This window comes from Capra hircus, chromosome 19 (assembly GCF_001704415.2).
Source record: "Capra hircus breed San Clemente chromosome 19, ASM170441v1, whole genome shotgun sequence".
NCBI classification, from domain to species: Eukaryota; Metazoa; Chordata; class Mammalia; order Artiodactyla; family Bovidae; genus Capra; species Capra hircus.
Window position 1 is genome coordinate 27,261,723 of NC_030826.1, and position 127,850 is coordinate 27,389,572.

General features: G+C 50.0%; 9 protein-coding genes and 1 long non-coding RNA gene across 21 annotated transcripts; 5 read left to right on the plus strand and 5 right to left on the minus strand.

Moving 5' to 3' along the window:
- KDM6B (lysine demethylase 6B) lies at positions 2,498-18,785 on the plus strand. The gene is given in 25 exon segments (XM_018064596.1): positions 2,498-2,885; positions 3,922-4,038; positions 8,893-9,016; positions 9,254-9,396; positions 9,489-9,630; positions 9,857-9,955; positions 10,048-10,267; positions 10,376-10,468; positions 10,553-10,714; positions 10,797-11,000; positions 11,088-11,423; positions 11,505-12,647; positions 12,650-13,719; positions 13,838-13,964; positions 14,093-14,198; positions 15,038-15,243; positions 15,368-15,432; positions 15,524-15,595; positions 15,692-15,840; positions 15,967-16,081; positions 16,187-16,374; positions 16,514-16,655; positions 16,924-17,050; positions 17,137-17,307; positions 17,422-18,785. Coding segments are annotated over 21 exon segments (4,956 nt in total). The 5' UTR covers positions 2,498-2,885; positions 3,922-4,038; positions 8,893-9,016; positions 9,254-9,396; positions 9,489-9,493; the 3' UTR covers positions 17,446-18,785.
- On the plus strand, positions 19,034-20,048 carry TMEM88 (transmembrane protein 88). Its single transcript, XM_013972202.2, has 2 exons — positions 19,034-19,283; positions 19,395-20,048. The coding sequence occupies exons 1-2, from the start codon at positions 19,074-19,076 to the stop codon at positions 19,662-19,664; spliced, it is 480 nt and encodes a 159-aa protein (XP_013827656.1). The 5' UTR covers positions 19,034-19,073; the 3' UTR covers positions 19,665-20,048.
- Positions 20,650-22,191, minus strand: NAA38 (N(alpha)-acetyltransferase 38, NatC auxiliary subunit). 2 transcript variants are annotated; one of them, XM_005693534.2, is made up of 3 exons: positions 21,375-22,191; positions 21,004-21,190; positions 20,650-20,813 (listed from the first exon to the last, which is right to left on the minus strand). In XM_005693534.2, exons 1-3 carry the CDS (start codon positions 21,453-21,455, stop codon positions 20,701-20,703), a joined length of 381 nt encoding a protein of 126 aa, XP_005693591.1. In that variant the 5' UTR covers positions 21,456-22,191; the 3' UTR covers positions 20,650-20,700. The 2 variants fall into 2 exon arrangements, with proteins under 2 accessions (XP_005693591.1, XP_005693590.1); XM_005693533.3 differs by having other exon boundaries at positions 21,004-22,191.
- LOC102170907 (cytochrome b5 domain-containing protein 1) lies at positions 22,033-26,113 on the plus strand. 2 transcript variants are annotated; one of them, XM_005693535.3, is made up of 4 exons: positions 22,033-22,251; positions 22,342-22,418; positions 22,537-22,755; positions 23,300-26,113. In XM_005693535.3, exons 1-4 carry the CDS (start codon positions 22,092-22,094, stop codon positions 23,528-23,530), a joined length of 687 nt encoding a protein of 228 aa, XP_005693592.2. In that variant the 5' UTR covers positions 22,033-22,091; the 3' UTR covers positions 23,531-26,113. The 2 variants fall into 2 exon arrangements, with proteins under 2 accessions (XP_005693592.2, XP_013827657.2); XM_013972203.2 differs by having other exon boundaries at positions 22,063-22,418.
- On the minus strand, positions 36,645-44,349 carry LOC108638268. Its single transcript, XR_001919698.1, has 4 exons — positions 44,237-44,349; positions 42,350-42,447; positions 37,741-37,844; positions 36,645-36,991 (listed from the first exon to the last, which is right to left on the minus strand). It is a non-coding gene; the product is annotated as an uncharacterized LOC108638268 (long non-coding RNA).
- Positions 43,861-69,007, plus strand: CHD3 (chromodomain helicase DNA binding protein 3). 9 transcript variants are annotated; one of them, XM_018064597.1, is made up of 40 exons: positions 43,861-44,156; positions 48,743-48,855; positions 49,343-49,513; positions 49,771-49,895; positions 51,261-51,544; positions 51,776-51,906; positions 52,064-52,214; positions 52,382-52,575; positions 52,894-53,127; positions 53,324-53,527; positions 54,061-54,272; positions 54,992-55,123; positions 55,489-55,588; positions 55,980-56,171; positions 56,326-56,526; positions 56,896-57,033; positions 57,292-57,413; positions 57,571-57,744; positions 57,878-58,019; positions 58,249-58,380; positions 58,989-59,106; positions 59,619-59,743; positions 59,924-60,155; positions 60,443-60,609; positions 61,081-61,258; positions 61,699-61,764; positions 62,217-62,302; positions 62,431-62,564; positions 63,119-63,263; positions 63,394-63,556; positions 63,671-63,792; positions 63,891-64,026; positions 64,139-64,240; positions 64,416-64,547; positions 64,756-64,864; positions 65,059-65,191; positions 65,452-65,693; positions 66,748-66,911; positions 67,130-67,256; positions 67,740-69,007. In XM_018064597.1, the coding sequence occupies exons 1-40, from the start codon at positions 43,886-43,888 to the stop codon at positions 67,978-67,980; spliced, it is 6,345 nt and encodes a 2,114-aa protein (XP_017920086.1). In that variant the 5' UTR covers positions 43,861-43,885; the 3' UTR covers positions 67,981-69,007. The 9 variants fall into 9 exon arrangements, with proteins under 9 accessions (XP_017920086.1, XP_017920091.1, XP_017920087.1 ...); XM_018064602.1 differs by having other exon boundaries at positions 65,452-65,647; XM_018064598.1 differs by having other exon boundaries at positions 64,419-64,547.
- Positions 69,732-72,110, minus strand: LOC108638214. The gene is made up of 3 exons (XM_018064000.1): positions 71,969-72,110; positions 71,120-71,598; positions 69,732-71,021 (listed from the first exon to the last, which is right to left on the minus strand). Exons 1-3 carry the CDS (start codon positions 72,108-72,110, stop codon positions 70,983-70,985), a joined length of 660 nt encoding a protein of 219 aa, XP_017919489.1. The 3' UTR covers positions 69,732-70,982.
- KCNAB3 (potassium voltage-gated channel subfamily A regulatory beta subunit 3) lies at positions 76,668-83,591 on the minus strand. Its single transcript, XM_005693536.3, has 14 exons — positions 82,881-83,591; positions 81,517-81,560; positions 81,378-81,415; positions 81,052-81,131; positions 79,853-79,897; positions 79,715-79,759; positions 79,463-79,506; positions 79,184-79,270; positions 78,832-78,917; positions 78,567-78,687; positions 78,388-78,482; positions 78,190-78,310; positions 77,931-78,019; positions 76,668-77,678 (listed from the first exon to the last, which is right to left on the minus strand). The coding sequence occupies exons 1-14, from the start codon at positions 83,120-83,122 to the stop codon at positions 77,601-77,603; spliced, it is 1,215 nt and encodes a 404-aa protein (XP_005693593.2). The 5' UTR covers positions 83,123-83,591; the 3' UTR covers positions 76,668-77,600.
- On the minus strand, positions 84,352-85,947 carry TRAPPC1 (trafficking protein particle complex 1). Its single transcript, XM_005693537.2, has 5 exons — positions 85,890-85,947; positions 85,681-85,779; positions 85,459-85,529; positions 85,009-85,147; positions 84,352-84,756 (listed from the first exon to the last, which is right to left on the minus strand). Exons 2-5 carry the CDS (start codon positions 85,777-85,779, stop codon positions 84,628-84,630), a joined length of 438 nt encoding a protein of 145 aa, XP_005693594.1. The 5' UTR covers positions 85,890-85,947; the 3' UTR covers positions 84,352-84,627.
- CNTROB (centrobin, centriole duplication and spindle assembly protein) lies at positions 86,129-101,173 on the plus strand. 2 transcript variants are annotated; one of them, XM_005693538.3, is made up of 19 exons: positions 86,129-87,287; positions 88,063-88,147; positions 88,401-88,482; positions 88,960-89,116; positions 90,006-90,122; positions 90,340-90,456; positions 90,769-90,867; positions 92,054-92,290; positions 92,584-92,730; positions 95,397-95,530; positions 96,104-96,229; positions 96,414-96,576; positions 97,621-97,882; positions 98,751-98,905; positions 99,168-99,231; positions 99,409-99,579; positions 99,717-99,852; positions 100,318-100,393; positions 100,625-101,173. In XM_005693538.3, the coding sequence occupies exons 1-19, from the start codon at positions 87,015-87,017 to the stop codon at positions 100,748-100,750; spliced, it is 2,727 nt and encodes a 908-aa protein (XP_005693595.1). In that variant the 5' UTR covers positions 86,129-87,014; the 3' UTR covers positions 100,751-101,173. The 2 variants fall into 2 exon arrangements, with proteins under 2 accessions (XP_005693595.1, XP_005693596.1); XM_005693539.3 differs by having other exon boundaries at positions 100,321-100,393; positions 100,625-101,172.

The following is a 127,850-nucleotide window of genomic DNA, read 5'->3' on the forward strand; positions in this document are numbered from 1 at the left end:
CCCCTGGAAAGAGCCTCCCAGCAGTCTTTTTACTTTCCCACCTGCTGCATTGCCAAGAGGCTCATGGCCCCCACCCCCATATTGAGTTGAAGTGGGAGTGGTTGCCAGCCCCCTGGCTGTGTGGTATACATCTGGACGCCAGCTCAGCCCTGACCTTAATCAGTGGCACCCCACCCCCACCAGTGAGGAAAGGGGTCAAGAAAATATATGAGACTGAAAAGTCAGGGTCTTTATTCTGTGTAAGTGTGTGGATCTCTCTCTTGAAGGAAGGGGACTCAGTTGATAGCTACGGTGGCCCTTCTCTATTGAGTTAAGTCCTGGGGTTGCTAATGGTATTGGAAAAAATTGGTTTCTCTTTTCCTGTACCTTTAGGGCTTGGATTGTCAGATCAGACCTGGATTCCATTCTCAGCTCTGCCACTTAGTGGCTACAGGAATTTGGAAAGGTCACAACCTCTCTGAGCCTCCTGTTCTTAGTCTGGAAAATTTAAATATCAATACTTATCTTGTAGGTAGTTTATGCAAAGCACCTAGCACAGTGCCTGGCACAGAATGAATACTGAATGCTTGTCATGAAATGCTTATTATTTTTAAATGCTGTTAGTTATTATTTTTATTATTCTGGTTGTTAGGCCTGCTTCAAACTGGCCAAGACCTTAGGAGTAGGTCAGGGAGGAGTGGAGAGTGTGTGCCAGTGTCGTCGGTGGGGGGAAGGGGGCTGGTGATTTGCTTCCCCTGCATTGTGCATTTTATTTGATGAGGGCTTTCCTCAGATTTGTATTGCTTTCTTTGGGATTATTTTTTTCCCTCTTTTTGGAGAAGAAACAGCTAAGACTATTCCTCTGGCTGTGAAAATAAAATAATTGTATTGTGGTTCTTGATTTTTGAGCAAGACCCCAGTCCCCTCCCATGTTCTCTGGAGCCTTTCAATTTTGCCAAGGGACTCTACAGTTTCCTTTGCGGGGACAGGGCTGGCTGAGGGGTGTGTAAAAGGTTCGGGTGGGTGGGCAGAGAGACTAGTGCAGGGGGGTGGGGGGGGCGAGTAGTTAAAGGAAGAGACCGGAAGGGAGGAGGAGGGAGCCTGCTGGTGGGGAGGGAGGGAGGGGAGGAGGAGGTGGAGGAGGAGGAGGAGGAGGAGGAGGAGGAGGGAGGGGGTTGGGGAGAGCCTGCTACAGTTCTTTGTTTGACTCCGGGACTCAGGGACGGGGAGGAGGAGGGAGGGAGGCCGAGGCTGCAAGCGCCGGGGCAGGCCCAGGAGGCAGAGGAGGGACCGTCTCCCCCGCCCCCCCAGCCCCCACTCCCCCCCTGCTGCTCCCCCCCTCCCTACCCGGACTCCGGGGGCACCGCCGGGGGACAGACACCCAGCAGGTAACCCCGGCCTGGCTCGCCCTCTCCTCTCGGGTTTTCCTCCACACCCTCCCTGTGACCCCTTTCCCCGGTTCCGTCTCCCCGTTTCCCCTGGCTTGCCTCTTTCCCCGTGGCCCTCGGTGTTCCATCTCCCCACTTGGGGTAGTCGCCCGCTGGCCGCGCCGCTGTCTCGTGCAGCCTGACTCCCTTCCCCTCGACCAACAGCTTGTGCACCCCAGGTCTGCCCGCGGCACCTTTCGGGGCTCTGTCTGGCCGCTTCTCCAGGCTTTGCTTTCCTTCCGACCTATCTATTCCCTGGGGCTCTGAGGCAGGAGGGAGTCCCTGTCCTTTTTTCGCTCTCCCAGTTCCCCGCCCCCCAACTCTGGCCCCCTTTCTCCTTCTAGCAGTCTCTAGGGGGTGGGGAGAGAACCGGAATTTGGGGGGCCCTCTGGAGGGGCAAGGGGCTGTATGTCTGCGGGCGAAAGGGGCTGTGAGTGTGTTGGGGTGGGGGCGGGGGCGGTTAGAGACCCGGCTGCCTGTCTGTTGTCCCTTTAAATGGCCCTCACATTTCTGGGGACTTGTAGGGGGGAGGTGGCCAGCCGCCTGCCTGGGGGGCAGGGCCCTCTGTTCATCCACACAATCAGGGGTGGTAATGATTTAAAGGGACAGCTTTGGTGTGGCCGATGCCACCCTTGGCCAGCTGGAGGGGGAGCCGGCAGGCCTCGTCTGGGGAGGCTTGGCTGGCGAGCAGGGCATTTGAGGCTGAATCCGTCTCAGGGCCTGCCAGGTCTGGGACAGTGCTTCAGCTGGGACCTGCATGGAGGGTGACAGCTTGCCTGGGGGCCACTTAACCTGGGCCTTCTCCAGGGCCCCACCTTTGGGTTCAGGGACTCCTTGGCCAAGAATCCTTGAGTCTAAACTACCGAGCCTGTCAGCCACCAGGTGGGGGCCACTGGCAGGTCTGCAGGTGAGCGGCCGGCCAGGCACACTGGAGCTGGCCCTTCAGCTCCCCCTTTTGTTGTTTGGCTCTGTGCACAAGAAAGCTCTAGCCCCTCCCCCAGCTCCCCCTTCCCGTCCACATGCCCCCACCGCCCCCCCCACCACACACACACACCCACCCCAGCTGTTGGACAGATGAATTACAGCCTCCGGCTTGGGGCCAGGACTGGTGAGGGATTAAAGCTCTGGGGCTGGCCCTTTAAATGGCTGTTGGCCCCTCCCCCACTCTAGTGTCCAGACACCCTATACACACCCTTGCTGACCCCCTTGGACGCCCCTCACTTCTCCTCTTGCTCTGTCCTAAGGCCTGCTGCTCCCCATTTTATAGGCTGGACTCTCCCTAGTATTCCCTTCTCCCCCAACATAACCCTATATACAAATGCTACAGACTGCACACACATGAACACACACACTTACTCTCTGGTCTCACATTCTGAGAGTCCCTGTCCTGGAGGGTTCCAGCCTCAAGCTTCCTTCCCCAGCAGAAGGACCTTGCCTGCCTGGCCTCCCTAGCCTGCAGCTGACCACTACCCTGGCCAGGTGAGGGGCCTTGCATGGGTCAGAAATAGCACCTCCCTGGGGGCAGTGTCATCAGCAGCTGAAGCAGCTTGCAGCACATTGCATCATGGAGGCTGGGGGCTGGGGGCTGGGTGCTGGTGGCCTGAGTCTCTGGGGCAGGGGGAAGGATAGGGGCTGGAAGGCCTGAGAGTGGAGAGGCTAAATGCTGAGCCCAAGTGTCTGGGTCCTTAAGGGCAAAGAACTGTGGCTAAGAGGGCAGAAAACAGGTCCCTGAGGAGTGAGTTTGAGGTGAGGGCAGACAGGTGTGACCCCTGGATGGATACCTGATTCTTGGCCCTGGTCCTAGACACCTACCTTCTTGTCTCTGAGAGTCAGGAGGGGAGGGAGTGGGCCCCTATCGCCTTCTTGGGCCACAGAGAGGAAGGAGGTGATGGGGAAACAGGATATGGCCTTGATGGGTGGATGGAAGGGAGGCTTGCAGCAGAGGCCACTTCCAGACTCAGGCCTAGAGTCACAGTCCTTGATGAGGAGGAAGGCTTCCTCCCTGCTTGGCCCGTTCATCTAGTCTGGCCACCTGTACTGCTCACTGTGACCTGCCTGCACCTGCCTGGGGGAAGGCAAGGGGGCAGAGTACAGAGGGTGGGGTTGACTGGTGTCTTGATAAGGTTAGGGAGGAGGCAGCGCTGAAGGAAGAGTTTCTGCAAGCCTAAGGTCAGGACTGAAGCTGACTTGGGTGAGATGTCAGAGGTGGTTGGGACTTCTTTGGGACCAGGGACTCTCAGCAGGAAGGTCCAGTCAGAAGAGGCATCATGGGCTGGGTGTCCACTGTGGACCTAACACCAGTGCTGTGGCATGTGCCCTCACTCCCTGGTCCAGACTGCTTCCTAAAGGGGAAGGCTCTTGGATTGGCTTTTTCTGGTTGCTATGGAAACAGATTCGATTCTCCTATCCCATCTGACCACCAGAACCAGGTTTCTCCTCAGTAAGGGGATAGAAGGGGCACAGGAAAATTATCCAGCCTGGGAGGACCCACCTCTAACTGGCTTTTCTCTTTTAGGTTCCCCCAGGCACCATGCCAGCCCCGTAGTACCACCCACCTCACCCACTGCGGTCTGCTGCACCCTACTGCTGGGACACTGGTTCCAATGAGACAGGGCACACCAAACTCCACCTGGTAAGTCCTGCCCTGAGCAATGCAGTACCTCCCCCCAGCAGTCCCAACTCTGCATCCCATGCAAGAAAGATTGGTATGATCTAGATCATGCCCACTCCTCAGAATGGTCCAGTCCAACGCTGAGCATCCCCCCACCATGTGGTGATTGAGTGGTTCAGTCTTCCTCATTTATGGTGCTCCCCTCTGTTGCATATGAATGGTTCATCCCTGTACTTCACCAGCCTCTTAACTACCACCAAAAAATCTACCCCCCTCCCCAAGTGCCTCAGCTCAGTTACTTAGTGAATTAACCTGGGGTTTGCCGGCCAGAAGATAAAGATAGCTGGAGGGATTTTTTTTTTTTTTTCTTCTCTTTTTGGAATGAGGAGGGCTTTGCCTTGTAAGAGTTGTTAAACAGCTTCGCTTATGAAGGGTGATTGGAAACTGAATTAGAGACATACTGGAGGCCACTGTCACGAAAACCTGCCTCTTCTGCTTCCTTGTCTCCTCCTGCCAGTTCTCTGCCTAAGGCCCTGCTCCATCCTCTCCCCCATTCTACAGAAGAAATTATACCTAAGCTAGAGACCTGAATTCTCTTAAGTGCGTGTTGTTCATCTCCACTACTCAGTAATGGTATTTTGAGTGGAACTTAGAGAGTTTTCTTCTATGTATCTATCTCATTATTTGGCAAGATGGTTGGCACATTGGGGTGCCTCAGCAGAATTGCATTGAATGTGTTAACTGAGTGAGCTTCATGGCCAAGAAACTGACCGCTTCTGAGAAATGCTGCACAGCTTCCTACCTACATCTTCTCTAGAGGACATGAGACATTTGGGATGGTAACATGGGGGAAAGCTGAGGAACAGACTGACCCCGGAAACGTCCTGTGAGGATAAAACCAACAGGGATGGTACAGAGGCATTATAGAAGAGTGGTAAGAAGGCGGCTCTGGAAAGAAGCCTAGCTCTTACTCAAGGGCTTGACCAAGTTATATAACCTTGCTGAGCCTGTTTCCTCATCTGTAAAATGGGGCAGTACGACGTCAAGTTCTAGAGAGGAGTTTTTGAAAATGTCTATAAAGTGCTTAACACTGTACCTGGTATGTAGTAAGTATTCACTAAATGCTAGCAATTAACCATCACACTGGGAGCCACAGGGAGCTGTGAGGATAAGCAAGGTTGTTGAAGAATAGGACATAAATGAAGGCAGTGCCTGCGTCTTCAGTCATGTCTGACTCTTTGCAACCCCAGGGGCTGTAGCCTATGGAGTGGGTTGCCATTGCCTCCTCCAAGGGATCTTCCCCACCCAGGGATCGAACCCACATCTCCTGCACTGGCGGGCAGATTCTTTACCATTGAGCCACCTGAGATGCTCCACAAATGAAGGCAGGCAAACCTCTAAATACTTGACTCAAACAGAAGGCTCACTGATCCAGCAGGATGCGGGGGATCAGGATGCGGGGGAGTGGGGCGAGGAGTTAGCAGGGTCAGCCTGCTCCGGTGTCTCCCTGACTCTGTTCAGGAACATGAAGGCAAACACAGAAGGGCATGTGCAGAGAGACACACGTGATCACGCAAGTGATGCAGAGGCAGTCCCAGACAAAAGACCGAGACAGGAGCCAGGCAGACACACAGACCGTGTAGACAGGCGTAATGACAGGAACGCGTCAGACAAGGCACTGAAGGAGACAAGATGAGCAGATACGCAGGTGCGCACGGAGACAGACACCGGGACCCACACACTGCCGACCTTGTCAGACAGACTGGTGAACACAGCGGTCCAGTCAGAGGCAGACACAAGGCTCGCAGTGACACACAGCGGGCCGGGGCCGGCACTGTCACTTCTCGGTGAGGGGCGGGGAGGGGCCGGCAGCGGGGGAAGGCTGGGGAAGGGAATCCCGAACGGGCTGCCTGCCCGGGGTGGCTGAGTCACAGCGGAGCCCCAGCCGGCGGCCCTCCCCTCGCCTCCCCCTCCCTCAGGTAAGAAGCGAGCTGTAACCCCTCGCTGCCACCAGGCAGAACGGGGCTTGACAGCGAGCGGGACGTGGCAGGGTTCCCGGGCCGGCTCCACCTCCGCGCGTGCCGCGTGCCTGCTGACTGCCTGCTCGGTAATACCGTATCTGCTGGGTCTTGTCTTTGGCCGGCACGTGAATCTGCGTGCTCGTGTCTGGCCCCTCATCCCGCACGGTAGGAGCGGTGTGCGGCTCCTCCGGCCTCGCGCCCAGAGAGAGTTAAGTGGGTGTGATTGATAGAGTGGGTCTCTCTCGGGGCTCTAGGGGGAGGGGGGCCGGTTAAAGTCCTCGAGTCCAGAGCCCGGATGGAGGGGGCGGAGCTGGGCTTAGCCGGGAGTGCCCGGATGGAGAGGGCGTGGCTTCGGCTGGAGAAGAATTAACCCTTTCGGAGCGGCTGACTCCCAGGACTTTGGGTCCGACGGTAGAGGCTGGAATGCCTGTCCAGAAGTGTACTGTCCTCCCAGCCTGGCTTTGGCTGCGTGCGTCTGCCTCTCATCTGTGTTTGAAGAGCCTGTGGGTGTCTTTGCCTGCCGGTGATTGTCCCCTCCCCTGGGTTAGTACGGACACCGGGAGTCGGGGCGGGCTATTCCTGACCCAAAGCGAGAGTGGAGGTGAGAGTGGACCGCGCGCGGGCCGGCTGCCGGCCGCTGGGGAACAGGTGTGAGCGCGGCGTCGGGGCTGCCCAGCGCGGGGAGGGGCCGTCGTGGGGAAGACGAGAGGGGAAATTCCGCGGGACCGGTGGGGAGCGGTGTGTGGGCTGAGTTGTGTCTGCCTCTGACTGTGTGTGTGTCTGTGTGTGTTCAGGGAGGCGGGGGCTGAGTCAGTGGGAATAAGGGGAAGGTTTTCTGGGTGACTCACGCTCCCCCACACCAAGCCTGAATCACACCGCGAGGGAGGGCTTTGTACAGGAGGCGGATGGGAAGTCAGGCGCCTGGGTCCCGGGTGGGGACAAGGACCCGAGGTGGTCGACGAGAGTGAGTGTGTTTAGTGTACAGGAAGTTTTTGTTCTCTGGAGAGAGGGCTGCTGTATTCTGAGTACCGGCGTAGGGGTTTGTGGACAGAGGTGGAAAGGAGCTGGAGGACGGGACTGGCTGTTTTAGGGAAAGCTGAGTCAGTTCCCCGTGGGAAAGGGGAAGTGGTAGAGGGGAAGTGTCATCATCGCAGAAGGGGAAGTTGCATTTCCTGGTAACTGGCAGCGCCCCTCGGTACCACTTCCCAGTCGAGGGTCTGTTCCTCAGATGTCCGGACCCTCGGTTCCCCGTTTTCCCTTGTCTGGTCCATGAATCCCACGACTTAGGTCAGGGCAACTGGCCAGGGCTATGCTAGACCGCAGTTAAGCTCAGGGCTTGGTAACTGACAGACTGTTTGGTGAGGAGATAGTTCTGACTGAAACTCCGCGTGAATCGCGGGAAGGGTCCGCAGAGCCCCAGCGCCTACCAGGGCTCGCCGGGGACCTGTGGGGTCCAAGCGCTTGCGTGCAAACAGATGACCTTGCCCTGAGGAGGGTGGACTGTTTTCACCAGAAACCTGCCTGCCCTTGTGGGTTGGGTGGAAATTTCCCCACAGGGCAGACTTCTCTCGGCGAAGGCGAACTTTCCAGCCGCCCCCAGCCCCTTGTCGCGCGTTCTCCCCCGGCTTCCTGCCCGGCGCTAGCTCCAGCTGGAGCGCTGGCCCCGCCCCCGCCGCTTTGTACTCTACACTCGCCTCTCGCAGCTCTTTGTACTCTAGACTCTCAATGGACCGATCCTGGAGCGGAGCCGGCTTCCTACCTGCCGGGACGCCGGGTAGGCGAGGAGGCGGCGAAGGGACCGTGATCCTGGGCTCGGAGAAGCGAGAAGGAAGAACTGGGGCTAAAGGGAAAGTGCCCAGGAATGGGAGCGCTGCTCCCTTCGTGGGTCTAGCCAGCACCGACGGAAAAGGGTTGGGGGGCGGGGTGAAAGAGGAAGTGAAACGGGTTCTGGGTTCTTTAAGGGAGTGGGCGGTGAGAGTGGGACAAGGGTGATGTCACCGCCTGGCGGGCCCCGCCTTCCTCCCTCCCGAAGGACCCCCCCCCCCACTCTTACACACGCCGCTTCCGCTGCGCAAGTAGCCACGTCACGGGCAACCCCCGAAATCCCCCCTCCCTTGGGGGGCGGGGGCCACGTGGGCCGTGGGGAACCGCGTGGCCCTGGCGGGTAAGGGCATAGAGGATACGGGAGCCACGCGAGAGGGGCCACTCGGGACCGCAGTGCGCGACTTCTCAGAAGTTGGGGGATTAGAGGGGGGTTTTGGTTTTGGGGGTCGGTTGGTATTGAAGACCTACAGAGCCAGGGGAAGTGGAGCTGGAGGAACTGGGTATGAAGCTGGGGACTGACCATGTTTTGGGATGGGGGTCAGGGGTGGGGGGTGGAGCGCTCAGATCGCGGCGCGGGCGGGTTTGTGTGCCATAGAAGTTGCCCTGAGTGGCCAGCCCTAAGCAGTTCCTAGAGGGTGGGGAGGTCAGAGGCTGGGCGAGATGAAGTGAGGAGGGGTAGCGACGGCTATGTCAGCATTGTGCATCCGTGTGCCAACCTTTCGTCTTAGGCGGCGGGACAGGGGCGGTTTCGGGCGGTCTAGCGCGGACCACTGGCGGCTCTGTGGGCGCGTGGGACTTGCGGGTAGCTCCATGCTCCAGGCTGGCCCGAGTGTGCGACCCGCCGCCTTCACCCGTATGGGTCGCAGGCTCCGCTTGCTTTGCCCGATCGAGTGTCAGCTTGGAGATGGAGACCCTAGGTGGGAGCCACGGGGTCACGTCGGGGTCATCCCGGGCAGAGCCCGTCTGACCGGCTCCGCCGCCCCTCCTCCCCCGGCAGCGGCCGGGCTAACCTTGCTCCTATTGGTCCCAGCCAGGCTGTTACTGAGGCGGAGACACGGGTGATGATTGGCTTTCTGGGGAGAGAGGAAATCCTGTGATTGGTCAGGTCTCCGGAGCTCGCCGACGCCGGGAGAGGACGCTCCCACGGAGGCCGGGTAAGCGGCCGCCGCGCTGCAGCTCGGCCCCCCGGGCTCCCGCCTGGAAATCTGGCAGCGCAGCCACCTCTTCACCCCGGCTTGCCCTCCCGCGTGCTCCACTCTTCTGGGCTTGCGAGGGTTCCTTAGGCCAGGTGGACCGCTCCTCGGGGATAGTCATCTCTGCGCAGATCAGAGACCTGTAGGGGACTGTGTGCTGGCCAGCTCACATCACTCCTTTTCCACTCCTCTCCGTAGAATTGGCTGTGAAAGGCCCTGGGCGACTCTCTGGGAGCAGTGGGCACTCCTGTCAGAGCGGCTGGAGAGGGACCATCGCCCCAGGGAGCTGGGGCAGGGGGCCGTGCCCGATCTCCAGGGCTCCTGGGGCCACTGCTGACCTGGTAAGGGAAGACTGGGCCCGGGTCGGCTGTGTGTACCCTGACAGCTCAGTCTTTGTCCCCCGTAGGATCATCATCTCTCCTCTTTGATTTAGGCTGGATGCATCGGGCAGTGGACCCTCCAGGGGCCCGCGCTGCACGGGAAGCCTTTGCCCTTGGGGGCTTGAGCTGTGCTGGGGCCTGGAGCTCCTGCCCGCCCCATCCCCCTCCTCGGAGCGCATGGCTGCCTGGAGGCAGGTGAGAACTTGTTCAGTCTCTGCCTCCAGGCACTCTTTTTCCCATACTCTGCTCCTCAGCCTGGTCATCCACCTGGTGCCATCCCTCTCTTCTGCTGTCCGTCTGGTGGGCCTCAGTGTAGCCCTCAGCTGCTTTCTCTGTTTTCCTCACAGATTTCCTCTTCCTTAGTTAGAGAGACAGGGCTGTTCCACCTTGCTGTAGATTAACAGAGTCCTTCTCTCTCCAGGTGCTCTGCCAGCCTCGGGCAGCCCCCACTCTCTGCTCCCCTACCCCCTTCACACGGCAGTAGCTCTGGGCACCCCAACAAACCGTATTATTCTCCAGGGTGAGTGAGGATTGAAAGGTGCTGGGGATGGGAAGTAACGCTGGGTCTTGTTCCTTAAGCCTTACCACCTCCGCTCCCTTTCTGCTCTGTAGGACACCCACCCCAAGACCCCTCCATGGGAAGCTGGAGTCCCTGCATGGCTGTGTGCAGGCATTGCTCCGGGAGCCAGCCCAGCCAGGGTTGTGGGAGCAGCTTGGGCAGCTGTACGAGTCAGAGCATGACAGTGAGGAGGCTATTCGCTGCTACCACAGCGCCCTTCGATACGGAGGAAGCTTGGCTGAGCTGGGCCCCCGGGTCGGCCGACTCCAGCAGGTGGGATGAGGCAGGACACAGGGACCTGGGGTTGTGAGTTCCGACTCAGTGTTCTCATCTTCCATCTGCTTCTGCCCTGTCCTCTGCACTGTCCCCCCACCTTCTCAGGCCCAGCTCTGGAACTTTCACGCTGGGTCCTGCCAGCACCGACCCAAGGTCCTGCCCCCATTGGAGCAAGTGTGGAACTTGCTGCACCTTGAGGTGAGGCTGGGGCTGGGTGGGCTAGGGCCGGGGGCCTGGCCAGGTCTGCACCTGTGTCATTCTCTCTTTCCTTTCTGTCCTTAGCACAAACGGAACTACGGGGCCAAGCGGGGGGGTCCCCCAGTGAAACGAGCCGCTGAACCCCCAGTGGTGCAGCCTGTGCCTCCCGCAGCACTCTCAGGCCCCTCAGGGGAGGAGGGGCTCAGCCCTGGCGGCAAGCGCAGGAGAGGCTGCAGCTCTGAGCAGGTATGGTGGCACCTGGGTGGTCAGCAGTGAGCAGGCAGAGCTGGGGTGAGGAGTGGGACTCTCACACTCTCTTTTCTTCCAGACGGGCCTTCCCCCAGGGCTGCCACTGCCTCCACCACCATTGCCACCACCTCCACCACCACCCCCACCACCACCCCCTCCCCCACCTCTGCCTGGCCTAGCCACCAGCCCTCCATTTCAGCTGACCAAGCCAGGGCTGTGGAGTACCCTTCATGGAGATGCCTGGGGCCCCGAGCGCAAGGGTTTAGCACCCCCAGAGCGCCAGGTGAGCTCCCCTCTGTGGCCGCTTGCCTCTCAGCTCGGTCCCTGTGTCCTCCATTTCTCACGCTGTATCCTCATTTCTCACTGACAGGAGCAGCGGCACTCACTGCCTCACCCATATCCATACCCGGCTCCAGCTTACCCTGCTCACCCCCCTGGCCACCGGCTGGTCCCGGCTGCTCCCCCAGGCCCAGGCCCCCGCCCCCCAGGAGCAGAGAGCCATGGCTGCCCGCCTGCCACCCGTCCCCCCGGAAGTGACCTTAGAGAGAGCAGAGTTCAGAGGTCGCGGATGGACTCCAGCGTTTCACCAGCAGCAACCACCGCCTGCGTGCCTTACGCCCCTTCCCGGCCCCCCGGCCTCCCTAGCACCACCAGCAGCAGCAGCAGCAACACTGGTCCCCGTGGCGTGGAGCCGAGCCCAGGCATTGTGAGTGACAGCCGCAGGTGGCGGGGGGCGGAGTGTTGTGCCTGGAGCAGCCCTCTGACCACGGCCCTGCTCCTCTTGCAGCCCGGCGCTGACCATTACCAAACGCCTGCGCTGGAGGTCTCCTCTCACCAAGGCCGCCTGGGGCCCTCGGCACACAGTAGTCGGAAACCCTTCCTGGCGGCTCCCGCTGCCACTCCTCACCTGTCCCTGCCACCCGGCCCCGCCTCACCTCCTCCACCCTCTTGTCCCCGCCTCTTACGCCCCCAACCCCCACCTGCCTGGCTGAAGGGCCCAGCCTGCCGGGCAGCTCGTGAAGATGGAGAGATCTTAGAGGAGCTCTTCTTCGGGGCTGAGGGACGCCCCCGTCCTCCCCCTCCCCCACTTCCCCACCGCGAGGGCTTCTTGGGGCCTCAGGCCCCCCGCTTTTCTGTGGGCACTCAGGATTCGCACACCCCTCCCACTCCCCCAACCACCAGCAGCAGCAGCAGCAACAATGGCAGCCACAGCAGCAGCCCTACTGGGCCTGTGTCCTTCCCCCCACCTCCTTATCTGGCCAGAAGTATGGACCCCCTTCCCCGGCCCCCCACCCCGACACTGAGCCCCCAGGACCCACCCCTTGCACCCCTGACTCTTGCCCTGCCTTCAGCCCCTCCCTCCTCTTGCCACCAAAATACCTCAGGAAGCTTCAGGCGCCCGGAGAGCCCTCGGCCCAGGGTCTCCTTCCCAAAGACCCCCGAGGTGGGGCCGGGGCCATCCCCAGGCCCCCTGAATAAAACCCCCCAGTCTGTGCCGCCCAGGGTGGGGGAGCTGCCTGCCCGAGGCCCTCGACTTTTTGATTTCCCTCCTACCCCTCTGGAGGACCAGTTTGAGGAGCCAGCTGAATTCAAGATTCTACCTGATGGGCTGGCTAATATCATGAAGATGCTGGATGAATCCATTCGCAAGGAGGAGGAACAGCAACAACAGGAGGCAGGCGCGGTCCCCGTCCCCCCGCCTCCTCTGAAGGAGCCCTTTGCGTCTCTGCAGCCTCCGTTCCCCACTGACACAGCCCCAGCCACCACTGCTGCCGCCGCCGCCACCGCCGCCGCCACCACCACCACCACCACCACCACCACCACCACCACCACCACGGCCACCCAGGAAGAGGAGAAGAAGCCACCAGCCCTGCCGCCGCCACCGCCTCTAGCCAAGTTCCCCCCCCCACCCCAGCCACAGCAGCCGCCACCCCCGCTCCCCCACCAGCCAGCCCGGCCAGCCTGCTCAAGTCCTTGGCCTCCGTGCTGGAGGGACAAAAGTACTGTTACCGAGGGACTGGAGCCGCTGTTCCCACCCGGCCTGGGTCCTTGCCCGCCAGTCAGTATTCCCCTGGTCCCTCATCAGGTGCTACCGCCCCGCCACCCACCTCAGCGGCCCTGAGCGCCCAGGGCTCCCCGCAGCCCTCTGCTTCCTCGTCATCTCAGTTCTCTACCTCAGGCGGGCCCTGGGCCCGGGAGCGCAGGGCCAACGAAGAGCCAGCCCCAGGCCCCATGGCCCCCGCCCCGCCGCCCCCACCCCTGCCTCTGCCCCCTGCTCGCTCTGAGTCTGAGGTGCTAGAAGAGATCAGTCGGGCTTGTGAGACCCTTGTGGAGCGGGTAGGCCGGAGCGCCACAGACCCGGCAGACCTAGTGGACACAGCAGATGCAGCGGATAGTGGAGTTGAGCGATTGCTGCCTCCAGCTCCGGCCAAGGAGGAGAGCGTTGGGATGGCAGCTGCGGCAGGACCGGGGAGCAGCAAGCGGCGGCAGAAGGAGCACCAGAAAGAGCACCGGCGCCACAGGCGGGCCTGCAAGGACAGTGTGGGGCGGCGGCCCCGTGAGGGCAGGGCCAAGACCAAGGCCAAGGCCCCCAAAGAAAAGAGCCGCAGGGTGCTGGGGAACCTGGACCTGCAGAGCGAGGAGATCCAGGGTCGTGAGAAAGCCCGGCCGGATCTTGGTGGGGCCTCCAAGGCCAAGCCACCCACAGCTCCAGGCCCTCCACCGGCTCCTGCCCCCTCTGCCCAGCCCACACCGCCGGCAGCCCCTGCCCCTGGGAAGAAGGCTCGAGAGGAAGCTCCAGGGCCACCAGGGGTCAGCCGGGCTGACATGCTGAAGCTGCGCTCGCTCAGCGAAGGGCCCCCCAAGGAGCTGAAGATCCGGCTCATCAAGGTAGAGAGCGGTGACAAGGAGACCTTCATCGCCTCTGAGGTGGAAGAGCGGAGGCTGCGGATGGCGGACCTCACCATAAGCCACTGCGCCGCTGACGTTGTGCGTGCCAGCAAGTGAGTTGGGGGCTGTCACCTGGGAGGCTGTTGGCCTGGCCTGGCCTGGCCCAGCAGGAGGGCCCCTTACCCAGCCTACTGATATTTCTGTTTTAATCATTTCACTGTCTTTCCACAGGAACGCCAAGGTGAAAGGGAAGTTTCGTGAGTCCTACCTATCCCCTGCCCAGTCTGTGAAACCGAAGATCAACACTGAGGAAAAGCTGCCACGGGAAAAACTCAACCCACCCACACCTAGCATCTATGTATGTGTGCCTTGTATGCTTAGAACCGCCCCCGCCTGTGGATTTTAGGACAGGGTTGGGGCTGTTGGGGTGCCCTGAGCCTAGGACGGGGCTCTGACCCCAGCCCTGTCTCCTTGGCTGTCCCTCAGCTGGAAAGCAAACGGGATGCCTTCTCGCCGGTGTTGTTACAGTTCTGTACAGACCCTCGAAATCCCATCACCGTGATCCGGGGCCTGGCAGGCTCCCTGCGGCTCAGTGAGTGTGTGGGCAGAAAGGTGTGGGGCGGGCTGCAAGGATTTGGGACTTTGGGGACCTCGGGGACCTCTGAGAGTCCCTCCTCTGGAAGACTGGACCACGGCTATAGTGAGCTTTCCTTAGTCACGTGTAAGCCGTATTGGACGAGTGCTCTAAGCGGGGAGTTAGCTGACCTCAGGCTTCCCTTCCATCTGTTGGAACCCAGCAGTAGGCAGGTGGAAAGGGGATGTATCTCAGGATCTCGTTAAGAGTCGTTTCTGGTTTTCTTGGTGATGAACGATGTGAAGAATACAGGTGGTGCAAAACCTGAGAAGCCTCATGGTTTAGGGCTTTCTTTTTCAGCTTTTTATTGTGAACAATTTCAAACAGATAACAAACGCAAAGGGAAACCATATAGAATTATAAAATCAGTTTTGTTTCTTCTGTACTTGTAGCTTTCTGTTACCCACATATCCTCCCCTTCCTTCACTTTTACTTGAAGCGCATTCTAGGCTTTCACTTGACAGAAACCTTTCATTGGATCCTGTGATAATGTAAAGAAACTCTTTAACATTGAGCATATAGTGCGTCAAGTGTTCTGCATGTGCGGCCTCATGTATACATGAGGACTCTGGGGGAGGGGCTGGGACTTGAGCAGCAGGGGGAGAAAGGGGGTTGGCTCTGATCCAGGTAAAGGCCAGGTCAGGGAGGGCCTCCCAGCTTCATGAGGGGCTGGGGTTTTCACCTGTGCTTGCTGGGTCGAGCTCTGGGAAGCCTGTGTCCACCCCGTCAGAGGTGTGAGGAGCAAGGAGGGACAGGGTGAGTTGGGGCCTCACTCCTTGCTTGGCCCTCCCTTGCAGACTTGGGCCTCTTCTCCACCAAGACTCTGGTGGAGGCAAGCGGGGAGCACACAGTGGAGGTGCGCACCCAGGTGCAGCAGCCCTCGGATGAGAACTGGGATCTGACGGGCACACGGCAGATCTGGCCCTGCGAGAGCTCCCGTTCCCACACCACCATCGCCAAGTACGCGCAGTACCAGGCCTCATCCTTCCAGGAATCTCTGCAGGTGAGAGCTGCCCATGCAGGCAGAGGCAGGGGGTGTGGGAGCAGGGGACTTGGAGCCCTGGTTGTGGTGGGCAGACCTCAGGAAGGTGGCTGACCCAGGCCTGCCTACCCCTGTGGCCGAGCAGGAGGAGAAGGAGAGTGAGGACGAGGAGTCAGAGGAGCCGGACAGCACCACAGGAACCCCTCCTAGGTAGGACGCTTTGGCCCTGCCGTTCATGACTCCTTCCCTTCCCCTCACTTCCCCTCACTTCCCCACCAACCTCTGCGCTTCACTCCTGCAGCAGTGCACCAGACCCGAAGAACCATCACATCATCAAGTTTGGCACCAACATCGACCTGTCCGATGCTAAGCGGTCAGTGGGGCTGAGGCCAGGGAGCTGGGGCGGGAATGCCAACGGGTTGGCAAAGTCCGGGTAGTCGCTCACCTGGCTGCCTCCTCGCCCCTGCAGGTGGAAGCCCCAGCTGCAGGAGCTGCTGAAGCTGCCCGCCTTCATGCGGGTCACCTCCACGGGGAATATGCTGAGCCACGTGGGCCACACCATCCTGGGCATGAACACGGTGCAGCTGTACATGAAGGTGCCTGGCAGCCGAACGCCAGGTGCGCTCCTAGCAGTGCTGCCGCTGGCGCTCCTCTGTCAACCAATGAGCGCCCAAGGGCGGGCTCGTCGCGCAGCGCAGGCTCGGGGCTCCCACTGACCGTGCAGTTCTCTGTCTCCCCCTGCAGGCCATCAAGAGAACAACAACTTCTGCTCGGTCAACATCAACATTGGCCCAGGAGACTGCGAGTGGTTCGCGGTGCACGAGCACTACTGGGAGACCATCAGCGCCTTCTGCGATCGGTGCGCGCCGCCTTCGGCCCTTCTCCCCTCTCCCCAACTAGATAAGCCCCCACGTCCCGTCCTTGGATCCCCAGATTTCCATCTGACCCTGTGGTTCTCCTCCAGGCACGGCGTGGACTACCTGACGGGTTCCTGGTGGCCAATCCTGGATGACCTCTATGCTTCCAACATCCCTGTGTACCGCTTCGTGCAGCGCCCCGGAGACCTGGTGTGGATTAACGCGGGCACCGTGCACTGGGTGCAGGCCACCGGCTGGTGCAACAACATCGCCTGGAACGTGGGGCCCCTCACCGGTGAGAGAGTGGGCCAGGGTGAGCCACTCAGCGGTGGGGGCTGGGTCCCTGGGGAGTGAGCCCTGTAGAGGGGTGGGCTTGGAGGGTGCCAGGGCTGCGGCCCAAGTGGTCACCTGTCGTGATACTCTCTGGCCTGCAGCCTATCAGTACCAGCTGGCCCTGGAACGATATGAGTGGAATGAGGTGAAGAATGTCAAATCCATTGTGCCCATGATTCACGTGTCCTGGAACGTGGCTCGCACGGTCAAAATCAGCGACCCGGACTTGTTCAAGATGATCAAGTAAGGGAGGGCCTTGTTTGGGAGGGAGCCCATCCCCATCCGACCTGGCCCGCAGAACAATTCCTGGTTCCACCCCCCTTCCTCCAGCCACCTCTCCGCTGGGTCAGTCCTGCGGGGCTGCTGTGCTGGGTCGGCTGACAAGGCCCCTGCCCCAGAAGCTTTGTTCTCTCGCAGTCTGAGTACGTGAACTTTCTCTTGAGACAGGGATGTGTCGGGCGGTGACCGGGGAGGCCCGGCCCGCCCTACCATCCCCTCGCCCCGCCCGCAGGTTCTGCCTCCTGCAGTCCATGAAGCACTGCCAGGTGCAGCGGGAGAGCCTGGTGCGGGCCGGGAAGAAAATTGCCTACCAGGGCCGGGTCAAGGATGAGCCCGCCTACTACTGCAACGAGTGCGACGTGAGTGCCCCCGTCCCCGCTTCCCTGAGGGCCAGCGCTGTCCTCGGGCCTGCATCCCTGTGACCGCCGCCCCCTCCCCGCCGCAGGTGGAGGTGTTCAACATCCTGTTCGTGACGAGCGAGAACGGCAGCCGCAACACGTACCTGGTGCACTGCGAGGCGTGCGCGCGGCGCCGCAGCGCGGGCCTGCAGGGCGTGGTGGTGCTGGAGCAGTACCGCACCGAAGAGCTGGCGCAGGCCTATGACGCCTTCACGCTGGTGAGGGCCCGGCGCTGCGGGCGGGAGGGCGGGCAGGCGGGGGCCGCGGGGGGCGCCGGGGCGGGCCGGGGGTGGGCAACCGCACCCCTGAGCCCCGCCCGCTCTCTCCCACAGGCCCCCGCCAGCACATCGCGATGAGGCCGGACGCCCCGCCCGCCCGCCCGCCCGCAGGGCGCCGCGGGGCCACCAGCACACGCCTGGGCTGGACCTAGGTCCCGCCTCTGGCCGGGAAGGGGGTCGGGCCTAGCCCTTCCACCCCATTGGCAGCTCCCCTCACTTAATTTATTAAGAAAAAATAATTTTTTTTAAACAAATATGAGGAAAAAAAGGAAAAAAAATGGGAGACGGGGGAGGGGGCTGGCAGCCCCTCGCCCACCAGCGCCTCCCCTCACCGACTTTGGCCTTTCTAGCAACAGACACAAGGACCAGGCTCCGGCGGCGGCGGGGGTCACATACGGGTTCCCTCACGCCTGCCAGCCGCCCGCCCGCCCGCCCGGCGCAGACGCACGCGGCTCGCGTATGTACATAGACGTTACGGCAGCCGAGGTTTTTAATGAGATTCTTTCTATGGGCTTTACCCTTCCCCCAGAACCTCCTTTTTTACTTCCAATGCTAGCTGTGACCCCTGTACGTGTCTCTTGTTTATTCACTTGGTTATGATTTGTATTTTCTGGGTTTTTTTGTTTGTTTTTGTTTTTTGGTTTTTAATTTATAACAGTCCCACTCACCTCTATTTATTCATTTTTGGGAAAACCCAACCTCCCGCACCCCAAGCCATCCCGCCAGCCCCTCCAGGGACCGCCCGCTGCCGGGCTCTCCCTGGGCCCTAGTGTGTGTCCGGGCCCGGCCCGACCGTCTCCGCCCGTCGGCCCGACCGTCTCCGCCCGTCCGCCCGCCCGCTCGCGGCTCCAGCCGGGTTCTCATGGTGCTCAAACCCGCTCCCCTCCCCCTGCGTCCTGCACTTTCTCAGACCAGTCCCCCACTCCCGACCCGACCCTAACCACGCCTGAGGGTGAGCGACTCCTGTACTGTAGGGGAAGAAGTGGGAACTGAAATGGTATTTTGTACAAAAAAAAAAAAAAGAAAAAAATTTTAAAGTTTTAAAGAAAGAACTATGAGGAAAAGGAACCCCGTCCTTCCCAGCCCCGGCCAATTTTAAAAACATGGACCTTCCCCTCACCGCCCCACCCTCCCCTGTTTTCTTTTTAAGCGTGAAACAGCCCAGGCCAGGGCCTCACTGGGGCAGGGACACCCCGGGATGAGTTTCTCTGGGGCTTTATTTTCGTTTTGTCGGTTGTTTTTTGTTTTCTCTCCTCCACGCTGGGGCTGCGGAGGGGTGGGGGATTTACAGTCCCGCCCCCTCGCACTGCACTGTCTTTCTGCCCCAGGGGCAGAGGGGTCTTCCCAACCCTACCCTTATTTTCGGTGATTTTTGTGTGAGAATATTAATATTAAAAATAAAATCAGAAAAAAAAAAATCCTGTTTCGGTAACGTGCTAGTGGTAGCAGGGAGAGCCCTGGGAGGAGGGCAGCGAGACCGTGATTGATGGGGAGGGACTGCGCAGACCCCGGCTAGGGGAGCCCCTCCCCGGAGGCGCCTGTGGAATGTCCAGAGCGCCGGTCTCTCCTTGGCATGGGGGGGTGCCTAATCCTGGAGTCGCATTCCAGGATAAGGGGGGGTGGGGTGGGGAGAGGCTGGGCCGGGGGAGGGGCAGGAAAGAGGGCTATAAGGGCTGCGGCCCAGGCGGGAGGGAGCCAGGCGGGCCATGGCGGATGTCCCCGGGGCGCAGCGACCGGTTCCCGGCGGCGGCCCAGAGCCCCGGGACCCCCTGGACTGCTGGGCCTGCGCTGTGCTGGTCACGGCCCAGAATCTCCTGGTGGCCGCCTTCAACCTTCTCCTGTTGGCGCTGGTGCTGGGGACCATCCTGCTGCCTGCTGTCACCATGCTAGGCTTTGGCTTCCTCTGCCACTCCCAGGTGAGCATGAGCCCGCATTGTCGGGGAAGGGTGGCGGTGGGGTCTGTGGGCCGCAACCTCGCCGGGCCCGGGCTGTTTGGCTTGGGCCTCATGCTGCTTCTCCTCCCACAGTTTCTTCGCTCCCAGGCACCCCCTTGCACCGCGCACCTGCGGGACCCGGGCTTCACAGCCCTGCTGGTCACCGGATTCCTGCTCCTCGTGCCGCTGCTCGTGCTTGCCCTGGCCAGCTACCGCCGCCTCTGCCTGCGCCTCCGCCTGGCCGATTGCCTCGTGCCTTACAGCCGAGCCCTCTACCGGCGCCGGAGCAACACGCAGCCGCGGCCAGCCCGGTCCTCTCCAGGGCCCCAGGTTGCTCCAACCTCAGGAAAGGTCTGGGTCTGAGGACCCTCAAGTCAAGAACAACCCTGACGACTGCCCTCCCTCCAGGTCGGCCCAAGGACTTGAAGCTTACCCTGCCCTCACTCGTGCCTAAACCGGGTCCAGCATCCCCTTAGGGAACTGAACAACTGTGGACCCAATTCTGGTGAAAATTTACCACACCCTGAAAACCCACTTTCGTCTCACTACCCATATCTGAATCCTGAACATCTGGGCTGGACCCTGCATCCCCCCAGCCCCCTGTGAATAGACCTCGCTGGTGCGCTGGTGCTCTCCTTTTCCGGTGCTGCTCCTAGTATTTACGGACTGGGGGTCGCAGGGAGGGGTGGTGAGGTTGGAGGGGAAGGAGTCATCACACATCAATAAAGAATTAATGAACTGAACGCAGTCCTGGGATCCTGTGAACAGAGGGACGGCACAAACACTATCATTCCTGAAACGTGCCCCGGAGCAGGAAACAGCAAACGGGTGGGGGGCGGGGGTAGCTCTAGTTCGCAGGCCAGAGCATCCTCGTCTCCTGGCCTTCCCTTATCGCATTGGCCCGCTCTTCCTGGCCAGACCCCAGAGCTCTGTCCTTGACCCCAAAGGCACCTTCTCACCAATAGAGTGAAGGGGGCCCGGCCTCTGTCGCCTGCCCTGCTCCCCTTGGGGACCCAAGTCTTTTCTCTGACCCCAGTTTAAGAGGAACTCGGTGTTGCCAGGCCGGAGAGGGAAACAATGGGCTTTCCGGAGCAGGATGACACCCCCCTCCCTTCCACAATTTTGGAGCAGCTGCGTGGGAGGGAAGACGGAGGGGCCCATCCTAGGGCCTGTGGATCTTAAGTTCAGCCTGTCCCCCATCCTGGCCTCGAATGTGAGAGAACCTTTGGCAATTCTGGACATTCAGGTTGTGGAAGGAGGGCGGAGTGCTCCCGATCTCATATAAGCTTGCTCTAGAAATGAGATGTGCAATCCCTGCCCCAGCATCCCGGCTACACACAGACACAGGTTACGGTCAGTTACAAGTTTAATGAGGACTGAAAGGCATGTGCGACAGGGCTCAGAGATAGGGAGGCCCCCCCAGGCTCTCTCTTTGCACCTCAATAGAAACGATGTGGTGTCCAGGTACCATGGCCAGACCCAAGACACGGGGTTCCCCGGCAGAAAAGGAATCTGGAAAGAAGAGTCAGAGAGCATTAGGGAGGCAGGACAGGGTCGGCCACGCTCCCTCTGAGCCACAACTTCTAGCCCCAGAAAATAGGGTGTGCGGCCAGGCACTTTAGGGGAAATGCCTTGCGTGAAGCTCCGCCGCATTCCCTGAGTGGAATGCGGCGGAGTGGGTGTGCATTCCCTGAGCACTAACCCGATGGCTTGAGGAACTCCTGCGCCGAGCCCAGGATAACGTTGCAGTCACGGTCGGTGCAAAGGAAGCAACCGACCAGGGTCCGTCCATCTGTCATGCGAATGCGCATAGTCTTGTTGAGCAGCGCCTCCAGCTGCTGCCTAGCGCGCGCAGCCGGCGAGTCCTCCTCACGCTCCCCGTCAGAGTCCTGTGCGGGGGCGGAACATGCGCTCAGACCGCGCTGCCCGGCTGCAGCCCGCCTGCGGAACCACAGTTCCCGACAGCCTGCGGGGCGCTCACACGAAGCCCAGAGGCTGCCGGGACCTGCAGTTCCCCTTCCGTTCCCCCATCTTGCTCCCCGACAGCCCCTCAATCCCAGAACCCGAGCTAACCCCGGCGCTGGAGCTGCTTTGACGCCGGCTGCAACAGCCATTTTCCTCTCGTAGCAGCATCGTTGGTCCAGCTCCGGCCATTTGTTCCCGGGCCTCCTCCAAGCCCTTCAACTTCCTAAGAACCTTTTGAGTCCAGTGGTCTGAGATCTCGCGAGTGCTCCCGACCTATTTTCTTTCGCGAGATCACCTCGCCAGTTCTTCGTCTCTTCGGCAACTGCAGAGATCTCGCGAGCTTCTCCTACACCAATGCTGCAGCTCAAGGAGGCCAATTACGCCAGACGTATTAAGATATCGCGAGAATTTTTCAACTCGCTAGATTCTTACAGGTCTCACTGGAATTTAGCGACAATTTCAAAATTACACTCCTCCCCTTCTTTTTTTTTTTTCTGCCTCGCGAGATAGTCTGTCCTAGAGTCCCTGTAGCCCAGACCACTGAATGAATTAAAACGGAGTGTTCTCTTTCCCTCGGACCTCTTGAGGACACAATTACTTGAACGCCGGAATCGGACTACGTTTCCCATGAGTACCCGCAGCCCACGCCCCTCTTTGCCTGTACCGCGTTTAATCTCAGTGGACGGTGGCCGGAAAGGAATAATGGTTTCCATGTCAGCGGATAAACGCGCTCGCCTTAGCTACCGGACGAGGGAGGATGCAGTAGTGAGTGCGTGCTGAAAAGCGAGGAAGCAACTAAAGTCAGTGAGCAATAGAGCAAGAGCTATGCCAAGCCGGGGCCTAGTGGCCGGGCCAAACTTTGAGTATTTTCAACGTCGCTATTTCACGCCGGCCGAGGTGGCCCAACATAACCAGCCGGAAGACCTCTGGGTGTCTTACCTGGGAAACGTGTACAACCTAACCCCGTTGGCACAGGAGTACAAGGGTAAGGGCCACACTTTGGGCCAGCGTCGGGGGTGTGTGGGGGTGTTTGGTTCTTGGATGGCTAGCACTGACGGCGGCTGCTCCTTACCAGGAGACTTGCTGTTGAAACCCATCGTGGAAGTGGCGGGCCAGGATATCAGCCACTGGTTTGATCCGAAAACCAGAGACGTGAGTTATTCTGGAAACGGGTTGAGGGGAGGCGGCGCTGGAGGGTTGAAGAGGAAAAATAGAGGCCAACCAGAGCCCGAAATAGTGACTGCTCCCACCCTCCTCCCCTGCTTTAAAGATTCGCAAGCACATAGATCCGCTGACCGGTTCCCTGAGATACCGCACCCCCCGGGGCCGCTTTCTGCACGTGCCGCCTCAGCTACCCCGTTCGGACTGGGCCAATGATTTCGGGAAGCCTTGGTGGCAAGGGTCGCGTTATGAGGTGGGGCGGCTGTCCTCCAAGACCCGGAATATCCGCATCATTAACACGCTCACGTCGCAAGAGCACACACTGGAGGTGAGAACCGGTGCCTGAGGGCAGGATAGAGGGAACTAAGAACCCCAGCAAAACTCCAAACAGCTCTGCAGGCCAGCACCTCTCCACAGCCAATGGAAGCTGTTTTCTTCCCTTTTAGGGGAAACCGAAGAAAGGTTACTTGGGTCCTGGGGGTTGGGAATTTGCGCCCAGGGCGACAGTTTGTGCATCTTAGTGATGGTGGTCCTCAGAAGCTCTTTCGTGCTGTGTTTTTGTACAGCAGTTGCAAGTGTACTCTTATTAGTCTGCTTTACTGTGGGGATGAGGTCAGGGCAGTGACGTTTGGGCCATCTGTTTATTTGAAGTGGCTGCCACAAAGGCAGATAGGACTTGGGGGCCATTCATTGCATGCTGGAGCTTCAAGTTTATTTCTGGGACCCTGGAGTGCCTTAAGCTGCTGTATCTGCCAAGGGAAGCACTCTAACCCGGGCTCTGTCGCCTTTTGGGCTTCTGGCCTTTGCTTTGTGTGTGTGTATGTGTGTGTTCCACCCAGAACTCTGGGGTGGGGTGCTTTTGTGTTCTCCAGGTGGGGGCCCTGGAATCGATGTGGGAAATACTACACCGCTATCTCCCCTATAATGCACATGCTGCCAGCTATACGTGGAAATATGACGGCAAGAACCTGAACATGGATTATACTCTGGAGGAGAATGGGATCCAGGATCAGCAGGAAGAATTTGATTATCTCAATATGGACAGTACACTTTACACACCTGCAGTACTGCTGTACTTCAATGATGACCTCACAGAACTATAGGACGGGATGTGTATGCTCCTGTAGACTCAAGACCCATTTGGAGTTTAGCACTTTCTGTGCCCTGGAGGAGAAGAGGTGGGAATGGGGAGGGGTGATGCTTGGACCTAGACCTTCTTTCCACTCTGGGAGCTGGCATGAAGTTCTCATGCCCTACTGAAGTGTAAACATCCTGTTCCTCAGGTTCATTAGCGTTTACTCTGAGAAAGCTAGGGAGAATGCTAGAAGTGGATTCATTTTTAGGAATGATACAAGAAAATAAAATATCTTAGATCAGGGAGATGTAGAAGAGGATAGTCAAATAGAGCTCAGGCAGAATTTTTCCATAGTAAGAGAAAGAAAAGTTCTACATAGGGATCAGGGATGGAAGAACTTTTCTGGCAATGATGGAAATGGCATGGCTGCAGGAAGATGGGATTTACAAAGACAGGAAGAGGAGATGTCTGCCACTGGCCACACAAAACTGGTTAGTCTTTCTTCTGAATAGTATTTGGCAGCTGAAACTGAAGAGGAAGAGGGGAAGTGAATGGTCACCAGGTAATTCAGGCCAAATATTATGCTATATATGCTCATTTAATATAACTACCCATAAAACAGATATCATTCCCACTATTCTACAGATAAATCTTCTGAAGCTTAGCAAGAAGCTTAATTGCACAGAAGGTACACTAGTTCGCAACCAGAATGTAAATGCAGGTCTTCCCAATTCCAAAGTCCGTGTTCTTTTCAGTATGAAGAGAATATGTCAATGTCCCAGCTTACTGCATAATGGGAACCTATAGGCCTATTGTGTAGTCAGTCATGGTGTGGTTTTGTTTGTTGGAGTTATTGCCTCTGGAAGGGAGTTAGCAGAGTTCTTCTGTGGCAGAGAGGACACAGGGAAGGCTAAGTGTCAGCTAAATAACAGCTGTTGAAGCTACTTCATGGTTAAACCCACAGCAAACCTTTCCTCTGACTTTTCTGAGGCACAGAGGTGGGTATACACTGACTCCAAAAAACGAGAGTGGGAAAGGGCCACTGGATAGGCCACTTTGGATGGGGTACAAAAAGGAAGCATCAGCATGTATATTCATGAAGGGCCTGTGACTCTGACAGGAAGGTGAGGAAGACGGGGTTGGCCTTGCCAGATGGTGACTCTGCAAGAAGGGGCTTGACAGGGGTGATGCAAAGAGAGAAGCTAACTAAGTCAACTAAGCTAAGTTCTCAAAAGAGAACAACCATGAAGGGCAGTGGCCAGATTTAGTCCCCTATGACCTAAGCAGGGAAGGGGAAATGAGAATAACAGGTGAATTTCTTGACAGTTTCAGGCAAAAAAAGAAGCAGGGAGATGTTAGTGCATCTTCCTGGAAGGTGGCCCCCTAGGAGTCAGTGGGTGGGCTGCACAGGAGCATGCTGAGGGGCTGATTAGGAACGGCATGGATAGAGGTGGGGATGTCTGTGTCCCCCTTTGGCTTCAGCAGTGTCTGAATTCACTGTGAGACAGCTTCCATTCAGTCCCATGTAATGACAGAATCCATGAATTATCTGAATCATTTTGACGTTTCATCAGCTCTGCAGCTGTTTCATGTATATCTTGTTTGCTCAGTTAAATCCCGAACTATTTGAGAACCAAAACTATGCTGTTGCTCTAGCCTCGGCCTTAGGGCCTGTGCCTATGGATCTGCCCAAACTTACCCCTCTGCCCAAATTTACTACTTCAGTACCTTTTGCCAGACACACATCCCCGTCCTCACACACAGTCACTCTCCAAGCAGATTATATCACCTGAATATCCCTGGGATCCATCTGCTTTTCTCAAAGCTGTCATTACTTCTGGTCTGGAATGCTTCCTAACCAGTCCTCCCATATGCACTTCTGTCCTCCCTGGTGGCTCAGTGGTAAAGAATCCACCTGCCAGTGCAGGAGACGCAGATCGACTCCTGGGTAGGGAAGATCCTCTGAAGAAGAAAATAGCATCCCACTCCAGTATTCTTGCCTGGAGAATCCCATGGAGAGAGGAGCCTGACAGGCTGCAGTCCATGGGGTCGCAAAGAGTCAGACACGACTTAATAACTAAACAACAGCCTCCACACAGAGCAGAGTGAGCTCTGAAAAACAAACCTAAACATCTAACTTTCCTCCTGCAGATATCTCAGGGGCTTCCAGTTGCTTCTGGAATAAAATCCTAAATCCAAAGACCTTGCATAAATCAGCCTCTACCTGGCATCATCCCATCTTCATTCCCTACCTCCCAGTCACACTGGCTGGCTTTCTGTTCACTATACGCCTTTCTGCCTCAGAGCCAGCACACAGGCTGTTCTCCCTGCTTGCAACACTCTTCTATTTCCCACCTTGCTAAGTGTTTCTTCCTCACAGTGACCTTGTCTGATTTCTCCATGTAGGTCAAGACTTTATGTTAAATCTTCTCTTAGCACCAGGCCTATTTCAGAGTGCTTATTACAATAGTAATGTTAACATTAGGACATAACTGGCTGGCTGGCTGCTAGATTGTAAGCTCACAAGGGCAGATAGCATGTCCGTCTTGTTCACTGCTGTATTCCCAGTGTTGGGCACACAGCTGCTGCGCAATAAATTTTGATGAATGAACTTAAATGTTAAGTGATTTCCTCTGCCTGTAATAGCTAGTGGATGGATGCTGTGTCCTGGGGGGCAAGATGGGACCAAGAAATAGGATGTCTGGGTCCTGAACTGTAATCTCTATCCACTGGTTTCTTTCCTTGCTCGCCATAGATCCAAGACCAAAAGTTACTCCATAGAAGTTCTTCCCATCACAGAGATTTTGGGGGGCAATCGACCTGTCTTTTCTCTATATGGCCACCAGGTGGCTGTAGTCACCTATAGAGTGAAGGGAGAAGGGGCCTGGATGAGGAAAAACACTTCCAACTTCTGAACAGGTTAGGATTAAAGGTGGCCCGTGGAAATGCATAGGTGGGAGGAAAGGATCAGAAAAAAAGAGAAAACAACATGGCCACTATTCTGTTAGCATTAGGTTTGTTCCTGCTTTTAATTTTTTTCATAAGCACATGCCAGAAAAGGAGTGTAGTTTGAGAAATAAAACTCATGGGATAAGCCATGAAGGGGGTCTGATTACAGGAGTGGGTGTGTACAGGGTGAGACACAGAACTATGGAAGGGATAAAGATCACAAATTTTTCAGATAATAGAGTATGTTCTTTTATTCTTAGTGGGTTTTGTTTTGTTTGTATAAAGCTTTCTACTGGGTACTACCTTGGTTCTCTAGATATCCAAGACTGGATATTTGCATGAAGAGTATGTAAATAATGCCTGTTCGTAAAACCTAGATTCTAAAAAGAACATGAATGTAGGCTTCAGGTCCTTCTGTGGGGGGGAGGTCTCTCGTTTTGGAGGGAGGTGGGGTGGGGGTGGTATATTGAAAGAACAGTTTCCTATCCTAAGTAGATCACTGCAGCTTCAAAGAATTCACCTGGTGAATATTTCCCACAAGCCTCAATCACTAGATGCACATATCCTTTGCAGGAAGCTTGCTCACTCAATGGGCTACAACATGCACACATGAAAAGATAAATGAATGGTAAAGGACAAAATTATGGCAAATCACCATTAGCCTGGGCCTGCAGAAATGATTTCTAAATATTATGTGTGTTTATGTGCATGTGCAGAGATGGGGATGTGTATTATTTTGGAGAAAATTGTTGTAATTTCCATCTGAGTCTCAAAATGACCCAGCCCCTGACCCTGAAATAGTACACACATAAGCACAATCATAAAGACCCCAAAAGTAAAATATCGAAGGTGACAATACAATGTGGTCCCAGGATTCCTGTCACCTGCCTCAATGGTCTACTTCAACCTGATACAAGACAGTCTTTGAAATAAGATAGTAATAGGCCACGCTGAGTGGCATCACCTTCCTGCATGACAAACACAGGCCGCAGTTCCAGTCACCTACTGTTGCTTAAAACCATCCCCAAACTTAAGTGGCTTCAAACAACCACCATCATTTATTTTGCTGAGTCTGTAACTTGGGGAGGGTTCAGTGGGGACAGCTCATTTTCACTCCGTAAGGTGTCAACTGGGTAGATTACTGGAAGCTGGATAATTCACTTTGAAAATGGCTCATTTGCAAACATCTGGAAAGCTGATGCTATCTATGGGCTCTTCTCCATGAGGGCCCCTTCTCAGCTTGGGTGGGCTTCCTCAAGGCCTGGTAGCTCAGTTCCAAGAGCAAGTCTCCCAAGAGAACCAGGAGGAAGCTCAAGCACTTTTTATAACCTCACCTCAAATTCAAGGGGAAGGAACTAGGCCTCACTTCTCAGTGGGACGTGTCAAAGTCACACTGTAATAAAAACATGTTGGATGTGAGTTATTATTGTGACCATTTTTGGAAAATACAATTGACCACAGATGCCCTGGAGGCAAAAGGAGGGACATCCAATCAGTCTTGGGTAGCAGTGGGGTGTTAAGTCTTTCTGAAACCAAAGTTGGAATCCTGGTTCCAACATCCACTTCTGCTGCTGCTGCTAAGTCGCTTCAGTCGTGTCCGACTCTGTGCGACCCCAAAGATGGCAGCCCACCAGGCTCCCCCATCCCTGGGATTCTCCAGGCAAGAATACTGGAGTGGGTTGCCATTTCCTTCTCCAGTGCATGAAAGTGAAAAGTCAAAGTGAAGTCGCTCAGTCGTGTTCGACTCTTAGCAACCCCATGGACTGCAGCCTACCAGGCTCCTCCGTCCATGGGATTTTCCAGGCAAGAGTACTGGAGTGGGCTGCCATTAACCCAATACTGAACATCTGCTAAAATATCAGGCACAATACTGGACTCTGTGAATACACTAAATAGTAAGATGTAACTTCTGCCCTCAAGGAGCTTACAGGATAGTGGGAGATTCATACAAGTTTGTGAACCTCTTAACCGGTCATCTTGCTTCCACTTGTACAAAGCAGCCAAGGGAAGTATTTTGTTTGTGTTTGTTTTTTACTGGCATATAATTGATGCTTTTGAACTGTGGTGTTGGAGAAGACTCTTGAGAGTCCCTTGGACTGCAAGGAGATCCAACCAGTCCATCCTAAAGGAAATCAGTTCTAAATATTCATTGGAAGGACTGATGTTGAAGCTGAAACTCCAATACTCTGGCCACCATATGTGAAGAGCTGACTCATTTGAAAAGACCCTGATGCTGGGAAAGATTGAAGGCGGGAGGAGAAGGGGACAACAGAGGATGAGACGGTTGATGGCATCACCGACTCAATGGGCATGAGTTTGAGTAAACTCTGGGAGTTCGTGATGGACAGGGAGGCCTTGCATGCTGCAGTCCATGGGGTCGCAAAGAGTCGGACACGACTGAGTGACTGAACTGAATAAAATGTGTGTCAGTTTCAGGTGTACAGCCAAGTGGATCAGTTACACATATACATATATCCACTCTTTACATTCTTTCCCCATATAGGTCATTACAGAATATTGAGTAGAGTTCCCTGTGCTACACAGTAGGTCCTTAGGGGGAAGCTTTTAAAGTTCCCCTGTTTAAAGTCTTCAAAGGCTTTAAATATAGGACAGACACCCTTACTGTTATCCTCAAGGCCCTGCATGATCTGGCTCTTCCAGACTCTTCTTTTCTTAATTTTACATCTATCTTATTGAAGTATACTTGATTTACAACATTGTGTTAATTTCTACTACACAGCAAGTGATTCAGTTATATACACACAGAGATCGTATAGACTGTAGCCCCCCAGGTTCCTCTGTCCATGAGATTCTCTAGGCAAGAATACTGGAGTGGGTTGCCATACTCTCCTCCAGGAGATCTTCCTGAGGATCTGAACCCACGTCTCTTATGTCTCCTGCACTGGCAAGCAGGTTCTTTACCACTAGTGCCACTTGGGAAGCCCCATATACATATCTATATATGTGTGTGTGTGTATTCTTTTTCATTTTTTTCCATTATGGTTTATTACAGGATACTGAACATAGTTCCCTACACTATACAGTAGGACATTGTTCTTTGTCCATCCCATATATAATAGTTTACATCTGCTAATCTGCATCCCTCCCCTGCCCCACCTCCCCCAGGTTCCTCTATCAGTTTCTGACACTCCAAGCTCCTTTCTGCCAGAGCCTTCTAACATGCTGTTTCTCTGCATGAACATCACCCTCCACTCATCACTTGGCCAACAGCTGCCTTTAAAGTCTTTGCTTAAATGTCACTTTTTCAGAGAAGTCTTCCCTGGTCCCTTCAATTATATCAACTCTTTCATCACACCCTCTCAGGTTGCCATAAAACATCATAATTACATCATAATTACAATAAAAGTATTTAGTGTAATTTGTTCTTTAATGTCCATATTCCTCCCTTTTTAGAGTATAAGCTCCAGGGAAACAGAGACATGATCAATATCCAGCACCCAGCCCCATGCTCAACCCAGAGCAGTTACCCAACATTCATAAAGTGAACACATATAATGTTACAAATACTACAAAAGGGCTAAGTATGAAATGCTTTAGGAGTATCTAATCCCAGTCTGGGGAGATCACGGAAGGCTTTTTGGAGAAGCATCATCTCCAGCTGAGACTGGAAGGACAAGGAGAAGGTAGCCAAGTGAAGAGGTGAGAGGGTGGAAGAATAGACAGCAGAGAGTGCGTTGTTTAGAGGTGAGGTTGTATGGAGAGCTCAGAGGCAGAAGGAAGTGCAGAATGGTAAACCAAGAGGAGACCGACAAGAGACGGGAGGCCTCAAAAGGGTGGGCAAGAAGAGGCATTGAGACAGAACAGGTCCTGTGAGACTCTGTAAACCAGATTTTTTGTTTTTGTTTTTCTTGAGATATGGTTCACATACTATAAAATTCACCCTTTCAAGCATACAAGTTGGAGTTAAGGGTTTTATAAGGAGACTGCCATGATCAGAATTGCATTTTTGAAAAGGTGACTTGACTACAATGTCAAGGGAGAATGGATGGGAGGGGAGAAAAAGAACAAAGTGGAGACAGGGAGACAGTGCTGTTACAGCAGTCCAGGGAAGAGAGGGAAGGTGGCTGGCATGAAGTTCGTGGCCGTGGAGGTCAGAGAAGATCATCTCAAGAGAGAATTGCACAACCCAGTATTTTATTGGGAGGGGTCTGAGGCAGGGGGAGGAGTCAAGGATGACACCCAAGTTTCTGGCCTGGGTGACCAAAAGGATATGAGTCCAATGACAGATGAGGGAAATGACTGGAAGGAGAGTTTCATGGGGAAGGAAGATGGTACGTTTTTAGTTAGCTGTCTGAAGTAACTCTGGAGCATGGAAATAACAGATATCCAGATCTTACCAGGTATGTGGTATGAGATCCTGAACAGAGTTAAATTATCAGCAGTAACTATTACCAAAGTCAAAGATGAAATCACTTAAAGAATAAAGTGTGATCTACATGGAAGGCTTGGGAGAAACAGTATCTAAGGGCGAGGACGAGAAGAAACTCAGAAGGATGAGCCGAAGTGGTTAAAAGAGACCGTGGAAAATGGTGCTGGTGAAGCCAAAGAGAGTATTTGAGAAGAGAGAACACTCAACAGTATGAAACGTCACACAGTCAAGTAAGGTGAGGACTTGAGCGTCCACAGATTTAGCAACAGCGAAACAGTGGTGCCTTAGAGAAGATGATAGATGGATGAGGCATCAATGAGGTCTTCACAGAATTCCAGCTGTAGAGGAAGGAGCTTTCTGGCTTCTTAACTACACACAATATCCTTCATTTAGGTTCCATTTCTTCAATCACAAAACATGAACAAAAGAAGTAGAGATGCACTAAGGACAACAGGCATAAACCAGGTTATAATCACTTAAAAAGAAGTTACCTTATACTGTTGTTGAGAAGATTAAATATGATAAGGTATGGGGAAATGCCTAGCAGTATAAAAGGTCCTTTATAAAAGGACACTCAAGATTCTTCGTTTTCTTTCCCTTTCCTTATATGATCCATTCCTTATTTACTGATGAATGCTTTCCTTGGGATTTCCTGAGATTGGACATTATTTAGCATCCAGGTAACATCTGTCATGATTGGAAAATTAGTAGACCATGTCTGTGACTAACTGGTTTCCAACCTAACAACAGTGTTTGTGCCTCCATTAGGAGAACTGCTGCTGCTGCTGCTGCTAAGTCGCTTCAGTCGTGTCTGACTCTGTGCGACCCCATAGACGGCAGCCCACCAGGCTCCCCCGTCCCTGGGATTCTCCAGGCAAGAACACTGGAGTGGGTTGCCATTTCCTTCTCCAATGCATGAAAGTGAAAAGTCAAAGTGAAGTCGCTCAGTCGTGTCTGACTCTTAGCGACCCCATGGACTGCAGCCTACCAGGCTCCTCTGTCCATGGGATTTTCCAGGCTAGAGTACTGGAGTGGGGTGCCACTGCCTTCTCTGAGGAGAACTGAGCATAGTAAAATGTGGTTTGTTTCACATGACACCAGAACTGAGCTTATTTAAATAAAGCAGAGGAAAAGTGAGGAAATGGAGCCAACTGTTGGGAACAGGAATAATTAAAGTCAGCCCTTTGCTCCTTCAATTTAAGGTGCTGCTCATAACCCAGGTCGTGAAACCTCACACCTTACAAGCATCTTAAGTGGATCTCTCTGAAGTGAGAAATGGCTAATAGTACATGTGATTGTTTAGAACACTAGCTACCTATTACCAAGTGCCTTACAGCCAGTGCCTTATGTAAGTTAACTCACTGATCTCCGCTGCAGCCCGGTGAAGCAAGCACTTACATCCCTGCTTGACAGATAGGGAGCTGAGACGTGTGGGATAAGCTGCTTCCCCAGGGTCACTGTTAGTAAGTGGCAGAATTTAATTTCAGATGCTACCTGAACCCAGAGCTCAAACTCTTCCTTACTTGGCTATGGAACACCTATTAGGAGTTGTACAGTTTTGGAACATGGCATTTTTTAAAAATTAATTTTATTAATCACATCCAATTTACTCTGAAATTAAAATTACTCTTCCTATCCAGAGAGCTAGGTGGTGAAAGGGCCTATGAGCAGGCAAAGGAGCAGGAGGACAGCTTGGGGCTCTGCAGGAAAGGTGTCAGGGCGGTTCTGCTCAAACAGCCAGGGCTTAACAACGGATGGAAAGTGAGGCATCCTCGCTGGCCAGTCAATAAGAAGCTATCAAGAAATTGTTAAAAAGGCATTGTGAAAGGGGAAAAGATGTTTAGTTTTTGCTATTTTGTATAGAATTGTTATATTCAGTTTCCATCATAGTGATCAATCAAAGCAGGTCTAACAGAAAATGGAAGGGAATTCCCTGGCTGTCCAGTGGTTGGAACTCTGCGCTTTCACTGCCAAGGGAGCAGGTTTGATCCCTTGAGGGACTAAGATCCTGCAAGTGGCACAGCAAGGTCAGAAACTGGCAGAAGAGGACAAACATAAAAGTTTGGAGATAAATCTTCCTTTTTTTTTTTTTTCTGCCAGGAGTGCAGAGTCCCAACCGCTGGACTGCCAGGAAAGTCCTTTCCTTTTCTTCCAAGGTATCCCTGTTGCTTAATGAAGAGCAAAGAAAAGGTTTTAGGTAAAAGGCAGCAATAGAAGGATGAGCAGATGTGCGATTCCAGACTCACACAGATCACAAAAACTCTTTCAAGAAGCAGGTGTTCAAGTTAAGAACTCAGAATTTTCCTCTTAATTTGGGTTGTTGGTTATCTTATGAAAGCAAGTTTTCAAAGAGCGGCTGGGCAGAGGATTGGAAAATGAGCAGGCAAGTAAGGTAGACCATTTGAGTGCAGAGAATTCTTTCAGGAAGTGTGGCTATGAGTGGGCACAGTAGTGAGGTAGGGTGGCAGCTAAAGGGTCCAGAGTGTCTCTTTTAAAGTTAGTTGAGACTTGAATACATTTAAATGTGGTTGGGGGGAACTTCTGTGGTGGCCCAGTGGCCCAGCCTCCATATGCCCAATGCAGGGGGCTGGGTTTAATCCCTGGTCAGATAACTAGATCCCACATGCCACAACTGAGACCCAGCGCAGCCAAATAAATAAATATTTTAAAAACCTATATTGTTAAGAGAAAGAAAATAAATACGGTTGGCAAGGAGCAAGTAGAATGGGAGACAAAGGAGAGTTAGGGGATCACTGTTAATCATTACAGCTGGGAAGGCGGCAAGGCTGGGAGCCCAAGTGTAGGTGTTAGCTTTGGACAGAACAGGAAGGAGGAAAGGACGAATATGAATACAGTTAAATAGTAGTTTTAGTGTCAGTATTTCAAGGGAGTTCTCATCTGATGATCTGTCTCCCAGAAGTATATGAGGATATGGTGGAGCTGATTAGGACAAAATGGAAGAATTCAGGTGTTACAGGGTCTCATGGGTCCAAGAATAGTGAATAGAAGAGACAGCTGGAAGGATAGAAAGCTGCAGCCAAAGTAAGAGGCTTGAATTTAATATTTCAGAAGAAGTACTATTTTTTTCAGAACGGGTAAGAATTTACTAGTTTCTAGAGGTGGGAGAGAAAAGTGGAATGGCGAGAAAGATCTCTAGATAGGATATCAAGGGCAGGATGGAGCCAGGGGTCAGTCTTCAATAAAAGAGGAAAGCAGATAACAGCCAGGGAGAGAAGTGGAGGGGTCTAACAGTCAGACTACTGGAGCCTTAAAGAAATAGGGGCTTTGCACAAAAGATGGGTGAATCTGGAAACAACCTTGGAGAGAAAGAATTAGATTCCTTCGGATACAAGATCTATGTTGCTGTTCAGTCACTTAAGTCATGACAAACTCTCTGTGACCCCAAGGATTGCAGCAGCCAGGCTTCCCTGTCCTTCACTATCTCCTAGAGTTTGCTCAAACTCATGTCCATTGAGTCAGTGATGTACAACCTCTGAACCCAGGTTTATTTTCCATATTACTGTGTTTTAAACTAACTTTTTAGGACTACCAAACTTTATGAACGAATGTTTGATACTATCTCCTATTCTCTTTCCATGTATTTTTAAAATTAAATTTTAAAACAAATTAAAAAATTTTTTTCTGTAATGCATATAGAATACGTGTTGTTTACAGAAAATTCCAGGTAGATGAACATAAAGATATAAAACAAAAATCACTTATTCCTATCACTCACCAGAAATGAGTATTGATATCTAAACCACTTTCTTCCAATATTTTCCTACATAGTCATGACTATACTACATATATGACTTTATATTGTTTTATGCAATTAACATTAGATCATAAGCATTTGCTCATGTAATCCTGTCATTGTGGCAAAAGGTTAAAAATTAGTAAATCTTAGTGAAAAGTAAGTGGATATTCATTGTACTCCAACTTTTCTGTTGGTTTGAAGTTTTTCAAAATTAAGAAGTTACAGGTGGGAGAAGGGATAAATTAGGGATTTGGGATTAACAGATACACAGTACTATATATAAAACAGATTAACAACAAGGACCTACTGTATATAGCACAGGGAACTATATTCAATGTCTTAAATAATAACCTATAATGGAAAATAATCTGAAAAAGAATATATATATATTTATAACTGAATCACTTTGCTGTACACCTGAATGTATTAGGCTTTTTGTTTATATATTTTGTGGGATCTTAGTTCCCCATCCAAGGATCAAACTGGAGCCCCCAACATTGAAAACTTGGAGTCTTAACTACTGGACTGCTAGCAAAGTTCTTACTGTATACCTGAAACACTGTAAATCAACTATACTTAAATTAATAAGAAAAAAGTTACAGTTGGGAATGGAACTAATCACAGAGAAAAAGCAAGTGAATGATAACATAAAATTCAGGACCCTGGTAGGTAGGGTAGGGTAGGAAAGGAAGACTGCTATGAGGCTCTGAAGATATTTCTAACGTGGACTTCCCTGGTGCTTTGGTGGTTAAAAACCCACCTTCCAATGCAGGAGACCTGGGTTTGATCAGGGAACTTAGAACTGCACATGCTGTGGGGCAACTAAACCTGTAAGCCTCAACTACTGAGCACATTCCCCAGTGAAAGATCCCACATGCTACAACTAAGACCTGACACAGCCAAATAAATAAATACACAAATATTTTAAAAATAAAGACATTACTAATGCTATATTTATTAAACTAATACTGGATACATGTGTTCATTTTAACATTCCCTGTGGCTGATATATGTGATACATACTCTTTTGAACCTGTGAAATAGTTCTCAGTAATACATATATTTTTAAAATTAAAAACCTATCATGAACTTACTACTCTAGATAGATGAGGTCCACATACTACTTGCTAAATACTTTCATACTCAACTTAAAACTGCTGTTCCTCCTCTCTGCCATATAAATCTTAGTTATCTTTTGGGGCCTACTTCAAGTACAACTACATCTGAAAATCCTTCCCTCCCTAAGAGCTCTTTTCTCTGAACTTTATTTTTACTACCACATATCCTTAATTAACTTTTTTGTGTGTTTATGTCTGACCTCAAATGGTTCTCTTCTATCCTCCTTACTAATCCCTTGGTCACTAAAATTTTTCAAGTTGCTTTAAAAGATGCACAATGAGAAAATGTTTCCCTTCCCAGGGGTAATGACTACAGTTTCTTGTGTATTCCTCTAGGAATATTCTATGAAAATTCACATTTTTCTCCTTTTCATCAATGGTACCATATTATATCTGCTCTTCTATAACTTTCTTTTCTACCCTTAATATTTTAGTTAGTTTTTAAACTAGAACCTCACTGTTGTTCTCAAAAGTCTAACTACGTTACACACACTGATTATATTTGTTTCCACACTTTTCTCTTTAAAGAGATGAGTGGGAAATGATTTCTTTAGAGAAATCACACTACTTTCTGTCCCATTTGGCTTCATTTGTTAATCATTGAAAGTGAAAGTGTTAGTCTCTTAGTCATGTAGAATTCTGCAATCCCATGGACTGTAGCCCACCAAGCTCCTTTACCACAGAATTCTCCAGGCAAGAATACTGGAGTGTGTTCCCATTAGGCTACATAAATTTGTTTACACAAGTAACAAATGATACGTTCTCATTGTAAAGATTCAAAATTATCAATAAAGCTAAATATCTTGACTATTATTTCCTAAAAGTAACCACTGAGACCAATTTTGTATGTACATGTCCAGAATTTTTTAAAGGAATTTATATACATGTAAATGTATCTCTTGAAACATATAGTATTGCTTTTAGTTTCTCTGAATATAAATTAAATGATATCATAATGTTTATATTGTTTTACAGCATGTTTTCCATTTAACAATACAGTAAGGAATCTTACTATGTAGATGTAACTCATTTTTCTTGATTGCTGTGTAGTTATTCATTACTGTTGGAGATTTAGAGTGTTTCTAATTGTTTGCTATTACAAACAGTGTTGTAATGAACATCTTTGTACATTTCACCTCATGCACAAGTGTAATAATGGTTGTTTCTCTAGGGTTGTTTCTCTAGATGATAAGAGGTGGAACTCTGTATCAGAAAACATGTAAGTTTAGTAATGTACTTACAATTAAACTGACCATTGCCAGTTCTGTAGTAGAGCTGTTAAACAGATAATAAGGTAAGAATTGTGACCATTAATTCTACATATTACTTCTTTAAAAAAACCCTAAAATATCCATTGACTTAGAAGTCATTTAGTAGACAGAAAAAAGAACAGCAGACTAGAAATTTTAAGATACAACTTCAAGTTCTGCTTCTGTCCCTAACAACTAATTTGATCTTGGGCAATCCTTTCCTGGGCCCATTTCTGTATCTACAAAATTCAAGTGATGTTTCGTAAAACACAGTACTTATACCACTGGTAGCATGCAGGTTGCCTTTATTTTTATGGACTTTTTAATGATTATTTATATTTTAAAATAAGTTGAGAAAATTATAATAACCCATCAAATCAAGGACTTATGGGATTATTTATTAATATAAAATTTACTTTTTAAAGACCATTTAAGTTAAAGAAAAGTGAATTGACTTAAAGAAAAACAGTATGCACATAACAGTATAGATAGCATGTAAATATGGCAAGTCATGACTATGATGTATGAAGGAATGAGATTCTTTCTTCACAAAATCAAGAAGTTAGATTAAAGCAGTAGATCCCAGACTTTTAGATTACAGTGACCAGTAAAACATTAAAAAAATAGTTAGTGATCAACATGGAATTGTTTTTTATTATGCTAAATAATGACATTAAGAGCAACAAAACCCAAACCATTATCCATCCATATATATCCATCACCATTATCTCATAGAAAGATATTAAAAATCTTTTGTAACTATAAAAGCAGTACCTGTATGTTGAAAAATTTTCAAGTTGTACAGAAGCATAAAAATTCATTTCCTTTCTCTTCTTCTCTCTCTGTAAAATCTATCATGGACATCCTTCCACACAGATCTACCTCATTTTTAGAAAAGACATTTTAAATAAATATAGTTAAATACATTAGAATGTATACACATATACACATATATTATAGATGTCACATATAAATATAGCATATTACCTATTTTATATAAATATAATAAATATATAATTGCAGAACAAAGGACAGGGCTTCCCAGGAAAGGACCAGTGGCAATCTTACTTAGCCATTTGGGAAACACTGGTTTGGATGACCTTCTATCAATTCCATGGTTAAGCCTAGAAAATCCTCAGCATTTACATGCCTTTCATTATTATCACTAACTTTTATATTTCAAAAGACAACTAGGAATTGCTTTAACATCTCGTTTCGTAGAAAAATCATAAGACTGCAAAGTGCTTTTTCAGTCCTTTGATCTGCTTGCTGCGTGAGTTCATGCCTCTGCTCTATCAATCATTCTCACTGGTTTCCTACATCAGAGTTGTAACTGGGCTCCATAGGTTTCAGGATCATATATGTGGTATTTTGTCTAGACACTGTTTTTCTGGGGAAAGGGTTTATAACTTTCTATGATACAAAAAAGGTTAGCAACTATAGCTCTGGCTGTTTGTAGCTTTTACTTTAATCTTATTATTGGCTTCAGAGTCCCTTACAATTTTTTTCTTGTTCTTTCTCTTTTTTGCACCAATGGTGGGCATGTAATTTCTGGTTTGCATTTGACAACTGCACTCCTAAGTTTCTTATTCTCACCTTAATGGTCTTTTCATTTAAAAAAAAAAAAAAAAAAACCTCTCCTACCAATTAGTCATATGGTATTTTAATTTTTTATTTTCTTTTTATTTTTTGAAGTACAGAAAGATAGAAAAAGGCAGAAAGTGGTGCCCACTCTGGAACTGACAGGCAGGGGGACAAGTAGCTAGAGACAGCAAGACACACAGGCACAAACAAAAGGACTAAGGACAGACAGAATGGACAGCTGAAAGACAATGAAGAGGAACCTGTAAACACAGAAGAGATATAAGAACCAAACAGACAGAGAAGGATGGCAAAAAAAAAAACAGACAGGCTGGCAAGGAGAGAAAGGATTACTGACACAGGCAGGCAAAATCACCAAGAGGGATGCAGACAGACAAACATAAAGGGGGAGAGAGAAAGAAGGAAAACAGGCTGAGAAAGAAAAACAGTAAGTACAAAAAAGAGATAAAGTGATAATAGCATTTTATACTACATATTGCTTTATAATGTGCTATCACATACATTACTGCAAGCAGACAGGGAGAATCCAGCAGACAGATGGGGTGATGGAAGGATACAAGCCAATCAGACAGAAGAGAGGGAGGTGGCCAATCAGAAAGAGGCTAGAATGGAGACCAAGACAGTTAAGAGGAAAGAGAACCAAGAAAAGAGAAGTAAGAGAGAAAGAGGGAAAAAGAGGAGAGAAACAGGCTGAAACAGTTAAATTCAGGAATGCAGGCAGTGAAAAAGCAGAAATGAAAGAACAGTGCACTGTGTGTAAAAGTTTTAGCATCATTTTTCTTAAAAGAGACCTGGATACAGGCTGTTGTCTCTGCTTACCCCAAGGAGTTATAACATCTCTAAGGTGACATGTGAGAGGAGTCAGAAGCAAGGATGAAAAAGGGAGAAAGTTTTAACAAGAAGCAAAATCTTTTAGACTAGGAGGAAGACAAACTTGAACAGGTCTAGATCAACAGCCTAAGGGTGCTGCTGAGCCTAAAAGGATCTAGACTTATCTTCCTTTAAAGAATTCATATAGGCTTGGGCAAAGGAGAATGGGACCCTGTCTACTCCATGTGCATGTGAGCTCAGCTTACAAACCATCTGTACTTCTTAACTGTTCTTATATTTATAAGGTATTTTTCAGTACCATCAATGGTTTCACCAGCAATGCTGTGCAGTCATCGGGATAACTCACGACGTAGAGCAGAATAGGATATTAGGAAACAGCAGGCCCTTCCTAAGCACACCTCAGGTTCTGGTAGTAAAAGCATGTAACTAGCAAGCAGTCAATCAAAAAGACAAGTGCCATAAAACAGAATCAAAAAGATAAGAAGCAAAGAATGACAAACCCAGTGAGGTAGGAGGGAGTACTGACAGACAGGAAGAAGCAACCAGCAAAACTGGGAGAGAATAAGGAAGGAGTACAGCAAAAAGCAAGCAGACATATATGTATAGATTCCTCTCTCAAACAAGATCCAAGGAATGCACACTGACTATCTCTGAGGAGAGGAAGAAGGGGATAGGAGGGAGGCTTATGCTTACTCTTACACAGAATACTTTTAGTTCTATAAAAAATTTGTACTGTGTGCGCATGTGTGTACACGCATGTGCTCAGTCGTGTCTGACTCTTTGCGACCCCAGAGACTGTAGCCCACCAGGTTCTTTGTTCATGGAATTTTCCAGGCAAGAATATTGGAGTCGGTTGCCATTACCTACTCCAGGGGCTCTTTCCCACCCAGGGATCGAACCCGCGTCTCCTGTACCTCCTGCATCGGCAGGCCGATTCTTTACCACTGCAGGATTCTTTACCACTGCTTCACTTGGGACGCCCTATTGTATGCACTATTTAAAAGTTTATAGAAAAAAAAAGAAGGAAAAAAAGCAAGCAGAGATGTGGACAATGAGAGCCAGCTAAGTAGACAGAAAACAGAAAAACAAAAAGACAAGGAGACACTGGGAAAATGGCAAAAAGATTGAGGCAGGCAGACTATGTGAGGAACCAGAAATATAAAAAGAAAAAGAAAGAACGGAAACAGAAGCAAGCAGTGAAAGAAGGCAGGGTAAGGAATATGGCAAGAAGGCAAGTTTGGGGGCAAGGGGGTCACTGACAGGTCTGTGGTAGTGAGACCATAAACACTGATGGGATGTTGGGATAGGGGAAGCCTAGGGAGAAAAAGCTGATAAACAGACATACTGAAAAGATAAAAGCATTAAACAGTGGGAGAGCAGCAAACAAGTGGGGTAGACAAGCAAGCAGACAGACATGAAGGGAGGCAAGGAGATAGCGTGAACTAAATAGGCATAAAGAAGAGAAGGAACAAGTAGAAGGGCAAGATAAGAGGCAAACCAAGACAAGGAACCATGGTAGGGCCTGGAAGGTAGACAAACCAAGAGACGGAGACTAAAAAAGTGATAGAGACAGGCAGGCGGAGAGACAGATGGCTAGAGAGAGAGTGGTGGGCAAACAGCCAGAGAAGCAGACAGACAACCAGAGAGAGAAAGAGGCTGCCAGCCAGTCAGGGAGGAGCAGACAGGCAGGCAGGCAGACACCATAATAGGAGCAAGCAGGTAGGGAGGCAGGGGGAAACAAGGAGAGAAAAGAAAAATCACAGGGTCAGTAGGGAGAGAAAAGAGAACAGGAGATGCAGGCAGGCAGAGGAGGAGTTGGACAAGAGGGAGAATCAGGCAAATGAACAGATCCATATGCAAAGCACACTCAAGAGAATGATGAATGTGTGTACAGGGATGCACATGGCCACCTTTAGCCACCCACACCTGCAGCTCATGGTTCATGTGGCAGGCAGGCAGAGGCGCTCAGCACAGAGGGAGAGGGCGCACAGGCGGAGAGACTGCGGCGCACCATGATGTGCAGGGCTGCCCACATGCACGTGGGGACACTCTTCCCAGACACATGCAGAGGGGCCAGAAAGAGGGGGAGTCAGGCACACATGAGGAAGAGGCATATGCAGTCAAGAGCCAGGAAGACAGACGTAAGCAGAAAGAAGACAGAGATGGAAAGTCACTTAGAGGTGACAGGGCCTGAGCGTCAAGAGATGAGAAAGTCTCGGTGAAAAATAAAGACACACATACACGGACGCCCATATACAGAAAGGAGGGAATACCCAGATGGACTAGTACAGAGGATCTGAGAAAGGAGACTTAATGAAATCAAATGGAAGAGAAAATAGAGAGTTACACTCAGTACAGGAATAATGTGGGAGCTGAGGTAGGAGAATTCCAAAGTTCAGGTTAAGAAGGTGGAAATCAGTGCTCAATAAAGTGCATTAGCTGGGGCTGAAGACTGGCACATCAATAAAGAATATTTAAGCCTTATAAGTAAAAATATGACTGTCACTATTATTTTCTGGTTGCTGCCTACCCACCCCTTCCTCTTAAGGTGTTTCCAAACCCTGCAGGGGCTGCTGAGTGGCTGGCAGCTATACTCAAGAGATAGAGAAACAACCCAGGAGAGAAATGATTCCACAGGCACATGTTGGGAAGCAAGGGAAAGGTCAAAGTGAGATCAAAAATATGGGAGGAAACTGGAGTAGTAAGAAAAAGGATGACAAGAATGAAACAGCATTGAACTGAGCTATCTGCCCTCCTTTGCAAGCACTGTTCAACTGGCAACGTTTATTTCATGACTACTATGACCAAATCTCTGGATGAGAAAGCTACTTTTGGACTCCTTTTCAATCTTCCATTTGATTCCTGGTATCATTTTAAAGATAAACATTGGCGTATAGTGGGAAACCGTAGGTCAGAAACTCAAATGAAAAATGTCAATGTAATCCCCTACCTCTTTCTTTTTTTCAGTCCCAGTTACTTTTCTGTTTCTTGGTACCTCAGTTTCTTCCACTTTATCAGTGTTGGAGATCATGGAGGAAGGGAAATATACTGAAATGGGAGAAAAGAGAAAATAATTTCACAATCTTCAGACTTAACTCTTTCTCCTTTATTCTAAAAATCTGTTCTATTTACTCCTAAATTAATTTCCCAAGTCCGATGAATTTTATATTCAAGTAATTGGGGGAGGGCAGGACGAGGTAAAGGAGAAAAGAGTGAGGATAAAATTTACAATTATAAATCACTGAAAAGCCTGGGCAAAGGGGAGAATCAAACATGGACTCCTTTGAAAAAAACTCAATCATCGTATCTATTCATATCTCTCCCCCAAAAGTCACTAGGATTTCTATCACTTTTTTAAAGAAAGAAAAAAAAAAAAATCCAGTACCGCTTCTCACTTAAAAGATACCTACACAATTAAATGCGTTTTGACTTTAATGAGGTATGTAGAAACAGAGTTATATATAAACATATATTTCATCTTTTTCCTTTTCAATGCCTGAAGGGGAAAAAAACCTTCACATCAAACCACTCCCTTCTGAAGTATTCAGAAAAAAAAAAAAAAAAAGCTTTTCTTTAAGAGAAGGGAGGTGGGGAGGAAGAGACTAGTAAAGAAAAGAAAAAAATTAAATCTAGTTGGACTAGTATCTAACTAGTTAACCTTTAACAATTTATGCTGATGTCAGACTGAGCATGAGTACTGATTAATGCCCCCCCCTCAAATATTTTTTTATAAGGGGGGAGTTAGTCACAGCAGCCATTTTTGTTTTATGCAGAAATCCTTCATGCCCCCCCCAACACGCACACACACTCACTCACACACACTCAGTACACAAGGAAAATATCTCTATTAATCTGTGCACTAATCAGTTATGAAAAAAGGGAGAAATTTGTGGGTTTCTGGGTAGAGGCTTGGAGATGGGGGTATAACAGGGAGGAGAATGGGGGGGTGAAAAATGAAATATTAAGCCAGCCATTTTGTTTTAAAAGGGGATTTTTCCCCCCTCTCCCTTTCTTCATGGAGGGGGTGGCGGTGCTGGAGGGGGGGTTGTTTTAAAAATAATTTCCAGGCGGCCATCTTAGTGCCTCAGCTCTGAGAAATATTTCTGAGCGCCCCCCTCAGAATTTAAATATATTTAAAGCCACGAAGAGGGGGGTAGAGAGAAGTCGAAAACTTTTATATATATATATATTTTTTAATCCCGCTCTCTTGTTCTCTCGGGAGGAAGAGAGAAGGAAAAAAAAAAGTCCTCAATTTTTTTCCAAGAAAAATTTTTAGGGTGGTTTGGCCCCCCTCGTCAGACGGCGGCCCCGAGGGGGGGTTTCGGAGGGGGGTGGCCCGGGGGTTTGGGGGGCTGGGGGAGGCGGTGAGGAGGAGGACGAGGACGCCGCCGCCGAGGAGGAGGAGGAGGAGGAGGAGGAGGTGGTAGCGGTGGGGGAGGCGGGCGGGCGGTGGGTGGGGGGGTGGTGGGGGGGCCAGAGCCACAGGATGGCTTCCCCTCTGAGGGACGAGGAGGAGGAGGAGGAGGAGATGGTGGTGTCGGAGGAGGAAGACGAGGAGGAAGAAGAGGGCGACGAGGAGGAGGAGGAGGTGGAGGCGGCCGACGAGGACTACGAGGAGGACGACGACGAGGGAGTACTCGGGCGCGGGCCGGGCCACGACCGGGGCCGCGACCGCCACAGCCCCCCCGGCTGCCACCTCTTCCCGCCGCCGCCGCCGCCGCCGCCACTGCCCCCGCCGCCGCCGCCCCCGCCGCCAGGTAAGCGGCCGCCGACTCCCTCCCCCAGCCCGAGCCGGAGCCGCGGGCGCGCGAGGCCCGGGCGGGGGCGAGGCACCCACCGCGCGGCCGAGCCGAGACGAATCCGGGGCGCGGGGCGCCGTCTCGGGCCCGTCGCCCCGCGGCGGTCCGGGCGGTCCGAGCGGTCCGGGCGGGCGGCAGCGGCCGCCCGGCCAGGCCTCCTCCCCTCCCCCGCCGCACCCCTCCCCCGCCGCCGTCGCCGCCGCCGCCGCCGCTGCTGCCGCCGCCCGGGCTGGAGAGCGCTGGGCGCGAGCTGCGCGCGCGGACCGGGCCACTCGGTCGCGGCTTTCGGGGGAGGAGGAGGAGGAGATTTTTTTTTTTTTTACCCTCGGCGGGGAGGGGGTAGGCAGGAAACGGCCGAGGCGAAGCCAGGGCCCCCTCCCTGGCCGCGCGAGGGACCGCGGAGACCCTGGCGGCCGGACGGCGGCGTGGGGGAGGGGCGCGTGGGGGAGGGGCGGCCGCGCGGGCGCCCCTGGGGCTCTGGCCCCGGTGGGGTTGGACCGTGGGGAAGTGGGGTTTGCCTGCGAAGAACGGACCACGGCCCTCACCACCCCCCGTCAGGAGTTGGGAAGGCTGGGGGGGCGGTGGCGGGTGTCCATCGGACCCCCCCCACCTGCGGGGACTTCGATGCCCGCCAACTCTGGAGCGTGCGGTGGCACGTGGGGGAGGGGTCGTGTGAATGTTTGAGGGCGGCTGAAGACTAGGGGCAGGTGGTGGCCACACTCCATGCAGACCACTTCCTGGAATGAGGCTGGCCCCGGCCCCCTCTCCCCTGCTCGTACTAGGGAGCGCAGCCACTGGAAATTGGGGAGCGAGAGAGTGGGACACCAGATGCCCCCAACCCCACCCCCTTTATCTCTCTTCTGCTCTGGGCTCTTTTGTGTCAAGTGCGCTACCCCCCGCCCCCCACCAAGACCCCGTCAGTCTGGGGTAGCCGAGCTGCCCAGCTGTAACTCTCACGTGGCTGCCATTCACTGTCACTCACTCTCCCGCTGAAACCACCCACACCCTGACCACGTTGGGGGGCGTGAACTGCCCACCCAGCTGTTCTGCAGCTTGACCGTCACTCAGCACCCCTCCCCGGGGATGACAAGTCATCCGCACTGTCTAGGCAGTTCTGCCCCGCGGTGAAGGGGCCTGACCGCTGCCTCGGGTCGGAGGCCCAATAGTGGCCCCCCTCTGGCCATCCTCTAGCGTGTTCTGCTAGTGTTTTTCAGGATAGAGCATCTTTCGGGTGGTCACACCCCCAGGCCTCTGGATGCCTTGCAGCACAAATGCACCAAACTTCAAAACGTCTAACATCATACTCTTTGTAAAACTGTCATATTGATCTGTGTGGCTTCTGTGGGAAATGTTCCTGTCTATTGGAGACAGCCTTTGAGGGACTGAAGCGCGGGGCGGTGGGGGGGGGGAGCGACTTTCTTGGGGCGGAGGGGGGGAGGGGTGTCTAATGGAAACAGGATAAAGTCCACTTCCCCCCTCCCGGGCTTGTCTGAAAACGGCAAAAGTTTTTAAAAAGTTATGCCGAGAGAGCCCACTGATTTTGCAGAAGGGAAAAGGAATAAAGAACTGTGGGGAGGGGGTTACCTGGAAGACAGCAGAGGTGCTAAAGAGAAAGCAAGGATGTCAGGTTAAGTTAGGGCAGGAACAGTTCTCCCATATGTGTATTCCGAACTTAGAATGGGGTATTTGGGGGCTTTTGATCCCGGATTTTGGTCTGTAAAGGGGAGTGCATGAAAGAATCTGAGGTCGAGATGGGTCTTTGTGTCAGTACTCCCTCCCCTTTTCCCTATGCTTTCTAAGCATCGTCAAATGTTTTAAAAATTGTATATCTGAAATGAAAACCCACCTCCTCTCTCTGGCAGGGCAGTTTTATCTCCCTTTTAGTCCTCCAAGTCAAAGGAGTGACCCAGATACACCCCCTCAAATGACTTTCTGAGGTAAAACTTTGGCAAAATATTTTTAGTCTGCCCATTATTTCTGTCTACATAAGTGTGGGCAAAATAATCCTCCTCTGAGGCAATTTGTTTGGGCTGCCCCCCACCTCTTTCTCTGTAAGATGAACTGATAGGCGTTAGAGGTTCCTATTGTTTTTCATTCTGACGTCTTTGATTCTCACCATTTTGTTTTACATTCTTACCCAAGACCAGTTTTTTCCCTTCCCCCCTCTCCAGTCTCCTTACATTGTTAAACGTTTAAAATAATAGCACTCGTGCTGATGGGGGAAGGGAGCAGGAAGCCCAAAACTCATTTCTTCGCCCTCCCTCTTCTGGCAAGTCTAGAGAAATAATATAACATAATATATAGATGTGATTCCTTAGGGGTGGGGGTGGGGAATGATTGTGGGTGGTGCGGAAAATTCTGGTAGTTTCTTTGCAAAAGGTCTGAAAATACAAACCCACCCCCTGCATGCAATACGCATGTGCAGCAGACCTATTATGGTGGTTCGTTGTGGGGGAGGGAGGAGAATTTGAGAAAAAATAAATATATGTGTGAGAGATTGATGGTGAGATTAGAAGAGAGGGGCGGGAGGCGAGGCTCTCGGCGAGGCCCCTCCCTCTCTCCGGTTCGCCAGGCCCCGCCCGGCCCCCTCGCCGCGCTCCTCCCTCGCCGTCTTCCGAGATCTGAGCCGGGATGTGGGAGAGTCTGGGCGCGCGGCCAGCATTGAGTGGCTGGTGAGGCAGAGGTTGGGACTTAGATTTGCTTTCCTGCCCTCCCTCTCCTTTCCTCGCCGTCTACTTTGCGTCCCCGCACTACCGCCGTCTTCCCAAGTTGGGGAACCTCCCGCTGGGGTGGGGAGTGGAGTTAACTGGCTGCGAGGTCCCAGGGCTGGTGTCCCCCCACCACCCCACCCCCAGCTGGCGGAGACCGAGGCCATTTCCCTGATCCTCAGCCAGTTGGCCTGCCCTTGCTACTGCCCCGGCAGCCTCCGTTTCCATGTTCGTATTAGCGGAGTCCCTGGGGTGAGGGAGCGCTGGCTGCGGGGCACGGCGTCTTACTGACTTCCTATTACGGTCCCCATTCTGTTTTTACACCCCGGGCTGCCTGCAGGCACCTCCCCCGGCCCCCCCCCCCCCCGCGCCACAGCCCCCCAATTTTAGAGTGCCGTCCCGCGCGAGAGGGCACAGGATGCCGGAGCTGTGAGAAGTAGCACTGAAGGAAGGAGGCGCCGCGATTCTGAGGCGCTGGAAACCCGAGGCCTCCGGTGTAAATTGTGGCTAATTTTCCCTTGGCTGTTGTGGGGAGAAGGATTGTGTGTCCTAGAGCAAGGGGCTGGGCCGGCCCAGGCTTTCCCCTCCAGCGCTGCTGCCTCTACCTGAGCAGGACAGGTCTGGCTGGTTAGTCTAGTGCTTGCTGGGGGAGGGAGGCCTCACACCGGGGCCTCACTTCTGTGTGGCATCGGCTGTGTCTTCCTCCTGAAGTAGTTATTCTCTGAACCCTAAGCCTCCACAGTGTGGCAGGGGTCATGGAGAATGGGGAGAGGGGGACATCTGGGAAGAACCAGCCCCAGACTGTCTGACAGGGACATCTGGAGAGAAAGCCAGGGACCTAGCCCTGCTAAAAGCATGTACAGATTGTCCTCTGGGTTTGTGCTCATGAGTATGTGATGCTTGTGCATTTGAGAATGCATTCGAGGGGTGTGTCTATGCCTGTCCAGTGTCTTTGTGTGGGTCTCCCATACTGCTTAGATATGAATGGGTTAGAATGCTTGAGACTACATTTGGAGGCAAGGGGTGAGACCAGGGACAACGGGTAGGGCGCCTGAGTTCTCAAAGGGAACAGGGATGTGGATGTAGATTTGAAGGCACAATTGAAGCTGCTTGGGAGGAGGAGGAGGAATGTATAGGTAATTGTGGAGACCTTCTCCTGTGGGGCTAGGGAGTGACAAAGGAGCCAGACACCAAGATCCTGTGGGCCAGAAGTGAACATGGCTGACTGAGGGTTTCTTTTCCTCCAGGGCTATGCTGGGGTGACAGGAGTCTGGGTGATTATCTGAGGAAGTGTAAATAGAGGCCTCACTCCTCACAGAAAGGATGTCAGGGCCCCAGGGTGTTAGTGTGAGAGCCCAGGTGTCCACCTTTGGCTCTGCCTTCTCAGCATCTGGCTTAGGGAGCTGCCAGCTTGTGTCTCCCCACTCCAAGTGCTGGGGTCAGGCCAGGCCAGCAGCTGGGCATGGCTTCCCCAGTTCCTGGGCAGGATGCCAGCTGGCTAAGTGAGGGGGAAGGCAGGAGGAGCCCTGGCGGCGACTAAAAGGACCTGCCACAGTCAGAGCCCATGGCCTAGAGCCTGGTCCCTTGTTAGTAGGAGGGGAGAGACAGGAGTGGTTTGGCTGCTCTCCTCTTCTGACCCCTGACCTCCCATTCACAACCCAGGCATCCCAGAGTACTCGAAACACTCTCTGTTTGCGTCCAGCAAAGGGAGGCAAGGTTTGGAAGAGTTAATGCCGGATTTCCTAGAGAGCAGGAACCAAGGAGGTGAGGGAGGAAAAGGGCTGCAGAGGCTGGGAGCCTAGAGGCTTAGGTTTTCCGGTGCTGTCTGCTCCAAAGATAAAGATGACATTCGACTGCTGCCTTCAACATTGGGCGTGAAGAAGAGAAAGCGAGGACCTAAGAAACAGAAGGAGAACAAGCCAGGAAAGCCCCGGAAACGCAAGAAGCTTGTAAGTGTTACTCATGCCTGTCTCTACAGTGAGGCTTGGAGACCCATCCCAGAGACCTATGATTTCTTTGGGCCTGATTGCCATGGGGACCCTGAAGTCAGGGAGACCTGACTCCCTCTGCCTGCCCCTAGCCCCACTCCTGCTAGCCTGTATCTCCCAGGTCTGGGACCCTAACCTTACTCACTACATCCTAGTGAAGAGCCTTTTTGTCGACTTTACTTGCCCTGCAACACAGAGAAGCTGTTGGAAGCACTGCAGGTAGACTGCATGAATTCACAGCCCAGCAGTCCTCTATCTTCTTGGGCAGCTTACTTAGCTCTCCGTGCCTCAGTTTCCTCTGCAAAAAAAAAAAAAGGATAAAAATAGATTAGTTGCTGTCTCATAGGATTGTTGTGAAGTTTAAAAGAGATGATGATATTTTGTGCTAAGAGGAGTTCCTGGCACACGCTGGGGCTCAAAAAATAGTGTTTTTATTTCTCTCCCTTAGGACAGCGAGGAGGAATTTGGCTCTGAGCGAGACGAGTACCGGGAGAAGTCAGAGAGTGGAGGCAGTGAATATGGAACTGGACCAGGTCGGAAACGGAGACGGAAGCACCGAGAAAAAAAGGAGAAGAAGACAAAGCGGCGGAAAAAAGGGGAGGGAGAGGGGGGGCAAAAGGTGAGTAGATTTGGGGAGTGAGGGGAGAAATCTGTATCAATGACAAGCCTGAAGAGTAGGGGAGGGAGAGCCCTGGGCGACCAGGGTGACAAATGGAGAGGCTGTGGTTTATGAGGAGTGGGATTGGGCTGGGAATGGAACAGAAAACTGGAAGCCCAGAGAAGCTGGTGGGTGGGCAGGGAGGCATGTCAGGGGGTGGGGGGAGCCCAGGACTGGAGTTAGGAGAGCACCTGGCTAACGGAAGCCTGGTATCCTAGCAAGTGGAACAGAAGTCATCAGCAACCCTACTTCTGACCTGGGGCCTGGAGGACGTGGAACATGTGTTCTCCGAGGAAGATTACCACACACTCACCAACTACAAAGCCTTCAGCCAATTCATGAGGTACGGTAGGGCTGGGAAACCCTCACGAGCCGATGCTTTTAATTTGAGGGAGGCCCTGGACCTCTCTGGGATCTGATGAAAGCTAAAAAATGGCTGTCCAGAGAAATTCACAGCACAGACACACCTAACTCCACATGTAATTTCAGAGAATTCCTGGATTCCAGGATCCAAGCACTCTAGTCAGGAACTTTTCACTGGGGATCAGAGTTCCATGGCTAGGTTAGAAAACTCTGGTGACCAATGGCCCTCTCTGCTCTTAACAGTTCCAGTTTACCCTGCCTGACTTTTCTTCAGACTGGAGTGGAGAGGTGACATCAGTGTTTCCCAGTTTCCTTTGTTCAGTTATCGAGTCTTCTGCCCTTCCCTTAGACAGCAGTAGTAATGCAAGCTGAGAGTGGCACCTGCAAGTCAGTAGCTTCTAAAGTAGAGGAGAGAACAATAGAGAGGCCTTTGAGGGAAGCAGGCACTTTAGCAGAGCCCTTTAGCCCTCTGGAGACAGCCTGCTAAAATTCAGGTCCTGGTGCTTCTTGGGCAGCTCACTTCTTTGATCTTCAGTTTCTGCATCTGTGAAATAGGCAAACAGTAGGTACCTTGAGGAGGGACTGGCAACCCACTCCAGTATTCTTGCCTGGAGAATCCCGTGGACAGAGGAGCCTGGGGGGCTATAGTCCAAGGGGTCACAAAGAGTTAAGACATGACTGAAGTGACTAAGTATGTACTTTGGTTGGGTTTTGATGGGGTGGTAGATGGAAAGCTCAGCCCATTCCATATTGTTGGGGCCAGGCAGAGTTCAGTCCCTGGTAGCAGTCATTAGTCCTGGTGTCTCACTGCTTAAAAGACAGTGCTTCTTTCAGCACCACGGTCACCTGTGTCCTCACAAGAGCTTAATACCCACCTCAGAGCAGAACCAGTATGGCCCCTCAGACTCCACCTAGTGGGACCCCTCATTAGGTTCTACCAGGGCCTGTGGAACTCATGAGAAAAACACAGAGAACCGTAACAGCTCCTAGTAGTGTTGTAAGGATGGAATAAGATATCGTGTGTGAAAGCGTTTTAGGAACTGTAAAGTAGTTGTCAGAAGTATGGCATTTTTGGTAATCTTGTATCTTTTGGTTTCATCCTATTTAATCTGCATTTAAATTTTATTTTGCCTATTTCTTTTTTGTTCTTTCGTATGTTTTTCTTGTTTTGTTAAACTTTTAAAAACTTATTATTTGTTTACTTTAAAATTGATGTTACTCATGAGAGAACATGTTTACACTACCCAGGAACCCTAGCTTGTACATTGACTTTATTGCTGAGGGAAATGGCAGTATTCCCTGACCATTTGTGAAGGGTCCGAGTCTCCTGCCTCTGTATTTACAGGCCCCTGATTGCTAAGAAGAATCCTAAGATCCCAATGTCTAAGATGATGACCATTCTCGGGGCCAAGTGGAGAGAGTTCAGCGCCAACAACCCCTTCAAGGGGTCGGCGGCTGCTGTGGCAGCAGCAGCGGCAGCTGCGGCGGCAGCTGTAGCTGAGCAGGTGTCAGCCGCTGTCTCCTCGGCCACCCCCATAGCACCTTCCGGACCCCCTGCCCTTCCACCACCCCCTGCTGCTGATATCCAGCCCCCACCCATCCGAAGAGCCAAAACCAAAGAGGGCAAAGGTAAGAAACCTTCTAGGTGGAACAGCTGTCACCCCACCCTCCAGACTGCATGTTCTCAAATTGTAGTCCAGAATGCTTGTCTCCTTGGCCCTGATGGTTGGAAAAGTGCTTCCCAGGAAGGGTCTCAGTAAGACCATAGCCCATTAAGAGGCCCAGAGACCGTCATGGCCTCCCTTATTCCAGGATATCGTGACCTTGGGCTTTTCTCCCTCGTCTGCGTTCCTCACTCAGGTCCAGGCCACAAGCGGCGGAGTAAGAGCCCCCGAGTGCCTGACGGACGCAAGAAGCTTAGGGGAAAGAAGATGGCACCACTCAAAATCAAGCTAGGGCTGCTGGGTGGCAAGAGAAAGAAGGGCGGCTCGGTGAGAGGCCCCTCCCGTCTGTTAAACTCCTGGGGGTGGTCAGGGACCTGGGGTCCAGACACACGGGTCCGTGAGGACAGCTGGAGCGGGAACCCAAGGCCTGGGGAGGGGAGTGGAATCCAGCCGGCGCCCCTGACAGCCACGGGGCTATGGGCAGTATGTTTTGCAGAGTGACGAGGGCCCCGAACCGGAGGCCGAGGAATCAGACCTGGACAGCGGCAGTGTCCACAGTGCCTCAGGCCGCCCCGATGGCCCCATCCGCACCAAGAAACTAAAACGAGGCCGGCCAGGAAGGAAGAAGAAGAAGGGTGAGGGGCGTCAGCTGTGTGTGGCTCTGACAGTCAGCCTTCCTCTGGTTCCTTTGCTGTCCTCCTTATTTTCAGTTGTGACTTCTTTACTCAACCCTTTTCTCTTTCTCTCCCCTCCCCCATTCATTTCTCTTGGCTCCCTTGGCCTCCACTCGGGTGTATGACAGTTCTGGGCTGTCCCGCTGTGGCTGGGGAGGAGGAGATTGACGGCTACGAGACAGATCATCAGGATTACTGTGAGGTGTGCCAGCAGGGTGGGGAGATCATTCTGTGTGACACCTGCCCTCGTGCCTACCACCTCGTCTGCCTTGATCCTGAGCTTGACCGGGCTCCTGAGGGCAAGTGGAGCTGCCCTCACTGTGTGAGTACTGGAGCCACCTCTTCGTCCCTCAGCGACCGCCTCCCCCATCTCTTTCATCTGTGATATCACTTGTCATCTTCCTACCCCCAGCTGCCTGGGCCTCTCAGCAACAAATGTTTAAGGGTCCAGGATCCTCGTGTGTTCCTCTCCCTCATCCCCTCGGCCCCGCCAAATCAGCATTTTTGAAAACTGAGGTGTCCTGTTTGTTCATTCCCACCAATCTTCTCTGTACTTCTAGGATCTAGGTCTCCTGGTTGGTCTCTGTCTTCCATTCTTACTTCTTCTTTTTTGTGTCTGTGTCTGTCCTTGGCTTCCCAGGAGAAGGAGGGGGTCCAGTGGGAAGCCAAGGAGGAGGAGGAAGACTATGAAGAGGAGGGGGAGGAGGAAGGGGAGAAGGAGGAAGAAGATGACCACATGGAATATTGCCGCGTGTGCAAGGACGGCGGGGAGCTGCTGTGCTGCGACGCCTGCATCTCCTCCTACCACATCCACTGTCTAAACCCCCCGCTGCCCGACATCCCCAACGGCGAATGGCTGTGTCCCCGATGCACCGTGAGTGGACCTGTCTCTCAGGGTTTCTTCTCAGCCCCAACTCCTCCTCCATCTCTGGGGCCCAAACGTCCGGCTCTTTCTTTCTCTTCTCTCCCCACCACCAGACCTTTGATTCTCTTGTGGGACTCCCCCACCCTCCTACGCTAATGAGGGGCTCTTTCTGCCTCTTTCTTTCCTGTTTGTATCCACCCCGAAGTGTCCTGTGCTGAAAGGCCGTGTGCAGAAGATCCTGCACTGGCGGTGGGGGGAGCCACCTGTGGCCGTGCCAGCCCCCCAGCAGGCAGACGGGAATCCGGATGCCCCACCTCCACGACCTCTTCAAGGCAGATCCGAGCGAGAGTTCTTTGTCAAGTGGGTGGGCCTGTCCTACTGGCACTGCTCCTGGGCCAAGGAGCTGCAGGTACAAGGGTGTCTCTGTCCCGTTTCCTGTGGCCCCGTTCACTGCTGCTCTCCTTCTCTCAAGCACCTCTTCTCCTGTCTTCTGTCCCCTTTGCTTTCCCTCATATTAGGTCTCTGGCCCCAAGACCCTACCAGCTCTCTTAGTTTCCGTACTTGGGTCTCCTGGTCTCCAGTTGTCATTCCCTCAGTCTCTGTTAGATTCCTCCCCTGAGGCGTAATGGAGCCTTCCTTAGCCTGCCTTAATTCCCATCTCTTCCCTTTATCTATCTTAACCATGTTTTACCGACATCCCCAGTCTTAATAACCTGTTCCTTCCTCATTTTACTTATTACCTCCCCGCTCAGGTCCTGTCTCAGACTCCGTTCTCTTGCATGTTACTCATTTTCTTGCTTTGACTTTAACTCTCTGTGTCCTTCATCCCACCGCTCCCATGGCTCATTTTCCCATACCATTCCCCCTGCCGGCCACTGCCCCGGCTCCTTGTGTCCCCTCAGAATGTCGGGACTATCTCTTCCCTCCTCTGTGCCCCACCAGCTGGAAATCTTCCACTTGGTGATGTACCGAAACTACCAACGGAAGAATGACATGGATGAGCCCCCACCCCTGGACTATGGCTCTGGTGAGGACGACGGCAAGAGTGACAAGCGCAAGGTGAAGGACCCGCACTATGCTGAGATGGAAGAGAAGTACTATCGTTTTGGCATCAAGCCAGAGTGGATGACCGTCCACCGGATCATCAACCACAGGTGAGCCCTTGGTCCACGGGAAGGCCGACCTGGGTTTTGTCACTGTTCTTGTTGCATGATGGCCCCATGTTAGATAATTGATCTAATTGGGTGATTCCCACCACAGCCCCAGCCTCTCTGGCTTTGTTTCCTCTATGGAGGTGGGAGAAACCAGGAGAAAAGTCCAGCCCAGCACGGATACCTTTGTCCTTGCTTCCTCTAATCTCGAACAGCTTAAGAAATGACACAGGAATCTGGGGATTTGGATGTGATAAAAGCAAAACATGATTTATACAGACCAATGTTTCTAGTACTTCTGTCTTCATAGTACTTATCATTACCAATGTTTTACTGTCTTTTTATTTTTCTGTTTCATCATGGTCTTCTCTGGTAGCATGTGAGCTCCATGGAAATCAGTCATTTGTCTGCCTAGTTCTACTGAATCACCTATGCCTGGAACCGTGCCTGGCATGTAGTAGATGCTTAGTAAATATTGATTGGATGAACAAATGACGTTAAAGTTCGGGATGTTTTGTGATAGTTGATTTTTAGGAAGTCATCTGGAAAAAGTTAGGGTAGTCCTTCAGCCTTTCTAAACTTGCTTTCAGAGGCCCACCGTTGAGGATTAGGTGACAAATTCTGTGTGTTAACTGATAATTGTGTTTATTATGACTCTTTTCTACTTGTGACACATATTATTTTTCTCCTCCTGCTTCCTCTTCTGGCTTCCCTCTTCACAGTGTGGATAAAAAGGGGAATTACCACTATCTAGTGAAATGGAGGGACTTACCCTATGACCAGTCTACATGGGAGGAAGATGAAATGAACATCCCTGAATATGAAGACCACAAGCAGAGCTACTGGAGACACCGGTGAGTGAAGCAGATCGTGAGTTAGAGGGCGTCTGACGGTGGGGGCATTAAATGAGGTGCAGTAGGGGCAGACTCAGTCTAGAATTTAGAGTAATGGGAGCTGGGGCTGGGTTGTTTGCAGTGGGGTCCATAAAGAGGCAGTGTGAGGAACAGAGATAAGATCTAGCCTGACTCATGGGGAAGAGGATGCTGAGGAGTGGGGAGGATGGTCTCTAGAGCTGAAATCCAAGGGTGAGGCTAAAGAACCTGGGAGAAAGGAAATGTATGAAAATCCAGATTATGGAAAGTGGGAAGTAGGTCTGGAATTGCTTCAGAAGACAGGGGTCCCAAGGCATCAGTCTCACTCAGACCCACTCTTTTCCCAGAGAACTAATTATGGGGGAGGATCCTGCTCAGCCCCGCAAGTATAAGAAGAAGAAGAAGGAGCTGCAGGGTGATGGGCCTCCCAGTTCTCCTACTAACGATGTAAGTCCTCCACTTGGCCTATCTGTCATTTCTGGAGCCTCAGGGTCGAAAATTTCCTGGGAGCTTCTGACAGATCCCAGAGATTCCACAGCTTCTTTGAGCTCTTCCTTCAGTCAGCTTTGCCCTAGGTTTACTGGGGACTTGCGCACAGGAATGAGAGTCTCCAGAGACAGCTGTACACAGGCCTCTTTTGCCATTTCCTTCCCTGCAGTACTCCCAGGTCTTGATTCAAAGAATGAGGGGGAGGCACTGCAGACTAGAACTTTCATAAGCTCAGGCCAGAGGAGAGGGACTCAGAATCCCACTTGATACCAATGCCAGGGACGGGGAGGAGACCAGGACCAGATGAGTGGCTGCTGGTTCCTCTGAGCTTTCTGATTTGATTCTACAGCCTACAGTGAAATATGAGACTCAGCCACGCTTCATCACAGCCACAGGAGGCACACTACACATGTATCAGCTGGAGGGATTGAACTGGCTACGCTTCTCATGGGCCCAGGGCACTGATACCATTCTGGCTGATGAAATGGGGCTGGGCAAGACCATACAAACCATCGTCTTCCTCTACTCACTCTATAAGGAGGTGCTGGCTCCTAGGGCCCTAGCCTGGACTGGGGAAGGTGGGAGTGGAGGGTGAGGGCAGAGGACTAGGGGAGGGGCGTGGCAGGCAGTGGAGTGGGGTGTACAACTGCAAGCCTCAACTAATGGGGCTCCCTCTCCCCACCTTCCACTCCCAGGGCCACACAAAGGGTCCCTTCCTGGTGAGTGCCCCGCTGTCCACCATCATCAACTGGGAGCGGGAGTTCCAGATGTGGGCACCCAAGTTCTATGTAGTAACATACACGGGTGACAAGGACAGCCGAGCCATCATTCGTGAGAATGAGTTTTCCTTTGAAGACAACGCCATCAAAGGTGGCAAGAAAGCTTTTAAGATGAAGGTCAGACTCCCCACCTCATGTCCTCTGAAGTCTTCAGATCTGTCATTTCATTGCCCCAACCAGAACTTTCTTATATTCCCCATTCAGCTTTCTCCCTCCTTCCCCCACCTTCCCTCATGCCTCTGCTCTCCAGTCCTGGAGATGTAGCAGGTTATTCCCTGGGGCACTCATGGATCTCTTCAAACTGGACAGGTGGGGGAAGCTTGAGGGCCACATCCTGTAGTCCCTGAATGGAGTCAAGGTTGGAGGCCTGGACTACCAACTGCCTTTGGGAGTCTCAGGACAGGGTGTCTGGGTAGAGAACAGGGGTGGGGGTCTAGATGCTCGGGTGCAGGCTGGCAGCCACAGGGACCATGGTTGTGTCAACAGAGGGAGGCACAGGTGAAGTTCCATGTTCTCCTGACATCATATGAGCTGATCACCATTGATCAGGCAGCTCTCGGCTCCATCCGCTGGGCCTGTCTCGTGGTGGATGAGGCCCATCGGCTCAAGAACAACCAGTCCAAGGTGAGTGAGGTACCCAGGCCTCAGAAACTTGAGGCTCTGGACTCCTACTTGCCCCCATCCTAAAACACAAAGCTTGGGGGACTTTGAGCAGCCCAGGAGGCAGTGCAGGGAGAAGTCCAGCTTGGAAGCAGGACAGGATTAGGGGTCTGAGGGCCTCTGATCCTGAAGGAAGTAGGAGCTGGAGGCAGGAAGAGCCAAGGGCCAGCTGCTTGCCACTGATGGACCTTTTCTCCTGCTTTTCCTTGCCCCATTTTCTAGTTTTTCAGGGTCCTCAATGGCTACAAGATAGATCATAAGTTGCTGCTGACAGGGACTCCATTGCAGAATAATCTGGAGGAGCTCTTCCATCTACTGAACTTCCTCACCCCAGAGAGGTTTAAGTAAGTGGCGGCTCAGGAGGGTGGTCTGCAGAGAGGAGAGGTGGAGGAGCTGAGAAAATGAGAGGGTGAGGAGTCATCTTAAGTGAAGACTAGAGCCTGAGGTCAGGGGCAAAGAACCTAATGCCCATTCGTGGTTTAATTTCCTTCTGGCTACTAGCAACCTGGAGGGCTTCCTGGAGGAGTTTGCTGACATATCCAAAGAAGACCAAATTAAGAAACTTCATGACTTGCTGGGGCCACACATGCTGCGGAGGCTCAAGGCAGATGTCTTTAAGAACATGCCAGCCAAAACAGAGCTCATCGTTCGCGTGGAGCTGAGCCCCATGCAGAAGTGAGATGCCAAGCGGGTTCCCTGAACCAGGGTTGAAGATGTGGTAACAACTTTGCAAGGGTCGGTGACCAAATGTAACCTCACAGTTGCTTCCTTTATTGTGTCTCTTCTGTGCACCTACCCTGGGCTTTAGGAAATACTACAAATACATCCTGACCCGAAATTTTGAGGCCTTGAATTCACGAGGTGGTGGGAACCAGGTGTCGCTGCTGAACATCATGATGGATCTTAAGAAGTGCTGCAACCATCCGTACCTCTTTCCTGTGGCTGCTATGGTAGATATGGGAGCTGGGATGGTGAAATGCCTGGTTGTCTGGAAACAGGAGCAGCCAAGAGTGCAGGGCTGGAGCTAAGTTGGGAGGCCAGAGACTAGGTTTCTGAGAGGAGTAGTAATTGCAGAGGTGTGGAGCCTGGATTTGGGCTTCCAGCTTTCTAGATGTCATCAGAATATGGGGGTGTGTTTCCTGATCCTCTCCTCCTCCTTTTTCCCTGCCTTTTTTTCAGGAGTCCCCCAAACTTCCCAGTGGGGCTTATGAGGGTGGGGCACTTATTAAGGCATCTGGGAAGCTCATGCTGCTGCAGAAGATGCTGCGAAAGCTGAAGGAGCAAGGACACAGAGTGCTCATCTTCTCGCAGGTGACCCATGCCGGTAGTTCCTCCTCACCATCAGATACTCCCTTCCCTCATTCCTGTGGTTGCCCCGGGATGAGAGGTTAGGCAGTCACACCCTTAAGGGTTTCTGGAACAGCTCTGTTCATCTTGGCCTCTGATCCGTGTTCTTAATTCAAGCCATTGGAAGCTGTAGTCGTTTCTTTAAAGCCAAATGGGGAGAAGGGGAAGGGTGAGCCATCTGCCTCCTAAAGGAGTTTCTGGGGCTGGGACTATTTCTTAATCTTCCTAGGGAAGGAAGAGAGTGCAGACCTTTTGGAAATCTGATGAAAGCTGTGGGTCTGCTCTCCAGAAAACTGCACACATGATGAGACAATCTTGTATAGATTTTCAGGGGGTTCATAGATTTCTTCTGCAACCTTGACATGGGTGTCAGAGGAGAACCTCTGCTGTAGGAGAAATGGTCTGAAATCGAGAGAAAATGACAGGCTATTCCAGGAGGAGCTAGGGGTACATATGACAGGGCAGGGGTACAGGTGTAAGGACTGGGGTTGAGGGAGAGTAAAGACACAGGACAAACAGAGTGTACCCCACCACCTCATTGTTCTAGACTCCTGCCTCTTCTCTTTCTCTAGATGACCAAAATGTTAGACTTACTGGAGGACTTCTTAGACTATGAAGGCTACAAGTATGAGCGCATCGATGGCGGCATCACTGGTGCCCTGAGGCAGGAGGCCATTGACCGCTTCAATGGTGAGGGGGCCTTGGTCCTGCTTGGTGTACACAGCCTGAGAGACCTGTGCCTGGGTCCCTGGAGGATGTCAGTTACCTGGGCTTTTTCTTTTTTGAAAGTATTTATTTTATGGCTGTGCTGAGTCTTCATTGCTCTGCTGGCTTTTTCTCTAGCTGTGGCGAGTGGGGGCTACTCTGGTTGCAGTGCTCAGGCTTCCCATTGCGGTGGCTTCTTTTGTTGTGGAGCACAGGCTCTAGGCACTCAGGCTTCAGTAGCTGCAGCATGGGGGCTCAGTAGTTGCGACTCTAGGGCCCTAGAGCATAGGCTCAGTAGTTGGGGGTCTTCCCAGACCAGGGATTGAACCTGTGTCTCTAGCATTGGCAGGCAGATTTTTTACCACTGAGCCACCAGGGAAGCCCTCATCTGGGCTTGTGAGTTGAAGGCATTGTTGTTTGTAGTCAGGGAATATCTGGGAGCAGGTAGCCAGAACTGCTGGATACAAGAAAGGCCTGATCTAATTCTTGCCTCCCAGCTCCTGGGGCCCAACAATTCTGTTTCCTCCTGTCCACCCGGGCCGGGGGCCTGGGCATCAATCTGGCCACTGCTGACACTGTCATCATCTTCGATTCAGACTGGAACCCCCATAATGATATCCAGGTGAGAAGTCCCCTTCTGGAGCCCCTTGGAGCAAGGAGACATGGGTGTCTGTGCTGGGGTTAGAAATAAACCTCTTGACGGGGGGAGAAGGCCCTTTCTTGTCAGCCTCTTTTCCAGAGCATGTAGTGGGGCTCTCCCCAACCCCTCCCCTGGCCCATCCCTACTTTTCGGCCCCTGTAGGCCTTCAGCCGCGCTCATCGGATCGGCCAGGCCAACAAAGTGATGATTTACCGGTTTGTGACTCGTGCCTCTGTGGAAGAGCGAATCACACAGGTGGCCAAGAGAAAGATGATGCTGACACATCTGGTGGTGCGGCCCGGGCTGGGCTCCAAGGCGGGCTCCATGTCCAAGCAGGAGCTGGACGACATCCTCAAATTTGGTACTGAGGAGCTATTTAAGGATGAAAACGAGGGTGAGAGCCTTTTCTGCAGCTCCCTGAAAGCAGGTCTCTGCTATCTGTGAGCACTGCTGAAACCTCCCAAACAAAACCTCTCCTCTGCATCCTTGGAGGATGGCTGGCTCCTTTCCTTACCTTTAAGGTTGACATAACACACATCTCTGTAGATGCCCAGGGAAGGGTCCTCCTCCAGAGCTCCATGGGAAGGAGGCAGAGGGAATGGCTTTCCCTGAGCTTTGTAAAGTTCCTCCTGAGGTTCTGGTTGGAGCTCAGAGTCCACTCTGGTTCCTTGATTCCACCAGGTGAGAACAAGGAGGAGGACAGCAGTGTGATTCACTATGACAACGAGGCCATTGCTCGGCTCTTGGACCGGAACCAGGATGCAACTGAGGACACTGACGTACAGAACATGAACGAGTATCTCAGCTCCTTCAAGGTGGCCCAGTATGTGGTGCGGGAAGAAGACAAGGTGAGTGGCTTGGGGCCAGACACTGGCCACCCAGGTCCATCTCTGAAGGGTGGTAGCCAGTGTCCAAGTAGGAGGATCCCCCTTTGCTCTTGTTTTTTAATCTGATCTCTCACTCCAGTGTCTAGCAAAGAGCAGCCAGTTGTGGGACCTCAGACAACTTGGTCTGAAGGATGAGACTGGACACTGGAGAAAACATAGGCACAGAATGTAGTGATCAATTTGGAAGGCTGCCTTCTGAGTAGAGTAGGAGGGAGGCATAGAAAACTGGAGGAGAGGCTTAGAAAAGAGAAGTAATGGGAGGAGAAGCAAGTTGTAAGTAAGAGGTGAGAATAGCGTGCCGCGTCTGGAGGATTTATGTGTCTAGAGTGACGAGGTCTGGGGCTGGGCTGCAGAAGGAAAGCAGGGGTTTGTGGTGGTGGTGGGGCTGGGTAAAGGGGCAAGGTCTTCAGTGTGGGTCCTGCTGCCCTTCAGATTGAGGAAATTGAACGAGAGATCATCAAGCAGGAAGAGAACGTCGACCCCGACTACTGGGAGAAGCTGCTGCGGCACCACTATGAGCAACAGCAGGAAGACCTGGCGCGGAACCTCGGCAAGGGCAAGCGGGTCCGCAAGCAGGTCAACTACAATGACGCTGCTCAGGAGGACCAAGGTGAGGACTGTGCCCGACAGGGGAGAAGGGGAGCGTGCTGAGAAGGGGCTTGGAGGCTGGGGGCATTGAGAGGAAATGAGTGGCTGAGCAGTCAGGGCCTTCCCTTCTCAGGGGAAAGAGATTAGGACCCTAGGAGGGGTCACCAGGGGCTCCCCGGAGGCCAGGTGGATTTGAGGTGACCTGAACGCTCTTGCAGTCGCAGAGGGCATTGATGGACACCCAAGGGCCTTTGTTTAGAGTGGGTTATGCAGGTGTCAGGCAGTGGGGGTGAGTGGACCTGCTGTGTGGCCCAGATTGTAGGCAGCCCTCCAGCATCTCTAGGAGGGCCGAAGCTGGAGTGAAGGTGCAAAAGTCTCTGAGGGGAGGTGTCCAAGCAGAAAGGGCCCCATGTGGGCTTATCCAGGGAGCCATCACTGACCACTGAGCCTTTCTCCTCACAGATAATCAGTCAGAATACTCAGTGGGATCAGAAGAGGAGGATGAAGACTTTGATGAGCGTCCTGAAGGTGGCATCTGTTTTCCTTTTTCCCACACCTCTTCCCATTTCACTTCGCATTGTCTTTGAAGCCTACTGTTTTTATACAGAGTGCTCACTTGTAGGAAAAGTAAAGATTTCAGATAAGCAGAGAGGAGAATATATCTATAATTTCGTTACTGCTAAAATTTGAAATATATTACCTTGTAGGCTTTGACACCTAGATGAGAGATCAAGAAAGGTTACATCATTTTACACTCCAGCAGTAATCTTGGCTTGCATCAAATAGTTGCTACTGATTGTTTAGAATGACTTGATTCTTTTGGACCTATGGGGTTGGTAGTTCTGGGAAGAAAATTAGAAGTGCCTCAGACACGACAGGCATTCCTTGTGTTGCATGTCCTATGGACGTGGAGAGCTAGGAAAGACTGAGGGGTGGAGGACATGGTGGTCTACTAACGAGGGTCACCATCTCCCCACCAGGACGTCGACAGTCCAAGAGGCAGCTTCGGAATGAAAAGGATAAGCCACTGCCTCCACTGCTGGCTCGAGTTGGGGGCAACATCGAGGTGAGAGCTGGCCTAGGCCCCAGGGGAGAGAATGAGGGGAGCTGAGGCTGAGTTACTGAGGGCAGAATAGACCAAGAAATGAGGCCCTGGACATTCATCATCCACTCCCTCCTTGCCCCCATCCTCAGGTACTAGGATTCAACACCCGTCAGCGGAAGGCCTTTCTCAATGCGGTGATGCGCTGGGGCATGCCCCCGCAGGACGCCTTCACCACCCAGTGGCTGGTGCGGGACCTCAGAGGCAAGACTGAGAAAGAGTTTAAGTGAGTGTGGGTGACCTGGGGCTGAGCTGGGGGGAAGGACAGGAGCTTTGGGTGTTATTTTCTTCCTTTCGGCCACCATATGATGTGACCTTACTCACCTGATCACCATGCTCCCTGCCAGATGTTTCCTGGCTCGGTTTCCTAGGGGGTGGGCTCAGCCTCTGCCACCTCCCCTCAGCTGAGCCTAGAGCAGAGAGGCCAGGCACTCCCTGCTGTGGGAGAGGCAGGTGAGACAGGAGCCTCGCCTGGACTGTCCTTGCCTCACATGCTTTGGCCACGATAACCCAGCAGGGGAGCTGGTGGGAAGGATGAAAAGCAGACTGATGGGGCCTAAGAGTGAAGGACCAGGGCCGGGGGCTGTGGAAATGTGGTGGGGGGGCAGGCGGGGGAGTTAGGATTTGGGGGAGCCCATGATGGTGAAATTGAAAGACCCAGGGACGAGCCCTGGAGGTACTGGGGAGCTCAGGTTCAGGGTTCAGTCATCCCTGTACCCCCTTCACTGTCCTTTCCACTTCTAAGGTTCTCCTGACCCACCTCCCCCGCATGCTCCTTAGGGCCTATGTGTCTTTGTTCATGCGCCATCTCTGTGAGCCCGGGGCGGACGGCTCTGAAACCTTTGCTGATGGAGTCCCTCGGGAGGGGCTGAGTCGCCAGCAAGTGTTGACCCGCATTGGAGTCATGTCTCTCGTCAAGAAAAAGGTATTGGTCTTCCCCTCACCCAAAGAGTCAGGTCGGCTGCCTAGGCCCCATGTGTCCTCAGCCTTCTATCCCTGGCTCCGGGAGCCAGACTGGAACTGATCCCTGTCCTGCAACCCCCTGCACCCTGCAGGTACAGGAGTTCGAGCACATCAATGGGCGCTGGTCTATGCCAGAGCTGATGCCTGACCCCAGTGCTGACTCCAAGCGCTCCTCCAGAGCCTCTTCTCCTACCAAAACATCTCCCACCACTCCTGAGGCCTCGGCTGCAAACAGCCCTTGCACCTCGAAACCTGGTAATCAGCTCAGGATGACAGGAGAGACTGACGGGGCCAGTTTCTATCAGATGCAGAGGGCGTGGAACTGGGGTGGGGAGTTCCTGCCTTCTTCACTCTGCCTTACCCCTGCAGCTACTCCAGCTCCCAGTGAGAAAGGAGATGGCATAAGGACACCTCTGGAGAAGGATGAAGCAGAAAACCAGGAGGAGAAGCCAGAAAAGAATAGCAGGATTGGGGAGAAGATGGAGACAGAGGTGTGTGGCTGCCTGGCTGCTTTGGAGGCAGTGGCAGTGCCTTGGAGGTGGGAGCCTAGAGCCCTCCAGGTCATCCTGACTCCGCTGTCTTCTTCCAGGCTGATATCCCCAGCCCATCCCCATCCCTGGGAGAGCGGCTAGAGCCAAGGAAGATGCCTCTAGAGGATGAGGTGCCAGGGGTACCTGGAGAGATGGAGCCTGAACCTGGGTACCGGGGGGACAGAGAGAAGTCAGGTGGGTGCATGGCCTTAAGTGTGATTGGGGCTTAGAATTTGGGGGCTCCCTCTTCTGGGGTCAGGGGATGAGGGTGACATCCTCCCTTCCTGTCCCCTGCCCCCTCCCACAGCCACAGAGTCGACGCCAGGAGAGAGGGGGGAGGAGAAGCCGATGGATGGACAGGAACACAGGGAGAGGCCGGAGGGGGAGACAGGGGATTTGGGCAAGAGAGGTAATGGGTGGAAGAATGGGACCCCTGGGTCCTTGAGGGATCAGGGGAGGTGGAATCTGGGGGACCAAACGCCTGGGTGGGTAGCTCTTCAAGGGCCTGTACAGTACAGAGAAGAGTCCTGGGACCCGGGTGGAGACTGTCCCCCGAGATGTGAGCTCTGCCCCATCTGCCACAGCAGAAGATGTGAAAGGGGAGCGGGAGCTTCGGTCTGGGCCTCCTCGAGATGAGCCACGGTCCAATGGGCGACGTGAGGAGAAGGCAGAGAAACCGCGGTTCATGTTCAACATTGCAGATGGTGGCTTCACAGGTGAGGGGCTTTCATTGTCTCCCAATCCTGACTTGAACCTTGTTTGTAATTAATTTTGTTCCTGACCCCTCTCTTAACCTTCCTCTTGAAGAGCCAGTGGTCCTGTCACCTGTTCACCTGTCACCTGTCCCTCCTCTGTACCTGTCTGTGGGGCTGGGCATGGTTCTCAAACCCCTGATGCCATGTCTGTCTGCTCTCCTCTCTGCAGAGCTTCACACGTTGTGGCAGAATGAGGAGCGGGCGGCTATTTCCTCCGGGAAACTCAACGAGATCTGGCACCGAAGACACGACTATTGGCTCCTGGCTGGGATTGTCCTGTATCCTTTGATACAGATAACGAGGAAAGAGATGTTTTCTCCCTGGAGCGAGAAGAACCACAGAGAAGAAGAGTCCATCTCTGGGGAGGGGGGCCTCATGCCACACTTTGGGGCAGTCAGGCCAAACGGAAGGTGTGTGCAAAGCCCCACCAGCCCTGTTAAGTTCCTTGATGGTCCCCTTCCTTCGTCGGCAGCCATGGATATGCACGGTGGCAGGACATCCAGAATGATGCTCAGTTTGCCATTATCAATGAGCCATTTAAAACTGAAGCCAATAAGGGGAACTTTCTGGAGATGAAAAATAAATTCCTGGCCCGGAGATTCAAGGTGAGGATGAGGGAGGAAAGGAACAGTGTTGAAGAGGGGTTTGAGTCAGAGGTAGGACCAGATCTGGTTGGAATGTAGGCAAGGTTGACCCTTTGAGAGCCGAGACAATGCTTGAGGCCAAGACACCCGAGTGTCGCCTCGTGTTTGAGCCCATGGTCTGGATCAGGGTGGAGCTGGGGTTGCTCTGGACCAGCGAGGGGGCGGGAGGGGGTGCAGTGTGGGTCTCCGCCCCCAGTACTCAGCCCCTGCTTGGGCCTCAGCTCCTGGAGCAGGCGCTGGTGATTGAGGAGCAGCTGCGGCGGGCGGCCTACCTGAACCTATCACAGGAGCCGGCGCACCCCGCCATGGCCCTCCACGCCCGCTTCGCCGAGGCCGAGTGCCTGGCCGAGAGCCACCAGCACCTCTCCAAGGAGTCGCTGGCGGGGAACAAGCCGGCCAACGCCGTCCTGCACAAGGGTAAGGGCCGCGGCGGCCCCGCGCGGGGGAGGGCCCACAGCGCTGCGTAAGTCTTCACCCCGCACCCCTCAATATCTCCCCACCCCTCCGACCCCTTTACCCTCTGAACCACCCCCCCTCTGACCTCTAACCCCACCCCGACCCACCTGGTACCCCCTCGGTTTTTAGCCTCTTGACATTGTGCGGCCAGCCCTTATCCATGCCTAATAGCGTTCACATCAGTGCCCAAGAGTGGGATCCCCCAACCCCTTGACCTCCCCCATCTCCATGAGACTGTGCCACATTCCCTCCATGGGGCAGAACTTTTTCACTGACCCACACACCTGCCATACTGCTCATAGCACCCTGTCTGGGGCCTTGGCTTGTATATAGTCCACAAAAGTTCTTATCCTGGGTCCCACAAATCCCATTCTTCACATCTCGTTCACCCCATGAGGCAGAAACCACTACCATCCCACCCTCTGACCCTACCCCATGAAATTTCCCTTTGATCTTCAACCCTTCCTCCCAAACCCTCATGCCTTGATAATAGTAGATTAAGTTCCAAAGCCCTCTAACCATCTAATCCTGACTGACTCCTGGCCCCTTAGACTCCTGTTCTAATTCCTTGAACTTGTAATGCTGACCCTCTAACTTGCCCCCACCCCTGCCCGACATATTAAAACCTTGATTCCTTAAGTCTTTGACACCATTTACCACCTCCCACGCCTCCTGACTATTTCCTCCCCATCATCCCCAACCCCCAAACTTCCCTCTTCCAATATGGGATGTTCTGACAACTCCCCGCCCCGTGTTTTCCAATGTCCTCCCTGTCTCCCTTTTCTCCATATTCCCTTTTCCTTCCTTCTCTCTCTCCATCTGTCCTTTGTGGTGATCTGGTCTCTCTGCTTCTTTACCTGACACTTCTTTTTCCCCGAGCTGCTCTCTTTTTCTGTCTACTTCTGTCGTTTTCTTGGTCTCTGATTCTTCGGCATCTGTGTCCTCTCTCTCTCTTTCTCTGGCTACGTCTGTCCACCTGACTCCACATCTCTTTTCCTGGCTCCATCTCTCTCTTTCCCTGTCTTTCTCTCGCCCTTCTTTCTCCGTGGCCCGGGCCCCAGTTCTGAACCAGCTGGAGGAGTTGCTGAGCGACATGAAGGCGGACGTGACCCGCCTGCCAGCCACGCTGTCCCGAATACCCCCCATCGCAGCCCGCCTTCAGATGTCCGAGCGCAGCATCCTCAGCCGGCTGGCCAGCAAGGGCACGGAGCCTCACCCCACACCGGTAACCCTTCCCCCGACTCCACTTTCCCTGTTGGTACTCCTGCATACAGACAGACACTTCCTTCAGAATCCTATACAGTGTGGAAAACGCCCGCAGACACTCCTCAGTGTGGAGTCCCCCTGCCTCTGCCATACCCCCCAGTAGCTCTGGATTTCTCCCCTACAGCTTCTCCCTCTCAGGCTGTGGCCCCTCTAACTTGGGCTCGCTCTCTCTTCCAGGCCTTCCCCCCGGGTCCATACGCTACACCTCCGGGGTACGGGGCGGCCTTCAGCGCCGCACCCGTCGGGGCCCTGGCCGCCGCAGGCGCCAATTACAGCCAGATGCCAGCAGGGTCCTTCATCACAGGTCAGCTGCTGACTTCCCGCCTCCTCCTCGTTGCCCTCTTCCTTTCCCAAGCTTCACCCCTGCTCAGCTGCCCTTTACTTGTCCAGCCCATCTCACTTCCTTGGATGTGCCCAGGGTTTCATGGAATGGAGTGCTTCTAGACTTTATTTTTCCCATCCCTAACTTCTCTTCCATCCCCATCGTCAGAAACCTCATCCAGGGCTTTACTGGTTCTGTGGATTAGTACTTGAGCCGCCGCCTCCTGGGTTACTTCAGAGAAAGAGTGTGAAATTAGAAGGGGGTTATAGTGAAAGCTGGAGCGCGAGTCCCATCACATACACAGTGGGACGTCTCAGGAGAGGGGTCCGCCCTGCTCTTCCCTGCACACCCTAGAAAATTGGACCTGGCGTGAGGTGACCTTGAAGAACATAACTGTGGTCAGGAAGCAGTGGATGATGGGTAGAGAAGTAGGGATTGACCCTTCCTTACCCCCTTCCCAAACAGCCGCCACCAACGGCCCTCCAGTGCTGGTGAAGAAGGAGAAGGAAATGGTGGGGGCACTGGTGGCAGACGGGCTGGATCGGAAGGAGCCCCGAACCGGGGAGGTGATCTGTATAGACGACTGACCGGATCCCAGGCCTGCCCTTCACCCAGGTCCCGGCCTCGAGGTCGACCCCCAGCTCAGGCTCCGGGGCCTGCTGCCAATCCTCCACCTTCCCCACCCCTTGGGCCACCACTGGGCTAGGAGCCCCTCTGCCCCTCTCTACAGTTCTCTTCAAGAAGGGCCCTTGTTATTCTCCACCCCATGCACCTTTCCCACCACACTTTGAAGACTGCTGGTGAGAAGGGGTCTGGGTGGAAGGTGGTGAGCAGGGTCTTCCGAGTACCTTTATCCCCCACTGCCAAACATACACAGCTTCCCAATAAGATGGTTGTGGGGAGGAGAGAGGTGGAGCCTCCCTGGGTTTTACTCCTGCAACATCAACTCCATCTCTTGCAGAAGTGGGGGGTTAGCTTTGCCTAGCCTGTAGGAACTTTGGTGGGGAAGAGCTTTGAAGAGAGGCAGGTGACTTTAGAGGGGGGTGACAATGAGCCCTGGGAAGGTGGAAGAGAAGAGGAGGGGCGGATCCATGTTTCCTTCCCCTCCCTCCCTGCAGATGGAGGGTGGAGCAGTTACCAGGGAGGGAGTCCATTGCTGTTCAGCCTCAGAATAAAGGCGCCGTTCACTGGCTCAGTTACCTCCTGCGTACCGGCATCTTGTGTTGGCAATCTTCCCCCCTCCCTAGGGACCAGTGACCACCTCTGCAAAGAGTAACATTTGGGTGATACTCCCTTAAGCCAAAGAGGAGCTCCCCAATCTGTTCTAGGGACCCAAGTAACCTAGAAAGGGTGGCAGAGAACACAATGGGCCAGACATGGGGGGAGCCCCCAGTTTTGGGGCTCAGGTTCTTGGAGGATTTCTACCTTCCCTCCTGAAGACCTGGATTTGGACTAGAGTGGGTCAGGCAGAGGGCTTAGTCAGGAAACTACCTTGCCTTCAAGACCAGAGCAGAATAGCAGAGGGCAGGCTGGGGAGACATGGGCACACCCTCCTCCCCAGGAGGGGCTGGGGAGAGTGGCAGTTTGCATGGCGAACCCCCCACTTCCTCTTTGCTCCCCTTCACTTTCTGGCTGCCCCTCTCCCAGTCTCTTCACACCCACTCCGGGCCTGTCCCAGTCCCCTCTTCTGTATCAGGTTTATTGGTTGTACATATAAATTATACTTTCCTTTCTGTGTGCTCTGTTGTTTTTGAGTGGGGGAGTTCTTTGGTTGTGGAGAGGGGGAGGGATAGGAAAAGAAAGGGTGTTGATTTCTGCCATTTTCTATTCATTTCTCTCTTTAAAAATCTTGTTGACTTTCCCTTTTCTTGTTTTTATTTCTTGGATCATCAACTAAAATTCCAAGGACCCTTTTCCAACCCTAACCCTGAGGTGATGAGCTCAGTGTGGAGGTTGACAGCAGGATAGCTCACAGGCCCCAGGGTGGGACCAGCGAGGCAGGGTTCACTGGACAGAAGAGGAATGGGAGGGGTGCCTGACAAGATCCACGGCTGCCTTCAGTCATCCTTTGGAGCATCCTTTCCACCTTCAGGTCGTTTAGTTCTGCCGAGAGTCAGTAGAGGTCACTACAGCTTCACAGGTTCAGTTCCCAGTTTGCAGAAGCACACATTTATTTTAAAGGAATTGGGTGGGGGGGGGGGTGTGTGTGGTCAGACCTGCATAGCTTGCCAAAGATGTGAACTGCTAGACACTGCACCTTGACATATATTGTTCACTACCAGAGCTTCTTAGAAGCTGAGACCAGACACTTAAATTTTTGATGCTATTATATTAAAAACTGTAATTCTAACAAGCAATCAGAAAACAGCAGGCTGAAGGCTGAGAAAGGGCTCCCCAAAGAGGGAAAATTTAAACTGAGACAGCAGACTTAAGGACAGGAAAAAGGCAAAAACAGGATTAGAATAATTGAGGTTTATTAGTAAGTTCACATTCTTAAAACTGAGGAAAATTCAACACAGTAAACTATGGACACAAAGTTTAAATTTCTTCAGTTAATAAGAGTGTCACTTTAGGAACCTTGAATAAAACTAAATCATTTCTATCAGTTGGGTTTTAAATATTCCAACCACAGATGGTGATATCCTAGATAGTCTAGAACCTGGACCAGTGCTTCTTAAATTTTTATTTAAATGGATCACCTGGGATTCCTGGTAAAATGCAGAGTCCAAGTCAGTCAGTCTAAACTGAAATCCTGAGATTCGGTACTTGCAACAAGCTCCCAGTGATGCTGATGCTGTTGGTCCTTGACTCTAACTATACTATCATGAGAGATTAACAGGATTTTTAACTAAAACTCACACCCTAAAATTTGGTTAAGTCCAATTGTGGGACACAAGTTTAAAACTGTATTATGAGCATCTTTTTTCAGTAGTGACTCTTTCCTTGGGACTGTAACGATAACATAGATAGTATCAAAGGTTTACTATTCAATGCCTTTGCCAGATGGCACTCGAGCCTCTCCTTGATAAGCACTTATGAGCTGACTCAGATAAATGCCCTTTGGACCTTCTCATGCCTGACCTAACTGGTTAAAGGGAGATTCTGAAATGAAGCAAGGCTCCTAACCTCATAGGTAGGGATGCATCTTGATAATTTTAGAAACAGTACTGGGGATGGGGAAACAGTAGGCATACCAGTGGAGGAGGGTAGAGTGGGTACAGTGTATTTTTCTCACTTCTCTTAAGTGCTAGAGAAGTGAGATTAACACGACATGAAAATCGGCCTCTTCTCTCCTGTTCCATCTTTAAAATCATTGACACAGAATTGCTAAAATGGGACCTGTTGCTCCCACACACCAGAGCTGCCCTGGAGAAAAGCCAAAGTCACAGCTAGGGAAACAGTCTGTCTTCTTCCCCCGAGAACGGAGACTGTTTCCATCATCCCTAAGCCACTCCATCCTGAATACGCAAGGCTGGCACAGTCAGTAGACGGGGGCGATTCGCCTGGAAGCCTCTGCAGCGCAGTATTAACACCTCCCAGGGTGTTCCCTCCTGCCCTTGGCTCACCTCCCTCATCCATGCCAATCCAGGATGTGACGGGTGATAGTCTTGGCATCAGACCACTGTACTACAGCGCGCCCCCGAGAACACAGCTCCCACCTTTCTTCTTCCATAGCTTCAGAGTTACCCGGTTACTGCGTGCAGCGGGTCATGTGGGCCAAGTCCTTGACCTCTGGACAGTACAGCACTGGGGGAAAGGAGGAGGGTTAAGGTCAGTGGAAAGACGCAGCCGAACCCGGCGTTCCCTGGTGCTCTCCCTCCACGGCTTCTCGGGTGGCCCCTCACCGTTGCTAGGCAGCGGGCGCCGCCACCCGCGCGCGGGCACCAGCACCCGGGCCCAGAGCCGCCGGAGCGCGCGCCACCCTGCGCTCCTAGGCCCCGCCCCTTTCTCGCTCTCCTTTTCCTCGTCATCGGCCTCTCGGTTCGCGTCGCCACCCGCCTCATAGGATTCGCGCCTGACTTTTGCCTCCAAACGCGACCATAAGTCCGGGTCGACAGAGATCTCCGCGACCCCACCGCGCGGTAGCGGGGTGGGCGCGCGACAGAAGGGGCACGTGACGAGGCGGCGCAGGCGTACCACGCGCGCCGCCGCCCCGCCACCGTCGCCGCGCGCCGCCAGCTCGCGCAGGCACGCGGTACAGAGCGTGTGGCCGCAGCGGGTGCGCGCCGTCCCGGGCAGGCGGCGGGGCGCGCGGTCCCCGAGGTTGAAAGGCCGGTAGCAGATGTTACACTCCAGCTCTCCGCGCTCTGGAAGAGACGGTATCCTCACCAGGAGCTGCATCTTGCCCGCCGCGGACTCGAGGGCGTCACTCACGAGACCAGCTCCGTGGACCGACCTAGCGGGCCCGTGCTGGGGCCCGCCCCGCCGCCTCTCGCCTCTTTTAAATAACGAGACCCCGCCCCTTCGCGACGTCACGTCGCAGTCAGGCTCCTCCCCGCGGTGGCACGAGTGGGGGTGGTGGAGGTGCGAGGTCTGGTATGCCTGCCTTGGCGAAGCTGGGGCGGGGGGCGGGGAGGCCGCCCAGGTGGTGCTTGGACTGGGGACGGAGAGGTGCGGCACCTCCAACTCCAGGCTCGCCTTCCTTAATGCCCCCAACGCAGCGCCAGCGTTCCTTAACTGTACTGTGTGCCAACCCCTAGTTACTGAGCCTGAGCCCTCAATCACTGACACGGGTTTCTCAGGCTCTTTCACAACATACTTCTTAAGCCAGTGACACTGCCCGTTCTGCCCAATCTTTAGAAGGCCCCTGGGCGTTTTAGCAGACCTGCGCTCCATTGCCCTTGTCATATTCAACCTCCCTCTGTTCCTGTAAGGCTGGCTTCCCAAATTTTATTCTCCTCAAACTGTTGAATTCCCAGCCGACATCTCAACCTAAGGAGGGCCCTAGATACCAGGCCCAGGAATGCTGGGAATCTTCTCCTACCTGAATAGCCAGGCCTGGACACCCACGCACCATGATGGCTCCAGCAAAGCAGCCCAGCCTAAGCTCTGACTCAGGGGTCCGACTTCCGCCACGGGTAAACAGGACATAGTATTCACAGCCCAAGTTCCCTCTTGGTGCCGCACCCACCCCCAGCTCTCTCCTCACCCGCCTCTCCTGGACCTACAGTCTAGGCACTGTTATGGAGGTTCATAGGACAGAGCCTAGACCCAGTTTACCAGTTGTGACACTTTGAGCAAGTTACCTAACTCCGCTGGGCCTTGGCTTTCTCATCTATAAAATATGGATGATAATAGGATTGAATCAGCTTACATATGTAAGGTGATTAGAATGAAGCCTGGCACACAGTAAACACATATTAGCTGCTATTATTATTTTACGCCCTCTCCTATATTGTGTTCACTTTAACTTCATGGCACCCAACATATTCTTTTGTTTTCCTTTTTTTTGGCATAACCGTGGGGCATTCAGGATTTTACAGTCCCCAACCAGGGATCGAATCCTCACCCCATTCAGTGGAAGTGCACGGCTTAACCACTGACAGTCCAGGCACAAAATTCTCAACCCCTATTTCTTTTGGTGAACACAAGACGGGATTCTCCACACTCATGGCATTTACTGGTAACAGGCAATGTAAAGCTGGTTTTTAAAAACTAGATTCTTTAAACCTTAGAGGGTAATCTTTTGTGAGAAGATATATCATTATTTTTGATTATTTTATATCTTTTCAGAACTAAGTTTTATTGTCTTACGGTTACTTGGAGGAAGCTATTCCAATGATGCTGTCATCTCACATTTGGGGGGAACTTCTCTTTGTAATAGTGCTTAGAGATCTCACATCTTTTAATATCTTTGGTTGGTGATTAAGTCTTTTAAGGTAAAGTTGCTCCTAAAGTGGTAGACAGCCAAAGCCTTCTAGCTCTAGACCTGGGCTATCCAGTCACCTGCTCAGCTTCCTTTCTTGTTTATCAAGAATCCAAAATGATGATCTCCCCATCTAAAGCAGCATCACTTCCAATTTTCTTATCTCTTTACCCAACACCAGAAACCTAGGAGTCAAACCTAGATCCCTTCCTTGAGTTCACATTCCTTTACCTCCCTTATCACTAGGCCTGGTACATTTTGCCTCCTAAAACTAATTCATCTGCTTTTCTCTACCTCCGGTATACCACCCTGGTTCAAGCTGCCATCATCTCTTCTGTAAACAGAAGCCTCTTCACCAGTCTGTCCACAGTTATTCTGGCCTTCTGCAGACTTCTCTCCACATTGCTTACAGTAATCTTTCCAAAATTCAAGCCTAATTATGTGCTACCGTATATCCCTTCCACTCCTGTTAAAATCTGCCTGCAATGCAGGAGACCCGGCTTTGACTCCTGGGTCGGGAAGATCCCTGGAGAAGGAAATGGCAACCCCCTCCACTATTCTTGCCTCCCATGGGAGAATCCCATGGACAGAAGAGCCTGGCAGGCTATAGTTCATGGGGTCATAAGAGTCAGACACGACTTAGCAACTAAACCACCACCACGACATTTCCCTTCCATTCCTGTTAAAAACAAAAACTTTTACAGCAGGTGGTCCAGTGGCTATGACTCTGAGCTCCCAGTGCAGAGGGCCTGGGTTCAATCCCTGGTCAGGGAATTAGACCCCACATGCCATAACTAAAGAAAGATCTTTGTGCAACTAAAGTTCATGCGTGCCTCAACTAAGACCCGGTGCAGCCAAATAAATATATAAATATTTTTTAAACAACAGACTTTTAAAGCAGTCATGGTTTAATACCCCCAAATTCCTAAGATATATGACTTTGCTGCTTCTCCCATCAAGAATTGGGATCTGTTCCCTCTCCCTTGAACCTGGGCTCACCTCATGACTTGCTTTGACTAATAAAATGTGGCAGGAATGATGATGTGTGAGTTCTGGAGCCTCATTCCTTCAGAGACCTTATGGCTTCTGCCTTTGGAACACTGCCCTGAGACCACCATGTAAGGAAGTTTGCTGGTGGATGAAGCCACCTGGAGAAGGGAGGAGCCCCAGTCAACAGCCAGCACTAACGGCCAGGTGTACCAGTGAGGTCACTGGATTTTCCTGTTCAGCTGCTCTGTGAGCTGAATGCAGCCACGTGAACGAGCCCAGGTGAAAACAGCAGAAGACACTCCCAGCCAATCCACAGAATCATGGAGTAAAAATAGTTTTAAAATGTTTCTTTTAGCCACTAAATTTGGGGGATGATCTGTTGTGTATCAAGATAATGGATTTTGAGGGTTCCCTGCTGTCCTTAGGATAAAGATAGTATGCTGAAGTGCCCTACAAGGCCAAACATGCTCTGAAACCACCAAGTCTCACATTCTGCTTGCCTCTCTTCTTTAGACATTCAGCCTTTGGAGACCTCTGACTTGTCTGTTTCCCCCACAAGGTTTTCCCGTGTGCTGTTCCCCTAACCTTGCTTTCACATTAGCAACACCCACTCATCCTTCAGCTCTCTTTGCAGCCTCACCATGTCAGATACTCAATGTAGAGTCTGGTAACACCAGTGCTTTCCTCTGGACTTCGGACAACCTAAGTTTGTGTGTGTGTTTGGGGGTTACTTTGCCTTCCCCATCTGTAAACTCCACAAAGGTTGCTGAGCCAGGTTTTGTTCACCACTGTGTCCCTGTGCTGTACCATAGTAGGACCCGATAGATAAGTTCTCATTCAATTAATGAATGAAGTGAATGATAAATACAGTATGTGAGGGAATTTGCCAGCGGTCCAGTGGTTAGGACTAGGCGCTTTCTCTGCCCAGGGGGGCCCCGCTCAGGGAACTAAAATCCCACAAGAGGAGCTGCTGCTGCTAAGTCACTTCAGTCGTGTCCAACTCTGTGCGACCCCACAGACAGCAGCCCACTGGGCTCCGCTGTCCCTGGGATTCTCCAAGTAAGAACACTGGAGTGGGTTGCCATTTCCTTCTCTAATGCATGAAAAGTGAAAAGTGAAAGTGAAGTTGCTCAGTCGTGTCCGACTCTTTGCGACCCCATGGACTGCAGCCCACCAGGCTCCTCCGTCCATGGGAGTTTCCAGGCAAGAGTACTGGAACAAGAGGAGCAGCATGGCCTATATATTTAACAAGGTGTGACAATAAAGGAAGGTTTCTTATAAGGGGTTTCTAACTGCTTCTGAAGGTAATTTTAAGAGGACTTTTAAAAAATGTTTTGAGCAATGAAGGAGGCATTAAATGAAGGAGGTTCATGACCCTCCAAGGTAACTATTTAAGGAGAGTACCATTTTAAATTTATAAATTCTCCTATGTTTGTTACAGAATAACTAAGCTCAGTTTAGTCATACGTTTTACCTCTTTGTTTCCTCCACAGTCTTCCCAAATGAGTGGGAGATGATAGGAGTGGATGTAAGTGTTCATTAGTTGATCCGGTTGGTTGCTAATCCAGTAAATGACATGCTGCTGACTTCTCTCTTTTGGAAATTGGTTTTACTCTGCTCTCCCAGCTTCAGGATCAAGGAAGGGTGAGGATGGGAAGAAGGGAGATGGTAAGGTTATATTTTAAGGAAGGCAGAGCTCATCCTCCCCTGCCTTGTGATCCTTAAAGGTTGTAACTTTCCACCCACCTTCTGTCCCAGGGGAATCAGAGTTCTTTAGGGAAGAATAAGGGTAAGTATCTGACATAATCCCATTTGATTCTGCTTTTCTGCCACTCTCACACCTGATCTTTCACTTGTTTTCTTTTTATAACAGCTCTCTTCTCTCTCCCTGCATCATTTCAACCATAGACCAGTTTTCATTTTACCTCTCCTTCCCCAAGTCCTCCATCTGAGAACAGTGCCTCCCACTCAGCCACAAGAAAACCACCCAGACAGTTTTTTGGATAGTGTGGGTATCAGGCTTCCCAGGTGGCACCAGTGCCACCAGAGAACCTGCCTGCCAGTGTAGGAGATGTTAGAAACACAGGTTTGATCCCTGGGTCAGGAAGAACCCCTGGAGGAGGAAATGGCAATCCACTTCATTATTTTGCCTTGAGAACCCCATGGACAGAGGAGCCTGGCAGGCTATGATCCAGAGGATTCCAAAGAGTCAACCATGGCTGAAGCAACTTGGCATGCACTGGGTATCAGGAAAGAGGAAAATAAGACCCATGGCTAATGTAACTTTTCAAAACAAAACAAGGGTAAGAGTGTCAGAGGGAGGAGCAACACAGCTATGAAGCCAGACCTCTGGGTTCCAAGGCATGTGGTGACTGAAAGAGGAAAACCTGGTCTTTGATGAGATCAGTGACTAGGCGCAAGATGCCTGGGTCACTAAGGTACATGAGCAGTGGAGAGGAAGAGTCCTGGAGTTTTCTACTGGCAGGGGGCTAGGGAGTCAAACAGGTAAGACCCCCAGCAACTTCAGGCGCAGTAAGTAATGATCAAGCTGAGATTTTATTTACAGTTCCCTGGGAAGTCTTGCACAAGAGAGGCCATCATTATTGCTTTAAGATTATTGCCAAGAGGAAGACCACAGTCCTCCCCTGCCAGGTAGGAAGTCCTGCTCAAGGCTCAAAGGTTTATCCCCAGATCTTTTATGTTAGCCCCATTTCCCTGCCTTGACCTAAAGGCTGTCACTGTTTTCTGCGAAGTGAGGCCCAGTGTGCTTTCCAAGGTCTTCCCTGGCCACTTCCGCCAGGACACTCTATACACTGGCCATCAAATTTCCCTCACCGGTGCTTTGCTACTGCACTCCCCATTCTACCCCTCTCCACAAGAACAAAGCATCAATACGAATTCTAGTTTTATGCCTTTCTCCACCTCCTGGCTGAGGCAGGGTCCCCGGTTTTCCAAAAGTCATCATTTACTTCCTGCCAGGACCAGCCTGGCTTCCTTTGTAACGATTTTAAGAGTCCCATTTCCTTTTTTCCAGGTGACACCACAACTCACTTCTTATTAGAACTCACAACTCCTTGATGACATTTCAAGGGCCACTTTCGAGGTACTCTGCGTGGGTCTTGTATATGCCTTTTTGTTTTTCTCTGGACCTCGGCGATTAGGGGAAGAGAGAAGGAGCGAGACCAAGTGGCAGAGAGGGGACGGCCCAGTAGCTCATGCCCAGGATTAGCAGGAAGGCCTAGGTGGACGTAGTAGGGGGCGGCGGACTACTTTCCCTCTCAAGCCCCACTGCGGGAGGATATGGCTTTGTTCATGCTATCGCTACTCGAAGCTGGAACTCGTTAGTGGGCGGGGTCGCCCTGTCTCAGCCGCTGCGTGGAGGGATCCGGAGCGGGAGGGAGGCAGAGGCGGGGACGCGTTTCTGGGGGGTTGCAGCGGCTTGGGATTCGGGTTCCTGCGTCCCCGGTGGACTATTTCTTGGGATGCGGCTTGTTGCCCAGGAGCCCGTCTATCTCCATCACCGTCTGCGGGGTCAGCTGATTCAGCACCTGGAGTTGAATGGGGTGATGGAGAGAATGGTACATGCAGGGTCCTTGAAAGAGGGCAGGAGGTTCGAGGACCCGGGGAGCCTCACAGCGAGGCGAACTCACAGCTGTGCTTCTGCTTTACCTTCTAGCCCTGGGACCGCTCATTTGCAAAGTGAAGTGCCTCACCTTAGGCCCATTCTGGGTTGGCCATCAAGGTCTTGACTGCTGGGGAAGGGGACAGAGATGAGCTCTGGCTCTGACTCCCTCACTCACCTGCAGGGCGCCGAGGTGCTCCACCAGCTGCTCCGCACTGGACACCCCCAGCAAGACCGAGCTGACCCCCTCACTGCGGAGACACCACGCTGGGCCCGAGAAGGAAAAAGAGAGAGAACTGGTGGGAAACAGTGAACACCCAGACTTCAGAGGGGTCTCTGAGGAAGGAGGACCGCCCCAGGAGCAAACCAGTCTGTGGTGTGGTAGCTCTTAGGCGGAGACAAGGACCCTGCAGGGTCCAGGGCTGGCAGTGTCTCACCAATAGCAAGCTGTGCCACAGTGCAGCCCAGCTGGTGAGCGATGGGGAGAAGGTCCATGACTTTGGCTTGTTGTTTCTTGCCATCCTCACTTTGCACTTTGTCTTTGTGCCACTGGTAGCCCTGGAGGCCAAGGAGATTCATCAAAAGACCATTTCTCACTCAGTCCACTCCTGCCATCCCAAGCCCCCAGATCTCACCTTGATGGTGACCCTGCAGGTATCTGGGACTCGACCATCATACTTGCTAGTGATGAGGCCACAGGCCAGAGGGGACCAGGTGACTGAGCCAACACCTAAGACGGAGAGGACGGGATGTGGGAAGGGGATCTCAGGGATGGTGAGGCCGAGGGAAAGGCAGGGATGAGGGGACTGCGAACCAATCTTGTGGTAGAGCTCTGGCAGCTGCATCTCCACCTTCTCTCTCTGAAACAGATGGTGCTCAGCTTGTTCACACACCGGAGGGATCAGATTGAACTGTCTGGCCATGGAGTAGGCCTCCTGGGTTGGGGTGGGGAAAGATGGGTGTCAGAGTACTCCTTCCATTGTCTTCCACTCCCCTTCCTCCAGCAGAGTGGGGTTGGGACTGGCCATGTGAAAGGTGGTAACAAGTTGTGAGATGGGGGCAGTAGGTGGCACACTCACCATGATTTCTGCAGCCCCCCATCGGGATGTCCCCCAGTATAGGGCCAGGCCCTGGTTGATGACGTAGGTCATGGCTCGCACAATCTCTAGGCACATAGGAGAAGGAAAGCTTCACTCTCAGACCCCTGGCATCCTGGGTTCCGGATCTACAGACCTCCACCTGCCCCACCAAGACCCCACTCATCCCTGTGAGAGGTTGGCATCTGCTCTTCACTTCCCTCCCTGTCCAAGTCCTGGGGTCTGAGCCTCCACTGTGGACCTTGGGAGACCTCCTGAGCAGGGCCTGTCTTCTGCTGAAGGTTTAAGAAGTGCTCAGTTTTGAAGGGCTGTCAGGGTTGAGGTGCTGCTTTACCCTCCATGGGACTGTTGGGATCTGAACGATTGGCAAAGACGATGTCCACATATCCCAACTGGAGGCGCTCCAGGGATCCTTGCAAGCCTGGGGTAAGCACAGGGAAAGGAAGGTAAGCTCTCCAGCTTTAGCTGCCTAAGAATTCAGACCTTACCCCTCTGCCAAGGACACCTAAATCCCAGCTTCCCTATTCAGAGCTTCAGACTTGGAGCTTCAGAGAATATTCCCAACTTCTCTAGCTTCCGTCCTCAGCCAGCTCAGGTTCCCAGTCCCTCTCACCTTCAATGATGTGTTTGCGGCTCAAGCCTCGCTCGGTTTCTGCCCTGTAGGAAAAGATAAGTCAAAGATGAGGTGCGTCAAAGATAAGGGACCAGGGCTGGCCTGGAGTCATGAGGAACCGAGGTGGTAGGGGTCCTCACAGGCAGGAGGCAGACCTGGGGGAGCAGGTGCCTGGTCTGCGTTCCCCAGCCCATCCCATGCACCTTCACACAGTCTGCAGATCTCCATAACTATAGTGAGGCAGCCACTTACTGTCCTCCCCAAAAAATCTTGGTGGTGATGACATAGCTTGATCTCCTAGAGAAAAAGAGTAATGGGAGACCCAGCCAGAAAAGGATGTGGGGATGATCATGTCCCCAGAAACTCCCCACACCCCCAAACATGTCTTACCTCCAACCTTTGCTCTTGAGGATGTTCCCTAGGGTTCTTTCAGCCCTGGAAGGAAAACAAGGCAAGAAGCACTGACTCCTCCAAGATGGATCAGTTTCTTTCCCTCCTCCCACCTTTCCCTTCAACTGATTTCTCCCTTGTAAAATGGAACATAAATGAGAAGCCCATTGGGCCATCAGTCCCATTCTAAACTAAATAAAAGGGGCTCCTGGAAGTAGGGTTACAGTTGTATGTTTTCATTCATTCACTGAACAAATACCAGTTGTGCAACAGTGAACCACGCTCTGTTCTGGGTGCTGAAGGGATAGAAAAGGATGAGAGAAGAGGGACCAACTACAGTGATGCTGGGGAGGATACTGTCTCATCTGTTTCCAACCATCTGTGTTGCCTCCTCCCTTCTTTTAGTCTCTGCAAAGTCCCACCCAGGTCTTCTCCCGCATTGCAGGTGGATCCTTCACCAAGTGAACCACCAGGGAAGCCCAAGAATACTGGAGTGGGTAGCCTATCCCTTCTCCAGGGGATCTTCCTGACCCAGGAATCAAATTGGGGTCTCTTGCATTGCAGCTAGATTCTTTACTAGCTGAGCTACTATGGAAGCCCGTGTAGGTACTTAGGTGACATGGGAAAGAACAAGACAAGTACTATGGAGGGAGGACCCTTTCCGTTGAGCAGCAAATATAGCCTTGTAAACCAGTGATTGATGAACTGTGTGTCAGAGGGCAGTGTAAAGTGCTTTGGGAGCTGAGGAGGGTAGTGACCAACTTTGGGGAGTTGGGCAAAGGGTTCTTGGGAAAGCTGACATCTGGGACAAGTCTTAATGATAAGCAGAAGAGTTTGCCAGAAGAAGAGACAGGGGTAGGTCATCCAAAGTTTTTATTATTCCCAGTGTGAAGCCATATGTGCTGCAGTTGTGGTATGTTTGAAAATTTAGCTTTGTCATCCTCACATAGTTGCACATAACTGATGTCCAAGAAATATTTGGTTTTATTTTGACTGCACAATATGCCCTGTTGCCCTCAAAACTAGAGAGAGAGAGATGTTGGGACTATAGTTCCCAACATGCTTTGGGGGCCCATTGGCTGAAAGGCTGGAACTTAGTGATGCTTTAATTCCCAGAGTTCTTTAGGGGGAAAACGGAAAAGCCCTGATGTTCTCTCAGACTTCCAAGTATAACTTAGCTCTTTCACCCCAGTCCTTACTTTCCTGCTGCATACACTTCGGCAGTATCAAACAGGTTTACACCGTGCTCATAGGCTACTGTCAGCACATCCTCTGCTGTCTAGGATGGTAAGAGAAAGAGTCGATGATCAACCACCAGCCTCTCGGTCACCTTCCTCACTGCACTCTAACCCATCACACCTCAACCTCGGTTACCACATTCACTTCCCTTTCCCCACTCTCCAGCCTCAAGTGCACCATTCTCCATGCTTGTTGTCCAACCCCCTAGCCAAGTCCGTTTTCCCCCCTTTTAGGTTCCCTCATACCCCCTCCCCCTGCTTCTACGTCCCATCACTTATATCAATACCTCATCTGAGATCTGAGAACCAAATGTGACCCAGGTACCTGCAAGAGAGAAGCCAGGCAAATGAGACCAGGGCCGAGGGAGGGGGCAGCCATGAAAGAATGCCTGCCCCTTCCCTTAATTCCTCTTCTTTCTAACTCACCTAGGCCAAGGCAGGATACCCGAAGACCAGACTTTCCTAGGTTCCTGCAGGACACAGAAGCAGCAGGAAGGGGTGGAGCCTCCATTAGGGACTTAGATTATCAGCCTCCAGCTCCTCTCATTTCAGACTGAGATGCCCTCAGGGTGTCTCAGTCCAAAGAAACTAGACTCAGTGGGCCCACTGAATCGGGCAGTGCCACGGCCATAGAATAAGTGAACAAATAATAAGTGTTCCTCTGGAGCCATGGTCCTGTGCCTCTGTTCCCTCCTATCACACTGAAGATGTGCTGCCTGCTTAACGCTGCTTCTGGTGTGTCCTGGGTTCATTTGAGTCATCTCTAGGATGTGTGGAGTTGGGGTAGAGGGTGGCTGGGTGGAATGGGACTGGCTAATGGTGATGAGTTTGTGAAAACAGATTTTCAAGAGAGTGCTATGCTAAAGGGCAGACACTGGGGTGGAAGAGGGTAAACCAAGTCAAGTTCAGGCATTCAGTCCTTGAATAGGCTAGGCAGATGGGCCTCCAACAAAGGCAGGTAGGACACCTGGGTGGGGAGTTTGAGAGGAAAGACCAGTTCTCCCCCTTCTTTCTACTTGATCTGCTCCTGTTGGCTTGTGAAGTCTGTCTTCAAACCAGAGAGCCCCCTCCTCCCTGCCCCCCATCCAGGTACTCCACTCAGCTTCCCAATCAGGGCTGCCATATGCAGGGGATCAAATTCCTCAAGTGACAAAGCCACTTCAGATCAGTGACCTTTGCTCACTCCTGAGCAGGAGCCCCTCCCTTCTCCCCTACTGGTAGTCCTGAGAGCTCAGAGATCAAGTCGGTTACATTTCATTCCACCTTCCCCACCTGGTTCCTGGCCCTCGGCATGAGCTTGAGAGCTGTGGTGCATCCTTCGGAGGGCCCCACTTCCCTCCCCACCAAGAAAGGGTGCAGGAGACCTTGGGGCATGTGGGGGTGGTATCTGGGTCAGGCACCCTGAGCAGGCCAGAGTGAGAAGCCGTTTCCTTCCCCCCTCTTCCCAGGACACGACCCAAGGACACTCCATCCAAGCTGGGTGGGGTGGTGTGCAGCCTGGAGATCTGCGTTTCCCTGGCCTTCCTGGGGGTAAGGAGGAGCATCCCTTGGGTCTGACAGGCCTGGTCAACCTCAGTAAACTTGATTTTCTACTAGGCAGGGGAATGGACAGAGAGCAAAAAAAAAAAAAAAAAAGGACCGTGTAAGGGACTGCCAGCGATGGGAAGAAGAGATGGAATGAGCCGGGACCTTCTTAGTGAAGTTTGAGGGGGGTCCTGGCAGCATCTTAGGAAGCCTCAAGGGTCAGGAAAGGGAAGCAGATGTGGCGGGCGGCCAGGCCACCCCCATACCTGTATTTCATGCCAGTGCCTCGGCCGGTGCTCTCTCGGAGGGCCCCAGCGGGCCCCGGGGGTCGGGGGACCACGGCGGCCCGGGCCTTGGGTCCCGACCCTCCTCCCCCTGGAGGGTTCCCATGCCCCCCGCCGACCAGCCCGCCGTTACCGCCCCCGGGGCCCGGCCGGGGTCCACACAGACGGTCCTCACTGCTCCGGCTGCGAAGGTTCTGCTCAGTACATGCGATAGACACCTGCATGCCGGCCGGCCAAGGCGGGGGAGGGGGCTCCGAGGGGGCGGGAGGAAGAGGGAACCGGGAAGCTCGAGGGGAGACACCCGAGGGTGTAGTGGCGCGAGCCCTGGGAGAGCGGGAAGGCTGAGGAGGTTGCGGCGGGAGCCGCCAGGCAGGATCGGGCCCGCGCGGGAGGGCTGCTGGAGGTCGCGGGGTTTGCGGCGGAGAGGAGAAACGCGGGGGGCGCCACGAGTGGAGAGGTTAGGATTCGGGGGCACTGGCGCGGAGAGGAGAGGGAGAAATGGACGAGGGTGAAGGTCGAGGGCAATTCTCGGAGGGTAGGAACTTAGGGACAAGGAGGGGGCGGAAGAAAGATGCCACCTCTGCCCAAAACGCAGCGGGACCCGCTAGTCTCCCAACCGCGTCGGCAGCCGGCCCAGCTAATCAACATGCAGGCACCGCCCCCTTATCTGCATAAAGCCGCCCGCCTCCCAGCCCAAACCTACAGCTTATCTGCATAAGCCCCACCTTCCGGAGCGCTGCAGCTTGAGTGTTTCGTGGGCTCATAGCAACCAGAGAGCAGCACCCAGAGGGTGGTTCTACTCTCTGGACCCCGAGGCTGATCTGTCTTCCACCATCCCAGTGGTTTTCAATCCGGGAGCTATTTTGTCCCCTGGGGGACATTTGGCAAGGTTTGGAGACTTTTTTTTTTTTTTTTGCCTTGATGCATGTTGGATCTTAGTTCCCTGACCGGGGATTGAACCCATACCCCCTGCATCGGAAGCATGTAGTCTTAACCACTGGACCACCAGGGAAATCCCTGGAGACATTTTTTGACTGTCACGACCTGGGGGGACATTTGGCAAAGTCTGGAGACATTTTCTGACAGTCACGACTTGGACGCGGGTGTGCTACCAGCATTTAGTGAGTGGCAGTGAAGGAAATGGCAATCCACTCTGGTATTCTTGCCTGGGAAATCCCATGGACAGAGGAGCTTGGTGGGCTACAGTCCATGGGGTTGCAAAGAGTCAGACAAGACTGAGCGACTAACACTTTCACAGGCAGAACAGAGTACCTGGCAGCCCTCCCACCCTCCTCTCAATCAAGGTATTACCCAGCCCCAAACATCAGTCGTGTTGCTGTTAACAAACCCATGGACAAAGCCTCTTTTTTGGCTCAAAGGATGCAGACACCCTGGTTCACGCCTCCATGAGAGGGGCAGGTGCCGATCAACCACTCAAACTGACACACTCAGGTCCCAGAGGGTGATAAAAAGTTTATTCTGTACTTCTCACAGAGTCAGGTAGGGGATCAAACTGGAGAGAGGACCTGGTTTGGAGGTGTAGGAACTCCAGTAGGCTGCCTTCCTGTGAAGGGCTTTAGGCTGTTCCCCTAGGAGGGCTACCAAGGGGCTTGATGAAGCTGGGGGACTGGGGTGGTAGGGCTTGCAGCAGGAGCCCTCGGGTGATACAGGTTAGGTTGGGCCCCAGGCAGACAGCGATTCTTCTGAGGGGTGAGGTAGAGTGCTTCCTTCAGCCAGCCCGGGCGGAGAAGAAGGGCAGAGAACGGATGTAGGAGTCCAGTCGGGAACGGAAGAGCTCACTTTGCACAGTCTGGCCAAGCGGGCACAGGGGATTCTTCACCACCAGCTCCACATACAGCTGTGAAGAGGGAGGGTGTAGAGCCAGGCTTTGAACACTTCTTTTCAACCTCACAGGTGTGTGAATGCACAGGGATCAAGGGCTGGAGGCAAGCTCTTTGAGGAGAAACTGGTCGTGGAGTTCCTGAGAAAACCCAGGGTGTCTACTGTACTGTACAGTACAGTAGGCTTAGGGCAGGGATGGAGTCTTGGGGCTCTAAGTGACCATGGCTGTTGAGGCTTTGGGAGCAGGGTCCGAGGGACTGGCACTGACCGCACTGTAGATGTGGTGCAGCACATCTCGGATGGGCCCCACGCCCAAGTCTGTATTCATGACAACCTTGATCCCAGTGGGCGTCTCGTAGTAATGGAGTTTGTACCGGCTAGTTTGGAAGGCCAGGAAGCCGTCCTTCCTGCAAGGATGGGGAGCAATGTTAAGGAATGGGAGCGGAATCTCTCCCAAAGAGATACTTCTGATCCCCGTTAGATAGACTCCCTCTTAGACACCTCGCAGCTTCATCTTTCACTGTAGCCCCCGTGCCCAACCTCTCTAACCTTCTCTTCCCCACCGCCGCTTCTGCCATCTCCTGCATTCTCGCTCCTGACTCAGCCTTTCTTTCTGTCTCCTTACCCTCTCTGGGGACCAAAGCCCCTCCCACTCCAGAAAGTACCCCCTCCCCATCTGTTCCCTCCTTCCCTCAACAACCCCTCCGATTCCGCGTACATGTCCAGCGGGGACATCTTGCTGACAAAAGAGCGGATAGAGAAGAGCATCCCGTACATCAGCTTGTACTCCTGGAGGGAGAGGGGCAGAATCAGCTTTCTGTTGTAAAGGAGACGGGGTAGGGGTGGGAATGAGCCAGGGTTTGGAGAAAAGGGGCTGGACTGGGACTATGTGCATTTGGAGATGCGAGGTCACCCAAGTGGCGCGGGGCCCTCTCGTCACCTCCTCCTTAGGGATCCCCGCTTGCTTCTTGCGGTGCCACTCGCTGTAATGCAGACACACTCCATTTCGGTCAAACAGGTACAGGTTGTGGACAGTCATCTGCAAGGCAGAGAATGTGAGCCTCTCTCCGGGACAGCCCACACTCGGTTGGCTCCAGTTCTCAGTCCCGGATCCCTCCAACCAGACGGGGACCCCTCCCCCGGACTCACCGGAACTGCTCTGAGTGCCAGTCACTCGACACTTCCGGTTTTCGCGGAGCCCCGCCCCATCGGGTCAAAGCGTCTCAGCAATAACTCCGCCCCATATCTGCTTCAGCCAATCCGTGGCGCCGGGTCTGGGCATGCGCGTCTAAGGCTCTCCGCTCCTGAAGCTGGGAGCCGCTGAAAGCGCTGTATCCTGGGCTGGTGACGTCATCGAAGCGAGCGAGGCGGAGCTACGGAAGGTGGGCGGGAGCCTGCCAACGGTTTTGAGTGTTGGGAAGGGCGCGAGAAGAGGGGTCTTTTGGGTGTGGGCCTACCGGCTCTCAGGGGGAGGGGGCAATCCCTAGTTCCCACCTTGGCAAACTGCGGGGGGCTGAGGACTAGAGGTGTAGGGAGTAGTCGGAACGGGGTAATCGAGGTAGGGGATCTCAGGCTAGGCTGGAGCGCCTGAGCGTATTTTTTAGGGCCATCAGTGGGCGTGACTTGAGTGTTCACAAACGTTCTTTTGGGTAGTAGGGAGGGAAGGATTCTAGGGAGCCGTGCTACGGCTTTCTTGCCCGGAGGGATCGGAGGGGACGTACTAGAGAGTTGATCCTGGATGGAACGGGTGCATGGGGGAAGAGGAGACGTGGGGAGCGTGAGGTTCCTGTCTCGCTGAGACTGGAGCCAGTTGAGGGGCACATAAGACAGCTGGGTGGAAATTAGGCCCCTATTGGATTTGGGTCCGTTTCAGTTTGCACCTTCTGAGTGTGAGAACTTAAGAGCTCAGTGGACTATGAGAGCTTGGCCCAGAAGTTGAACTGCAGCTTTCAGCTCTCCAGAGGAACTGCAGTGGTGCGCCTGCCCTGCAGTAGGTCTTCCATCCCCACCCTCTCCTCCCTGCACCCGCCTTTTCCACTGTTCCCAGGAGCTGTGGAAAGAAATCCTTTTGTCCTCTCCCATGGCCTCTGGAACTGTTGGAAACCTTTCCTTTAACCAGAAAGGCTCCATACCCTCATTCAAGAATCCCTCGCTCGGAGTCTTCCTCTTTTCTCCCAAATCTTCCTTCTCCCAGTTATTACTCCCCTGGGCTCTCCTAAAGCAGAACCAGGAGTTCCCACCTCTGCTGTCTCCAGTTGTCTCTTCCCTGTACTCATGGCAGCATCAGCTGCCAGCCCCAGTTCACCCCTACGGGCCAAGGACCTCCTGAGTGAGTCATCAGAAGCCCCTGGGCTGAACCAAGTGTCCTCTGAGGTGACCTCCCAGCTGTATACTTCTTTGCACCTCAGTCGTCAGGCAGAGAGCACAGCCCGAGCCCAGCTGTATTTACCTGCCGCCTCCCCACCTCCCCATGAGGTGTTGGATGGCTTGGCCCAAGAATTGAGTCACAGCTTGTCACTGGGATTGGAGAACAACGTCAAGAAAAAGGTGAGGGAGGTCTGTCTTGGACACCTCTAGGGTCTTGGGATTGGGGGTGGTTAAAAAAAAAAGAGCTTTACTGAGATTTGAGCTCCTGTTCTTGGATTCCATAATTTCTTTTAACTACACAGTCAGCCATGTTTGTTCCTGTGAGCAAATGTTGATGAGAGTCCTGAGCCACTCATCATAAGTTGGAAAATTGTGAGACTTCCTAACTTTTTTTTTTTCTTCAGAGACACCCATGGGGTAGGTTGCTGTGCTTTAACTGGGATGTGGGTGCTGGAAATGAGGATAAGGGTTCTTCATCCCAAGAGGAAACTAGGGATTTAAGGAAAATATTCTAAGACCCTTTAATCTTGAAACTGTTTTGATTGTATGGTTCAAAATTTGGTGTGTAAATCATTAAAACATGGTTTAATCACTTATACATGTTACAGAGAAGATAGTGTCAGATAGAACACATATCATAACCGATCTGCAGACTGGCTAGGCCTCCCAGAGTTTGAAAAACTGATAGCTGTGGACAGCAGAGTCTTTACACAGGATATTTGCTCTCTAGTTGGAAGGAATCCTCACCACTCTTACCTTAAGATGCCCAGTTAATTCATTTACATTACCTCTCTGGCTTCCATAGACAATTGAGTTTCTTATTGAGTCAGTTCTATTTTTCTTGCTTTCCAAGGTGTGAGAGTAAAAATTCTTCGGCCTTAGAGGCCACTCGATGCCATCTACCCTGGATGCAGTATGGATTATTGCATCTGATTTCTGCATTGCTTTTTTCTAGGATGGTTCTAAGCATATCTTTGAGATGGAGAGTGTTCGGGGTCAACTCCAGAGCATGCTCCAAACCTCACGTGATGCGGCTTATCGTGAGTGATTTTCTATAAAAGAGAACCTAGATTTAAGGGGTGGGAAAAGTGGAGAAAGTTGCAGAATATGTATGGGCTGGAGACCTAGACTCAGAGATAAGAGATTTCAGGAGAAAAGGCTCCGTTTCTTAGGGAGAGAGGCAGGAGGAGTGGGTGACGTGGAAAGGAAGGACCACTCCTTTCTTCTCCTTCAAGTGATCCCTGTTCCCATCCTTACCTGACCCTGGCTGTGGGTCCCTCTGGCTGCCTGCAGGGGATCCCCCGATTCCAGGTGCTGACTCTGAGAGACGGGAAGAGGACTCCTTTGACAGTGACAGCACAGCCACCTTGCTTAAGTGAGTTCTCCTTGGGGTTCTCCTAGCTGCCTTCCCCTCTTTCTTGGAAAGCCAAGTGTTCTATCGCTTAGTTCTCCCTTTGCTGCTTTTATACCTCTTAAGGACATAAGATGCTTGTCACTTAGCTTTCAGTTTTTACCCTTTCTTGCCTTTCTGCTATGCTACTTACTCCTTTGGGAACATAGGCATCCACTGCTTAGTACCTGGTTTTCTAGGTCCTTCCTCCTCCAGAAGAATTAGCTCTTTTCTGCAGTGACTCATGCTGCAGAAAGCATGGAGTAGAGAAAGGACTACTATAGAGTGACTCAAAAAGCCTATGTGCTCTCTAGGGCTCTGTCATTTCTCTATGTAACTTTGTGACTTTGGGCATGGCTCGTGCCCTGAGTTGTAGTTTCCTTATTTGTAAAATGTCTGGAAATGGGACTCTGGGTCTCTAAAGCTTTCCCATCCCTTCTGTTCTCTACCTGATCTGTTCAGCACCCGACCGCTGCAAGGCTTGTCTCCATCCAGCTCAGCCCAGGCCTTTGAGGAGTTGTTCCCCCGCTACACCAGCCTTCGGCCAGGGCCCTCACTCAACCCCCCAGATTTTCAGGGACTGAGAGATGCACTGGATTCAGAGCATACTCGTCGCAAGGTGAGATATAAAGGCTTCCTTTTGACAGAAGCAAAGATTAGAAATAGAGCCAAGTGCTAAAAGATTACGGTCCTGCAAGCTAGGATTTTACTCAAATGGCTCACCTGTGAGGAAAGCCTTCTTTGATCATCCTGTCTAGGATGGCACACCTCCCCTCCAGGCATTCCTTCAGATCATTCTGTTATTTCCTTCACATAGTTTATCAAAGTCTGGTATGTCTTGTTTGTTTCCCGTCTTTAAAACCTAAGCTCCACATGGGTCATACCTTATCTTGTTCAGCAGTGTCTTCCTAAAGTCTAGAACATACCCAGCACAAACAAATACTCTGTACATGTTTGGTGAATGAACAACACATTTTTGGCTTGTGCAGAGCTACTGGTGATATAATGAGCTTTGTTCCTGGAACCTCAGCCTATCTGAAGAGGGCAGAGAGCAGGATGAAGCAGAGGAAAAGTCGGAATTACTGGTCGTGTTGTCATTTTTGGAACCTTCTCTTCCTCTATTTTAAACTGCCTGGACATGAATGAAAGGCTTTCCCCTTGCCACGCTGAATAGTCGTGTCCAGTATGCTTCTTAAGGCAGGAGTAACTTCCCACTCTTTGCAGCATGGACTACTGCACCCCTGCCGAAAGGTTCATGGAAATTTTTCTCAGGAGATCTAGGAGAGGGGAGAGGCTGGAAACCAAACCCCTGCCTCCTGAGGTGGTAGAGGAAGGCGTTGGAGACCTCAGGCTCCGGAATTCCTGACTCTCCTTCTTCAAACCTGTTCCGTTCTTGGGACCCACGCTCCCTGTCTCCAGCCCATTTCCCCCATAGAGAAGCTGGAAAGTTTGGAGCTTTGGTCAAACTAAGGGTGGCAACACCCAGACCCCTTCACCCTTCTTCCCAGCATTGTGAGCGCCATATTCAGAATCTGCAGACCCGTGTCCTTGAGCTTCAGCAACAGTTAGCCGTGGCCGTGACTGCTGACCGAAAGAAAGATATCATGATTGAACAACTGGACAAGGTGCCAGGGGAGCGGAATGTGGGTGGGTCTCTCTATGGGGGGCACCAAGGAATACAGGGGGAGGCCAGCATTTGTTTGTTCACATTAGGAGTTGGGGGCGGGTAAGTGCTGGGTCTGCTGACCACTGGAAGAAGGTGGCTGTTGCCCCTTCTCCTGTGGACACAAAGAGGGAAGAAAAATTGTTTAAAATTCTATGTGACCTCCTTCCTTTCCTGAGACCCTGGCCCGCGTGGTGGAGGGCTGGAACCGGCATGAAGCTGAGCGGACAGAGGTGCTTCGGGGACTCCAGGAGGAACGGCAGGCAGCTGAACTCACTAGAAGCAAGCAGCAGGAGGTGGGCAACCAGGATCACGAAGCATTAGAACCTGGGTCACCGATGGCTGGATGGGGGAGGAACCAGGGTTCCTCGAAGGTTGACCTCCAGCTTGCCGTAGCTAGCCTGACAGTTTTTCTCCTGTGTCCTCTCCCTTCAGTGTTTCTGCTGCCAAACTTGCATGTTTGATGTCTGCTCAGCTCTCCTCATCCCTCTGGCCCCCAAGTCATTTAGTTAACCCTTGCTTTTAAAGTTTATGTTGTTAATGATTTTCAAAGGGTAGCATGCAGGGATTCTCCTCAGTTCCTCCATCCTATGTTCTCTCCCTGAAAGACAGTAACCCGCCTGGAGCAAAGCCTTTCTGAGGCCATGGAGGCCCTGAGTCGTGAGCAGGAAGGTGCCCGACTGCAGCAACGGGAAAAAGAGACACTGGTGAGAATGCTCGCCTGGGTTAATTCCAATAAAGGCTGGTCATTACTTCAAGAGGGATATGGATTTTTTTGTTTGTTTGCACCCATGGCATGCAAGATCTTAGTTCCTCTACCAGGGATTGAACCCAGCACACCTCTCCCCCCACAAGTTGGGAGCAAGGAGCCTTAACCACTGGACTGCCAGGGAAGTCTGGGGATACGGCCTTTTGGTGGATTGTGGGAGTTCACCATTTGAGTTGCACCAGAGCAAAGTGTGTTCTTCAAAACACTAGTTCTGCTAGGTACTCTACAAAAAGTGAGCTCTGCCGTCAAGCCAGTTTGAGAGTCTCTGCAAATTGAATCCTCATTAGAATCATTTGGGAATTATTTTTAAATATAGATTTCTTGGGTCTTTTCCCTGAGGTTTTGATGTATAAGGGGTTGGGGAACCTAAATATTTTCAGAAAGTTGTAGGGGTGAGACTTAGGTTTCTCACTGCTGAAATGGTAAGATGATTACCCACATGAATTAGTAGCCAGGTTTAGAATTTCCTGCATGCATGACGCACGCTTGGTACATGCATGCTGGTACTGACATTCCTAACAGTCCAAGAGTGCTGGTGGCAGCTGCTGGTTGGCTAGTACCTGTTTGTAAGGCTGAATTTTCTAGTCTTTGTGGAATTTCTTCTGATGACAGTGGTGACAGCTATCATATATTGAGTACTTAGTACAGGCCAGACATTGTGCTAAATGCTTTACATATCCTTTTAACTTTAATCCGCATGAGGTGGACTGTAATATGCCCACTTTACAAGTAAGGGTGGTGCCTCAGAACCCAAAATAAATGCAGAGCTGGGATTCAGACTGAGATATGAGCCCAGGGCGACTTCACTTTCACTCTTCACTTTTAAGCATTGGAGAAGGAAAGGGCAACCCACTCCAGTGTTCTTGCCTGGAGAATCCCAGGGACAGTGGAGCCTGGTGGGCTGCCGTCTGTGGGGTCGCACAGAGTTGGACACGACTGAAGCGACTTAGCAGCAGCAGCAGCTACCTAATTCTGATACAGAAACTCTTATTTACCTGTGGGCTTGTTAACTATTGTGTTTTCATGGATATAATTCTCAACCGGCGCATTGTATAGGGGTGAGGAGGCAGATTGCTGGTCTCCTGAGGGCATGCTAAAATCTTGGTTTTCTCCTGGGGCTGTAGGAGGAGGAGAGGCAAGCTCTGACCCTGAGCTTGGAGCTAGAACAGCAGCGCTGCCGAGTCCTACAGGAAGAACGGGATGAGGCCCGGGCTGGGCAACTCAGTGAGCGTCGACAGTTGGAGACACTGCAGGTGGCCCTCGAAGAAGAGCGGCGGAGCTGGGCCCAGCAGGAGCACCAGCTGAAGGAACGCTACCAGGCGCTGCAGGAGGAGAGCCAGGCTCAGCTGGAAAGGGAGAAGGTAGAAGGGGCAGTTGAGGAACAGATGAAGGACAAAATTGAATGAGATGAATGTCAGAATACATGGTATAGTGGAGCAGGAAGAAGAGTGAGGGAGAGAAGGCTGAAAGGGTAGGGCCTGCAGGAAGGGCTCGGGGCATCAAATATACGGAAAATTGAAGTGTGAGATTCAACAGAGATGAGGAAATAGGTCACAGGTGAAGAGGAAGGGAGCTTGGATCTTAGGGTATGGGAGGGTGAATCAGGGAGTCAGGAAATGAGATTACAAACTGAAGTCTGATTGCCCTTTCCTAGGGGAACACCCAGAGGGAGGCCCAGGCTGCCCGGGAGGCCCAGCAGCAGTTGGCCTTGGTGCAGTCTGAGGTGCGGCGGTTGGAAGGAGAGCTGGATACAGCTCGGAGAGAGAGAGACGCCCTGCAGCTGGAGATGAGCCTGGTGCAGGTCAGGAGGCTGAGGTTCTAGGGGAGTGTCCCTGCTGGGGAGATGGAGGTCTGAGATGAAGTGGCTTCAGGAGTCAGGGCAGACACTCCTATTTCTAACTAGAATTTTGGCCTTTATGGATAAAATGTATGTTAAAAGCAAATTAATGAGTTTCTGAGAGACTTCTTTCCTTATTAATAGTTGACTTAAGGGGACAACCAGTTTCTGGGTTAGAGAGGCCAGTTTTGAGAGGACACACTTTTCACTTGGCCCATTGAATTGGAGGGCTGACCACATGGAAACTAATTTATCATGGAGGGCCAAGGGTAAAGACATTAGTTAACAATTCAGTAGTAATTTATAAGCCCCTAAACTGGTGCCAGCCACATGCGTGTATGTGTGCATTCAGTAAACCTACTGAACAACTCCTGTGTGTAAGCTCTGGGCTGGGATAATCCTAACACAATCCCAGCAATAGGGAGCTCACCAGTTACATGGGGAGCTTGTCTAGCACACACATTTTTGAAGGAGTATGATTAATAATTTAGAAAAGTGTTAGTCGCTCAGTCGTGTCTGACTCTTTACAACCCTATGGACTGTAGCCCGCCAGGCTCCTCCCTCCATGGGATTCTCCAGGCAAGAATACTGAAGTGGGTTGCCATTCCCTTCTTTAGGATTCCCGATCCAGAGACTGAACCCAGGCCTCCTGCATTGCAGGCAGATTCTTTACCACTGAGTCACCAGGGAAGCCCTAATAATTTAGAGTAAGAATAACTATTTTTCAAAATATTTGGCTGTACAGTGTCTTAGTTTTGGCATGTGGGATCTAGTTGTGTGACCAGGGATCAAACCCAGTCCCCCTACAGTGGGAGCACAAGAGTCTTAGCCACTGGACCACCAAGGAAGTCCCATTTGTATCTTATTTTGTCTTGCCTATTGGATGTTTATTTTTCTTTCCTTTCTTGTCATCTTTTAGAGTCATTATTCTCATTTCACTCTTTTTCAGTCAACTTATTTTAAAATCTTAAACTCAGTTTCTGTTTAAATTCTCAAAGTTAATTTATCAGATGTAAATATCCAAGACAGAAAGGAGCCATCAATTCTATATGGATGGGTCAAGGTAGTCTTCCCAGAGAACTCTAAAAAATGTTTTTAAGATATGAATAAAAGTGATCTGTAATACAAGTTCAAGTGTACAGAAGTACACAGTATTGGTTGCCTTCTCATATCACTTTGTGTGTATCCTTTCAGAACTTTTTCATATGTGTTTATGGGCTGGTGCTTAAAAAAAAAAAAAAAATATATATATATATATATACACATTCACTGCAACTTTTTACCTTGTAATATATCATAGACATCTTTCCATGTCAACACATACAGATGTGCATCATTTTTTAAAAAGAATTATATTACAATAAATGTATGAATCATCCTTTCGATGAGAAATTTACCCTGATGCCAATTTTTTTTCACTATTAAAAATAACACTGGGGACTTCCCTGGTGGGCCAGTGGTTAAAAATCTACCTTCCAATGCAGGGGACGAGGGATGAATCTCTGGTCCGGGAACTGAGATCCCACATGCCATGGGGCAACTAAGCCCATGAGCTGCAACTAGAGAGGCCTGCAGACTGCAATGGCTACTCAGCACAGCTTGAAAAAAAACAAAAGTGCTGCATGGAATTCCCTGGCCATCCAAAGGTTGGGTCTCCACGCTTCCACTGCAGAGGGCACAAATTCAGTCACTGGTCAGGGAACTAAGATTCTGTAAGCCGCAGCATGGCCAAAAATAAATAATGCTGCAGTGAACATCATTGTACATGACTCTTTGGCATTCCTTCTGAAGGATAGATTCCTTAAAGTGAAACTGCCAGCTCAGAGGGAGAGTATATATCATTAAGATTTTTCATTAAAAAATTTTGGGTGGGGATTAATTTAGAATGTGTAATCACTAAGTCACTATGTTGTACACCTGAAACTTAAAAAATAGTAGGTGATGAGATACCTAGAACAGACATAATCATTCATGGAAACAGAAAGTAGGGTGGTGATTGTTAGGGGCTGGGGAGGGAAAATGGAGAGCTGTTGTTCAGTGGGTATAGAGTTTCAGTTTTACAAGATGAAATTTCTAGAGATCTGTACAACAATGTGAGTATACCTAAAGCTACACTTAAAAATGGTAAGTTTTGTATTACCTAAGAAGGTAAGCTCTGTATATGCGTTTCTTACCATAATTTTTAAAAATTAAAAAGAATTTAGGTAATGAAAGGAGTTAAATAAATATTTTTTAAAAAAGCACAAAAAAAATATTTGTATTGTCCAAGGTCATGGTTTTATAAGGAAGGGAAACCGCTTTCACTCCTTGGGGCAAAATTCTCTTTCTTTTGTCTCTCAGATGTACGAGGGAATGTTGGTGCATGGATTTTTTAAAACAAACTCAGTTTATTTTACAATATTGTATTGTTTTTGTCATACATGGACATGAATCCACCATGGGTGTACATGTGTTCCCCATCGTGAACCCCCCTCCCACCTCCCTCCCCATCCCATCCCTCTGGGTCATCCCAGTGTACCAGCCCTGAGCATCCTTTTTTAACGTACCTTACATCCTCCATCCCCTTCTAAGCCCAAACAGCATGGAGCTGATGATGACCTCCCCCACCCACTCACTTGCTTCACTCCCAGGCCCGGTATGAAAGCCAGCGGATCCAGATGGAGTCGGAGCTGGCGGTGCAGCTGGAGCAGCGGGTGACCGAGCGGCTGGCACAGGCGCAGGAGAGCAGCCTTCGGCAGGCAGCCTCCCTGAGGGACCATCACAGGTGCTTGGAGCTTGCTGGCTGCTGCCTCTCCACAGCTGCAGCAGGTGGTGGCGGGGGCCACCCAGACCCTCTCAGATCCCTTTACCAGCTTCCAACACACCGGCTCCTGTCTGACTCTCGGTGGGAGACCTGCCTCGGGTTCACAGGAGAGCCAGACCTTCTTGGGGATTTTCCGCTTTCCCCCCATAGGAAGGAGCACTTAGCCAATAACTGATGGCTGCAGGAATACCAATTTCTAGCTCCCTAGCCCCTGGTGTGTACAGTGCTGAGCTGAGACCTGCAGCATGTCCAGACGTGCCCTTCTCCCTTCCTTCCCCTACTCCGCTACCAGCTTTTTTTTTTTTTTCCCAGAAATGCTTCTTAAATGAACCACCTTCACATAAGTCCTCATTTAAGTCTGCCTCTAGGGAACCCATTCAGCTGTCCTGAACAACCCTGCCCCCCAACCCTGCCAGGGCAGGGCTAGCTGGCTGGCTTGCTCGCTCACTCTCCTGTGCACACATGCTGGCTTTTTCTTACTGGATGACGTCCTTCTACATCTTCAGTTCTTTCTTCTCACCTTTGTCCTCTCAGGAAGCAGCTGCAGGAGCTGAATGGACAGCACCAACAGGAATTGTCCTCCCAGTTGGCTCAGTTCAAGGTGGAAATAGCAGAGCGGGAGGAGCGGCAGCAGCAGGTGGCTCAGGACTATGAGCTCAGGTACTGGACCCTGGAGTCTCCATGTCAGGCCTTGGTCCCTTCCCCTGCAGCCTTGGTCTCTTCTGCACTGGCACCAGCTCCTCTCACAGTTTCCTGTGTCCCACCTTTCCTTGTGGCTCTTCCTGTTCTCCGAGTCTCTGCTTTCTCCAAGGCCCAACATCACCTCTTGCGTCTTTCCTCTCAGACTGGCCCGGGAGCAGGCGCGAGTGCGGGAACTGCAGAGTGGGAACCAGCAACTGGAGGAACAGCGGGTGGAGCTGGTGGAGCGGCTGCAGGCCATGCTGCAGGCCCACTGGGAGGAGGTCACCCGCCTGCTCAGCACCACCGCCCTGCTGCCCCACCCCCCGGTAGGCTGTCAGGGTTCTTTTTAGACCCCTTCCTGGGACATCTAGCTCCCTCCCAAGGAGAGTCCGGAGTTCACCTCCTAGGACCTGTGTTAGGAAAATCCTTTGAGCTTTCCCAAAGAGTAACTGTCTCATCAAAAGCCGTCTTTTTGCCGTGGCTGCTACTTTCCCAGACTGGCCCCACAGCACTGGGCACCAGCCTCTTCTCCCAGCCCACGAGAGGGTAACACATGATGCTGGTTTTGCCAAAGGGCAGCTGAAGTAATTGTGATGGAAAGAGTCAGAAACTGTTGCTGAGTCCTGCCCTAGGGAGTCTCAACCCTTGCTCTCCCTCTGTTGGCATCTCCTACTTCCTTCTTTTAACAATTAAGTTCTTAATATTAGCTAAAATATTTTGGGGGATAGATAATAATGTGCATATAGTAATTTTACAAAACAAAAGGGACATCCTCAGTGGTCCAGAGGTTAACGCTCAGCCGTCCAGTGCAGGGGCCCACGTTTAATCCCTGGTTGGAGAGCTAAGGTTCCCACATGCCATGTGTGCAGCCAAAAATTTTAAAACATAATGAAATGAAAGAAAAAAAACAACCAAACTGTTCAAAAAGGTATACGGTGAAAAGTAATCTCCATTCTATGCGTGCACCTCAGTCTCCTGGTTCCTCCCCGAAGAAGCAGCAGCTGTTACTGGTGTCTTGAGTGTATCCTACCCCCAGCTCCACCCCCCAACCCTGCACAGAAATGTTGCCCTCTATACACAGTTATATGACTTATTTAACCAAGTGCTTGTTGGTGGATATTAAAGTTGTTTCCTGTGTTTTACTTCTACAAATAGTGCTGCAGAAAATGTCATTAATATGTCTTGGTTCAGTATATCTATACAGTTTCTAGAAATGGAATTGTAGGATCAAAAATATGCATTTTAAAATTTGTCAGAAATTTGATAGATGTTCCCAAATACCCTTCTAAGGACGTTCTACTAATCTGTTATCTTATTAAAGTATCTGTGGCACATCTCATCTCTTTAAGTGCACCTTCTCTTGTGCCCAGGTTCCCCCCGCTGGCCCCTCCAGCCCTGGGCCGCAGGAACCAGAGAAGGGGGAGAGGAGGATCTGGACGGTGCCCCCCATGGCTGTGGCCCTGAAGCCCGTGTTGCAGCAGAGCCGGGAAACACGGGAGGAGCTGCCTGGGGTGCCGCCGCCTGTTCTCTGCAGCCCCTCTCCAGATCTTAGCCTCCTGCTAGGCCCCACTTTCCAGAGCCAGCATTCCTTCCAGCCCCTGGAGCCAAAGCCGGACCTCACGTCTTCTTCAGGTGCCTGGGGACAGAAGTCACCGGGTTCCCTTTCCCTGCACTGACTGTCTCTCTCTTAACCTAACTTCCTGTCTGCTGGGGGCTTGAGCATTCTGTTTCCCAGATGTCTTAGTGACTGTCCGTTACCAGGAGCAGAAATCCACTCTAGCTGGTTCAAATACAGGTGGTTAGACTCTAGGAAATGGGACATAACTGTGCTTGATGAGAACCGAAGTTGGCACCAGGGGCTGCTTGCTCTGGGCCTACCTGGCCTCTGGACTCTGCTTCTTCCTCTTGAATGACTGACCCTCTCTCCCCCTTGGGTTCTTGCTCTCGCTGCTTTGGTTTGCATGTGGCTTTGAGCAGCTGTGATGCCGACTCTAGCAAGACTCTAGACAACCTGCCTTTGTTTCTTGGGTCCAAGTTTAAAGAGAGGCAGTCTGGTGGGTTGGTAACCGTTCCTCAGATCAGCTGATCTTGAGTTGTGGCCACGCCTGATTCAGTCAGCTGTGACTTGGGTGCATGGAGTGCTCTGTGTGGTGAAAATGAGACAACCCATGTTGAAGTAAGCATGAGGGTATGTTCTGGTGAAACAGCCAGAACATGTCTTTTTATCTTAAAGCATTCTGTGCTATGGCGGGATTTACTCATTCAACATCCAGGGACCACAGCCTTCCCCTTCTGTCTACTTTTCTGTCTTAGAATTCAGGTGTGCCCAGCTCCCAGTTGCCTTCAATACTTCCCTCTCCAGCTGTTTTCAACTGTGATCATCTTCTAGCTGCGAAGCCCCACTTATGTGTGACAGGCCCCCTCCTTCCAGGCTTTGAGCGAGCTGCCTGGTGGAGGAGCCCCTCCCCCTACAGCACACACCCCCTGTTTCACTGTACAGTGGAGGCCTTCTCTGCAGTTGGGACCTTCCATCCGGATCACCGGGCAGAGCGACCATTTCCTGAGGAAGACCCTGGGTCTGAGGGGGATGGCTTCCTGAAGGAAGGCCTGCCACCCCCTTCCCAGCTGCAGGGCCTCAAGCATTTTTTACACCAGGTAAGAAAGCCCACCTCTCCCATCTTGCTTTCTCTGTCCCTTCCTTATTTTCTCTTTCTACTCTGAGAGGTGAGGACTCTGGCCTTTTAGGACTAAGACTTCATCCCAGTTTCTGCCTCTCCCAGTCCCCCTTATTTCTGATGCAGCAATTCCTTCTGGAACTTTGGAGACCAGCTCCTACCTCCTCCCTGCTGCTTCCTGCAGACCCTGAGGTGTCTTTCTTCAGTGGTCTTCAGGGAGCCCTACTGTCTTGTCCCCCCAGCTGCTGGAGACTGCACCCCAGAGCCACGAGAACCCCTCCGTCGATCAGCTTCCCCCTAAGCCTGGTGAGCGCCAGCTCTGAAGAAGTTTGGGGCTGGGTCTGAAAGAGGCAGGAGATCCACTTACCAGGGCTGGGTCCTCAGGAGCTGGCAAAGGTTACAAAGCCCCATGAAGGCTAAGGCTGTTGGAATTCCTTGGCTTTTGCCCCATTTCTTCATCCTGAATCTCATTCCTTTGGCTAGGTCCTCTGACTGCCCCATCTTGGGAGGAAACCCCTCAGGTGCCACGCCTCCCGCCCCCTGTCCATAAAACTAAAGTTCCCTTAGCAATGGCGTCCAGTCTTTTCCGGGTCCATGAGCTTCCTTCGGCCCCTTCACAGAGCTGTGGTCCCAGCGGTGGCTCCCCAGAGAGAGGTAAGTAGGTCCTGGTTTACAGGTAGGTCTCAGGTGTGGAGCCAGTACCTGGAACTGAAAGCCCTTCTGGGCTCCGGGAGCTGGGATAAGGGCTGGGGCCACCCCAGGATGATGGTCATTCCTGATGTGTGTCTCAGGTGGAGATGGGCCCGCATCCTCGAGGCAGCTGATGGAAGTGTCTCAGCTGTTACGACTTTACCAAGCTCGGGGCTGGGAGGCGCTGCCTGCCGAGGATCTGCTGCTTTACCTGAAGAGGCTGGACCACTGCGGCGGGTACCACCCTGGGAGGGAAGGGAGGATGGACTAGGTGGAAGGCATCTGGACTGTGAACGGGAAGAGTGTGGAGTGTGTCTATTGAGTAGTGTTGTCTGCCCTTTTCTGGGGAAGAAGTGAGGGTAGTTGGAGTCTCCCCCTCTTCCTCCATCTCTCACTCTTCCCCACCTTTCTTTTGTCTCTTTTCTTTTTGGTTTGTTTTTCGCCTCTTAAAAAATCTCTTTTGCATGTTTTTCTACTTTAATTTTTTCCTCTTTACCCTGCAGCTCAGAACTGAGAGTCCTAGGACTGTGATGACCTAGTATAACTCAGTATGTGACTCCACTCATGTTTCCTCTTATTGGATCCCCGGGTCTATCTTGTTTGTTCATTCTTAAGAGACAGCACCGGGAAGTAGTACTTCTCCCCGAGTGTTGGGGAGAGTGGGGAGCAGCTGCCCCTCCTCATCCCCTGATCTCTGTACAGCAGGACTGACAGCCGAGGGGAAAATGCCCCCAGAAGGAACACAGACTCCCGCTTGGGTGAGATCCCCCGAAAAGAGGTGAGGAAAGTAGGGCTGGGTGAAGGGGTGGGAGGCTCTCACTGACTCGTCCCTCGCCCTCCACATGATCGCCTTGACCCCACTGACCGGGCTCCCATTTTCTGTAGTGTGGCCCTTCCTCTTTACTGTCTGACTCCAGCCTTCCCCACACACAACACCTTTCCTCAGGAGCGGGGTACTGGGAGGACATGACACTGAGGTTTTTCTTCTCTCTCTCCCTTCAACTCTTAGGTTCCCTCCCAGGCTCTCCCTCGGCGCCTCGCTGTAGCCACTAAGACTGACAAACCTCCAGCTCGGAAGAAAAGTGGGCACCCCGCCCCTGGTGGTGTGAGAAGTCGGGGGGGAATCTGGAGATAAGCCCTTCACCTTTCTCTTCCTTGGCCTCTTCTTATTTTTATTATTATTATTTTAATAAATCTGGTAGTCTGTATTAGAGTCTCTGACTCATAGGCACTCAGAAAAGGGAGGATTTCTAGGAAACCACTTTGTGAAGAAACCTCATTCTTCTCTTTGAGTGTGTTTTTTATATGTTTCTATTTCATATTCTGTGGAAAAAGACATGACTGCTTTGAAAGAAAACAGTCTGTGGCCAGATTTCCAAAGTGTAGGTGAACGAAGGCTCAGTGTTTCCAGAGTGAAACCTACAGTGTGGCTAGCTCTGGTCGGTTCTGGAATTATGGGACCCTTATTTTCTTTTATATATCTCTGTATTTTCCAACTGTTCTGAAACATATGTGTTACTTAATAATCAGAAAAACACTTTTATTAAAAAAGTTACTATATAAAGAGTTTGAGTGAAAATGTGATATTGGGAAGACAGTTTTCTCTTTCAGGAGCAGATAATTCTTTCAATTGTGTTAGTAGGATCCTGTTAGATTCTGCTCCAGCCAGCCCACATATTATGGCTTCACTCTTCTGGCTTTGAAACATATGTAAAAGACTAGAGTGCTGGCAAGGAAAAAAAGGCCATGATTGTGAAAACTTTCATCCTCATACCAAAATGAACAAAGAGAAACAATATTAAAGAAGAAAATGAGATTAGTGTGAAACTATGAAAGGCTGTGAAGAAAGCTGAGTGCTGAAGAATTGATGCTTTTGAACTGTGGTGTTGGAGGAGACTTTTGAGAGTCCCTTGGACTGCAAGCAGATCCAACCAGTCCATCCTAAAGGAGATCAGTCCTGGGTGTTCATTGGAAGGACTGATGCTAAAGCTGAAACTCCAGTACTTTGGCCACCTCATGCAAAGAGTTGACTCATTGGAAAAGACTCTGATGCTGGGAGGGATTGGGGGCAGGAGGAAAAGGGGATGACAGAGAATGAGATGGCTGGATGGCATCACCGACTTGATGGACATGAGTTTGAGTAAACTCCCAGAGTTGTTGATGGACAGGGAGGCCTGGCGTGCTGCGATTCATGGGATCGCAAAGAGTCGGGCACGACTGAGTGACTGAACTGAACTGATGAAAGGCCCCAACTTCATAGTACAAACCCTGAAAAACCCGTAGAACAATTTAGATGAAACTGAAGGATGATGCCTTGGGACCTTCTAGCTCCAGAGCACAGTGCCAAGTGGGGATGGTGGTAAATATGATTGCGAATGGCCCGGTCCTAGGTGAGCATTTGAGGGACAGAGCTTGCTAGATTCTGTGAGGAGGGTGGGGTCCTTTTGTGTGTCCCTAAATTATTTGGTTAGCTCCAGAATAGACTTGACAGAATGTAGATTCACATACTGTTTTATAGTAACAATAGTCAGCCCTCCATACCCTTGGGTTCTCTATCTGCAGATTCAACAAACTTCGGATCAAAAATATTGGGGAAAAAAATTACAGAAAGTTTCAAAATGCAAAACTTGCATATGCTGCACACCAGCAACCAACTTTTACGTAGCATTTACATTTTATTTTTAGCTATTTATATAGTATGAGATAAGTAGTCTAGAGATGATTTAAAGTGTATGGGAGGGTGGGGACTTCCCTGGTGGTCCAGTGGCTAAGACTCCCAATGCTGGGGGCCCCAGTTCAATTCCTAGTCAGAGGGCTAGATACCACATGCTGCAACTAAGCATTCCACATGCTAAAATGAAGACTGAAGATCCTGCATGCTGCAACTAAGACCTGGTACAGCCAAATAAATACTTTTCAAAACTAATAAAGTGTCCAGAAGGATGTGCACAGATGATAATGCAAACCTTTTGTTGTTTTTTACGTAGGACTTGAGCATCTGTGGATGCTGGTATCTGCAGGGTGTTCTGCAACCTATGCCCTACTCTGGATATCAAGGGACCACTGTATTTTCTTCCACCTTAAAGTAACTTTCTAGCTCCCAGGGGAGGAAAGAGAAGATGAAAAACCCACGAGCAGCAGGTGTGCTGGTTCTCCTGCTCCAGCTCAAGGGGACAGCTTGTCATCGGTCCTGCCCAGTATCCTGGCAAAGAAACAAGAGTTGCACCAGCTGGGGCACTTTTCAAGGCCAATCTCGACTCACCTTTGGAAATGCTTGCTTTTCTTTTTTACCTCAAGTGCCTAGAATTATTTGACCAAACTCTGTGATTGATGGCATAGTACCAGCATTGGGAGGAAATAGTTTTATACCATTTTTTAAAACTGGCAAAATGAACACCCAGTTTTACCTCATTATCTTTTGGATTCCAACCTGCCACCCTCAGTCAACAACGCCCTACATTTTTCTTGACGCGAAGGACGGTGTGGAGAATATTTCCCAGCTCTCCAGAACTAAATCAGAAAAGGGCACAGTGCTGACTTAACTATTTTGTGAGCTAGTTATAGTAAGACAACTGATTTTTAAAAAATATATTGTGCCCCCTTTAAAAGTCTTGTTTCTTCACCAAAACACAGCAAGGAGGAGGAGGAGAAAACCCAATCACTTTCTTCCTCCATGATCATCTTGAGAATGTTCTGAGAGGCGAAGAAACCAAAAGGAAAGATTTGGGGAGCTCCATAAAAGCACACATACAGAGAAGTTTGGACAGTCTTTAAACTCTGGCCATCCTTGGTGCAGACAACCTGTGGTGTGGGATTTTGTCTCCTGAGAACTCCCACAGCTGCTGAGGGTGGGGCTAGGGGTCGTTCCGGTGGTGGAGTATGTGACAGTGAAGGCTGAACGCTAAGCTGCTGTAAACAAGTCCAGTGGCTTTGGGCAGGTTTATTTCCCGGGTAATGGTCCACAGCAGTGGGATAGTCCTGCTCCATGTGGCCACCTGGGTCTCAGATGTTTTCCATCTTGTCACTCAGCTGTCCCCAGATCACTGTCACTGTGTGTACTGTTGAAGCAGGAAATGGTGAAGTGTCCTGTTGCCAGGTAGGACTCAGCTGGCAAGAAGGAGAAAGAGCCACAGGCAATGTCTTAAGACCCCCCGCCATACTTGGAAATGACACATCAATTTTGCTCATATTTTGTTGGTAAGACCTTGGTCATGTGGCCATATCTGATTGCAAGCAAGACTTGGAAAGATAGCCTAGCTGGCTACCATGTATACATGGATTGATTACTCCATTACCACGTAAGCACTAAGGAGAAGGAGAGAACGGATTTTGGTACTTGCAGATGGCTCTAGGGAGTGGGACCTCAGAGAAAGTAATTGCTGGGACAACACAGGGCCATCAATATTGACTGACTGTGCAGATAATGAAAGAGCATATTAGACATATGTAAATTAGTTCAAGCTGCACAATTGGTCTAAATAGCCCCTACAAAACAGAATCAAGGAAGGAAAAAGGAGAAAACTTAAATTCTAACCAGGATTCTTTTTGAGAGAAAAAAGTATGGAAAAAAGAGAACACAAGATTTGGGTTAAGCTTGAGAGACTTGTTTCTAGAGTTTGAGCCTCAAGTAAATATTCATAGTAAAGGATTGTAAACCATTCAATAAAATAAGAAATCATGGGTCCACACAGATACAAGTAAACTAATACACTGGGGACTCCCTGGTGATCCAGTGGTTAAGAATCCACCTTCCAATGTAGGGAATTTGGGTTCAACCACATGCCACAGGACAACTATGCCAAGCCCTGAAACCAGAGAAGGCTGTATGCCACAACAATGGTCCTGTGTGCCACAACTAAGACCTGGCACAGCCAAATAAATGTTAAAATTTTTTTTTTTAAGTTTGACAAGGTACAGGGTAATTACACAGCTGCAAAGTACATCCCGGGTCTTCCCAGGTGACTGACTGGTAAGCAGTTGGAGGAGGAAATGGCAACACACTCCAGTACTTCTTGCCTGGAAAATCCCATGGAGAGGGGAACCTGGTGGGCTACAGTCCATGGGGTCGCAGATTCAGACATGACTGAACATGCACGCACACAAAGTACCTCCCTCAAAGTACTAATTACAAAGGGTAACTTCTCTGGCTGAGCCACCTTCATCAAGTGATCAAAGTGAACTTCACCAGTATGGGTCAAATCTAAATCGTGTGCAGCCTGAGAAGATGCCAGGAGAAAAGAGCATCTGGCCAGATTTCTGCCGAAGGTCACAGCCTGAATTTAATTACAAAGAAATGGCAGACGAGCACTAACTGAAAGACACCCTTCAAAATCATCGTCCTGTCATTTTCAAAATTGTCAAAGTCATGTAAGTCAAGAAAAGCAACTGCCACAGACCTGAAAGCCGAACACAGCACGTGATTCTGTACTAGACCATTTCTTTATCCAGAACTTCTTTAGGACAACTGGTGGAACTTGAAAAAAAAAAATCTGAGGATTAGATGGTAATGATGGGTCAATGTCAGTTTCCTGATTTTGATGTTTGTCTTGTGGTTTTGTAGGAGAATCTCCTTGTTTGCCAGAAACAAGACTCCAAAGTATTTACAGGTGATGAGGCTTCCTGTTGGCCACTTGCTCTCAAATGACAGAAAAATTTATTTGTATAGTACTTGCAACTTTCCTGTAAAGTTTGAAATTATTTTTTAAAAAACACAACCAATTTTTTAAATACCATTTAGGTAGCAGCATATACTTAGAAATTTAGCAGGATAATAAAACTTCTATAAAGGAAAAACTAACCAAGGCAAAAATAAACTTTGTGTTATTTAGGAATACCTACATTATATGGTAAGGCTAAAAAAAAAAAAACCAAAGAAACAGTATACACCAAATTCAGGATGGTGGTAACCCTGGGGGTGTGGGAGAAGGTGATGTCATAAGGAGGACCCACGGCAACATCAGGGTGTAAGTGATATTCCATTTCTTCAAATAAAGATGTTTGTTATTGTGCTTTATAATTCATGCACACAGAGTGGTTGTATTTTTCTTATACATCAAATATTTCATAGTAAGGAAAAAATACATGATGTTATTGCATTTATAATAGAAAAATAAACCATATATGTATAGAACCGTATATGTAAAACTATGTGTGTGCATCTATGTTTATAAAATATATAAAGGACTAGAAAAATACCCACTAACAAAAGCAAAATGCCTTACAAATTTATGTTGAGCACATGTCAAATTTTATTAAGTTGCTGACAAGGGAAATTGGGAAGAAAAATGTATGCCAGCTTGGTAGAAAGTTGCTGCTGCAAGTTTCTGAGCAACTCTCACTAGACCTTATTGGTACCACTTATTACTGTCTGAAAAGTCTTTGCCCCACATACATAGATTTTTCTTTGAAAATGATAAGGTAGCAAATGTATCTAAGGGTCAAGAAGTGGTGAACAAATGTCTCGTTGTATCTGTGCTGAAATGATTGAGAGCTGGCTCTGGGCTCTAAGGCCGGGATTTCAAACCACATGGTTTGGCTTCAGCGCTGGTGTTTGTAGTTGTGACACATCAGAGCGGGAAGTGGTGCTACTGATGCTGATAACCATTCATCACCCCTGTGTTTTGGGATAACTGAGGAAGAACGACCAACGGCCATGAACTGAGTGTTTGTGGGTAGCATAATACTAGGGCACTGGGACGGGGGGGAAAGGGTGGGGTTGGCAAGGGTAAATGTGGAGCATGAATATTTATAGGCCGTATCAGAATTTTCCAGAGAAAGAGGACAGGATGTGTGTGTGTGTTTACAGAGAGAAGAGAAGGAGGCTTCTTCTTTTCTTTAAAAAAATATTTATTTCTCAGGCTAAGCCAGGTCTTAGTTTTAGCATATTTGATCTTCCCTGTGGCACGTGAACTCTTAGCTCTATGTGGGATCTAGTCCCATGACCAGGGATTGAGCCCAGGCCTCCTTGTTGGGAGCACAGAGTCTTAGCCACTGGACTATTGGGGAAGACCTGAGAGAGGCTTTTTTTTAGGGACTTGGCTCACTGCAGAGGCTTGGCTAGTCCAGAGTATGCAGGCTAGGCCTGCAGGCTGGAGATTCGGCAGAGCAACCACTGGTAGAATTCCTTCTTGCCTGGGGAGACCAGCATTTCTATTCAGGCCTTCAACTTATTGGATGAGCTTACCACATTATGGAAAGAAATCCACTCTACTCAAACTGTATCAGTTGAGTGTTAATCTCATCTTAAAAACACCTTCACAGCAACATCTAGAATGTTTGAGCAAATAGCTGGGTTTGTGACCATAAAATTAACCATCATATAAATTCTGGACCAAAAGATGCTTTTCATTCTTGATCAGATGACCATAGAGAATCTCCCATAAGCCATCAACACAGCAGGTGGCAGCATGACAGATTCAGTCCTCAGCTTTTTAATATATCTTTAGTATAGATAATTTATATACTGATAACCCCAAACTGCCATTTTAGGCTGGATTTGGGCCTTTGTACATCAGCAAATGGGCCAACGTATCAAGGTATGTGATAGCAAGTCACATCAGTTCAGTCACTCAGTCGTGTCTGACTCTTTGTGACCCCATGAACTGCAGCACCCCAGGCCTCCCTGTCCATCACCAACTCCTGGAGTCCACCCAAACCCATGTCCATTGAGCCGATGATGCCATCCAACCATCTCATCCTCTGTCGTCCCCTTCTCCTCCTGCCCTCAATCTTTCCCAGTATCAGGGTCTTTTCCAATGAGTCAGCTCTTCATATCAGGTGGCCAAAGCATTGGAGTTTCAGCTACAACATTAGTCCTACCAATGAATACCCAGGACTGATCTCCTTTAGGATGGACTGGTTGGATCTCCTTGCAGTCCAAGTCACTCTCAAGAGTCTTCTCCAACACCACTGTTTAAAAGCATCAATTCTTTGGCGCTCAGCTTTCTTTATAGTCCAACTCTCACATCCATACATGACTACTGGAAAAACCATAGCCTTGACTAGACAGACCTTTGTTGGCAAAGTAATGTCTCTGCCTTTTGATATGCTGTCTAGGCTGGTCATAACTTTCCTTCCAAGGAGTAAGCGTCTTTTAATTTCATGGTTGCACTCACCATCTGATTTTGGAGCCCAGAAAAATAAAGTCAGCCACTATTTCCACTGTTTCCCCATCTATTTGCCATGAAGTGATGGGACTGGATGCCATGGTCTTAGTTTTCTGAATGTTGAGCTTTAACCCAACTGTTTCACTCTCCTCTTTCACTTTCATCAAGAGGCTCTTTAGTTCGTCTTCACTTTCTGCCATTAGGGTGTTGTCATCTGCATATCTGAGGTTATTGATATTTCTCCCAGCAATCTTGATTCCAGCCTGTGCTTCCTCCAGCCCAGCGTTTCTCATGATGTACTCTGCATAGAAGTTAAATAAGCAGGGTGACAATATACAGCCTTGACGTACTCCTTTTCCTATTTGGAACCAGTTTGTTCCATGTCCAGTTCTAACTGTTGCTCCCTGACCGGTCAGGTGGTCTGGTATTCCCATCTCTTTCAGAATTTTCCACAGTTTATTGTGCTCCACACAATCAAAGGCTTTGGCATAGTCAGTACAGCAGAAATAGATCACATAGTGGTGTAAAATTATATATAGGTACATTTCAATAATGCATCAAACTATTAAATTTATTTTTTAAAAGAGTGAAAAACAGAAAAAACACCAGCCAATTTTATCAAGAAAACAATTGAGATACATGAGAAACACTAGGTGGATTCCAAGGAGCAAACCTTTAAGCTTTAATGGGCTTCATCGGGCTTAAGCTTAAGCCTGAGTGTTTATCACTTATGCTCAGGATTCAGCTGCTTGTTTTCATGTCTGTTTTCCCACTAGATCCTAATCAGCTTGAAATAGGGTCTGCGTTGTGCTGCTTTGAAATCCAGGATTCAAGCCCATGGCCTGGCATAGAAAATTTGCTCAATTGATGTTTGTTGACTGGAGTTTTTAAAACTTGATTTTCTCTTCTAAAGCTTGCTCAAGGCAGCAGGTTTAGATCACAAACACAATTATAAGTAAGAAAATTGAAATCACCTGAAATTCTATCACCCAGAGAATCACATTTTCATCTACTTTTCAAAGCATGTCCCATAGGTCTCTTTGGAAGCCACTGGTTCTCCATAGAACCTCCATGTCTTCTGGGACCCTGGAATCCAGTCAGCTGCTCCTGGGACCCCCAAAGCTGGGCACCCACCCCACCATTTCTGCTTGAAGTTCTTTCTCTACCTGAGCATCCACCTAAGCATCCTCAATTTACCTGGGATTTCAGATTCTGTCCCTGCCCCTCATGATTCAGCCTGGAGTTGGGGGTTGGGGGTGGGGAGTACATTTAGCCCACACTCAGTCCCTCCATTTCTCCCCTCAGTCTTAGTCTCAGGAGTGAAGAGTCCAGCTCCATTGTATTTGCCACCATCCTTCCCATCGCCCACGTGCATGTGAGCGCGTGCTAAGTTGCTCCAGTCATGTCCAACTCATTGCAACCCTATTGAGCCCACCAGACTCCTCTATCCATGGGGATTCTCCAGGCAAGAATGCTGGAGTGGTTTGCCATGCCCTCCTCCAGGGGATCTTCTTGACTGAGCATCAAACCTGAGACTCATGTCTCCTGCATTGGCAGGAGGGTTCTTTACCAATAGTGCCACCTGGGAAGCCCCGCATTGCCCACAGGGCCTCCCTAAACTGTGGAAGTTTGAAAGCCAACAAAAGGGGATTTCCCTGGTGGTCCAGCAGCTAAGACTCCACGGTCTCAATGCAGGGGGCCCAGGTTTGATCCCTGATCAGAGAACTAGATTCCACATGCCACAACTAAGACCTGGTGCACCCAAATGAATAACAATAATAATTTAAAAAAAGAAACCAAAAAAATAAATAAATCTTAAAAAATGAAAATAAAAAAAGAAACCTCAGCAAAAGACTTTCATTTTTTTGTGTGTTCAAATAGCGCCACCCTTTCCCTGAGGCAGTGAATTCAGAACACTTGAGACAGTAAATGAGAAGAGGTTTACTAGGAAAAATGGGGAAAAGGTGGATAGGTTTTTCAAATTATTATTATTTCTATGCAAGTATTTTATATGTATTTTATCTATATTAATTATAATGTAAATTACTTCTGTGTAAGTGAAGGGATCCAAATTTTACCACAGTGGCATAAAAGTGATTTTGAATTGAAGACATTTGAGAATCAACAGATGCAGAAAGAGGCTTTTTCTGAACTCTCCTTTATCTGACTAAAAGCAGAAACTTCTGGGATTGAAACTACTATATATCCCCTCTCTGGGGAATTTCATGGCCTTAAAGAAAACCACATCACTTACATAAATAAACATTATCACAGACGATCTTATCTCCCATAAAAGCCCATTTGTCTTTGTTAAAGAAACCCTTTTGTTCTTCCCATAGAACTTTTTCTCCCTACTCTCTCTCCCCTCTTCAGTTCAGTTCAGTTGCTCAGTCGTGTCTGACTCTTTGCGACCCCATGGACCGCAGCAAGCCAGGCTTCCCTGTCCATCACCACTCCCGGAGCTTGCTCAAACTCATGTCCATTGAGTCGGTGATGCCATCCAACCATCTCATCATGTTGTCCCCTTCTCAAACTCCTATGTCTATTTACTAAGCCAAGTTATTTTTCTGTGAGCTCCTGCCTACATATGTGAATAAGCTTAATCTTTTCTAATATATCTTTTGTCTGTTTAATTTCTTGGCCCCCATTATAATACTACTGCAATAGGTTACCTAAGGCTAGAATCCCTCTGAAGGAGCAGCTCGGTTCAGTTCAGTTGTCGCTCAGTTGTGTTCGACTCTTTGCAACCCCATGAATCGCAGCACGCCAGGCCTCCCTGTCCATCGCCAACTCCAGGAGTTCACTCAGACTCACGTCCATTGAGTCAGTGATGCCATCCAGCCATCTCATCCTCTGTCGTCCCCTTCTCCTTCTTCCTCCTCCTTCTCTGAAGGAGCTGGGGTCCCTAAATCCTACTTAAATCTTTACAAGAAGATACTAAAATCAGACTTCCCTGGTAGTCCAGTGGTTAAGAATCTGCTGGTCAGTGCAGGGGACCCAGGTTCCATCCCTGGTCTGGGAAGATCCCTCATGCCTAGGGGCAATAAACCCCACGTACCACAACTGGTGAAGCCTGTGTGCCTAGAACCTGTGCTCCGCAAGGAGAAAAGAAGCCACTTCAATAAGAAAGCCACACACCACAATGAAGAGTAACTCCCCACTTGCTGTCACAACTAGAGAAAGCTCTTTTCCTCCACTCTAAGTTTTATAGTGCAGATGTTACAAATAACGCTATGATGAACATCATATGACTTAGGAACTGAACAACAAACATTCTGGGACTTCTTTGGTGGACAATACACTTATTTGTAATTTGTAATTGTTGGTGGATTTGTTTAGACAACAGTCAATGGTTTCCTACTCACTATCCTTACCATCATTTGGTATTGTCAATCTTTTTCATTTTCACCATTCTGGTGGCTGTGAGGTGCTATCTCATTGTGGTTTTAATCTAAATGTGCACATTTCTATTAGTAAAGTAATATATATATATAGAAAATTTCGTAAGTACAAGAAAGAAGTAACTAAAAATCATTTCTATCTTATCATCCTCTTCTCCCCCCACCTCCTGCCCCACCAGCTTTACTGGATTTGGAGTGTGTACAATACAACTTTAAGGTTGTACTGATTTACATTCCCACTGGCAATGTATGAAAATTACTCTCTTATTTTCTGAACTGGGATTACTGTTAAACTGTCAATTTGTTATTTTGGTGTCTCACTTATGGTTTTATTTAGCATTTCTTTTTTTCCTAGTGAGAGTGGAGGGTTTTTTTTTTATTGCTATTACTTTTACTTTTTGTGTAAATTGCTTTATTTCTTTTGATGAAACAGATTTTTGATCATCATATCTAACAAGAATAACGTCAAAAAAGAAGTTGACAGGGTAATCTCATGAATTAATGTGCAAAAATTCTAGATAACATTTTAGAAGCAGAATATAACTTAAAAGGAACATATACTTTAACCATTTCTACTTTTCTCCCACTAAAGCTCGAGTCAGTGTAACCAATATTATTACTGGAAAAATTGTAAACATTCATATAATTATTTCCATAAATGCAAAAAGGGAATTCTTTTTTAGAACTCATCCTAAAAGTAATAAAGGGTTGCCTCTTTAACATGACAAAAAGGCTCTATTGAAAACCAAAAATCAAAATTACACTTAATGGAGAAATAGGAATTACTCCTCTTTGAAACAGGAACATGCACAACAAGGCTACATTATTAACACTATTTAACTTAGCTCTAAAAATTCTGGCAAAGCTTTTTGAGAAGAGAAAGAAAGATATACATAAGGAAAGGGAAGAAATAAAGTGATGATGTTTCTTAAATGAGATGAAAACCACCTCAAAATTACTAGTGATAATAAATGAAGGCATCAAAGAAACTAGATAAAACACAAGTTAATTTAGGAGAATTTTCATCTTTACAACAGTGCATCTCTCAATGTTTGTCATTTCTTTAAATTTATCATTTCTTTGTTTATTCTTTAGTAAAACTTTATAATTTTATTCCTATAGGTCCAGCATATTTCTTACTAAAATTTTCATAGGGATTTAAAAGCTTTTATCGTTACTGTGAATGGAAACTTTTTGTCATTGCATTTACTTTCTTATTCTTAAATATTTAAAATAAGGCATTTATTATATGTGCTGATGATAGCATGATATTTGAACTTATCTGGAATTGTTTTTCACATCTATTTTTTCTTTTTAATATTTAGTTGTTAATTTGGCTTCACCAGGTTTTAGTAGCAGCATGCAGAATCTTTTTTTTTTTTTTTTTTAGTTGTGGCATGTAAAGATCTAGTTCCTTGACCAGGGACCAAAACATCCCCCATCTCACTGGGAGCCAGGAGTCCTAGCCACTTCCCTAGCCATCAGGGAAATCCCCACTTCTATTTTTCTATCATTTACAAGCATCAGTCATTCCCAGTCATTAATGATACAGGTGTGTCACTGAATCTAGTGATAAAGTCTTGTTTGAGAAGGTATTGCAGTTTAATTTTGCTGGCTTTCATGTTAAGATGCTCCCATTTTCTGTACTGTTTTTATCCTCTCTTCATTTTCTTCAGTGATGTCTTGAACCAGGTAAATGCCTGGAAGGCACCTTAGGGAGCTTTAAATTATTATTTGGTTAAAGAATTTTTGCCTACCGTGATCTCTGATTTAGGGCAGATGTCAGCTAGCTAGTCTAAGGGTACTGTGGTGTTCTGATCATATATTGTTACGTAACAAACTGTAACTTTGATCTACTTTTCTGGTTTTGTTGTTGCATTGTGTTTAGTCATGTCCGACTCTTTGAGACTCCATGGACTGTAGCCTGCCAGACTCCTCTGTCCACGGGATTCTCCAGGCAAGAACACTGGAGTATTTGCCATTTCCTCCAGAGGATCTTCCCGAATCAGGGATTGAACTCGAGTTTCCTGCACCTCCTGCATTGGCAGGTGGATTCTTTACATTTATTTATTTGGCTGGCCCGGGTCTTAGTTGCAGCACTTGGGATCTTCTATCCTTTTTGAGGCATTTCAGGATCTTTAGTAGTGATATGCGGAAGTTTTTTTAGTTGCAGCATGCACTCATCTGATACGCTAGTAAAGTAATGCTCAAAATTCTCCAAGCCAGGCTTCAACAGTACATGAACCATGAACTTCCAGATGTTCAAGCAGGATTTAGAAAAGGCAGAGGAACCAGAGATCAAATTGCGAAAATCCATTGCATCATCGAAAAAACAAGAGAGTTCCAGAAAAACATCTACTTCTGCTTTATTGACTACGCCAAAGCCTTTGATTGTGTGGATAACGACAAACTGTGGAAAATTCTGCAAGACATGAGAATACCAGACCCCCTGACCTGCCTCTTGAGAAACCCGTATGCAGGTCAGGAAGCAACAGTTAGAACTGGACATGGAACAACAGACTGGTTCCAAATCGGGAAAGGAGTGTGTCAAGGCTGTATATTGTCACCCTGCTTATTTAACTTCTATGCAGAGTACATCATGAGAAATGCCGGGCTGGATGAAGCACAAGCTGGAATCAAGATTGCCGGGAGAAATATCAATAACCTCAGATATGCAGATGACACCACCCTTATGGCAGAAAGCGAAGAGGAACTAAAAAGCTTCTTGATGAAAGTGAAAGTGGAGAGTGAAAAAGTTGGCTTACAACTCAACATTCAGAAAATTAGGATCATGGCATCTGGTCCCATCATTTCATGGCAAATAGATGGGGAAACAATGAAAACAGTGCAAGACTATTTTCTTGGGCTCCAAAATCACTGCAGATGGTGACTGTAGCCAAGAAATTAAAAGATGCTTGCTCCTTGGAAGAAAAGCTATGACCAGCCTAGACAGCCTATTAAAAAGCAGAGACATTACTTTGTCAACAAAGGTCCATCTAGTCAAAGCTATGATTTTTCCAGTAGTCATGTATGGATGTGAGAGTTGGGCTATAAAGAAAGCTGAACACCGAAGAATTGATGCTTTTGAATTGTGGTGTTGGAGAAGACTCTTGAGTATCCCTTGGACTGCAACGAGATCCAACCAGTCAACCCTAAAGGAAGTCAGTCCTGAATGTTCATTGGAAGGACTGATTCTGCAGCTTAAACTCCAATACTTTGGCCATCTGATGAGAAGAACTGACTCATTGGAAAGGACCCTGATGCTGGGAAAGATTGAAGGTGGGAGAAGGGGACGACAGAGGATGAGACAGTAAGATGGCATCACCAACTCAATGGACATGAGTTTGAGTAAGCTCCGGGAGTTGGTGATGGACAGGGAAGCCTGGTGTGCTGCAGTCCATGGGGTCACAGAGTCAGACACGACTGAGCAACTGAACTGACTGACTGATGGTCTTTCGTGACTGACTTTTTTCACTTAACGTAATGCTTTCAGGGTTCATCCGTGTTGTAGTATGTATTTGTACTTCATTTCTTTTTATGGTTGAATAAACATCACTTCATGGGAAATAGATGGGGAAACAGTGTTAGACTTTATTTTTGGGGGCTCCAAAATCACTGCAGATGGTGACTTCAGCCATGAAATTAAAAGACGCTTACTCCTTGGAAGGAAAGTTATCACTAACCTAGATAGCATATTGAAAAGCAGAGACATTACTTTGCCAACAAAGGTCTGTCTAGTCAAGGCTATGGTTTTTCCAGTGGTCATGTATGGATGTGAGAGTAGGTCTGTGAAGAAGGCTGAGTGCCGAAGAACTGATGCTTTTGACCTGTGGTGTTGGAGAAGACTCTTGAGAGTCCCTTGGACTGCAAGGAGATCCCACCAGTCCATTCTGAAGGAGATCAGCCCTGGGATTTCTTTGGAAGGACTGATGCTAAAGCTGAAACTCCAGTACTTTGGCCACCTCATGCGAAGAGTTGACTCATTGGAAAAGACTGATGCTGAGAGGAATTGGGGGCAGGAGGAGAAGGGGACGACCGAGGATGAGATGGCTGGATGGCATCACTGACTTGATGGACGTGAGTCTGAGTGAACTCCGGGAGTTGGTGATGGACAGGGAGGCCTGGCGTGCTGCGATTCATGGGGTCGCAAAGAGTCGGGCACGACTGAGCGACTGAACTGAACTGAACTAAATCTTCCATTGTCACTCCTTGATATCCACAGGGAATTGGTTCCAGGACTCCCTTCAAATACTAAAATCCACAGATCCTCAAGTTCCTGACATAAAATAGTGTAGTATTTGCATATAGTATAGGTTATATATGTAACATATACATAAAGTATATCTCCCATATATTTTAAATCATCTCATTTATGATACCTAATATATTTAAATATCATGTAAATAGTTTAAAATACAATGTAAATGCTATGTAAATAGTTTCAGTGAAGTTTTGCTTTTGGAACTTTCTGGATCTTTTTTTTTGGCTGTGCCCAGGATTAGTTGCAGCATGCAGGATTTTATTTTATTTTTTAGTGGCATGTGGGATCTAGTTCCCTGACTGGGGCCCTCTGCATCGGGAGCACAGAGTCTTAGCCCCTGGGTCACCAGGAAAGTCCTTTTCTGGAATTTTTTCCCTAAATATTTTCCATCTGCTGTTGGTTGACTCCACAGATGTGATACCAGCAGGAACATAGGGCCAACTTCACCACATTTTTTTAATCGGCTCATCAGCAATGAGCACTTGGGTTGTTTCCACTTTGGGGCTCTTATGAACAATAGTGCTATAAAGATTTGTGTGTAAGTTTTTGTGTGGATATGTTTTCATTTCTCTCGGGTATATACCTAAGATAGAAACTGCTGGGTCATCCAGTAAGCCGGTGTTTAAACTTTTGAGGAATTGCCACACTGTTCTCGAAGCGGATGCACCCCTCTACATTCCCATCAGCAATATGAGAGTTCCGATTTCTCAACAATCCCCTCCACATTTGCTACCTACCTTTTCTGATAATAGCCATCCTAGTGGGTGTAATGTGATATCTCATTGTGATTTTTGACTTGCATTTCTCTGGTGGCCAACAATGTTGAACATCTTTTCACGTGCTTATTGCCCTTTTGTGTATCTTCTTTAGAGAAATATCTATTCAGATCTTTTACTCATTTTGAAATTGGGTTGTTATTTGTCTTTTTATTATTGACTCATATCATGAAAATTTAAAAAGAACAAATTGCTAATTTCCAGAATCGCTCAGAAGCTGACTTCTTACTCATTTCCAAACCTGCTTTTGAACCTGACCAGACCTTTTTCCTCAGAACTGCATTTTAGCATTCATGTGATGAGAGTGCGAACAAGTTTAAAAACAGAAGTTTCCTCTGTTCTCAGGTGGAGAAGCAAAGTGGGAAAGGCAAAGACAGGCAAGGTTCCATAGGATCGTTTTGAAGAAATGGTACTTAAAAGGTGTCAGATGGTTCTTAACTTTTAAAACAAGAACTGTGGAAGTCTTAGAGCCTCATCTCAGAGAGCGCCAGGTGGAAAAGGGGACTAGATGAATGGCAGGGTGAGTTGATCTTTGACTCAATTAGGCTGAATCAATCTTGTCATTGAGTTCCCAAGGAAATTCAATTACAGGTCAAGTGCAGGAAGCCCAGTAATTGTGGCTTAAGCAGCAGAAATGACAGGTGATCGATAGCAGCCTGGGGATGAATTTGACTTCAAAGCCCCTGAATCTCTGGTGGGAAGAAAAGGCAGGAGAGTTGGAGAGAGAAGAGGCTCTCTAAGTCGAAACAACCACTGAGAGGTTTGGTGGATGACTGCCAAGACAGTGGGTGTGGCACTGCCAGACATGCCTGCCCACCCAGGTGTTGATCTGACTGTGGAGACTCGGGCCAGAGACTCGTGGTGGCAGGGGGTGGGGTGGGGGGGCGGCGGTGGTGGTGAGGGGGGAGCTGGGCAGGGGGGTGGGGATCAACAGAATATGTTGGGAGCCTCCAGCAACAGCGCCTTCAGCTGACCGCGGCTGCAGGCCGCCAGAAACCGCACTACCCAAGTCAGCGTTAAAGGCGGGACGTGGGACAGGAAACAACTCTGGAGAAAAGAGCATCTCTCTAGAAATCCCCTTTCCCTGCAAAACGAAGTGTAAAAGATTCATAAAAGTTTTGCTCAGCGGTAAAGAATCCGCCTGCCAATGCAGGAGCTGCAGGTTTGATCTTGGATCAGGAAGATCCCCCTGGAGAAGGAAATGGCCACCGACTCCAGTATTCTCACATGAGAAATCCCATGGACTGAGGAGCCTGGTGGGCTATGGTCCATGGAGAGTCGAACAAGACTCAGAGACTAAACAACAACTCCTCCCTCTAGTGGTGATACACATATTGCAAGAGGGGCTTCGTGGCTTAGTCGAAATCTAGAAGCTATAAAGACTGATATGTTCCACCACCTTAGAAAAACAAACCCCTCCCCAAATACTTGATTTTTTTTGTGTGGCAAAAAAAAACTACTTTGCACTAAGTTTTGCAAGATAATACCGTTGGAGGAAGCTGGATAAAGGGTATGCAAGATGGCTCTGTATTATTTTTTACTACTGAATCTCGACTATATTTTAACTATGTGAATCAATCTTACCTCAAAATAAAAAATGTAAAATAAAAAGACTTCCCTGGTAGTCCATCGGCTAAGAATCTGCACTCCATCCTGCGTGCTGAAACTAGAAGTCCATGGGCCGCAGCTAAGAAGACCTCGAGTGCTGCAACTAAGACCCGGAGCAGCCAAATAAATAAATAAAAATAAATATTTTTAAAAATATATAAGAAGTAATTTAAACACAGCCTTAAACCAAAAAAAAAAAGAAGAAGAAGAAGAAGAAGAAAAGGCTTGGTGGAGAGAGGGAAAAAAAATAAGGCTTGAGTCCTTTGGCCCCATCTCTGGCTGGGGACTCACAGCCATGAGTAGGTAAAATGGTCAGGAGATAGAGAGGAGACTTTTCTGGGACTCCCTGACATGAAGGCCCCACACACCGTGGCTCCAAAGACTGTTGATGAGTCTTTGGGGGCTATCGTTCGATTGGGAGAATATGGGAATGTAATAGGTGATGAAATTAAAGTGAAGGTTTGGATAAAAGTTGTAAGGTTTGAACAGGTTTCATGTGAGGTGGTTTTGCCCCCTTTACCTAGGAGGGCAAATGTGCTGGGGGATAGATGTGTCTGATGGGATAAGGTTTCCCTTACTTAGCATCCTAAAGCAGAAGTCACTGGATCCTGCCCTTCTGCCAATATGATTGGCCATGCTAAATGAAAACCAATAACTGCCTGGAGCTTCCCAGGTAGCACTAGTAGTAAAGAACCTGCTCGACAATGCAGGAGACATTAGAGTTGCAAGTTTGATCCCTGGGTCAGGAAAATCCCCCGGAGGAGGGCATGGCAACCCTCTCCAGTATTCTTGCCAGGGAAATCCCATGGACCAGAGGAGCCTGGTTGCACAGAGTCGGACATGACTGAAGCAACTTAGCATGCATGCAACTTTGCCTGAGCCCACAGTGGTTATTAATTTAAACAGTGTGGACTACCTGGTGGACAGGAGATGACTACTTTAATGCTCTGTTAGAAGCTGTAGTCCTGATGTGGGCAGGTCGTCTGTACAATAGCCTTGTGTACAGTGCAAACTTGGGCTACGGCAAAATACCACCCAACAATGACCACTGGGATTTTGGATCAGAAAATTTCCATTTGCTAGCTTGCTATTGGGCCTTAATGGAAATTATGCCTATGACTAAAGGATATAAAATAATCTTGAACCTTAAATACTTATAATGTCTTGGGTGATGTCCACTCTCAACCTCTGTTCATGTCATCTGGGTTAGGCTGTCTCTCCCCTTAACCCCAAGTAACCCAGTCCTCACCAATCCAGCGTGTGGCCAGGTGACTGAGATGGGCTCAGAACTGGACGCTTAACCAGATAAAGCCAGCCTGAATGGGGACTCAATTCTCAGACTTTCATTGAAGACTTTAGGTAAAAGAGCTCTTTGTTTGCTGGAATTAATCCGGGGTTGTGGGGGGGGATAGAAGAACTGCTCCAACCAATCCCCTAAAAGAAGAGGGCTTTTGACTTCCCTGGTGGCTCAGAGGGTAAAGCGTCTCGGGAAGATACCCTGGAGAAAGAAATGGCAACCCACTCCAGTACTCTTGCCTGCTAAATTCCATGGACAGAGGAGCCTGGAGTCGGACACGACTAAGTGACTTCACTTTCATTTTTGGACAATACAGCCAATCACAGAGGTGGGAGAGTAAAGTCTAAAGCCTGAATGTTTACACCTGAATCCAGCTATGCCTGAAGTAAATCTTATCCTTCAAGTTTTCAGTTACAAGAACCCATTAAATCTGTCTGCCTTACCCTGTTTGTCCTAGGGGGCCCTCACAGAATCAAGGAGAATCATATTTTAAGGGGACACACGAAAGACACAAAGAAACATTTCTCTTAAAATAACAAAAAACAGAAACAAACAAAAAAAAGGAACTTCAGACATAGCCTACAGCTCCCTCTAGTGGAAAACATTGCTTTTTAGCCCTGGATAACATGCCACCACCAGGTTTCCCAAAAGTCTGTGTATATCGAGGTTAATTTAGAACATCTTTCCTATTTCAAAAATATAATTTCTGATATTTATAATCCTGATCACAGCTCTGTCCCATAATATTTTGTAGTTCAGAACTATAATCCTGAACAAAACATGTCCCAAAATCATGCAGTGAAGTAAATTTACAATGTGCTTAGAATGGCCTTAGTGGCTCAGTCGAATCCAACTCTTTGTGGCCCCATCGACTGTAGCCCACCAGACTTCTCTGTCTATGGAATTTTCCAGGCAAGAATACTGAAGTGGATTGCCAGTTCCTACCCCAGGGGATCTTCCCGACCCAAGGATTGAACTCCCATCTCTGGCGCCTGATAGACCATTAGGAATCATAGGAATCATATTTTACAGCTATCAAAAAAGAGAAAAATAAGAAAGACCAAAAAATATAGTTCCATAGGATTTTAATATCCAAATAAAGATAACTTTCTTGGCTTTTGATTTCAAGAACTGTCTCACACCTCCCACCCCTCTTTTTTCTCATGAAAATGATCAAAGAGAGAAATACAAACAACAACAAAACAAAACTGTCCCAGCAAGCAAAAGAACTGGAGAAAATGCCATGAACCGAACTGAATATTTGAGAGATTTGGGGTCCACTGCTGGGGCTAGAGCTGGGGAGGCGGTGCTCCACCTTGGCCCCATAGAGCGGTAGGCGGAGTAGCCCTAGAGGGCCGGGTCGCGCCGCTTCAGCCCGTGCAGCCCCGCCCCTCATTCTTGGGGCCGGGGTGTCTGGTCCTGGCCCTGCAGGAAGATGTGCCCTTTGCCTCCCCTCTACTCACACAGCATCCAGCCGACAGCCCGAGGCTGTGCTAAGGTGGTCCTACGGAGGGGAGAGGGTCCCAGGGAGGAAGCACAAGATGCTATGTGCAAACACGCGGGGAGCCTCTATTCCTGTCCAGTTCCACCCAAGTCCAAGTGTGAACAGCCAAGGGAGAATCACTGCGTGAGAGAGAACCCTCAGCATCCTGATAAAGGTAGATCAGGAAGGGCAATCTGGACAAGAACGGTCCCCAGGGACTTCCGGCATACAAGGCAGGAGTGGTGGGATCAATCCCTGGTTGGGGAACTAAGATCCCACATGCCCCAGCATGATCGAAAAAATAAGCAAAGCAAACTATCCCCAGTAGAATGAAGGAAATACAAAAGTACTTAAAATATTCGAATCAATGTCCTCAAAATTATGTATGACAGAATATTGTATTCATAAAAAAAAACCTGGTATACAAAATGTGGTAAATACATGCAATGGGATATTATTCAGCCATAATAAGGAATGAGATTTTGATATATGCTATATCATGGGTGGACCCTGAAAGTATTATGCTAAGTGAAGTAAGCCAGATACAGAAGGAAAAATATCGTCCGATTGTACTCATATTAGGTACTAGATTAGACAAATATGCAGCCACAGAAAGTAGAATGGCGATTACCAGGGGACAGAGGGAAGGAAGAGGGAAAGTTATTGTTTAATGGGTACAGAATTTTTGTTGGCGATCATGAAAAAATTTTGAGTATAGTGGTGAGTTATACAAAATTGTGAATATACTTAATGCCACTGAACTATACACTTAAAAATGGTTAAAAAGTAAATTTTAGGTTATGTATATTTTACTACAATAAAAAAATACCCTCCCCAAACCAACCTGTTACAGAAAAAGGAACAATTAGGGAAAAAGTGTTCTTAGAAATGTAGAATACAAAGGCAAAAAATTAAAAAACCCAATAGAAGCAGAAAATAATGGAACAGGCACTGCTTTTTAAAACCTTGTCATTTTAGAAGGCCAGTTAAGGAACTCTCTTGGAATATTTTTGAGAACTCTGGCTTTATAATTATTTCCATCCTTAGTAAGTCCTGGTTCCAAACAAGTCTGTGGCTCCAATGTAAAAAATCAGGCCTGTCAATGCAAAAGCATAGTATTCACTCCACAATGCAAAGAAAATGGCCCTTGTACCTGATGGCAAGACTGAGTGGCAAGACTTAGGGTCCCTTGGAGGAGAAAGCGGGGCTGTAGGGGCAACCCCAGCTAAGACAATGTTTAACTTTTTCTCTTCAGGAAATCAACCCAACTCTTCAGGCCCTGGAGGATATGAAAGAGGAAAAGAAAGAAGAAAAAGTCGGGCCCACATGCTTTTTTTTTTTTTTGGCTGCACCATACATCTTCCCTGACCAGGGATGGAACCCGTACCCACCCCCTGCATTGGGAACTCAGAGTCATAACCACTGGACAGTCAGGCAAGTCCCACATGTTCTTGTTTCTCCTTCTCGGTTTGGAAAAGGGGAGTCCTGGCTCAGTGGAACCATCCAGGTGGATGTGGGGCAGGCAGGGCTCATGGAATATGCCGGGAGATACCTCAAAGCAGAAGAAGCCTCTTAGGTGGCTGCACCCAAAAGGTCTTCAGGGAAAAATGCAGAAGATGCGGTGGGAGGAGGAGAGAGGGAAGAGCCTCTCTCCTGTGATGTCCAGGACTCCCAGCTCGACACAGTGAGGGGATGCCGACCTGCTGAGAGGCTTCTGAGCCGGCTGAGGCCTTGGGTGGAAGAGAGGAGTCACTGATGGTCATGGGCATAGAGGGTCAAAAGCTGTGGCTGCCGTGACTGCCCAAGGCCAGATGGGACCTGTTGTCCCCAGCACATACCACCCAGAGGCTGGCCCAGCCCAGCCTGGGTGAGAAACCAGCTGGGAACAGCACAAGGGTAGCCCCCATCTGCCACCATGCCCGGATGCCGAGAAGGGGAAGGACAGCCCTGGAAATGACTGAATCTTCACTTCAAAGACAGCATCTAATCTGGAGGAGACAGAGATTCCGCTCTCAGGTTCCCGTCCTTTCAACTGCTGCCGGCATGAGAAAGGAAGGAAGAGCAGTCACAGACACGAAATGCTGGCATTGTGTGTGCATCTGAGTGTGTGTGCAAATTTACAACCCTGCTACACAAACATGAATCAGGGATGAGAACACAGTAAATGGTAACACACGATGAATAAAAAACAATGGTGAGAGAGGAAACCAGCAAAACATGTGGTTAAGTCTTAACTGCTGCTCCAAATTTTTGAGAAACTCAAAGCAACTGATTAGAGTCATAAAAACAGAAAAGACATTTTAAAAATAAAAGACAGCATTTTTTAAAAATCTGAAACTAAAATTCTAGAATCTAGATTCTTTTCAACTTGGATTTGGGGTAGGGGGAAGGGATGATGGCGCGTGGAGAGGAAGAAGAGAAGTTTCAAAAGCAAGCCAAATGAAAAACCAAAATAAAATATCACCTCATCTCTGTTAGGATGGCTCTTATAAGAAGAGACAAAGAATAACAAGTGTTGGTAAGAATGTGGAGAAAAGGGAACCCTTGTGCCCTATTGGTTGGAATATAAATTGGTGCAGCCACTATGGAAAACAGTAAGGAGGGTCCTCAAAAAAAGAAAAATAGAACTACTATAAGGTATGATAATTCATTTACAGGTATCTAGCTGAAAGAAATGAAATCACTGTCTCAAATGGATATCAGCACCCCTACCTTCACAGCAGCGTTATTTACAATAACCAAGACAAGGAGACAACTCCAGTGTCCATCAACAGATAAATGGATAAAGAAGTGGCATATTCACACAGTGGAGTATGGTGCGTGTGTGCTAACTTGTTTCAGTAGTGTTCTGATTCTTGGCGACTGTATTGGACTGTAGGCCTCCAGACTCCTCTGTCCATGGGATTCTCCAGGCAAGAATACTGGGGTGGGTTGCCATTTCCTTCTCCAGGATATCTTCCTGATCCAGGGATCAAAACCACATCTCTTACGTCTCCTGCTTTGGGGCAGGTCCTTCACCACTAGCGCCATCTGGGAAGCCCATACAATGGAATGTTATTCAGACATAAGAAAGAAAGAAATCCTGCCGTTTGCAACAACATAGATGAATCTTTAGGGTGTTATGATAAGTGAAATAAATCAGATAAGGAAAGACAAATACTTGTATGATCTCGTATGTGTTATCTAAAGAAAAACCTGAACTAGGGCAGGAGGTGGGGTAGATGAACAAATCTGACTTTATAGATACAGAGAACAGATTGGTGGTTGCCAGCCAGAGGGGAGAGTGGAGAATGGGCAAAATGGGGGTGTGTGTATGTTCAGTTGCTAAGCGTGTCCGACTCTTTGCAACCCCACGGACTGCAGCATGCTAGGCTTCCCTGTCCTTTCCTACCTGCCGGAGTTTGCTCACATTATGTCCATTGAGTCAGTGACGCTGTCTAACCATCTCATCCTCTGCCACCCCCTTCTCCATTTGCCTTCAATCTTTCCCCAAATCAGTCTTTTCCAATGAGTTGGGCCAAATAGGTAAAGGTGCTCAAAGGTACAAACTTCCAGTTATAAAGCGAATAAGTCCTGGGGATATAATGTACAACCTGGTGACTAAAGTTAACAATGCTGTATTGTATATTTGTAAGTTTCTAAGAGGGTAGATCTTAAAAATTCTCATCACAAGAGAAAAACTTCATGTGGCAATGGATGTTAACTAAACTTATTGTGGTAATCACTTTTTAATATGTACATATAACAAATCATTACGTTGTACACCTAAAACTAAGACAATGTTATGTGTCGATTATATTTTTTTAAAAAAGAAACAAACTCCAAACCAGTCTATGGTGAGAGGAACAAGGGGTTGCACAGGGCTGGGGGTGGGAGAGAACTGACTGGAAATGGCCACAAGAGAACCTTTTTTAAAAGTCTTTAAAAAAAAAATTTAAGTACAACAGATTTACAATGTTGTGTTAGTTTCTGCTGTACAACAAAGTGACTCATTTATACGTATATATATTCTTTTCCACTATGGTTTATCAGAGGATATTGAATATAGTTTCCTGTGCTATACAGTCAGACTTTTTTGTTTATCCCAATTTGTATCTGCTAATCCCAGCCTCCCAATCACATCCCTCCCCCATCCCCACAAGAGAACCTTTTGAGGTGATGAAATGTTCTGTATCTTGATTGGGGTGGTGGTCAAACAGGAGCATCCATGTTTGTCACAACCCCATCAAACTGTATATTTAATATGCGTGCATTTATTGTTTGCAAATTATACCTCTTTTCTGGATTTTTCCAGCTTCTAGAACTGTTCTCCTGTGTTCCTTGGCTTATGGCCTCTTCATCCATCTTCAGAGTCAACAGTGTCTTGCTTTAGTCCACCACTCTCTTCTTCTGTCTCAATTTCCCTCTGCATCCCTATTTTTTGGGGGAGTATCCCTTGCGGCATGTGGGATCTTAGTTCCCTGACCAGAGATCCAACCAATATACCCACCCCCCAGCATTTGAAACGCAGAGTCTTAACTACTGGACCACCAGGGAAATCCCACCTGCCTCCCTCTTTTTAATTTTTTTTATATTTATTTATTTTTGACTGTGCTAGGTCTTATTTACAGCATTGGACCTTGCTTCTGTCACCAGTCACATCCGCAACTGGGTGTTGTTTTTGCTTTGGCTACATCCCTTCATTCTTTCTGGAGTTATTTCTCCACTGATCTCCAGGAGCATATTGGGCACCTACCGACCTGGGGAATTCATCTTCCAGTGCCCTATCTTTTTGCCTTTTCATACTGTTCGTGGGGTTCTCAAGGCAAGAATACTGAAGTGGTTTGCCATTCCCTTCTCCAGTGGACCACATTCTGTCAGACCTCTCCACCATGACCAGTCCATCTTGGATGGTCCCACACGGCATGGCTTAGTTTCACTGAGTTGGACAAGGCTGTCGTCCATGTGAGCAGATTAGCTAGTTTTCTGTGATTGTGATGAACTATGGACAGATGTTTGTGACATTGTACAGGAGACAGGGATCAAGACCATTTCCGTAGAAAAGAAATGCAAAAAAGCAAAATGGCTCTCTGAGGAGGCCTTACAAATAGCTGCGAAAAGAAGAGAAGTGAAAAGCATAGAAGAAAAGGAAAGTTATACCCATTTGAATGCAGAGTTCCAAAGAATAGCAAGGAGAGATAAGAAAGCCTTCCTCAGTGATCAATGCAAAGAAATACAGCAAAACCATAGAATGGGAAAGACTAGAGATCTTTTCAAGAAAATTAGAGATACCAAGGGAACATTTCATGCAAAGATGGGCTCAATAAAGGACAGAAATGGTAGGGACCTAACAGAAGCAGAAGATATTAAGAAGAGGTGGCAAGAATACACAGAAGAACTGTACAAAAAAGACCTTCACAACCCAGAGAATCATGATGGGGTGATCACTCACCTAGAGCCAGACATCCTGGAATGTGAAGTCAAGTGGGCCTTAGGAAGCATCACTATGAACAAAGCTAGTGGAGGTGATGGAATTCCAGTTGAGCTATTTCAAATCCTAAAAGAGGATGCTGTGAAAGTGCTGCACTCAATATGTCAGAAAATTTGGAAAACTCAGCAGTGGTCACAGGACTGGAAAAGGTCAGTTTTCATTCCAGTCCCAAAGAAAGGCAATGCCAAAGAATGCTCAGACTACTACACAGTTGTGCACTCATCTCACACGCTAGTCAAGTAATGCTCAAAATTCTCCAAGCCAGGCTTCAACAATATGTGAACTGTGAACTTCCAGATGTTCAAGCAGGTTTTAGAAGAGGCAGACGAGCCAGAGATCAAATTGCCAACGTCAGTTGGATCATCGAAAAAGCAAGAGAGTTCCAATAAAACATCTACTTCTGCTTTATTGACTACGCCAAAGCCTTTGATTGTGTGGAGCACAATAAACTGTGGAAAATTCTTCAAGAGATGGGAATCCCAGACTACTTGACCTGCCTCTTGAGAAACCTATATGCGGGTCAGGAACCTACAGTTAGAACTGGACATGGAACAACAGACTGGTTCCAAATAGGAAAAGGAGTACATCAAGCCTGTATATTGTCACCCTGCTACTTATATGCAGAGTACGTCATGAGAAAGGCTGGGCTGGAGGAAGGACAAGCTGGAATCAAGATTGCTGGGAGAAATATCAGTAACCTCAGATATGCAGATGACACCACCCTTATGGCAGAAAGTGGAGAAGAACTAAAGATCCTCTTGATGAAAGTGAAAGAGGAGAGTGAAAAAGTTGACTTAAAGCTCAACATTCAGAAAACTAAGATCATGGCATCCGGTCCCATCACTTCATGGCAAATAGATGGGGAAACAGTGGAAACAGTGGCTGACTTTATTTGAGGGGCTCTAAAATCACTGCAGATGGTGACTGCAGCCATGAAATTAAAAGATGCTTGCTCCTTGGAAGAAAAGCTATGACCAACCTAGACAGCATATTAAAAAGCAGAGACATAACTTTGTCAACAAAGATCCATCTGATTTTTCCAGTATTCATGTTTGGATGTGAGAGTTGGATTATAAAGAAAGCTGAGTGCAGAACTGATGCTTTTGAACTGTGGTGTTGGAGAAAACTCTTGAGGGTCCCTTGGACTGCAAGGAGATCCAACCAGTCCATCCTAAAGGAAATCAGTCCTGAATATTCACTGGAAGGACTGATGCTGAAGCTGAAACTCCAGTACTTTGTCCACCTGATGTGAAGAACTGACTCATTGGAAAAGACCCTGATGCTGGGAAAGACTGAGGGCAGGAGGATAGGGGATGACAGGATGAGATGGTTGGATGGCATCACCGACTCAATGGACATGAGTTTGGGTAAACTCCGGGAGGTGGTGATGGACAGGGAGGCCTGGCGTGCTGTAGTTCATGGGGTCGCAAGGAGTCAGACATGACTGAGCGACTGAACTGAACTGAACCGAGGTCTGATTTGCTGTGCTTTCTCTAGTTGCGGTCGGCCGGGTCTGCTCTGTTGTGGTGCACAGGCTTCTCACTGCCGTGGCTTCTCTTGTTGCAGTACAGGCTCGGGAGCCCGGGCTCAGTAGTTGCAGCACATAGGCTTAGTTGCTTCACGGCTTGTGGAATCTTCCCAGACCAGGGATCAAACCCATGTCCCCGGCAGTGGCAAGGAGATTCTTATCCATTTGGCCACTGGAGAAGTCCTCTGCCTTCCTCTTATGAGGACATTTGTGATGGCATTTCTGGCCCACTCAGATAATCCAGAATAATCTCCCCATCAATAGATCCTTACTTTTATATACATTCAAACAGAAAAACACAATTTA

Coding starts and splice junctions, on each gene's coding strand:
- TMEM88 (XM_013972202.2), top strand. CDS start 19,074: ATGGCGGATGTCCCCGGGGCGCAGCGACCGGTTCCCGGCGGCGGCCCA. Junction 19,284..19,394: donor GCTTCCTCTGCCACTCCCAG/GTGAGCATGAGC, acceptor CTCCTCCCACAG/TTTCTTCGCTCCCAGGCACC.
- KCNAB3 (XM_005693536.3), bottom strand. CDS start 83,122: ATGCAGGTGTCTATCGCATGTACTGAGCAGAACCTTCGCAGCCGGAGC. Junction 79,507..79,714: donor AAGATTTTTTGGGGAGGACA/GTAAGTGGCTGC, acceptor CTTTTCCTACAG/GGCAGAAACCGAGCGAGGCT. Junction 78,020..78,189: donor TGTGGCACAGCTTGCTATTG/GTGAGACACTGC, acceptor TCTCGGGCCCAG/CGTGGTGTCTCCGCAGTGAG.
- LOC108638214 (XM_018064000.1), bottom strand. CDS start 72,110: ATGGAGCGCAGGTCTGCTAAAACGCCCAGGGGCCTTCTAAAGATTGGG. Junction 71,599..71,968: donor CTCAGGCTCAGTAACTAGGG/GTTGGCACACAG, acceptor GCTCCTGGTGAG/GATACCGTCTCTTCCAGAGC. Junction 71,022..71,119: donor GCGCCCGCTGCCTAGCAACG/GTGAGGGGCCAC, acceptor CCTTTCCCCCAG/TGCTGTACTGTCCAGAGGTC.
- CNTROB (XM_005693538.3), top strand. CDS start 87,015: ATGGCAGCATCAGCTGCCAGCCCCAGTTCACCCCTACGGGCCAAGGAC. Junction 92,731..95,396: donor TGGAGATGAGCCTGGTGCAG/GTCAGGAGGCTG, acceptor CTTCACTCCCAG/GCCCGGTATGAAAGCCAGCG. Junction 95,531..96,103: donor TCCCTGAGGGACCATCACAG/GTGCTTGGAGCT, acceptor TTGTCCTCTCAG/GAAGCAGCTGCAGGAGCTGA.
- CHD3 (XM_018064597.1), top strand. CDS start 43,886: ATGGCTTCCCCTCTGAGGGACGAGGAGGAGGAGGAGGAGGAGATGGTG. Junction 58,381..58,988: donor GAGTGCTCATCTTCTCGCAG/GTGACCCATGCC, acceptor CTCTTTCTCTAG/ATGACCAAAATGTTAGACTT. Junction 59,107..59,618: donor GGCCATTGACCGCTTCAATG/GTGAGGGGGCCT, acceptor CTTGCCTCCCAG/CTCCTGGGGCCCAACAATTC.
- LOC102170907 (XM_013972203.2), top strand. CDS start 22,092: ATGCCAAGCCGGGGCCTAGTGGCCGGGCCAAACTTTGAGTATTTTCAA. Junction 22,419..22,536: donor TTGATCCGAAAACCAGAGAC/GTGAGTTATTCT, acceptor CCTGCTTTAAAG/ATTCGCAAGCACATAGATCC. Junction 22,756..23,299: donor CGCAAGAGCACACACTGGAG/GTGAGAACCGGT, acceptor TGTGTTCTCCAG/GTGGGGGCCCTGGAATCGAT.
- NAA38 (XM_005693533.3), bottom strand. CDS start 21,415: ATGGCTGTTGCAGCCGGCGTCAAAGCAGCTCCAGCGCCGGGGTTAGCT. Junction 20,814..21,003: donor GGAGTTCCTCAAGCCATCGG/GTTAGTGCTCAG, acceptor TCTTCTTTCCAG/ATTCCTTTTCTGCCGGGGAA.
- TRAPPC1 (XM_005693537.2), bottom strand. CDS start 85,779: ATGACTGTCCACAACCTGTACCTGTTTGACCGAAATGGAGTGTGTCTG. Junction 85,148..85,458: donor AAGATGTCCCCGCTGGACAT/GTACGCGGAATC, acceptor CCATCCTTGCAG/GAAGGACGGCTTCCTGGCCT. Junction 84,757..85,008: donor TGCACCACATCTACAGTGCG/GTCAGTGCCAGT, acceptor CCCTCTTCACAG/CTGTATGTGGAGCTGGTGGT.